We start from the raw sequence: 118,621 nt of genomic DNA on the forward strand, positions 1-118,621 counted from the left end.
AGATAGGGTGAGAGGAAAAATGGCCATTTAGAGAGAATGGAGAAGATTGATACAGGATGTTTGTGTCTTGTTTTGTCTTGAAATGTTGTATTGTCTTTATGATGAAAATATGGAAGGGGTGAGAAGTAAATTACTAAGGGAAGGAGGCACCCCAGTGGAACCAAGAGCAATTAGGGCATGTGTTGATAAGAGCCCAGGAACTCTAGTCAAAAAGAAGAAAGTTCAGAGGAGGAAGGATTATCAGGAAAAAAGTTGCAACAATAGGCTATTACTGAATACTTTTCATTACTGGAGGGTGTATCAATTGGCGCCGCAGCGGCTGCCACGTGCGCAAGCCGGTCATGGCGCAGCAAGGGATTTCCAAGCGGCGGCAACCGGCTCTTCCCCGACCCGTCCTACAATAAAGGCTCCCACTCCTGCTGTGTCAATCTACACAAGTTGTTCGTCACCCCCCCCCGGTTATTTTGCTGCAGCCGTACTCCGGCATATATGTATGTGGGTGCACACACACACACCCACACACAAACATAATATACCAGTATGAGTGTAAATATACGTGTGTGTGGTGTGTGTACAGATGTTCCAGGGGTTATATCCCAATTAATTCCATCTTAAATTGAAAAATGCATTGACTACCCCTAACTGCCCAACATCCTAACTACCAATATTCAGTACCTGCCAGACACCCTAGCTGAGCAGCAGGGCACACCGTAGAGGGACACTTGTTTCCCTTCAAGGTCACAGGGCTGGCTGGGAGCTGCGGTCACTGCTGATGCTCAGCATCATGAAAGAGGATCAGACCACATGATGCTACCCTGGGAAAAGATCAAGTTCAAAATTCAACTATAGATTCTAGTGAATGCCATCACTTTCACGCCATTATAAAGTGAGAATATCATAAACTGGGAACCACATGTGGGTGCGTGCTCGTGTGCTATTGACTAATACGGGCCTTACCTGCCTTGAAGTGTCCATGATTCCACAGCCAATTACTTGGGTATAGAGTGCAGACTCTTCATAGGTTATGAAGCCGGAAATATGTAGGCAAAATTTCCAGGGTGACGTTTTCAGGTGTCCCTCCTTCACATACGTCTCTGCTGACTACTGGATCCTACAGGGTAGTGGGGTGGCTCACCACTGCCAATGTCCAGGAAAAAAATGCAGAATCCATCCTTTACCTCACTTCTAAGTAAAACACTCCTAAGTAATCTTTTAGAATGAATTTCTTACTTAATTAAGAATTTCTCTTGGAGAATTAAAGAGTCAGAAGTAACTGTGGGAGTTAAAATTTTATTTGTCCATTTGTTGCTGGATTATTTTTGAAAACATATACGTGTGTATGTGTGTGTGTGTGTACCAGGGATTGAAATCAGAAGCATTCAACCACTGAGCCACATCCCCAGCCCTATTTTGTATTTAATTTAGAGACAGGGTCTCACTGAGTTGTTTAGCTCCTCACTGTTGCTGAGGCTGGCTCTGAGCTCACGTCCTCTCTCAGCCTTTGGAGCTGCTGGGATTGCAGGTGTGTGCCACCACGCCCAGCTGAGAACATTTATATTTTGAGAACAACATTTCATTTGTATTTCTCCTCCAAGGAAATACTTTAGCCATGTTGGAGAGCCACATGTTACCAGTGAGCAACCATTTTTTATACACAATCTATTACACCTGGGAAGTCAGCTGGAAATCATTTTCCTGGCATTTGCACAACTGATACAGGTCACCGATAGCATTTATTATCCTGTCACCACTTGTTACTCCCTTCAAGTTCCACAAATGCCTGGTATAACATTTCACAGCAACTTGTCCTCATCAGAGAACCGAATCTCAGGGTCTCAGCTGACAACCACGGATATTCTCCTTAAGTAACAGTGTAGAAGAATGTTGTTAGCAACTAATAACCAGTATCAGACTAGGAGGTAGTAAGTTGACATATTGGTTTGTAAACATGACATCTTACATATATTAGCTTTGTATATTATCAGTCTTTTTTCTTCTCCATATAAAGTACATTTGATTTTTAAATGTGTAACCTTGTCTAATCTTTCATTATACTAATTAAATTTTGTCTAAGTCAAGACTGAAGAGTTAGTGAGCTGTGTTTCTACGGATTGGCAGGTCCTAGGTCTGATCTTTGGTCCCAAATGAGTCATAAAACAATACTAAACAGAAGTCATGTGATGCAGATCGAGATCTGAAATGCTAGGTATTTAAAATGTGGTAGTCTCATCTTGAATCCTCCTTCTAAGGACCTATAGTGAGACTACTTTTGAAAGGCTCAGCTGGATTCAAGAATTCTAAAGCCCATAGAAAAGCCTTTATGGCAAAAAAAAAAAAAAAAAAAAAAAGAATTTTTACTTCATCTGATACATTGTTTCCCAGTCTTTTCCTCTGTACCTTAAGTAGTCACTTTTTTTTTTTTTGTATTAGGGATTGAATACAGAGCACTTAACCACTGGGCCACATCCCAGGCCCTTTTTTTAAAATATTTTTTTAGAGAGTCTCGCTAACTTGCTTAGGGTCTTGCTAAGGTGCTGAGCCTGGCCTTGAACTTTCGACCCTCCTGCCTCCCCTCTGGTGTTATTAGGATGACAGCCACCATCCCCAGCTTAAAGAGTCACTTCTAAGTAAATGCCTGGATTTTTTCCATTTTCTAGCTCATCTTTACTCTTAGTTATTTCAGTTTGTAAAGCAGATGTTCCCTGTGTCCCTGTATAAGTCCTTCCAACTAACTTAAAATCCTTGCCCCTGAATAAGGAGGGGCTTCAAGTACCTTGAGGGGAAGGAACTGCAGACTTGTGTTATTCCCCAACAGGAACTGCCTACCCCATCTCCACTGTGAGAAAATGTCAGCTGGGTTCACATCCCAGCTTCCACCGCGAAGTTCCAACAAAGTCCCTTTCCATGCCCGACACTGTCACCTCTGTCTGATTCTAAAGCCCACACTGCTCAACTCCACACTATCCTGCTTAATTCCATTTTAGCACAAAGTAACTGCAAATATTCCTAAACCCTATCATATCCCACTAAAATTGTCTTCTCTGCTTCAGCTAAGTACTCCTGGTCCCTTTAATCTGTCTCTATGGGTGCCACGACTAAGTCTATGAGTTTAAGAAAGCTATGGTGGTCCAGTTGGGTCAAACCCCAGTCTAGATGTTGCAGTGAAGGTATTTTAGAGATGTGATTAATGGTTAAATCAGTAGACTGGGTAAAACTGATGATTCTGTGTGAACCTCATCCAATCAGTTGAAAGCCTGAAGAGTAAACACTGGGGTTTCTCGGAGAAGAAGGAATTTCCCTCAGATGCAACACAGGAACTTGCCTGTGATTTCAGCCTACTGCCTTCCACATTTGGATTCCAAGACTCTCAACCACTCTTCTGAAATTTCCAGGCCACTGACCTGCCCTACAGATCTATGACTTCCAACCCTAACAGTTGTAGGAGTGAGTTCCTCAAAATAAATAAATGTCTCCATGTCTACCTCTCTGTATCTATATATTGTCCATACATTTCTTATTGGACATACATTTCTTCTCTGGTCAACCCTGATTAATATGCCAGGCAATTAAGTCTTTTTTCTTTTTTTAAATTTTCTCATCCTGCTTAACTTTTTTTCCGAGCATGTTCCAGGTTACTATATTCAAGGTATGATGCAGGGAAGAGTAAAATTATTGTAATTTTTTTCAGTGCTAGGGATGGAACTTGGGTTCCATTAGTGTTAGGCAAGTGTTCTACCATTGAGCTGCACCACAGCCCCTTATTACTACCCTATCCCAGCCTCAATATAACTTAGTCCTTAAGGAAAAGGTCTTGGATACAGAGAGAGCAGAATTGAAGCCCTGACCTACAATGTTGTGACTTAAGTTTTATGCTTCTCTATTAATTCATACATGAGCCCTTAGCAGCTAACTAATGAATGAATATATTCTGTTGAATGTCATGTTTTTTTTTCCAAATCAAATCTTGGATTTATTTTTTTAAAACACAAAACCAAAGAACACAAAATTGTACCTTTATTTTATTCTAAAATCTCCCTTTACACTTCTATGAAGACAGTTGTATTCTTGCAATGAAAACCTAACACTCAAATTGAAAATGCATGGGCTTCTTTTTTGGAAATCCTTGGCACACTCAGGCCTGAAGACAGAACCCTGGAGTTGATGACTTAGGCACATCTGCTCAGGTATCTCAATTCTGGGTGCATTTGCATTTAAAGGGTTTTAATTGCTACATCTTGACAACAGTCAGAAAGAACATTTAAAAGCATAGTGCTCAGGGTGGTAAAGAAAATGAATACAGGTGTTCTATGAAAACCTGGATTAGTACTGCAGCCTAATAAATAGACCCTCTCCAGGCAGAGGCCTGAAAAAGCAGGGGTTTTTAAAACCACACCCTGAAGAAGCATTTGAAAGGACAATGTTTGTTTTTTATAGGTGGAGCCCTCTGTAAGTGGGTGGGTGGCATTTTTACTCAGTAATGCCTTTCTGAACCATCTGTCCCAGGGAGCCACAGGTGGTTGAGGATGGAAGGTCCCATTTCTTCTCCCTGTTTCTCTCTCATGTCATGGTCCTGGAATGACTCCTATGTGAAAAGATCTATCAGACAAACCATAAAACACAATGCTCTGTGGGTAGCTCAGCTGTCTGAGAGAGGATCAGAAGACTCAAGTCTAATGGGTTGATTAATGGAAAACACATTACTGCCTGCCGGAGCAGCCAAAGAGCACTTGTTTGCTTTAAACCAAGAGAGATGGAGTAAACAGGGCAAAGAGCTGGTTCATTCCACGGGTTCATAAGTAGACATGGCAAAGGCTGATTTGGGGCTTTTTAAAATTTAAAAGATGATAAAATATTTTTTCCTACTAAGTAGAGTGCTCAGTTAATAAATATTATTTTCTTTTCTTCACTTGTATTTTTGTTATTGAGCAAGTTTGTCAAAATAAATTGTCTACTGAAGAAAAAAAAATATCATTTTCTTCGAAATGTGAAGCAACCAGCCTATTCTATATAGACACATCTTTAGCCTCTAAATTTATCAAATGTCCCTTACAAAATGAACAAGGATGGAATTAAATCATAATATTCCCCTAAGTAGATAAAATATAGGATACACAGTTTAATTTTCAGATGAATGATGAATAATTTTTGTTATGTTCATGCAATATTTGCAATATACCTATACTCAAAAGCTATTCACTCTTTATCCAACATTCAAAAAAAAACCCATTTTTCTTGGTTAACTCTGGCAACCCTATCACCAAGGCAAATTTCACTGGAAAGAAATCTGAAACTCTCAATTCAGTTTTTAATCCGCACATAGACATTTATTCACACCCGGAAATCAACTTGAAGCCATCCCTGGCTTCCCCTTGGCTCTAAGCCCATTCCAATCTACCTCACAGAGGAAAAGTCTTTTGTCCTGGTTACCAGTGGGTTCCATGTTGCCAGATCCAATGGGCACGTTTCTGCCCTCAACTTTTTCAGCAGCATTCAGTAATGTTGACCTCCTTCCCTCTTTAAAAAGTTTGACTCTGGCTTCGGGGACCTCCTTCTCTATCCTGACTTTCTACATATCCTGCCACTAGTTTTCATCTTCTTGATCCTGTTCCTCTACCTCCAAATTGGGAATTCCTCATGACTTCCTCCCCTTTTCCCTTCTATACTAATACTGTCCAGTAGAAATTTCTGATGTATATGGGCACTACCCAATGTAGTAGCCACTAGCTACAGATAGCTACTGAGTTCTTGCAATGGGGCTAGCATGACCGAGGAAATGCATTTTACATTAACATTTTAGTTAATTTCTATTGCCACATATGGCCAGAGACTGCCACATTAAATAGTGCAACTCTTGACTTTCTTACTGGGTGAGCTACTCTTGGCTTCAAAAACCAGGGTTATGCTTATGATTTCTTGATTGTTAGCTACAGCTCAGACCTCTCCAGGGTTATATCCATATTATAACTTGGACAACTCACAAGCACCAAGTGGTCTTAACTTAATGGCTTTTACTTAGCTGCCACTACTTCTCAGAACAGCACCACCAGCCACTGAGTTTGTTGAAGCCAGAAACTGAGTCTTTCTTGATTTTCCACAGCTAAATCATAAATAAATTCCACTGACTCTATTTCCAAGTTCCATTTGGAATCTGTCCATTCCATCCATCTCCCTTTCTTGCCTGGATTACTTGCAGTAGTCTACCTGCTTCCTGACCCAGCCTTAATCTATGATCTACACACAGCATTGGAGTGACTCCTCTCAAAATTGAAGTTGGATCATGTCCATTTTCTGATTGAAATTCTTCAGTCGTTTGCCATTGCTCTTGAAATAAATCTGAATGCTTTATCTTGGACTTTTAGGTTCTGGGACCTGCTATCCACTCCACCCCATTTCTACTGTGTTTCCCTTATATCTGGCTTCTGGGGCCACATGTGCTCTGCTATCTCAGAGCCTGTGCACTTACCGGTTCCTTGGTTGCAATCTCTCTTACCAGCTCTTCACATGGATGGCCTTTTCTCATCCTTAGGTTTATTGCTGGGGATTGAATCCAGGACCTTGCATAGGCCAGTGCTCTACCACTGAGCAGTATCCTCAGCCCCATCCTTTAGTTCTTAAGTCTCAATTTGGTAAGTAGCTCTTTCCTAGCCACTTGATGAACAGAGTCACTTATCTTCTTTATTCTCTATCTTAGTATGTCTTCTCCTTTGTGCATTTTGAACTGTGATTATAGAGTTTGTAATCACAGATCATACAAGCTCATTGTCTGTAGCCTGCCAGTCTGTAAGCTCCAAGAGCAGAGACTTCTACTTGTCTTGTCTCTGTGTCTAATACTAACACACCATTGATTCATGTAGGGGCTCAATAAATATTTGTTGGATGAATGACCGAATGAAGTAGCTGATGACTGGATTCATAGGCAGGGTAATAGCATTATCCCTTGGTATCCACAGGGGATTGGTTCAACGGACCCCTGCCCCCCGCCCCATAGATAACAAAATCCATGGATGTTCAAGTCCCCTAAATAAAATGGTACAGTGTTTGCATATCCTCCCATATACATTAAATTATATCTAGATTTTTATAATATCTGATACAATGTAAATGCTATGCAAATACTTGCTATACTGTATTGTTTAGGTAATGACAAAAAAAGTTTGTGTAACTTCAGTACAAGCATAATTTTTTTTCCTGACTATTTTTGATTAAGTTGGTTGAATGCATGCATGGAGAACTCATAAATATGGAGGGCCAACTGTATGCCCTAATTTTATTGATTTAAAGCTCAATTTTAAATTTGTACTTTAAATAATAACAAATAGAGGACCTGGCTTTGCCAGCTTCTTCCCTTTAAGTGAAGAGCACAGTGGCATCCAGGAGGAAAGTAAGCATCCTAGAGATGAATCACACAGAGAACACTGTTTTTCTTCCAAAGACCATCTTGCTTTAAGCTTCCAGCAATGACTTACTCTAAAGAAGTTCCCAGTCCTGTTCTGGCAAACTGGAGCCAGAGCCTGGGCTGTGCTCTGGAATGATCTGGGGGCTTTAAGCCATACTGATGGCCGAGTTTCACTCCGTGAGACTCTGACTTCCCTGGCCTCAGGTGCCTTCTGGATGGTGGGATTTTTTAAATTCCCGTGTGATTCTAATGTGTAGCCAGGGCTCAACCTTCCAGTTCCTTCCTCGGTTGACCACTTTGTAAGACCTTCACTGTGCTGTATAGTTTTCTTTTTAGAGAGGAAGGGAGACCATGGAGGAAGGTTATAATTATCAATAAGGTTATAATTATTCAATAATTATCAATTATTGAAGGTTATCAATAATTGGAAAATAATTTTTCCGATTATTTTGTCAGTCATGAATTCTATTTGCAGTGGTTTTCTTAGTGCATTGTCTCACTGATTATTAGTCAATATTAGTCAATCCTTTAATTATGAGATAAGTAATTAGTATTTTTCTTTCTTTTTCTCTTTTTTTTTTGTATTTGGTACTGGGGATTGATCCCAGGTGCACTTTACCACTGAGCTACATCCCCAGTTCCTTTTATTTTTTATTTTGAGGCAGGGTCTGGATGAGTTGCTGAGTCTGTCCCTGAACTTGAACATCCTGCCTCAGCCTCCTGAGGCAGGATTTATCAGGCATGTGCTACCGTGCCTGGCTAAGTCATCAGTGTCTCTCTCAAATGATTCATGGAAACTCATCAGAAGTTTATTCCATTGCTTTTGAGGTTTTTTCTGAGAAGCATATCAAGTCTTCTGCAAAATATATCAAGACCACACACTGTTCCATGAAGAGGGAAGAAAGGCTGGTAAGTGACTGACTTGTGTTTCTCGTCGGAGTCCCTCTGCACTTTGCCTTGATCAGAGGCATCAGCTCTCAGCCCAGCCCCACCTCCCTTGGCCCTGACCTCCTCTGCTCTCAGCAGCTGATGTACTCACAGGTCTAACTGCAGGCTTGGTTCATCCCAGATCTGGAGCTGATAGAACAATGAACATCAGCAGCCTGGTGCCCTTCACTTATGCTCCCCATATTTGAAAGCTAATTAGTAAATCAACAAATAGCTATTGTTAATAATCAGTATTCCTAGTTAATATTTAGTATCATTAATAATATGATGTGCCTTTGTATGTTTCCTACTTCCACTCATTTTCTACAGACCTCCTTTACTCCCCCATAGATGAGTGTTTTGGAGCTAAAAATGTGTGCCAGAGGCTCAGCTTTCCTCAGTTGGCCCACTTTGCAGACACTGTTCTGTGCTACTTAGCCACCCTGCCCTGCATCCTGCTTCTTTGAGGATGGAACTGGGGTGTGTGGCCAACACCGGGAAGATGCTCTCTCTCTGCCCACCTCTCCTGGCATCAACCCCCATAGCCAGGCTGATACATATTGCCCAGTGGAACACTCAATTCTATGGCTAAGGTTCCAGAAGCTGCGTCATACCCAACCTTGTTCTCTCTTAGGCTTTTGCTTTATACAATCTCATTGTCATTGCCATTGACCCTTTCCAGCTGAACAGCTTCCCTCCAGCCCCGATCCCTTGCTATAGGACAGGGTGTCTCATTCTTCATTAGTTCTCTAACCATTTTCACGACTTTGGTCATCTCCTTGTAATACCTGTACTATTGTCATATATATATATATTTTTTTTTCAAGACTTTGGTATCTTCTTGCAATACTTATACTATTGTCTAATATAATATTATATATATATATATATATATATATATATATATATATATATATATATATATTTCTTAAATTGCCTTGCTTTCAAACAAGCAGAACCCAAACTATTTTGCTTTGGGCACAAATATCCTGAAATCAGATTTGATGTATCATTTATGTTTCCCTATTTCTCATTAAAATAAACCCATAACTATTAAATAAAACACTGGTGGGCAGCCTAGACTCACACGGTAGCCCGAGAACCCTTGTGCCACACTTTGGGAAATGCTCGCCTCAGGGCCTCCACCTCAGGTCTGCTCTTTTCCATTTCAGGACTTTCCTATCCACCTGCCCACACACATCTAGGACTCATAAAACTTGCTATTCATACATGTGCAACTCATATGTGTAAGAGGAATTTCACTGATAAATTATTATCAAAGCTCGTATAATGGTGTGGGGTCAGAACCTGACTCTGGAGATTACCTGGACTCAAATCCCAGGGCTCCCATGTATTGTGTACGTCATTGTCCCTCTCTTAGTGTTGTGGTTTGGCTATCAGGTGCCTCCCCCAAAGCTCCTGTGTTAATGCAGAAAACTCAGAGGTGAGATGATTGGATCATGAGAGCTGTAACCTAATCAGCCCATCCTAGTCTGAATGGACTGACTGGGTGGTAACATAGGCAGGTGGGGCATGGCTGGAGGAGGTGGGTCACTAGGGGTGTGCCCTAGAAGGGTGCATCTTCCTGGTGGCCCCTTCCCCACTTCTCTCTCACTGCTTTTTGGTGTCCAAGAACAGAGCTGCACTCCTCCACCACACCCTTCCACCACGATGTTCTGCCTCAGAACAATTGAGCTCAAAACAATTGATTTGGCCAACCAAGAACTAAACCTCTGGACCTGAAAGCTGAAATAAACTCTTGTTCCTCTAAGTTGTTCTCGTCAGGTATTTTGGTCACAGCAATAAAAAGGTGTGATTAGTGTGAGCTACTCAGGGAGCAATAGCTATGGGATTAAATAAACTAACATATGTTTAGGGCTTAGGAAAGTGTTTGCACATGGTAAATGCTGTCTAAAGTTAAATATTAGTATAAGCTGTGAGTTTGGGCAATGGAAGTTTCAATTAAAAAATAGTCTATGGGTTCACTAGGCACCCTTTCTTTTGAGAAAAAGTTGGCTAAGGAATCATAGGCGTGAACTCATATGTGTTCAATTTCATGGTAAATGCTTCATGTATTTACTGGTTCAAGATATTAGAGTTCTCTAAGTCAGGTGGCCTATTCAGAACCCAAAGTGATTTAAAATGGCATTTGACTGCAATTGGTTATTCAAAATGGGTATTCTATGCAAATCTGAGAATGATACTTTCACCCCCACCCCATTCTCAATTTTTTTTTCTTATGAAGTTTGTTAACTTTGCTTGAAAAAAGTGTTTTCACTAAGTATTGGGAGAAGTATAAAATTGTGGTTGTGCACCATCTAAATGTTCTTTTTTTGCAGTGCTGAGGACTGAACCCAGGGTCTTGAGCATGCTAAGCATGTGTGCTACCACAGAGCTGCACCCCAGCTCCCATTCCAAATGTCTTTAAGAGGCTTTATATTATGACAATAGTTGATAGTTCTAAAATAAACTACAAAACTTTCAAATTATTTCATAAGTTTTAGTATTTCATAGTAAGCTCTCCGGGTCATAATATAAACACTATTTCTTCCTATTTCCATTCTGAAGTAATTAAAAACATCAGTTACATTACTTTAAATGTCTTAATTACATTTACTTGAGCACAATCGATTACATTTATGAAGGAAAACAAAGGAATTATAAAGCTATATTTGAATGAAACTCTTCATTCTGATTTTAAACCTAATCAGAAAAAACATATTTAGTATAATAATAATAATCCTCTACATACATATCATCCTCGTTGGGGTACCTGTGTTACAAAAATCATCACATTAAGCAAAAGTATTCATCTAATTAATAAAAACTAAAATTCTTTTTTAAAACATTTGTACTTTACCACTACCTGAGATTTTTTTTTAAGTTGTAAATATATACTTTGGAGATAAAATGATCAAATTACTTCCTGAGGCTATTCTAACAAGTTCTGAATGCTAAGCAAAAATCTTATGAAATGTCTCAGGGGATAAAATCGTAAAGCTTTTTATCTGAAGCTATTTAGATGCTTCTAAGAGCCAAATGAGGATGTGTGAAATTCCCTAATAGGGAAAAGGCTAATGGAAAGGCTCAGGGAGGGAACCACAGGCTTGGCCTTCCACTGCAGCTCCTAAGCTAAGGCCAGTATTGTTAATCTTCCTGTTATGCAGTTGGCTTATTTGTTCATTTGGGAGAATCGTATTTTCTCAACCTAATTGTATGTACCATAGCCAGTCTCAAAATGCTGCACAAAATTTTCCAATACTGTCAAATATTTCCAACAGATAACTTCCTCAGCTAGTCAGCATTTTTACTACTATCTCTATTTCTTGGAACACAAGACCCATCTCCCAGCTCAACAAAAGATAGTTGCCATTTTGCATTTTCCTCCTGTACGCACACCAATATCATGCACAGGGCAACTTGGAATTTCTTTCAAAAGTCCTCACTGTCATAGCTAAAGAGTGGACCTGCTCTGTCCACATAACTGATGGCAGAGCCCAGCCCATACAGACACACATCCCAGGCATCGGCTCCCTCTGGCCTAGAGGGAGCTGCCTCTTGAGGAAAAGCCAATGTGGATTTGATGGCCCTGCAATCTCCTGGAACTTTCAAAGGAATTTTCCCTGCTGGAGAGGGTGCCCTGGTGACTGCAGCTGGGGGGTCCAGGGCTTCTGGACAGACAGACATCAGGGCATTGTCAGCAGCATAGCTACAGGTTGAAAGGCTGTTAGCATCCTGTCCACCATCACCATGTTTCAGAGCAGGGCACGGGTAGGCCTGGTAGGACACTTTGGTGGTAGTGGTGATCACTGTCTGCAGGGCTGGGCCACCGGCTGAAGGAGTGGCGAGGTACCTACATGGAAACTCTGGATTTTGACATGGGGGCGTGGCCATGGCCTGTAACTGTCCATGGTCGGTCCTCTCCCCAAGGCTGGGTTTTCCAAGTGCTGATTTCCAGCTGCATTGTTTACTGGTGAAATCAAAATTCCTCTCGTAGCTGCTGTATGAATTGACATTATATTGGAGTGCGTTCAGATGGACCCAGTCTGGGTCTTTAGGAACACTGGTAGAATCTTTACAAAGGGTGGGATAGGGACTTGGATTTGTGTATCCAGGGCCTGTCAATTCATAGCTGCAGGGTGGTCGAGGCCAATAGATTTTTGGGTTTGGATATTTCTGAAAGGGAGGCACCATGTCTCCTTGAAAGATGGCTAGGTCACAGGTAGCTTTGTAAGCATCAGAGTTTGGGAAGGAAGTATAAGGCTGCCCTGGAACAAGGCAGCTCGTGTCAGTAATTATATCAAACAGTTCTGGATTTTCCAGGAAAGATGTGCTGTTGAAATATTCACTGCTGTCTTGATTTGCTCCTGCCTAAAAAAAAATGATACAAATGCAGAAATATGATATATAAATGGCGTAGACATCTTCACCCATAACAATAGTTGACCATGCAAATAAAAACAAGTTTCCAGTTGGTGGGCCCTGTATTGTGACAATACACTGCTAAGTGACATGATTTGGGCTTGTGGTCCAGAGTTCGCTAAGCTTGAGATTGCTCAGGAATGAACACAACATATGGAATGAGGAAGGTCTGTAGAAACCAGGCAGGATGAGTGGGAGTGGCAGGTGGTCCTGTTCTCACCCATGCAGTGTCCATAACAGTGGACGCTCAGGAGCTACCCAGAGATGGCTTCAGATTCTGACTCTGTCCCTCACTAACTGAACAAGTAACTCAACCTCTCTGAGTTTTAGTTTCCTGATTAGAAATATGGGGCTTCGTTATGATGAGTTTCTGCAACCACTAAATGTATGCCACTCCCAGATCAGTGCCTGGCATGTGGCAGTGCTCAAACCGTGTCAGTTTCTGTTATCCTCACATGAACACTCTGCCTGCTTGAAATCCTCTGGAAAAGCCATGCTGTATCAAGTTGCTTAAAGAAATGTTATCTGTTCCTTTACAAATGTTTCTTCAGTTTGGATCTTAAGTGTCTGCCAGAGACCCACATATTATAGGCTTGGTCCTCAGGGTGGTGCTAACTGGGAGGTGAGGAGGCCTTTAGGAGGTAGATACTTGTTGAAGGTTATAGGTCCTTGGGGATCTGCTCTCAGAGGGGATATTGGGACCCTGTCCCCTTCTCTCTGCAGTTTCAGCCTCGCTTTTCTCTTTTACTTCTGGCCATAAGGCAAGGGCTTTCTCTACCATGCACTCACCACAGGCCCAAAAGTAACAGTCTAATCAACCATGGATGGAAATCACCAAAACTATAAGCCAAAATAAAACTTTTCTTTTTAAAAATTTGATTGACTCAGGCATTTCATTACAGTTACGGAAAGCTGGCTAACACAAATGTAAAGGACCTTTTCAAGATGCCCTGTTAACTCACTGTTAGTATGCACATTCAGTAGTCCCCACTTATCCATAGTTTTGCTTTTTGAGGTTTCAATTACCCATGGTCAACCAAGGTCCAAAATTATTAAGTGGAAAATACTAGAAATAAATAATTCACAAATGTTAAATAACTTTAATTGTAATCTATTGTTATCATTGTTCTATTTTATGAGTCATTTTGTTAATCTCTTACTATGCCTAATTTATAAGTTGAACTTTTTCATAGGTTTATATATGTGTGTATAAACACACATATATAAATATATATAAAACAACCTATATAGGGCTTGGTATTATCTATAGTTTCAGGTATGCACTGGGAGGTCTTGAATCTATTCCCTGAGGATAATGGTTCTGGTGTATTTCTTTCTCTAAGGCTGTTGGATAATCAGGCACCTGTATCAGGAAGTCAGCAGACATCTTAACTGTATCACTGCCAATAGAGATCATGGGCTACAAGGGATTAGAGATCCCAACCAAGTGTCGATGTAATGACATTTTTTAGGGATACTGAATTTAAAGGAAGACATTCATATTTCAATTATCAGTGTATTCGACTATGAAAATGAACAGAGAGCACAGTGCCCGGTCATCTCCCCATTACCTCGGGTTCACGCATTCTCTTTTTCTGGGGTTGGTAAAAAGAGGTCATCTGTCTCTTGAGGGCACTTCTTCTAGCTTCTGTCTCTGATTTACTCTCTGGTCTTGCGTGATCATGAACTCCCTTGGCCTACATTAATGAAGAAATGGATCATCTGTCTGTTCCTCTAGAGAAAGCTGGCTATGGTTTAAGCTGGCCAAAAATTGATCATACCTTTTCCAAAGATCCCAAGTTATTTTTTTTTCAAAAAGAGAAAAAAAATCTTGAAAATAAAACCCCATCAATGACAGATACCTTAAAAGATAGCTTGAAACTGTAACTATAACTTGGTTCACTACATCTGTCCTTTAAAGAGCACAGACAGTACATAAGTTAATTCCTGGGTAACTGGTAGGGTCCTGGGGGCCCCCACCATCTATTTTCAGCCCCTGGAAATTTAATCTAGAGTTTAATCTAGAGTTTGGTGCCCGTGCTAGGATGAAACTATCCATCACAAATGTATTCTCGCCTCACCTACCTGAAAAAATATAGCGTTGCCATCCAGCCTCCAGAAATTGGTCACAGGGTATCCACTGTGCCCTCGACAAGGAATCAACTCCAAAGCAGAATGGCAGTTGGGACATGCTTTCTCTGCCAACCCCAGAGGGAGAAATGTTAGGAACAACCCCGACCTCAGACTCCCTAAAGAAAGGGGAAATTGGTTGGGAACCGAGAGCTCAGGACTCTGAGGTCACCCACTCCCTGGCCCGCGCCCTCACTCTGCTGTTTCAGCCTGGCTTTGTCACAGATGGCTGGTCGCAGCTGCAGGCTGGAGCCGTCGGGCAGGGCGCAGGCACGCGCACACACCACCACGCCCAGGCACGACTTCTTGAGGATGTGGCCATTGTGGTTGTTGGTGTTGCGCATGGCCCAGCCGCTCAGGTGGCGCTGCGCCTTCTTCTCCTCCCTGCTATAGATGTAGCGCACATAGCCATCGGGCCACTCACGGAAGTGGTCAAAGTGAGCCGGCTCCTGGGAGAAAGCGCGGAAACAAGAGTGACTCTTTTTCATGGAGCTCAAATCACATGCATCACGCTTTTAATTTTCTCCAAGCACATTAGAATAAAAATGGGTTTTTGTTAAATGCAGAAATGTTGTAAAGCTCCCAAACTATGCTACAAGATACCACTTACCCTATGTGTGCTTTTTTGACAACCAGCTAATAATAAATATTTGTATAGTACTTATCTTCTAAATGTTGTACATGCATTATCCTCACACCACATATAGGCAATTATGCCCATTTTGCAGAAAGGTTCATTGACCTGTCCAAGTTCACACCGCTAGAAAGACCTGGCTATAGGCTTGACCACCCCAGACCTGCCTTGGACAAACTCTAGAGCCTGAGGTCTGAGTTCATTATCACTATGTCATTCCAGTTCTTGATGTATTCAAGTGTTGAAAACATTTTCAAGTTCAGTATCAAAATATCAGGGCAAAAAAGTAATTGGAATGCTCTATAACTGAAATGCAATTGAACCTGTAAATATCTTTAAGTCAGTATTTTTTCTTCAAAACTTCTTGGTTCTGTGTCCCAAACCTGCTAGTGGCACCCAGAACAATGTTCCCGAGACAAGGACAGTTTCCCGTCTCCACTCCTCACCTAACTGTGGCAAATTGTAAAAGGTATCCTGATGAAGGACCTAGCCATAATGATAAATCTTAAGCTTTGGGCTTTGGCGAGATTGCCATTCTTTTCAAACAAAGAGCCATATGCCTGAAATAATAAGTAATATCTACAATCCTAAGCATTAATATACTGTGTGCATGTATGAATAGGTAACAACAAATCCCACTATTATACATATTTATGATGTACAAATGAAAATGTAAATACCATAAAAATAAATACTGAGCATTGCTTTAATACTCATATTTAAGAGTCTTTTTTTCTGTTTTGTGTATTATTTATACTGTGATATGTGTCTTTTTGTATTTAAGTTCAATATAAAATTACCCATCACCAAGCATTTACCAGATACTCTCTAGGGCAATGGCCAGTAAACTGGTACTATTGACCAAATCCAGCTTGCTCCTTGTTTTTATATGGCCTCAAGCTAAGAATGATTTTTTATATTTTTAAATGGTTGTGAGAAAATCAAAAGAATTATATTTTGTGATGCCTGAAACTTACATAGGACTTAAATTACAGTGTCTATTAGATTGGTTGGAGGATGGCCACATACATTCTTCTGTGTATTATCTATGGATGCTTTTGCAATAAAATTCAGAATTGAGTATTTGGGACAGAGACATCATGCATGGTTCAAGTCCATATTCTGCAATATCTGTAATCCTCACAAAACTTTGCAAGATGAGCATCCTTACACTCATTTAACAGATAAGGAATCGGAGGCTAGACAGATAGTTTTCTGCAGTAGTATAGTTGGGAATTAAACAAAAGATCTGCAGCAGCCAGACCCTATTGATCTTACTGGTATAATAAAAGATCAGGAGAGTATGAACATAGTAGTGAGCCATTTGTAGCTCTTCGCCCTCCCACTACCTGGGAAAATTAGATTAAACATTTGCAAAGTCAAAGTATTCTCCGTTGGACAATTCAGAATTGTGTACATCATTAGTATTTCCCAGTCTAATAGTAAAAACATAAAGTGGTGATTTTATTTCCAAAACCACAAGGATACTGTTGAAGTCATTACTGTTAGTAATAGGCATAATTTATTTTTCTTTAAAACATTAGAATTGATATAAATTAACACACTGATTTAAGCTAATTAACAAATGGAATATATGATGATGTATTATCAAATCTAAGTTTATATTAACAGCACATCTGTTGGTTTTAAATGTAAACATTTAAAATTAAGGATCTTAGTATCAAATCAACAATTGTCCAGAAAAAAGAATGGCTCAAGTACTCCCTTTCCGGGTGCAGACCAGGCCTTCCTGTCTCACACAGCTCCTGAGGAAGGGGTGCTAGAGGTGCAGTCAGAAACTGTTTCTAAATCATACAACAGCAGAGGATGTCCAAGACTGGATTTCCTTTGCTGTGATACATTGGCACATGTGTGTGTGTGTGTGTGTGTGTGTGAGAGAGAGAGAGAGAGAGAGAGAGAGAGAGAGAGAGAGAGAGGAGACTGGATGAGAGTTTGAGATTCTTATCTAGTTCTACCACTTGATGACAGGTCTGTAGCCTGAGACTAAGGTACATTCAAGGACTGTATCAAGGTCATAGAGCCAGTTCAGTTCTCCCCCTCAGTCAGAGCAGGGCTAGAAGCTGTCTTTCCTTTCTCTTTTTATGGGCCAGTGTGCCTGTTCCTTTTGAGATGTTACACATACTCCCTGATTAAGAACCAGTCTTCCAAAGGAAAATAATTCATATTTACTAGAAAGTCTAGAAAATGCTGGAGGGATGAGCCACTGCAGAATTATGTTACAACACATATATACATTTAAAAAAAAAAAAGAGCAAACTGTAAGAAGCTACACTTCTGATTAACGAATTGCTATTCACCTGGCACATGATAAAGACTGAGTAAATGCCAAGTTTCTCACTTCTGCACCACAACTCTGCTGGAAAGTTGCTCAGAAAGCAACTCGCATTCTCCAGCCTGTCCACCTACACCCAGGACTTTCAAGTCACCCCTCAGTTTTGACCCAAATCAGTAAACCAACCATAACTGCCTGGCTCATTTCCTGCATGTAGCTCTAAACCACTTGGCTCCATTCAAACAAAACAAAACAAATTTACTAAAAGTGTGATGGTCTCCTTGTCATTAAAGAAGTGAGGTTTAGGAGAAAAGCCTTCATTAGCATGACCGTGGAAACTCCAAATAAGGCAGTGGGTTCTATCTAAACAAACTGCTCAAGTTGCCACCCCCATTTACAATCCTATCTTACAGCTTTTTTCCAGGAGAAGCAGTGGTATTTACATTTTCTGTGTTTCCCTCCTACATTTCTTCTGGGTTTTCCAATAAGCAGAAAAGGGGAGAAAGAACTGATTTCTACCATGGCTAAAGGCAAGGTGTCTTGCTCTCACTGGACTATTCAGAATGTGGAGCCCGATCCATATTTCCTACTGCTTCCAGCACGCCTTCAGATAAGCACAAGGTAACTGCTGGGAGTACACAAATCTCTAAATCCAACTTGGTCTTTTGGAGAGTCCAGAAAACTTTTCTCTACATTTGAGGGCTCTCAGAAATTGTGTGTGTGTGTGTATGAGTGTGTCTTCAGAGTCTCAGCAAGAACTTACATGCCGTTCCCCCCTTCTTTGAACGGACAACGCCACGCGTGCTCGCACACACTCAGTTTCATTCACCTGAGGCATCTGCGGATCATTGATGTCCCAGTTGAGCTTCATCCCATAGGCGCACGCACGGTCCGTGTCCTGCGCTACCTCTGCCGGCATCTGCCCAGCCTAGCTCGCCTTCTCTTCCTAGGATCCTGAAAGATAGAAAAAACGAGAGGTGTGCAAGGTGATCCTCCCACCTTTAATAAGAAATCAGGTGTGTGTGAGAGGGAGCGCGCGCGCGAGTTGTTTAGAAATTCAGAAGCTGCAAGCTGCGGACTTGGATCGGGCGGAGCCCTGTCCTCAACTGCGGTGCTGAAATCTCTCCACCCAGAGAGCAGCAAGGGTCTGGCGGCTGTGTGCAAGTTTATAGAGATACACCCCTGCGGCTCCGCCTTTCCTCCTCGCTGCGCTCTCTAGCGCTCTTCACGAGAAGCAGGTCACCCCCTCCCGGATAGAGCTGGAAAGGAGGAGGAGGTTAAATCTAGCCTTTTTTGAATCAAGAAGAAACTGAAGCCAAGATGAGATGCAGTTAGAATATTTCATTTAAATTGCAAACCATTTTTTATTCCTAATTGCACCTCGGTCTCCGTGGTTTTGGAGAAGGCTTAGATCGAGGCTTTTGAAGCAGTGGTTTGCTAGCAAAGTCCCCCGAGAGCCCACACTCCATTCCAGGAGAGCGTGGGAACCTTGCGGCACTCTTAACCGCCAGCCACACGCCCAAGTCTGAATAAGCGTGCCCACACCTAGTGTGGGGCCGATTTGCTTTGAACCTCCGCTCTTGGCTCTTGCTGCAGCTGGTGGGCGAGTCAGCTGCTTGTCTGCACCGGACGTCGGAGGGGGCGCGGATGTCGCCGAAAGCTCGCTGGCGCACCCACGCTCTTGGGGCTGCAGAGTCCTGAATCCTGGAGAAAGTCCTGGAAAGTGAATCTGGAGGCGGTGGAGGTGAGATGAACACCGGGTAGATGGAGAGGGCGGTCGAAGTTGCGCTCTGCTGCAGGAGCTCAGAAGTCCGAAGAACCCTGGAACCTTGGCTTCCTTATCCGTTAAATAAAGAACCGAGTGGAGTTCCGCGAGGTTTCCGCTCAAGTCACCCACATGAACGCAAATCTTAAAAAGAAATGTCTATTGGTATTGTGGAAATTCCCTTTAAAGAAATCTTTATTGATATTGTCGTGGAAATACCGCGACAAATTCAGTTACTTCGTACTGTCTTGGAAGGCTTTTGGGCATTGGAGAACCCTTGCTAGGACAATGTGAGCCCTTCAGGACTGAGACGAAGCCTTCTTCCGATGTGCACCCGCCTCACTTCTGGCGATTCCGGCACCTTAGAGGCATCCCCCCCACCCCCACCCCCAAAAAAAGAAAAGAAAAGAAATCAATTGGAGTCACTAAAGTCGCTCTTTCGCTATCCCAGGGACGGATCCTAGGCGGCGAGAGAAGATGGTCATCCGGAATTTATTCCTAGATGTCTTGTTTGCAGTCGGCACGCTTCTAGTTCGAGCTCTAGCCGGAGCACAGATCAACCCCCCAAGGCCTACAGCTGTTAGAGGAGGATATTCCCGACCCACGTCCCTCCAAATCCCGACCCTGGACCTTGGCACTCTGGAGCGCGCTCCAGGCGCAATGACCACAGCTGCTGGGAGACCTAGCCAGGAGGGCGCTGGGTGCGGCGCCTTTTGAGGATTAATCCCTTCGGTTGACAAAAGACTGGGAAACGAGGTGCGTTTTAATCCTAGGACCCCAAGAAGCCAAGGATCATTCGCCCACATTGTTAGCTTACCTCTGCAATCAAGGGCACCACATGTCTGCTCAGAAAAGTCAGTCCAAGAGCAAGGCACGCTTCAGAAAGCCAGCCAACCTCAGTGGACCCGAGAAAAGTCAATTTGGGGCAGATCCTCGCCTGCTTTCCTTCTAGTTTTAAGGTCAGGGCCTCGTCCCAGGGGAAGAGGAAACGTCCTAGAAGAAGGAAGAGATTTTTTTCATCCCCAACTTCTCCTGAACGGTCTTGTCAAGGCTTCAGGATAAAATCCCTCATTCGGAGGCATCACTAAGTCTGGGTGGGAATGGGAAAGATGTTTCTGCTTCTGTTCACACTTCCACCCACAAACTACCATCTCATTGACTGCGGAAGGTCCCTGTCGTTCTGTTGCTTTTTTATGTTGTGTGTTCTTTCAAAATTAAATTTAAATTATTGACCAATTTAAAATAGATATTTCATTAAATGTGATAGTTTAAGATAATTTATATTTTAAATGTCTTTAAAACGATTTTGAAGCCGGGTGGGTGGCACAGCCTGTAATCCCAGCAGGAGGACCACCAGTTCCAAGCAGACCTCAGCAACTCAGCAAAGCCATAAGCAACTTAGTGAGACCCTATTTGAAAATTGGGGGAAAATTATTAAAAGGAGGTAGGGTAGCTGGAGATATAGCTCAGCGGTAAAGCACCTACGGTTCAAAACTCCTTTACCAAAAGAAAAAAAAAAGACTAAAAATAGTTATTTACCATTATCTCTGAGAATACATAGACATTAATTTCTGGTGTTAGTGCAAACATTGTTGGAATATTTCTTTCCTCCATGTTTTTGAGATGTCCCTAGAAAGTCATGACCCTTCAAAAATATGTGTTTTGTACTGAAGATTGAACTCAGGGGCATTTAACCATTGAAGCACATCCCCAATTCTTTTTTATATTTTATTTAGAGACAGGGTTTCATTGCATTGCTTAAAACCTTGCTAAATTGCTGAGGTTGGCTTGGAACTCTGGATCCTCCTGCCTCACCCTCCTGAGCTGCTAGGATTAAGGCATGCACCACTGTGGCCGGCATATGTAATTTTTTAACATTAAAAGTAAATCAATTAACTTGTAAATAGATTCTGTTGTTCAAAAAGGGGAAATTCACAGAAACTTCAGCATATTTAGTTTGTGAAGTATTAGAATATATATTCCAAGTTACCCTGAAATATGTCTGAGTAAATATATTAGTAAAAGAAGCTAACCAATGTAAAAATATAAGTAAATAAGTATTATTATTTTTTATGATGTTGTTTTTAATATCTCATGAAGATTGAATACATTGATACTATAGAGTTTTGAAGGCTGTATTTTCCCTCAAAATCTGAAAAAGGTTGATTTTGAAGTTTTCTATTTAAAAGTAAAAAAGTTAATTTCATATTAAATGCATTTAAACTATATTTGATTGTTGTTTTTACTATGCTTTAATTCTTTCCTGCCCTAACATTAGCATGGATTTAGGGTTTTTGTTTGTGTTTTTTATACTGGGGATTGACACCAGGAGTGCTTTATCACTGAGCTACATCCCATTTCCTTGTTTTCCCTTTCTTTTTCTTGTCTTTTATTATTTCTTCTTCCTCTTCTCCTTCTCCTTCTCCTTCTCCTGCTCCTTCTCCTTCTTCTTCTTTCTGTTTTAAAGAGTCTTGCTAAATTGTTCATCCTCCTTGCCTCAGGCTCCAGTGTGCCCCACCTCGCTGCAATTCAGGATTTTTAAAATTCACAACTGTGCCTGTTACTAGTTTAAAATTATGAGTCCATTCATTCAAAATGAAAGGAAGGAAACTTTAAATTTTGTAAATTTAGATTAAAACAAATAGATTAACGAAAGTGTAGTTACAACATGTTTGCCAGGAAACAGACGGGTCCATAGTTGACAGAAACATCGTTCTGAATAGACTGGACGTGCCAAGTCCTGGCTTAGTAACAAGGATTTTGGTTTTGTGTTTGATTTCGTGTAGATAAATTTCTTCTGTAAATAGCACAACATGAAGTACAGCGGTTAGGGATAAATGTAAGTCGAGTTTTATACAAGGAATGTTTGGCGTTTTGTTTTGTTTTAGAGGAAACTCAAGTCATTTATTTTTACCGCGGTGTTCAGATCACAGGCCACCTACCCAGGGCAACTTAGCAATTAGCACGCACAGGTTAAGTAAGCGGACAAAAAACTAGCTGAGTGTTTGCTTTATTTTTAATTACCACCCCGTCTCCAAGGTACTTTAAAATGCAAAGGAACAGAAAGCACCTTTTTGTGATGCCAGGAAAGTGTTCCGAATATCGGGTACAAACTGTTCCTATGCGAAACGGTTCAGCTGTGGTCAATACACATCAAAGGACCAAAACCAGCCCCTCGGTCTGTGGACCAAGAAGAGAAAGCCTCACCCGGCGTGTAGCGCAAAGGTGATGGCCATTAGTTTGAATTTTTGCGCACACAATGTTTATCAAAGGTGTTCGCGTCTTTTGAGCGTTGATTTTCTCTTAAGGAGCGTGTGCGTGCGCGCAGGTGGCCTGGCCACGAGCGCTAGTTACTCGCACGCGTTTCTTGAATCTCCAGCACCGGGGTCTAATAGATTTCAGGAGCAGGTTCATTCAATTAGAGATCCTGGAGAAGATTCAAATCCAAGAGCCATCCTGCGCCTCAGACCCTCACCGCAGCGCTCCCAGCCGGCAGTGATCTCGGGCCACTGAACTGAGTGTGTGGAGCGTGGCGGAGCGCACCGCCCTGAGTCTTGGGTCAAGTGCGGCGTAGGCTCCCAGGCGTCGGGATGCCGGCGGTGAGTGACCGACACCCGCGCACCGGGGGCGCGGGTGGAGCGGGGCCCAAGTCTTCAGAGACCAGGCACTGGGTACAGTCTTAGGCTGCTGCTGGACAAATCCTTCCCGAGGCTCCTTGAATGCTTCAACCTCCTTCTGTTCTCTGGGAGTTTATTGGCAGCTTTCAGTGGAAGAATGAGACAGGGCAGAAATCCTGTCAGTTACAGCGCCTGGGGAAGAAACTGCAGGATTCATATTTGGAAAGCAACGCGATGTTTTATTCCAGCTCCTCAAGCTTTTTCCCAGTCTCTTTCCCTTTTGTGCATAGAAAGTTTCGGTTGACCTTCACCTGCTGGGCCCCAAATCTGCATTCCGAAATGTTGAGAATTTATTTAACTCCAAGGAAAAGGATGCCCCCTAAGACAGCCAGAGGGTCTTGGTACCCCCAGAGCTCCAATTTATCAGCATTTAACTAGCATTGACGGCTGTTGGGGAAAAATGGCCCAGGTCTGGGTTAGGGTCTTTGACCTCACCCTATTTTTCATGTTTGTAAATGATAATATGGTAAAATACACTGACATTTAAGAATTTTGGTCAAATGCATAGAAGTGTACTGTTTGTCCAAACTAGATTCAGAAGATACTTTTTAAAAATGTTTAAGATGCTTTTAGACCTGTATTTGTTCATTTATTTATATGCGGTGCTGAGAATCGAACCCAGTGCCTCACACACGCTAGGCAAGCGCTCTGCCACTGAGCCACAACCCCAGCCCCTTTAGAAGATACTTTTAAAAATAGTTTGTTTGGGCTGGGATTGTGGTTTAGTGGTAGAGCACTCACCTAGCATGTGTAAGGCACTGGGTTTGATCCTCAGCACCACATAAAAAAGTAAATAAACAAAATAAAGGTATTGTGTCCATCTACAACTAAAATAAGTAAATAAGGCTTGTTTGTATTACGCTTTTCAATTGTTGGCATGAAGGGAGATCAGATACTGTTACTCAATGTGGCCTAACAATGTTTAAAGTCAGAATAGTGGATCAGGGATCACTTCCTGAAGAAAACAACCTACTACTAAATGTTTTGGATACTTCTTTAGTGGTGGTTGGTGTTTGATCCTTGAAATTTCAGTATAGAAGCCCCAACATTGAAAAGTTGCACATTGCCAACACAAAGCTTAAACTAAGGCTGAGCTGGATAGGCACTTTTTATTTTAATTTACAAGTTCTGATTCTGAAAATGGTTTAATTCAAAGCCTTTAATTTACAGTCACCAGTATAGAATTTAAATTTGTTATGGGCATTTATTCAAATAATGTCTGCTTCTTTTGATAGTCTGCATTGCGCTAAAGGAAGCCGGATAATATTTATTTGCAGCTCAAGAGGCTTAGACAGGAGGATCATGAGTTCAAAGCCAGCCTCGGCAACAGTGAAGCACTCAGCAGCTCAGGGAGACCCTGTCTCTAAATTAAAAAAAAAAAAAAAAAAAAAGCTAGGGATGTGGCTCAGTGGTTGAGTACTCCTGAGTTCAATCCAAGGTCGTCTGCCCCCCCCCCCCCAAAAAAGGCACTGTTATTGTGCTGGAACTGTTGCTCAGTGGTTGAGTGCTTATCTGGCATGGACGTCCTGGATTTGATCCCTAACACCACAAACAACAACAACAACAACAAAAACCCATGGTCTGTCTTAGGCTGTAATCAGCATCATGAGCAAACAAAAAGTTTCTATTCAAATAAACAATATAAGCCTTTATTTTTAGACCTTGAAATAGAATTCTTCAAAATAAAGTGTGTGTGTGTGTGTGTGTGTGTGTGTAACATCTTTTTTATTGCACACAGAAAAATGAAGGTCCTTTGCAGTCTGTTAAGGAAGATGATAGTGTCGGGAAGAACCAAGATGCTTTCTGGGTAAAGATCAAGTTTATTTTGTATTCTTTGGTAGTTCTGATGGGTCATTAGCCCCATTATTTCTCAAGCCAGAAATCCTTTTTTGTTTCTTCTTCCCTAATCTCCCATATTTAATTCATTTCCATGTCTAGCTGATCTTACCTCCCACTGTCCTGACACCTTAGTATAAACCATCTTGCACCAAGGGAGCATTATTCCAGGTGAAAGTAGATAATATCAAACAAACAAAACACAGTTCCTACCCTCGTCAAGCTTACACTGGCTGAGAAAAAGAAACAGACCAACAAATAATCACGCAATGGTAAAGAAAAGGGCAGGGTATTGTAAATGGGGTTGTAAGGAGGCACATGGCTCACTTTAGAAAAGGTGGTCCTGAAAGAGCTACCCCAGAAAGTGATACTTAGTCTGAGATTCACCATGGTGAAAATGGTAGAGAACAGCAGTCTAGGGATCTAACTGCTAGTGCAAAGGCCCTGGGGCAACGGAGACTTTGATTTATTCTCAGACACATTAGTAGGGAAGTCGGAGAAGTTGGCAGAGATTAAATCATGTAAAGGCCTGAAGGATAAAGAGTTTGGATTTATTCTGAGTTTGGGGGAAGAGATGGTGGAGACTTAAGTAGGCGAAAGCATGAAGTTTTGAGTTGAGGTCTGAGTATGAATCTCACTTGAATGATCTCCTGAAGGTCTGTAACCTCCCCCATCCTGGCTATTTCTCCAGAGGAAGACTAACTTCAGGGTGTTAGGGAGGTCTCAAAGGGGGAGCATTTGAGGAGTCCTTAACACATTTGGCACAAAAAAATTCGCTATGTGGTGATTTAAGAGAATATTCTATTGTGCTGGGCTCAGTGTTGCACGCCTATAATCCCCAGCAACCCAGGAAGATGGTGAGTTCAAGGCCAACCTTAGCAACCTAGAGGGGCCCTAAGCGACTTAGCAAAACTCTGTCTCAAAAAAGGTCTGGAGATGTGGCTCAGTGATTAAACTCCCCTGGGTTCAATCCCAGGTACCTCCCCCCCACCCAAAAAAAAAAAATTTGAAATGGAGTAGTTTCAAATGCTGTTTCTTTATTTAAACCTGCACTAAGAATTAGAATTTTGAATTAAATATAGTAAAATACCTCCTTACTAAAATAGTATTGTATATTATAATTTGGACTATACAATTGGACTGGATTTTCTTTTAAACTGTCTTTTGTAGCATAACTACTTAAGGAAATGTCTGTTATTCAAGTGAATGGTCTCCCTTGGCTAATATTCAGGAAAAAAAGATAGTTTTGTATGGCAATTTGCATATTTGTCAACTTTCATCGTACATAATTCTTAGTTTTATTTTCTTCTGTTATTTAAGTATTCCTAGGCTTGCGTTTCTTATCAGAATTTGCAACATTTCTGAGCGTCTTTTGATATCTATAATGGAAGTGCAGTTTCCCTTAAATCTGTAGTTCTCAAGTTTTAGCAGGTGTCAGCAACCCATGGAGCTCAGCTTACAAGTCTCTGAGCTCTCATGGGACCCCAGGTGATGCCAATGCTTAGGGTGAACTGGGACTCACATTCTGAGACCTCTGCCTGAAGCCAATGGAAAGATCAATCATTTAAGTGATGGTGGACTATTGAAGACAGATTTTTATTCTATATTTACCCGCATTATTTCTTGCTGACTGATTAGTATTGATATTAGTTAGAAATGTTACTATAAAACAGATGTTCTTGAGTAAAAAAAAAAAAGGTAACTCAAACGATTACTTTTCCAGCTTCAATCACTAATTATTGATGCATCAAATAACAAAGGATTTCAGAAGATAAAAGAATTTTTTGAAGAGAAAGAGAGCTACCTTCCTCAAAAATATAATCATCTTCTGTTACACCATCTTGACAGATCAATAAATAAGGCAAGCCGGTTATTTCTTTGGGGGCCAAGATACCAATGTACAGCTGCTTGCAAGAGCTTTAATTTGGTGTGATCTACTACCTAGGAACTGGATAAAAATGAATTTCAGTATGTTTCACTGTTGCTGAAATGTATTCAGCAATTCTTCACAGATGACCCCAAGGAAAAGGAACCCTTGCTAATTCAGCAGGGACTGATCTTGAAGATAAGTGCTACACTTTTAATTTCACATGACTGGGTAACCTTTAGTGTGAGGGGTAGTGGGGATGGCTCAGTGGCAGGTGAGTGTGCAGAAAGTGTGTGGATCGAGTCCTCAGCACCACAACACAGAAATTACTGTGGATTGTTAAGTTGCTGGTTAAGTTTCTGGTCCTTTGAAACCAAATATGAAAAGGAATTGGTGTCCATTCTTATTGCTTTCTAATCAAATTAAATTCAACCCACATCTCCTGTGGTTTTTCTGGGCAGAGTACATTTCGAGTAGACAGGATCAAGTCAGACACACCCTTCTCCTTGATAAGCCTATGCACAAGTGGCCTGTCTTCAGTTATTTTAGTGAAATTAAGGAAGATGGGATGAGTAGACATAGGCTCTAAAAATATTTTAATAGACTTTATTAACAAGGTTGGACCTAGGAAAAAAATCATCAAACTTCCTTTCAATACCTCACTCTGCCTGCTTTCTAAACCCCTGGATGAATCTGAAAAACAAAAACATTTGCTTTTTGGTTTTATTTAAAGTCACTCCAGTTATAAATTTTATTTTTTAAAAAAACTTAATGAGGAGGGAACGTTACAATCACCTTAATGAGTCACACCAGGAAGGAAAGCAGAGTTCTCAGTCCTCACTGCAGCTGGTTCATGGTGAGGTTTAGCAGACCCCGGATGGTGTGCTAGAGGTGGGGAGAAGGGCAGGCGGTGTAGTGGAGGGATGATCTTGGCCCTGGAATATATTAAGACCAGGTTGGGCCAAGAAGACCTGTCTCTGCCCCTTTTCTACTCTCACATACCAGTAATTATGGGGCTGCCCCTTTGGGGCGGGGGGAGTAACTTCCAGGCTTTACCAAATTCCTGGGGTGGGGGACTTTTAAAATGTTTGCAAGGCACTTTTAAAGACTGTTTTCATTTTGCGTTTAATTCACTTAATGCCCTGATACACTGATGTATATAACAGTAGCAGGGAAGAGGGATGTCCTAAGGGTACTTTAGTGTTTAAGCTGATTTTATTTTTAAGTGGAGGTGGGGGGGTTGGAGGGTAGAGGAGTGGGAGTTGAGTTGGACTATGTATCTGCTGGGTTTTCCTATTTAGATTGCCTTTCCAGAGTTTAAAAACATGCTATATCAAAATCCTCATTGGATTTTAAAATCAAATTGGAATTTCCACATTACATTCAAGTTCTAGTTGGTGATGGTAATTTAATGATTAGGCACCTTCTGAAACATCTTTATTTCATGTAGGTTTTGTGCCAAAGAGAACAGATCCATATTATCAAAAAGATTGGGATATTAGAGTCTGTACTTCAAAGCCAGTTGTTGGCAGGGTCAACACAGTGTGCTTGGAAATTATTCTACTCCATCGAATTACAGGATTTCCTGTAGAGAGGAATGAATTTTGTCCTGTACCCTGAGTCCAGAAGGATTAAGCAATTTGTCTTACCCCATGTTCCTAAGTCATTGCTCTTTTGTCTAGCTTCTGGTAATGACACAGCTGTGGGGACAGCCAGGGTACCTGCTAGACGATGTATGATCATGGCACATAAAAAAAGGGTTAGCAAGTACTTCTACTCCCAGGTATTGATAAACTAATGTATTTTCCCTGCTTCTGTATATCTAACAATTGCTGGAAAGGAGGTATGCTTGGAGAGAGAGATGGAATGATAACAAAATATATTTAAAACCACAGAATTTTGAGCATGAACATAAGAAGGAAGGTATAGCTTTAACCTTGAGTCCTGCTGCAGAGGGGGACATTTCTTCCCATGGGTGGTCAGAGAGCAATTTGCTTCAGAAGGAGAATGATTTAATGTATGTATTTGTCTAATGTGAGATAAAAGAAACTTAAAACAGTGCTGACTCTCAGACCTGGCTGTATGTCACAATCACCCAGAAAGTTTTTACAAACACTCCCTAGAGGACCTGTCACCAAGGATTCTGATTTCTAGGGTCCAAGATAGGTCCTAGGCATTGGAATTTTCATACCTGTGTTTTTCTGATATGTAGCCAGAGTTGAGAACTGATTGATTTATAAAGCAGTAAAGCAAGGATGCCTTGGATTCTTGTCTAATGTGCACAAAACTTCAAAGGCCCTGTGCCAAAGGTAGTTGTTCATCAAAAGCTCCTGTGGCTAACTTTATATTCATCTAATGATTTCTAGGTATGCATGTTTTTCCCCCATGAGTGATCAGTCTTAGCAAAAAATGGTCCAGAGGTGTCCTTTGCTTGATAAAGCAAATGCATCTTACAGGGAGGTTATGGAAGTTTATTTTAAATCAGACCAATGTTAGCAATTCAATGTGAAAGTGGATATATATAGTCCTATAGGAAAAAAAAAAAAAAAACTTCAGTTAGCTAAAAGCTTTTGACAAAAGAAAGGTATCCAAGCCTGAGGCACAGTTACAGTGACCTTGAGTACTGCAGGAGCACTTCTCTTTTTTTTTTTTTTTTTTTTTTTTAACTACAATGCTGGGGATTGAACTCAGGGTCTCTTTCCCACTAGGCAAGTGCTCTACCATTGAGCCAAGTCCCCAGCCCTGCAAATTTTCTTTGATAGTTTTCTACAGCTTCTCAGATCCACAAGATGTTCCTCTGGGTGGGGGAGGTTCATTCATCTCTTAAACTTTCCTCACAAACCCCTTTATGTGAATTTCTGGCTTGGATCCTGGCCAAGTCTGTCTGTCCTGCTGAGCTCAGATAACTTATTGTAGTCAAGTAGCCGTTGGACACCATTCTGATGTTCTACGTGGGGGGCCTCGGAGCCAGGCCTGAGTTACTAGGGTATGAGCAAAGGTCTTTAGGATGATTTTGCTCGAGTGAGAGAATTATCTTGTGAAGTTTTATAGCACAGGCAGTAGGTATTCAGTCTCACCGGGTTCCATCTGTGTTTCTTCCCATGTACCTGGTTTCCTGGTTTGAGAGAACAGTGGGATTTCTGACCATAGAAGATGTAGCCTCAGATGTTTCACTCACTGACGTTTTAGAGGACTTCTTTGACACTGTGCTGGTAAGAGTGGACAGATGCTTCATGGAGCAGATGCCACAGGTACTGGGCAGGAAACTGATCATGACTCTTGGCTTTTTATAAGATATGTGTTTAATGAAAAGACTCCCATGTTTTAGAACATTATGTGAAATAGTAACAAACATTAATATGCAACCAATAGTATAGAAAACTGATTTATTTTTACACATACAACTATATTATCTACCAGATTAAAGATGATACGCTCATTTTAATAAAGTGAAGCTCCAATAGATTTTCTTGGAGAATTTTCTTTTGGGTTTAAAGCTGACTCTTGCCTATTAGGAAAAATTAGCACTTATTAGTGTTACAGTGTATAATGCCATTTTAGAATACGAGCTGTATCTTTTTTTTTTTTTCCAGATTATTTCCAGGAGTAGTAGTGAAGGTAAGTAGGGTTTTGGCTACTAATATTTTGGTAAAGAGAAAATGTTTAAATGATATGCATGATAAAATGTTTAAATGATATATGAAGCAATAACTTTATATTTGAATTTATGGGCTACTTTATGTAGTCAGATTTTGATGCCAGCATGCATTTTGTTATAGAGGATATCTGGGTTTGCCCGAGATGTTTTTATGTGGCTGCTGCTGTCACATTTGGCTATTTTCCTCTACGTAGGTAATGGAAGGTCGTTCTTGTCATTCCAAACCAGCAAAAGTTTAGTGCTATGATTTGAATGTGGTTTGTCTCCCAAGGGTTCGCAAATTGGCAAGTTGGTCTCTACCATGCTTGGTCCCCAGTGTGGCAGTAATGAGAAGTGGTAGATCTTTTTTTTTTTTTTTTTTTTTTTTAAGCCTTTATTTTGCTTATTTTTATGTGTTGCTGAGGCTTGAACCCAGCACCTTGCATGAGTTAGGAGAGTGCTCTACCACTGAGGCACAACCCCAGCCCCAGAGAAGCAGTGGATCTTTAAGAGGTAGGCAGGGCACAGCTCTCATGAAGGCAGCAATGCAGGTCTTGGGGTTTGGATTCATTCCTGTGAGAAAGGGTCTTTACTAGAGTTTGGCTTTTGGGTCTTAATTGACTGCTTCCTGTCTGGCCATGTGACCTCTTCTGCATGTCTACTCCATCACTGTGATGCCATCTACCATGAGGTCCTCACCAGAGAGCTGCAGAAGATGGCATTGTGTTCTTGAACCTCCGGACTCGGAACTGAATAAACTTCTTTGTAAAGTACCCAGCCTCAGGGATTTTCATTATAGCAATAGAAAGTGGACTAGACACAAACTGGCTAAAGGGACCAGTTTATGGAGTCACCTGATCCTTGGAATATGACCTCTTTGCCAAGGGGACGAAACACGGTAGATGGCTGCATTAATCTTCTCTGGCTGCCATAACGAGATACCAAAAACTGAGTGGCTTAAGTATTTACTTCTCAGTTCTTATTTCTCCCAGTTCTGGGGTGTGAAGCTGACACTGGGGTGCCAGCAGAGTGGGGCTCTGTGGGAACTCTTCCTGTCTTGCTTTGTCCTCGCATGTGGTGAGAGCCAGATTTTTCTCTGGTGTCCCATTTTATCAGGCCTCATGAGGGTCCCACCCTTAGGGCCTTATCTAGCCTACCCAAAGGCCCCCTCGAAAATGCCTTCTCACTGGGGGTAAAGGCTTCAAAATAGGAATTTTGGGGAGTGGAAGTGGCAGGTTTTCACATGTAGTGGCTGACAGGTGTCTTGCATGAATGTCTGGGCTCTACAGAGTTGGCCTAATCCCTCTCTGAAGTAGAAAGGGTCTTCACTGATCTCCTTCCCAATCCTCCTGCCATTGATAGTTCATCGCTCTTTCCCATTGATGTTCGGTTTATTACATGTGTTCTGTTTTTGTGATTCTTTTGATTTGTGTTTTGATGTGTGGATTGTTTCCCTTCTCAGTTCCTCCACCTGATGTCAATGATTTAAAATGTTTATTTCTTCCCCACTGTCTACTTTTAGGTCCATATTATGCAAATATTTGTAGCTATTTGTAAATATTATGCTCTGTCTTGTGCTGCATTCTGGAGTTCTATTCCATTATGGCTCCAACTGCTGCAATATCTTTTGAAGAGCATTATGGTGTGTGGTTGGAACATGGTCAGGGCTTTAGATCACTTGAGGATGTCTCTCTTTTTGTTTCCCAGGATTGAACCCAGGGCTGCTTAACCACTGAGCCACATCTCCAGCCCTTTTTATTTTCTGTTTTAAGATGGAGTCTCACTTAAGTAGCTCAGGGCCTTGCTGAGTTGCTGAGGCTGGCCTTGCACTGGTGACCTCGAGGATGCCTTTCTGGCTTCTCTACAATATTCTGACTCTGCAGGCTGCCCCCCTTATAACCCATTTTTGTGGTCTTCTGATATTGAGTTGCGAGTATGAATGCATATGTCCACAAACACAACTGTTTTGCATGGTTCTTGGTGAGATTTGAAATCTTTAGCTCAGGAAAATTTGTTCTTTGATAATATTTATCAGAGTAGAGTTGCTCATCTTTGGCACTATTGAAGTTTTGAGCCAGATTATTCTTTGTTTTGGGGGTGCTTGTTATGGTTTGTATGTGAGGTGTCCCCAGAAACTCATGTGTGAGACAACATGTGAAGGTACAGAGGGGAAATGATTAGGTTGGGAGAGCCTTAACCTAATCAGTGAATTAATCCCCGATGGGATTAATTGGTAGCTGGAGGCGGGTGGGTGTAGCTGGAGGAGGTGGGGCATTGAGGGCGTTTCTTTGGGTATATATTTGTATCTGGAAAGTGGAGTCTCTCTGCTTCTGCTCATCATGTGAGCTGCTTCCCTCTGCCACTCTCTTCTGCTATGATGTCCTGCCTCACATCAAACCCTGAGGAATGGAGTCTGCTGTGTGCAGATTGAGACTTGTGAAACAGTGAGCCTCCAAATAAACGTTTCCTTTACAATCGTGCTGGTTGGGTCTTTTAGTCACAGCAGTGAAAAAGCCGACTTGAATTGTGTTCAGTGTATCCCAAGATGTTAGGCAGTACCCCTGGCCTTTACCCACCAGATGCCAGTGGCAATCCACTCCAGAATCGAGACAACCCAAATGGATCTCCAGACATTGCTAAGTGTCTTCTGGGGGACAACCCCCCCCCCTCTAGTTGAGAACCATTGGAATTGGGTGCTTTCGGGGCATGGAACAATATGTAGTTCAAACAGGCTTAAATAAAAACTTATTGGCTCAAGGAACTTTAAAAACATGAGAGGCGGGAAGCTCCAGGGCAGCTTGGTGGGGGCTCTGCTCCACTTCTCTGCAGTTCTTTCAAGACTACCTTACTGCTCTGTGGTTTCAAGTTGTTTTCCGGGGGGCGCGGGGTTTGAAGAATAGCTATCAGCAATTGGGGCTCCATGCCCCTGATTCACATCTAGGAGAAGAGCAGTTGGCTTTCCCCAAACAGCAAACAAAAGACCTAACTTTGCTCTCAATGGATGCTAATGCTCCCCAAAAGAACCAATCACTTGAAGAATGGGGTGCTGTGTACTCTCAACCAATCAGGATTCACTCCCACAACTGGTCAGTCCCACCCAAAGGCCCGACTGCTCCCTAGGAGGAGGGAAAGATGATGCGAAAGTCCATTAATTGCCTTTTCTGTTCCCCTGTTTGTAAGATCATCTATTTTTCATTTGTGTTTTGTCTTCCTATGCCTCACCACCTCATTCATTTTTTCCCTCTGAATTTTATATGTTTTCAAGTTTTTCTTGGAAGCCACTGCTTCAATTCTGCTCTCCTTGCCTCTGCAGTAGGCTGGATTCTGCCATCGGGCGTCTCCCCCTGCACACCCACGGGCGGTGGCCATCTGCTTCTGCTCTTGGGTCCATTCCTCACTCAGTGCGCTTGATTTTGTGCAGTCCTGTTTCCTTGGGGGTTCTTGCCTATTGCAGTCTGCTAGTCATAGGGTGTGAAACGGGCAGGATGGAGCAAACGGGCCATTTCTCATCCGCCCTCTCTTCCGGTGTCATCTCTGGAAGTATCTGCAGAGTCCCTGGGGCCTGTTTGCGGCATGGTCTCAGTTCCTGGGATCTGGTAATTCTGCTTCCTCCTTCAGCCCTCGGGAATGGGGATAGGAGGGTGGTGACCTCCTGCTGTGTTAATCTCTGGGTTGCCACATTGGTCCCACTTTGTTTTCTCAGTTCTTCCTACTCTTCATAACTAATTCCCTCTAGCAAATTCCCTGGGATTGAAAGGTCTAGAATGGCTTTGATTTTTTTTTTTTTTTTTTTTAAATTCATGGTTAATTCTGTTTACTTCTGTTTTCATTTTGGACTACTGCTTTCTCTCCTAAATCAAATTTCTTGTATAATTCACCTTTGTGTGTGTGTGTGTTTGGGCAGGATGAGTTGGATGTTTTTAAAATTTTTGTTTCCAGAGTTTTCCAAAAATCACAAAACTTTCCTGCTTGTCTGAACTAGCCAAGTTCCTCTTTTCCCTTTTCATAGGGTCATATAATGTTATTTTTCTCTTGATGCTTTTAAAATGAAAATGTGGAATGGTACCTGGTATTTGCTAACAGGATACATAGACACCTTTAAAATCTTATACTATTCTGCTGGGCTCTGTTAGAAGCTTTCTTTTGGATTTTAAGCTGGTAGGCTCAGACTCTAGCCAGGTTTCTGGTTTCCAGAGATTATCCTACTGATGCAGTTTGCTTGGGTTGAGGAGAGGTCTTCTATATTTTTACTTCCTGGTTTGGATTCCCATAATTTCAGGAGCTACTTGAGTTGAAAAGGATACACTTTGTAATAATCCACATATTAAACATACATTTGGACATATGAGTTATACAATGACCTTACTGTGAGTCTTTGCAGTATGCAATATTGTCACTTCATATCTTAACATGCATAAATGAAACCATTGATAATAGTTTATTTAATAAGCCTAAGATAGTATTACATACCCTGTTCTTTGTGTGTACTGACATAGATGGCTTGAAGTTTCTCTGGTTGTGTTATTTAATAAGGGCCAATATTTTATTTTAAAAAACCCTGCTTCTCTTATCGGTGCTTGACCTTTTAAGATTTGTTTATTAAAACACATAAAAAGCATGAAGAAACAAGTGGAAAATACAGGACCTGCACTTTGCCTTTTGGTACCTGGGCGTAATCTAGGTAGCTTTGCTCAAAGTTTGATCACAATAAAAAGGTACTTTGTATATGCTGTTATTTTCCTTTGTGGGTGTCTGTGTAAAACAAGTCGATCATGACCTCGTGATTCTATAACTTGAAGCTTTCTCTAATACGTCCCCTGCCCATGATAATATCATTCATATAAACTATATATATGATTTTTTCCTGCATTATTTACTTCTCCTGTAGCTCCCAATCTGTTCCTCTTTCTGCTGTCTAGGATTAATTTCCTTATTCTTTTTGACATGTATTAGATTATTTTAAAAATTATACTTTCAGGGAAAATCCAGATGTTGGATTCCTTCATACTCAGCTTGGGATTCCTGGTAATAGAAAAAACTGTAAAGTTCTCGATTCAACAGGAGGTAAGTTGCAGATAACAAAACGGGCAGCAGTTGCTTTCAGAAAGCTTGGAGGAAGTCGTGTGTGTAGGTAGGCCTCTGTGTTGTTCCTTCTCCCCAAACGCCTTCTTCCATTCCAAAAAGGCTCTGAAGACTATGAACTACATTTTGCATGGTGTGTCTTCTGCAGAGAGAAGAAAGTTCCCTTTGTCGGAAGGCACGTGTCATCTTATGTAAGTGACCTTGTATTTGGTTATGTGATTTCTCAAGGGCAAATTCTCTCGTTGTACTACTTTGTTCCCCTTAGACCGAATTACTTCACTCCTCCCTTTAGTAAGTGCTTTGTGTACCTAATAGATATCAGGCCCTGTGCTAGGCAGTGAAAGATGGAAGGAAAAGGGTGGATGTTGCTAGACTCTTCTTGTTTCCTAGTACAGGGATTTTTTTTTTTCTTTCTTTGTTGCATTGAACTTTGAGACAAAATGCTTTCTTGGGCTATGGATAATTTTTTGACAGTGAACATGACCTACCTTAATGACTCATGGAAGAGTGTCCGGAACATGGACCTAGAGCCAGGCTGCTTGGTTTTGAGTCATGGTTTTGCCACTTATGCAAGCTGTGCATGAGCCACAGTCATAACCTTGCTCTCCCTCAGTTTACTTGCCTGTGAAATGGAGCGAAAAATAACTCTGACTCCATTGTTGTTGTAAAGGTTAGATCAGGCAATCCCATTTAAAGTGATTAGCATATTACCTGGTAAAGACTGAATGCTCCAAGGTTACTTTGCTTCAGCTAAACCAATAGGGTATGAAATTTGTACTCCTTTTCAAGTGATAGATTTTTTTGGTTGATGTTCATTTTTTGAAGACCCAGTTGCAGTTATATAGTTTCTGGGTTGTGAAATATGGAGGTAAGGTTGTAATATATGACACGAAGGAAAGAGTAAAACTACCTTTCTTTGAAATTTGAACCTGAATCCATGGTTTTGTGACCCACTAGGACCATGAAGATCATCACTATGACATCCCACCATTCATGTGACAAAGCCATGACCCAGGTGTTCACCATAGTGCAGGGTCTGGAAGAGGTGATTGGCAGGTGTGGTGATTCCTGCCTTCATGTTTGCCTATTTAACTAGTCTTTTCAGGATATAGTTTTTCCACTGAATAAAAAATAAACCATTTATATTGAATACATTAATGAAATCAGTACCCTTTAAAAAATACATACATACATACATATATATATATAAAATTTTTAGTTGGAGATGGACACAATACATTTACTTTGTTTATTTAGTTTGTTTATGTGGTGCCAAGGATTGAACCCAATGCCTCACACATTCTAAGCAAGCTCTCTACCACTGAGCCACAAGCCCAGCCCATGAAGTCAGTACTCTTAATGGTATACTTAGGTTTGGATGGTGGCTGACTGATGTTTTCAAGTTTCCAAACTAATCCTAGAAAATCTAGAATGTTCTGGACTCCAGGTCAAAGGGAGAACTTGCAAGCATAAAGAGAACTCTCAGTGGTTCTGACTTAAGGCTTATATTTAATAGTAACAAATTGGTTCATTTATTATAAGAAATGGAAATAACACAGGGTTCTTAACAAGTCTATTCTTTAAAACATATTTTTAGACACAGTCAAAAACTCTAAAATGAACAAACAATATGGAAAATTCTAAAATGAATATATAGTAGCTTAATTCCATTATATCTTTTAAGTTGATCATTTTTGAAAATCAGATCAAATGGCACATAGTATAGACCCAGAGTACTAGGTGTCAGATTATGTAAAATGATATAAACCCTCATAGACTGCTGAAAGGATTGATCTTATAACTCCAGAGCTGTATTAGATAAAACCCTAGATCACCAGATTAAAGTAACTTCATAGAGAATGAAATAATAAAACTTCAAAAAGTGTAGTGGCTCCAAGCTTCACACCCACAAAAACCCCGTGTAATTAACATATAAACTTGAAGATTTTTTCACAAAAATGTAATATGATCCATGTGAAAATTCTGATGGTTTGAAATTGCTGCAAAAATATGTCTTGGTCTTAAAATGTGATGCCCATCTGATTAAAAAAAATTTTACCTCTTGCTCTTCATTTCAATAAAATATGTTCTATCTAAATGTTTCAGGAAGAACCTGGCATGGACAATCTTGACTGTGGGTGGTAAGAATTAGTTCAAGTTTTAAATACTTAGAATATTAAATATTGGACACCATTTTAAAAATGAGCATCTTGAATCAATTATGGTCAAATTAAAGATAATTAAGATTCTACTTTTAGTTTGGGAAAATTAAAAACTATTAATAAGTAGAAATGCATTTACTCACCAGCCAGTCCTGTCAAATTTTGGTATTTTGTCACATCTGTTTCAACTGAAATTCTTTTAAATAAAAGAAATCAGAATCTCAAGTTCCCAAGTCTGTCTCTACTTCCATTCCCCTTTCTTTGACTTGAATTTATTTTTTCATTCCCAAGCATATTTTTCTATTTTGTGTATTCCATAAGCAACATACATTATTTTTACAGATTTTAAAAACATTATATAAATTCCATCCCATTGGACACATCCAGTTACAACTCCTTTTTTTTCTCTTGGGACATTTGAGATTTAAACATATCAATATATGTAGTTTTAGTTTATCTGTTGTGAAATACCATAATTGATCTTGATATTCTTTTTTTTGGCGGGTAGTAACGGGGAATGAACTAAGGGGCACTTGACCACTGAGCCACATCCCCAGCCCAATTTTGTGTTTTATTTAGAGACAGGGTCTCATTGACTTGCTTAGCACTTCGCCGAGGCTGGCTTTGAACTTGCGATCCTCCTGCCCCAGCCTCCTGAGTCACTGGGTTTACAGATATTTTTCTTTTTGTAGCAATATTTTAAGGCTTTTTGATCTAATTTTATTCCTATTTTAATATAACTAAAATATAAAACACATAATTTTTTAAAAAAATTGGTGTCTACTGACATATTGTTTGTGTTTTTTCTCTTAACAATTCTTAAATGTGATTTAAATGATTTAATTGCTCCAGGAGACATCTTCTTAGAACTGTAAGACATAATGCTAGTCTTCCAAGATGGAGTTTCCCCCCATATTTTTAATTGGTGCATTATAATTATACATATTAGTGGGATTCATTGTTACCTATTCATAGGTGCATATGATGTAACTACAATTTGGTCAATATTGTTCCTCAGTATTTTTTCTTCCCTCCTCTCCCCCTTCCCTGATTCCTTTTCATCTGCTGTTTTGCCTTCAGTTTTCATGAGATTCTTCCCACCATCCCTTCCTTTTGTTTTGGTACTGTAGATTGAACCCAGGGTGCTTAACCACTGAGCCACATCCCCAGCCCTTTTAATATTTTGTATTGAGATAGTGTCTCCCTGAGTTGCTTCGGGTCTTGCTAAGTGGCTGAGGCTGGTTTTGAACTCATGATCCTCCTGCCTCAGCCTCCCAAAGGGCTGAGATTACAGGCGTGTGCCACTGCACTCAACCTCTTTGTTCTCCCTTGATTACACAAATGAAAAAAAAAGTGACCCTTGACCTTCTGTGAGTTTGGCTTAATTCTCTTTATGTGGTGTACTCAGATTCCATCCATTTTCCTGCAAATGACATAATTTAATTCTTTCTGGCTGAAGAAAGCTCCATTGTGTGTACATATCCCACATTTTCTTTCTCCATTCATAGGAGGGAATTTCTCAGAGCAGGTGCTAACTTCAGAACCTACATGTCCTGCTGCCTGGTGCCCAGAATTATCTACATCTGCCCTGTTTTCACTCTAGATTATGACCAGCAGGTCACTCTCACGGAGGCGCTGTGTAGGATGACGACTAGAACATCCAGGCGTGACCTTGTCCATCAGTGGTTTGATGATGAGGTCCTTGCTGAAGCTTTCAAGAAAATTAGGGATCGAGAATTTGAGACGGTGAGAAGCCTGGTTACAAAATTCCTGGTTGGTTGGTATTTATTAAGCCTCTGCTCAGTCCTGTCCTGTGTGTGTGGGCCTGGATGGAGTTTTCTTTTTCTTCATTATGATTAAGTGGCCGTTCTTAAGTTTCTATTCCGTGTAACAGCGAAATAATTTTGAAGGCAACATGAGGCCAAATGGGAAGATGAAGATGGGGCTCTGAGACTGGGGACCGAGCTCTGTGAATTGATGTGTCCAGTCCAAGAAACACAAGGGAGAGGGGAGCAGTTTTCCACAAATCTCAGTCAAGGAGAGAATGGGAGAAGGAAAGAAAGCACTGGAGCCATGGAAAGAGCAGCTGTGTCGCTGGGAGGTGTGATCCAGAGACTGAGGAGCCTTATGGGGTGGTTGTGCTGTGAGCCATGCAGCCTGTCCCATTTAGAGGAACAGTTATTTTCAGTATCTTCGACACAACCCCAGCTTACTGTGGTCATGTCCTCAAGTAGCACAGAAAAACGCCCTACGGCTTCATTGTGTATCTAACTGTAAACTAACAGCTAAAGCATCTCCCCTCTCATTTTAATGTTCTCAAAATGAAAGGCTCTTAGAAAAAGATAAAATTCATAATAGTTTTCATGTTAATAAGGACCTCTCAGGTTCAACCTGCCATGTAATTGGGACTCATACACAATTCAGACTGTATTAAATCTGGACCTCGTATATTTATCTCCAACTCTGAGCTAGTGCCATATACTTAGTAGGTGTTTAGCCAGATTCAGTATGCTCTAAATGGAAAGCCCAGAAGCCCAGGTGCTGTTCCAGACTTGGGCTCAAGTTCCACCACCCTGACTTACGTGATGCAGGTATTTTGGCCAGGTGCATGACTTGTGAAGCCAGAGTGTCCTCCCCTGCAAAAGGGGAATAGACCCTGCCCTCCCCCCGCCAATCAGAATGCTGAGCACTTAATGGGAGAAGCTGAAATTAGCTGGTATCAATTTCCTTTTGTCACTTCCTCATCTGCAGAGAAATTTGTCTACCATAGGAGAAAAGTAATTACCTTGTTTCCAAAATCCTTTCTACCCTGTCAGCTTTTTAATTGAATTGCTTTCAGTTAAAGAAAATTGGCGATGGAGAACACACCCAGAGAAACCCAGAGTTACTTCGTTTGATGGATTTGTGATTGGCTGTGATGCACAGGTGTTAGGAAGATTAGTTCAATATTGTAATCTTGGGGTTTTTTCTTGATTATTCTGACCCAATGAAGCAGTAGTGCATATGACTTTTGGAGACCTAAGTATTCATTGGCTAAAAACTTAATGCTGTGGTGAGGAGTAGTTATTTCCAGAAATGCAGGCTTGGAATATTCTCTTGATGGTACAAAGTGTTGCTAACACAAAATGAGTTCTTGTGAAACCTGGTGATGTTCCTGGACCCTGAGTGTTTGGAAGCAAACACTGGCCTCTGTGTGCTGGTTAAAGAAGATATTTTGATTTTTTTTTTTTTTTAAATAAAGCTTGCCATTATTTATTTTAAAGGATAGTCGACTCTTTCTCAATCACCTCAACAACAGACTTGGTGAGAAAAGAAGGTAAGATGTTTCTCTGTGTACTGTTTTCTTGACTAATTACTTTCTAGAAATGTCTACTATTTTACAAGAATAGGATCTGTTTCATTTTAGATATAGGATCCAGTTATTAATACAAATTTGTGGTTCACTGATTAGAAATCTAAGATGATCAGATCGCTTATGCCTAGTGACTCATTTGAGTGTTTAAAAAATTATCTGCCTTTAGCGTGTTTTTTGACTTTGCATATTTATTTTTATCAAGACATCCTTGAGTGAGTCTGTAGATCTTATGAAGAGCAAGGTCATATAGACTTGAGGTCACTGGGGATTCATATACCATGGACAGTTACATCCTTGATGAGACAAGGGTTGTTAAATTCACCCCTTTCTTTAGGAATCTTTCAGAATAATTTGGCTGAATTACAGTACTAGTGAACTGTCCAGCTTGAGAGTAGATTTCTATTTGCAGGGTTGAAACCCCCTACTGTTCTCTACATGAGGAAACTTAATGACACACCCTAGTTATAGATGCTTGTTGCAAAACGTTTGTAGGTTGTGTGTGGGGTCCATCCTTAATTTTTAATGGTGAGGTGTTTTGCAGGGTCTATTCATTTCCGTGTATTGCTGCTTTTGCTGATGAGCATGAGGTATGTTTGTTTTTCTCGGTGGGTGAGTGAGGGTGGTGTGCAAGGTTAGATTGTTGTTACTCAGAAGGGCTTTATAAAGAGGTTGCCAATTTCTCCTAGTGTTCTCAACTTTGAAATCATCCATGCTGGACCATGACCATGATGCTTGGCCAGTGAGCATAGGGGCTCTCCTGCTACTACTGGGTAAAGGAGTTTTAGGGTCCATACTGTACATATGTCAATTACAGGAACCTTGCCTTATTTTGCCCTATTGATGGGTGACATCCTTTAGGCCTGGACTTTCTATCATCTGGTTGATGCCTCCCTTTTTCCTGATCAAGTGAGACCATATTCCTTTTCTCTACTTTGTCATTGTATAATATTGTGCAAACTACTCCTATACAGAAAGTACCTTTATATCACAAGTGCTTGACACTATCTTTCTACCTTGCACTTTCTAGCCAAGGTTGATCAGCTGCTTTTCACCCCCTTCTTCAGTCTCTAGAGGAACAAGTTCTTTCATTATACAAGGTCCCTGACCTACAGTGTCTCATTTGCAGGGTGAAACCTTCAGGGGCCTTAGAACCTTGACTCGGCTGCAGATTCCTTGACCCCATCTTTAGATTGTCCTCATTAACAACTTCTTTAAGCTTAGAGCCTGTGCTCATCTCTTGAGCTGAACTTTGAGCTTGTGAATACCCTACACACTCCTTCTCTCTAGAACAGACATTGGTCGACTGATCCCTGTATCCCACTTTGGCCTGTTTTCCTTTGGTGGTCTGAGGTCTCCTCTCTTCACTTGGCTCTAAGACTTCCAGAATTCCATCAGCTTCAACCAGGCCCCTTGTGCTGGCTTCTGGTGGCATACACTGGGAACAGAGGTCTTCATCCAGCTCTGTAGCCATTACAGAGTGGGCATGTGTGATGAAAAGATGTCTAAGCAATACCGTTTATTGGAAAAGCAGCCTGTAGAATAGCAACTCTGGCGTTTGCCCCATCACTGAGGAATAAGAACTTTATATATACAGTTGAACATCCCTAATCCAAAAACCAGAAATGTTCCAGAATTGAAAACTCACAGAATCCGTGTGACCTTTACAAGTGGAAAATTCCACATCCGACTTCACTTGATGCAGTCAAAACACGGTGTACTGAAAATACTGTGTAAAATTGTCAGGAGCTGCCACTTAGGAACCGAGCTGCCTGTTAGCCTTGAGCAATGAGTATGTGGAGATGTGGCAAGCCAGCCATGGGCTGTGTATGTGAACTATGAGCATTGAGCACACAGGGTGGACTGAACCAACGTTGCCCCTCTGTTTGGGCGGGCAATATGTGTGTCTTTTTGCTTGCTCTGCCTATGAGCCCCACACAGCACATGAGATGGGCGTGGCCTTCCTAGATGTCAACCTGCTGACAGCAAGACATCATGAAGCTAGACTCCACTCCCTGAAACCTGACCCCTTGCCTCATTTGAATGGCTTCTCCCCAGTAAAAGGGTTCAGCACGCTCCTTGCTCTTTCTTGCCTGCCTTGCCCCCCTGGTGGGAGCTGCAGCTGAGGAGCAGTCACTGAGCCCAAAGAAAAGGTACTTTCTGTGTCTGTCTTATATTTAGTCCCCAGATTCACTTGGAGTGACCCTGATAGGTCATTTTATGCTGTGTCACACGACTAAACCCATGTATGAGGTGTATGTGATCTGTAAATGAATTTTGGGTTTAGATTCAGGTTGTTGCCCCCAAGAAATCTCACTACATACATGCAAATGCTCCAAAATACAAAAAGTTACAAAGTGCGTTGGGGTTGCAAGCATTTTGGATAAGGGCTGCTCAACCTGAACTTCCTGATAACTTGTCTGCAAAACTTGTGGCAGGAACTGGAGAGGAAAAAGGCATTGCTAATAGTGCCTATTGAAAGAGACCAATGGGAAGTTAGGAGGCAGGTACCACACTATTTCAGTCTTTTCTCCATTTTTACTAAAGCATATATTATAATTATCAGTTAAAATAAAAATGCTCTGAACTTAAGTCTTTATTCTAATAGATGGTAGCTTAGGTGACAGATCACTCTTCAGATTTAATCACATCTCCCTTTCTAAAAGTATCCCCCTATATGCTGTATGGATTGTCATTGCTTCACCATAGAACTGACGGCTTCATGATTCTCACCAGGAAGAATTGTCTAGGGTCATCTGACATTTAAAATATCTATTAAATGTGCTAAGGACAGGGATTTTATTGGGAATGGCTTGGTCATATACAGCTGAGATCTTGGTTTTGCACAAACTAATCAGGAAATAAAGGGGGCCCTAAAGTATTAGGATAGTGCTATTCTAGGAAAAGCACAAGATTTTTTTTTTAAATTAGTACTTTTTTATCTGACCCTATAACATAGTTTTTTTGTATGTGTATTACTTTTTTGCCAAAATTCTCTTACAGATGAGAAAACCAGCAGATGAAAAATTAGAGAAATTTTGGATTGATTTCAACCTCGGAAGTCAGAGAGTAACTTTTTATATACACAATGATGAGGTAAGCAGGTTTAATCCCCTATTAGACCTACCTGCTTAGTGTATTTAGAAACGGGTTATATGCTCATGAGTTTCATCTATTTACTTTCCCTAGAGTGCTCTGTGGGACCCAGTAAGAATTTTGAAGGAAGGAGTTGTTAACTTCAGAGTAATAGGTAAGATGATAACAATTCAGAACTCCTCCACATCTAGCTCAGTATTTGTTTATATTTGCAGTATGTGTTAAGACCAGATTTCAGTCATCTCATGGGGCAGAGGTAAGGCTGTGTGGTACAGTAGAAGGCTCATTGTGCTCAAGGCAAGGTTTAGGGGGCATAGTATTGATGACTTCTTTGCTTTGTGGCTTTGGGATTCAACTGCTTGCCTAGTTTTCTCAACTCATAGTTATGGTTCTCACCAGATTAAAAGCAGAACTGCCACCAGATGTAGTGGTGAATGCCTGTAATCCCAGTGACTGAGGAGGCTGAGGCAGGAGGATCTTGAGTTCGAGGCTAGCCTCAGCAACTTAGACCCTAAGCAACTTAGCGAAACCCTGTTTCAGAATAGAGCTGGGGATGTAGCTCTGTGGTGTAAAGCAGCCCTGGGTTTAATCTCTAGAACCAAAAAAAATTAAATGCAGAACTACCATGTAACTTTTCCAGAAGATTCTATCAACATATAGTCCAGTGATTTCACTTTGAGATAGACATACAAAAGAATTGGAAGGAGAATGTTGAACTGTTTATCTGTGTTCGTAGCTGCATTACTCACAACAGCTAAAAAGTGAAAATAACCTAAATGTTCAGTGAAGAATGAATGGTATCAAATAAAATATCCCATATGTGCACATGTATACCATGTTATGCAGCTTTGGGAAAGGGAAATTCTAACACCTGCCACAACATAGAGGAACCTTGAGGTCATTAGGCCAAGGGACATAAGCCAATTTGAACATGGCAAAGTACTGATCCCAATGTATGAGGGTATTTAATGTAGTCAAATTCATAGAGACAGCAGATTGGCCATTGTCAGGGCTGTGGGAAGGGAGAAATGGATAGCAGGTGTTTAAAGGGGACCAAGTTTCAATTTTGCAAGATGGAAAAGTTCTGGAGATCCTGTTGTATAACAGTGTGCATGTGCTAACTTAAATTAAAAACCACAAATGATTAGGATGAACATTTTATTTGTGTAGGGTTGTCCTGCCACCCCCAAACCGCCGCTGCCCCCCCCCCCCAGTCACAACTTGGAAAAATGGTTTTGGTACCTGTCTTCCTCTCCCACAGAGTCACAGTAACAACTGATAAATGAGTTCACAGGCATCTGTGCCACCTCTTGTGTTTTGATTTCAGTCCTTTGACCCCCTGACCTTAGGCCTCCTTCACTGACTTTTCATTCCAACTTGATAGATGGCATGGAGTGATCTTGCTCAGCATCTCAGCTGTAACCATATGTGATCAGGTTTCCTGAATTGGGTTTTTAAAATACAGAAGGCTATATTTTCATTCATGCTAGGCAAGTGCTCTACCTCTGGAGCCCACCCCAGCCCAAGACTCACATTTTCTGCTTAGCTTCCTGGAAGCCAGGGTGAAAAGTGAAATATGACCTGTGAGCATCTCTAAATTAGATGTTATCATAAATGTAAATTAGGAGTAACTTATACAGTAAACTTATCTAGGAACTACTTGTTAATTTAAGATGTATAAGATGGCATTGATAATAGTAAATAAGGACTTCCTTGGGTTTCTGACTGGGGTACCCTTAACATTGCTTTTCTGACTTTATGCCTCAACTCTGAACTTTGCTACACTCATAGTTTTCAATAACTAAGTTGCCAAAGTGAATATTCTATACTTTATTAATAGATCATAATACTACTGTGACACTTTGTCAAGATACCGTGTGGCGCTTTGTAAATACAAAGTGGGTGTTTCCATTTTTTTTTTTTTTTTAATATCTGAGGAAAACAAAGATTAACAGACTCTGCAAGTGAGACTTTGATCTTGTCTACACAGTCCTTCTGGCTGGGGAGTCGGCCAGGTATGTTGGCAGCGTGGTGTGGCCCTCGGTATTTCTTCTGACCCGTATGTGTTTGTGTTGATCCCCAAAGCCCAGCTAGCTAAAAATACATGTATTTTGGCAGATGATGGTTTTGAACCACTCTTGCAGCAGAGTTTTAGAAAGACTCTGTAGTGAGGAGTAGACACCCAGTAAGATCAGAATTTGGGGAAGATTCCCTGACCTTGACTCTAGACCAACACTGCCCCATACATAGAAATAAAATGTGATGCAGAGGCTTCAGAATGGGAGAAACTCTTCACTACCTGCACCTTATATAAGGCGTTAGTCTCCCAAAAAGCTAAACACCAAAACAAAACAAATAACCTAATCAATAAATGGGCAAAGGAACTGAACAGGCACTTCACAGAAGAAATACAAATCATTAACAAATATATGAAAAAGAATGTTCGACATCTCTAGCAATCAGAGAAATACAAATTAAAACTACCCTGAGATTCTCACTCCAGTCACAATGGCAGTTATCAAGAATACAAGCAATAATAAATGTTGGCGTGGATGTGGAGGGAGAAAGGTACTCTCATACATTGCTGATGGGACTGAAAATTGGTGCAATCACACTGGACAAAACAGTATGGAGATTCCTCAGAAAACTTGGAATGGAACCACCACTTGACCCAGTTTTCCCGCTCCTCAGCTAAAACCCAAAGGACTTAAAACCGGCATGCTACAGTGATGCAGCCACATCAATGTTTATAGCAACTCAAATCACAATAGCTAAGTTACAGTACCAACCTAGATGCCCTTCAATAGATGAATGGATAAAGAAAATGTGGTACATACGTATAATGGAACATTACTCAACCTTAAAGAATAATGAAATTATGGCACTTGCCTGTAAGTAGATGGAACTGGAGGCTGTCATGCTAAGTGAAATAAGCCAATCTCCAAAAACCAAAGGCTGACTGTTCTCTGGTGTGTGGATAGATACTGGGGTATTGGGGGAGGAAGGAGTGGAGGTTCACCAGATTGGACGGGGAACTGGGGGGAAGGGAGGCAAGATGGAAATGGGAAAGAAAGTAGAATGAGTCAAACATAACTTCCCTATGGTCATATATAAATATACGACCAGTGTGACTCTGCATCATGTACGACCACAAGAATCAGGAATTATACTCCATGTATGTATGTATGTCAAAATACATCCACTGTCATGTACAACTAAAAAACAAAAATGTGAGCCACATATTTATATTTGAAATTTTCTAGTAGCCACTCGAATTGAAAAGTGGATTAACTTCAATAGTATTTTAACCCAATGTATTAAAAATATTAATGTGAGATCAATATAAAGAACCTTTGTCCTTCCTGTTCTAAATCGTCTCAGTCTAACGTGGAGGTCACACTTGCAGAGCGTCTCCGTTTGCACGAGCTGGGTTTCAAGTTCTCCACCGTCCAGATGGCACGGCTCTAGACCTGTCTCTCTTTCCCCTCTCCATTCTCATCAACACGTGGCGGTTAGCTTAGTCTGCTCTTTCACAGACTGTACTCCATTCTTTCCTGCTGCTTCTATCTCTGTCCTTACTGCAACTTATGCTTGGACTTTATGGATTTTGATCTGAGCAATTTTCTCCTCCAAAACCAATTGCCACTTGTCAGTGGCATCCTGCTAGGAGAGCCCAGGAGGCTTCCACCTGAGATGGTCTTCTCACTGATGCTCCCACGTCCCCTTTTTAAAAGGAGTCTATTGAAATGAAGGTAGGTCGTTCCATTTTGCATATCAGAAACAGGGGACTTCATTTTGTATTTTAAAAATTTGTGGGGGTCCAGAGAGAAATGTTGTGCTTAGTGTATTTGGAAATAAAAACAAAATGCTCTTACAAAAAGTTTGGATTTCTTTGATAAAGTAAGCTGCTTCCTTTTATTGGAAGATCAACCAATCATGTATGCGTATGTAAATAAAAATTTCAAAGTAATGACTTTTCAACTCATTGCAGCGAAGTCCAGACAGTTGGCCAATACTCCAATGTGATCATTTGTGAATATAAAGTTTTAAGCCCTTTATTCTGATGTGCATGGTATACCATATTTTTTTTTTGCTAGAAACTGAGAAGATAAAAATACTCATCATTTACCTGAAGCAGCCCATTATTATCAGCAAGAAAGGAGTGATGAAAGTAGAAATCCATTTTGATCTGCAGTTCAGTATATCCCAAACTTCTGTCCAAGCTTTGGGAGAAGACAAACAGGTGGCAAGTTCCATTCTCTCATTCTTTGAAATTCTTGCAGTGTGTCATATGTCTCTTCATTTTCTTTCTAGGGTTTTCAGAAATTGGTGTCCTGGTTGGGTTTTGACATGAAGATTTGTCCAGCAGAAGCCTTGGTCTTTAGAAAGTCATGTGAAATGAGTAGAGAGCTTTGGATTCTGATCCCATCTCCTCCTTTACATGTGACATTGTCTTAGCTACATAGGACACGAAGCCTCTTTGTACCTTGAAATGCTCCGTCTGTCTCTTGCTGACAGTAGAAAGCTTTGCTAGGAGACATCACCTCCTCACTGGTTCTTCCTGGAGTCCTGTATCTACCCACTGGACTTCCTGGCTCTTCCTGGGCTCTCAGCTCCACCTGGCCCCAGGGAGAATCATTAGGAGTAGGATTTCTTAGGGTGTTTCCCCAACCACTCCCCGTCTTGCCCTGTGGAATAGTCTATGCCTCTTCTAGATTTGTATGGTTTTTTTATCTTGTGACTCTAATGCTTCCTACATATGTACAGGAGCAAGAGCCTTTCTCCATCAGCATCCTAGCCGGTAGGAAGGCAAGACATCTATGACAAGAGTTCACAAAAATGGATTATATAAAATGTTGTAGTGATGGCCAGTAGGCATTAAGAGGTCAGAGGTCTGATGGGAGAAGTCTTGGGTCAACTTCCTTTTAAGTTTGAGCTGTACAGGCAGGCATTTGATATATGATGAAGTGCTCTGCAAAGAATTTCCAAAGACCCCATGAGAAGACAATCTCATGGGAGAAAATGAGAAACGGAATCAATAAAAATTGACCCTTTCATTCTGTTATGTGATGAATGGGTCCAAGTTTGCCTTTACTTATGGAAAACATCAAAATGTTTCCACATTTTGCAAAATGAGCAAAATGTTTTGGGAGAAGAGTCAGGGTATGTGTGAGATGAAGCTCCTGGATAATGAGCCCCTGTAAGGAAGGGATGGGTTTGGAGGATCCTCTGTTGGGGGCCTCCCTGCAGACTCGTCTCTAGAGACTCAACCCTTAAGTGAAACAGGGATTAGAAGATACCCAGGGCTTGAACTTAGAGAAAGGAGAGGGTATGGTCTTAGTACATCCTCTCAAGCTATAACTGAGTACTACAGACTGGTAATTGGTAGAGAAAAGGTTTCTTTGGCTCCTTGTTCTGGAGGCTGAGGAGTCCAAATTATATGGTGCTGGTCTCCACCCAGCCTCTAAGGAGGGCCTTCCTCTTGCTTTCTGATATGCTGCAGGATGTCATCAGGCCAGATAGAGCCAGTGTGCTGGAGAGAACCCCAGTGTTTCTAACACAGCCACTGTTGGGATACCCATTGACCCAAGCCTGGGTTAATCCATTCATGAGGATGGAGCTCTTGTGATCCCACCTCCCAGAGGTATCCCACCTCCCAGAGGTATCACACCTCTCAGCATTGCTGCCCTTAGGACCAGGTTTCTAACCTGTAACCACAGGCATCGGGAGAGAGTGGTGGAGAGCAGGGTAATGGTCAGCCAGAGCTGGTCCTGGAGGGAGGGTGGTATAGAAAGCTGGAAATGGTAAAAAGCTCCTTCAGGAGAGGGCCAACTGAAGACGAGCTGCTCCTCATTGATCCATGTGCTGTGTTCCAATGTTCCTAGCTTTAAGTTTTCCTTTCAAAGTTTTTTTTTCCTGTTTATTTTTAAGGCCACTGCTTTTAAAGGTCATGTGGCTTTTGGCTTGCATTTCAGATGTTGCCCTATCAGATGAAAATAGCCTCGGAACTTAGTAAGTTTGAGAAAGCAGAGCGTGAGATTCTCCCTAGCCAAGAAAGTGCAACAGGTATTTTGAGAAATAACAACTTTCTGACTCTGAATTCTCTATGAAAGTGCTGACGACGCCTTATTGGGAAGGAGTCGCTGAAAACCTGTGGTTATAGAAGTAGAAAGAGTTTGGGGGAAGAGCTGCTGCAAGCTTCCCATCATTCCCCACCTGGTGGCGCCACCTGTGGGTTGGCTGGGATGGTAAAGAGCAGATGCTGGGCAGCAGGAGGAGGGTCTAAGGGGGCTCTGATCCCATCTCCCTTGAGCTTCTTGCCACGTGCCCACAGGTTGCTCATTTGAGGTCTGAGGTAGTACCTTGCTACCCAGTCGTGCCAGAGGATGGTGGAGGAGCAGAGGTGCACATTCCTTGGAGAGCATGTTGGCATCATGCATGGTTATTATTTTGTCATTTTCTCCACATGAGTAGAACATGCTGAGGAATCCACCAACCTGGCCGAGCTCATGAGTGCTGGAGATGACCGTCACCTGAATGGCCAGTCTGAGCCTCCCGTGAGTTCACAGAGCTGGGGATAGGTTCTGATCTGGGTCCAGAAGGAAGCTGGAATGGGTGCCGAGCCTCCTGATGACCAGGCCATTTGCTCCTGGTCAACCATCTCCCGATGCTTTAATGATGCCCTTTAGATTATTGTTGTCTGCTGAGTCTGTGCGTTCTCTCCTTTGGCTCAATTCTGCTCTCCTAAGAAAGGCACAACTCCACTAGCCTCTGCCCAGTTCATTCATTTGGGACCTGGAGACTGTGTCTGGAATAGGAGTCCAGAGTTTGGAGTTCGACATGGATCTTCACTTACTAGCTGTAGGAACTTGGAAAAATTCATATTATAGCTCTAGGGGCGTCCCATCCACAAAATGAAGGTAATGGCAAATTCATAGGTATGGCTTCGTAGGGTTTAAAAATGGGTACTAAGTTATGGCTAGAGAGGACCAAGGAGTTCTGATGTGCTGGTTCACAGTGGGATGACTTTAGATAGCACCGTACTTTTCAAGAATCCAGAAAAAAGCATTTTGAATGTTTCTACCATAAAGAAATGGTATTTGAGGAGATAGACATGTTTGACTAGATCTGATCATTACAATGTATACATGAATCAAAACAGCAGATGACACACCTTCAGCATACACATTTTTAATGTTTTAGTGTGCCAGTTAAAAAGGAAATTTAAAAAAGATTTCATGGAGCCCCTGCTTTGCATATTTAGTTATTTAGTTCATTCCTCACTTTCTTACATGAATGTATCACACTGATGGTGGAGTCACAAAACAAAAACAAACCTAGAGACCGTTTTCCCCAGTGAACTCTCATCTTTTAATTAGGCTCCTTGGGAAGTCATACACATGTCCCAGCAGCTGATGCCATCTGTCTTCCTGCTGCCCTGTGTACCTGTGTGTGCTGTTTCTTTGGTAGTGGCAGATCCTTTCCCGAGATTGGAGGTGACCTTTTAGGAAGAGCCAACAGTCATTGGGAGCCATGCTTCATGAATAAAGAGCCTGATACTTGGTGGATATGCTCCTTTTAAGATGTGTGAAGTGGTTTCAATAGACTTTCAAAAGGGGGCTTCAGAGAGATCATTAAGTTATTTTTTTTTTCCTGCAGCACAAAAATACAGCTGATAAATCACCTGAGAAACTGAAACTGGATGACACGCAACAAGGTCTGATATGTCTTATCTGTCATAAGACCCGAGAGGTCTGTTTAAATGTTTACTCAGGATGCTTAGCACTTCTTGGTTTTGTTTTTTCTCCTTAGAAGTTACCTCAAAACATGAGTATTCTTCAGATGGAAAAGAACCGTCCACTCCAATTCAGGCTCCTAACTTAGACAACAAATCCAGGTAAGTGATTTTTCTTTTTAAGTTTTATGGTTCTTAATAGACACATACTAATTGTTCATGTTGAGGTACAGTGATAGTTCTATAAATGTATCACGGAATGATCAAATCATGGTGTCTAGCATATGCACATAAAACATCTACCACTTCTTTTTGGTGAGAACATTCAGAAACCTCCTATAGTTATTTTGAAATATGCACCACTGGGGCCTGGGGTTGTGGCTCGGTGGGAGAGTGCTCACCTAGCACGTGTGAGGCGCTGGGTTCAATCCTCAGCACCACATAAAAATAAATAAAAATGTAGTGTGACCAACTACAACTAAAAATATATAGAAAAATGTGACAATATTAACTATCGGCATCCAACTGTGCTGTAGCCTCCAGAAGGTGTTCCTCATATTGGCTATAGTTTTGGCCAATCTCTCCCCAACATCTCTTTCCCTTTACCCATCCCCTTGCCCCACCCCCCACCCCTACCACCTCCACCACCTCTATTAACTATTATACTACCTCTATTTCCATGGTGGTTTTAGGGTCCACACATAAGTGAGATCAGCAGTGTTTATCTTTCTCTGCTAGGTTTATTTCACATAACAGAATGTCCTCCATGTTTTGAAAATGATAGAATTCCATCTTCTTTTATGACTGACTACTGTTCCATTGTGTATCTCACCACATTTTCTTCATCTGTTTTTCTCTGGATGGACACAGGTTGATTCCACATCCTGGCAATTGTGAAACTAAAAACTGTGCTAATTATTGTATGTCAATACTACAAGTTAACAGTCTATGTTTTGCTCTCTTTCCTGCCTCTGGCCACCTCATTCCAAGGAGAAAGCATTTTGGGAAGTTCTCTGTTTGAGTTGGCAGATTCTCCTGGACCTGTAGACCTCTGCTATTATCTCTAGGGTATCTTTGATGTATTTTTCTGCTGCAAAACATTGAATCTGAGATTGAAAAAACATTCAATATACAAAAATCATTTTCACTATTAACCAAAAATTGAAATAAAAAGGCAGTATAATTTACAATAATATTAAACATATGACATACTTGGGGATTAACTTAAGGCTAAGGTAAATCTTTTGTTATTTACTTTTATATTAGGGGATTTAACACAAGGGAGTTTTTTTACCACTGAGCCATATGGTAAAAATTTTTATTTTTTAAGACAGGATCTCACTAAGTTGCTTAGGGCCTCGCCCAGATGCTGAGGCTGGCCTCAAAGTTGTGATCCTCCTGCCTCAGCCCCCCAAGCCACTGGGATCACAGGGGCATGCCATCGTTCCTAGCAACAAAAGATTTGTAAGATCCATTCTGTGCCACCCAAGCAGAAAACTACAGAATGTTGAGAGAAGTTTAGGTAGGTAGAGAGATAGATACACTATTAGCATATTTCACTGTTTATGAGATGAAAAGCTCAATCTTAAGATGCAAGTTCTTCCCACATTGACCTAGGGATTCAATATAATCCCCAGTGAAAATCCCAGCAGCCTTTTTTTTTAAAAAAAAAATTAGCAAACTATTTCTGAATTTCATGTGAACTTTAAAGGACATGGAAGAGCCAAAACAAATTTCAAAAAGAAAGTAAGTGGGAGAGTTCACACACTAGGTGGTTTCAAGATTTACCAAAAAATCAAGAGTGTGTGGTATTGAAATAAAGATTAATAAACAAAACAGACCAGGAAGTCCAGAAATAGTCTGAATATATGTGGACAGTTTGTCTTTGCATTTCTGTCTGTCATAGATAATGCAGCAGGGAAAGGATAGGTGTTTCAACATATGGTACTACAACAGCTGAATACTATGTGTAAGAAAATAAATGACCTTTCTTTATTACTGTCGATAGATTAGAGCCCTATATGAATATGAAATATTTTTTTAAAACTTCAAAGATTTCTTAGATATGACACCAAACGTGCAGCCCATACAAGAACACGTTGGTGAATTATACTTCATCAATGTGAAGTATAATTATATTCTATAATTATATAATGAAGTAGGCTCTTCATCAGCCACTCTTGCAAGAAGCAAGAAACGAGCCACACACTTGGAGAAGATATTCGTAAAAGACTTGTATCTGAAATATTACTGATTATCAAACTTCAATAGTAAAAATACAACTCAGTAAAAAGAGAGGCAAAAGATTTAAACAGCTATTTTACCAAGGAAAATACACAGCAGAGAAACACATGAGAAGTTGTTCAGTGTTATTAATTATTAGGGAAATGTTAATTAAAGCTGCAAGATGCACTGCACTATTAGAATGGCTGTCTGCACCATGAGTTTGTGACTATGTAGGCTCCTGGAACTTTGGTATTCTGGTATTTTCCTAAAATGTTATAGGCCTACCCTGTGGCCCTGGTATTCCAATCCTAGGTGTTTTCCCAAGAGATATGTCAGTATATCTCCATGCAAAGGAATGGACATGAGTGTTTTTTTTTTTATTGGTTGTTCAAAACATTACAAAGCTCATGATATATCATCTTCCATACATTTGATTCAAGTGGGTTATGAACTCCCATTTTTACTCCAAATACAAATTGCAGAATCACATCGGTTACACATCCACGTTTTTACATAATGCCATATTAGTGACTGTTGTATTCTGCTACCTTTCCTATCCCCTACTATCCCCCCTCCCCTCCCATCTTCTCTCTCTACCCCATCTGCTGTAATTCAATTCTCTCCCTTTTTTTTCCCTTTCCCCTCACAACCTCTTATATGTAATTTTGTGTAACAATGAGGGTCTCCTTCCATTTCCATGCAATTTCCCGGACATGAGTGTTTAACAGCTTTCTTTGTAATAGCTCCAAATTAGAAACTCGGATGTCTTCAATAGACAATCTGTACCAACATGTGTTTATTCATTTTATCTTTAATCCAAAATGTCTGGAACTAAAAGTGTTTCATATTTCAGAGTTCTCTGGATTTTGGAATATTTGAACATTACAAAAGATCCTGGGGATGGGATCCAAAGTCTAAACACAAATTTATTTTTTATATATAACTTATACATATGTCCTGAAGGTAATCTTATTCAATATTCTTAGCACACCAGTCACCAGTGGTTTGACTATGACCTGTCACTTGAGGTCCAGTGTGGAATTTTCCATGTGTAGTATCATATTGACTCTCAGGAAGTTTTGGATTTTGGAGCATCTTGGGGTTTCCAGGTTAGGAATCTGCACCTGTATATCCACACAATGAAATACTATGCAGAAATAAAGGAATGAACTATTGACATGAATGTGACATGAACGAATCTCAAAATAATTATGCCCAATGGAAGAAATGAGAAAATGTGCATATTGTATACTTGAATTTACATGAAATTCTAGAATGTGCACAGTAAGCGCAGTAGATGAGTGGTTGGCTGGACAATGATGGTGCAAAATTGCAGTGTTGTACAGCAGATCTCTAGAAGGTACTCATTTTGAACAACTGAAACAACATCTATTTAATAGGAACTTTGCATTTACCTTCTCCCCCAATCCCTGGCAACTGCCATCCTGCTGTTTCTATAAGCATGAGTATTTTGGATACTTTGTATGTTTGGAATTGTGTGTAGTACTTGTGCTTTTGGGATTTGCTTGCCTTAGTGTAATTCTTCATGTTCATCCATGCCATTACCTGTGGCAGGATTTCCTTTTTTAAGACTGAGTAGTATTCATGTGTGCCCACGTGTGTGTGCATGCGTATGCTATGGTTTCTTTATCCATGCTTTCCTCATGGATAGTTGGGTTGTTCACAAATTGTGTTAGTCAGCTTTAGGGTACTGTAATAAATAAATGCCTGAGATTTTTCAACTTAAAGAGAAGAAAGGTTTTATTTTGGCTCACAGTTTTGGAAATTACAGCCCATGGTTGGTTGACTCTGTTGCTTTGGGGCCTGTGGCAAAGGACATCATGGCAGGAGCATGTAGCAGTGACAACTGCTCATTTCATGGTGGCTGGAGAACGGGAAAGGACTGGGATCCCCAAATCGCTTTCTAGGGCATGCATCCAGTGACCTAGCTTACTCCCAGGAGGTCTCACCTCTATCATATCCCTAGCACCACAGGATGTTGAACAAGCCTTTAACTTGCAGGCCTTTGGGGAGCACTTACCCAAATCATAGCACATCTTCTGGCCATTGTGGATAATACTGCAACGAACATTGAAGTGCAGGCACTTTCTGATCTCGGTACCTTTTGGACGTACACTTTGTAGGACTGCTGAATTATATGGTAGTTCTATTTTTATTTGGGGGGGAGTACCTCTGTACTGTTTTCCATGGCAGCATCCTTCTTTATTCCCATCATTATTTTACAGTAACCTTCCATCCTAACACTCATCCTTAAAATAAAAATAATAGACCACATGGCTGATAAATGAATAGTCAAAATATAGAAGGAATTCCTACAACTCAAGAGCTGCTAATAATAATAATAACCCAAGTAAAAAAGTAGGGAAAAGGCTTAAGTAGACATTCTCCAAGGAAGACCTACAAATGGACAATCGGCTTTGGAGAGATGCTCAATGTGCAGCATCTGTTTAAAGCAGCCCGGTGGCTCTCGGGGGAGGCCAGGCTGGAGGAACACTCTGTAGCCTTGCTACTGGCTGGCCCCTTGCCAATCCTGCTCAGCCTTCCTCTTCTCTGTGTGCCTCGGACAAGGAACTCGGCAAAGTTTATTTTCTTGTAAATAGTCATTGTCTTCCAGAGAATCTATGTGAATAGACTGCAAAATAGAAGCCAGTCTGCAGCACGGATGCTCCCCATGCACAGGGTTCATAATCGGGCAAAGGGCGGTGGAGTAAGGGAAGGAAGAGGGTGATGGTCGTACCGGTTCCATTCATTGGATATATTTTATTTTAGGGAAGATCCTGCTTTCGAGAGTGGCAGAAAGCAAAGGAGAAGGATGTCGGTAATGTAATAACTTTGATTATTTTAAAGTAATACTCCCCAGATTTCAGTTACTTGCATGCCACCTGTAAAATGTGCCATAGCATGATTCCTGGTTACCAGTTTTTCTAAACTATCTTAAATTTATTTTAAAAGAAATTATTTCAATTTTAAATGGAAAAGCAGTGTTCTAGCAAGTAGCGAATAGCGCTTGAAAATCGCCAGGTTACCCTGTGAGCTCTGAAAAGGCCCATCGGCCATATCTAGGATCATCAGTTTGGACAGATTAAGTGAGCCCAGTCAAAAAAACTCAGTAGAAGGTAACATTGTCACGTTAAATCCTAGTTGTTTGCAAATAGATAGTGGACAATTTGAAGGTAGATGCTCTCAGTCAGTCCTTTGCCACTGTAGTAAGTGCTTATTTAACAGAAAAGAGCCCGCTCATGTTAGCTGGGACATGGTGGACCCTCTTTGCTCCATAGCAACAGAATCAGGTGAGAGTGGCATCTCCATGACCGCCAGCACTTAAATGCACAGCCAGAGAGCTCTCCCAAAACTGCACCTTGGGGCTTCCCCTCTTAAAACCTTTGTCCCCCATTTTTTTTCCTAAATTACATTAGGCCCCTTCTTGCTTTGCTATATACTTTTAAAAGTCTTAAGCACTCAAAACTTATCCTGAGTAGATCAGAGCTGTTAAAGAATCAAAATGTCTCACTGAGTCAGCATTGCTGAATGGCATGCCTTATGTCTGTGCCAATGACATCTGTCCAAGCGCCACCATTACTGGCCGTTTGCTTTGGGAATCACAGTACTGAGTGTGGTCCATGTTCTCCTTTAAAAAATAAAGAGCAAGATGCAGAAAAGCCTGGCTCATGAAAGTTCCTGTTGGAAATCACCTTCTCTAGCCAGTGTGGGTTCCCGTCCGTGGATTCATGGCCAACGTGTAGAGTATGTTCTCAACAAAATACTGTTCAGCCTCACGGAGGGAAATCCTGTCACTCCTGGCAGCGTGGGTGAGCATGAGGAACATTAGGTTGAGTGAAATAAGCCAGGCACAGAAAGGCACATCCTGGGTGGCCTCACTTGTGTGGAATTTTTAAAAAGTCAAACTCATGGAAATAGGGAGGGAAATGATAGATATCAGGGGCCAGAGGTGTTGGGGAGAATACGGATCAAAGGATACAAAATTTCAATTAGACAAAAAGTAGGCCTGTCTTATCTCAAAATGACTACAGTTAATAGCAATTTAAGTATACTATGTGTTATGAGAATAGGTTTTAGGTATGCTCATTTTTTAAAAGTATGTGAGGTCATGCATGTGCTAATTAGATTTTAACTCTTACACAGTGGATTCATATATCAGAACATCATGGGGTGCACCAGCCATATTCACGAATTTCGTCAGTTAAAAATGACCCCTACAAAATGCTGAACTACGAAACATTTTAAGAGAGGAGTAATTGGGTCTCACAAATGAATTTATTTGGTAATAACTGGACAACTAACCACCCTCACCCCTGGGCCGTGGTGGTGATATCACAAAAACTGACATTGGTTCAATTCTAACCCGGTTGTGGCCTCGGGAGATGATTCTGCGCTTTGTCATTTGAGATAGTGGGTATATCTTCCAGTGGATGATGCTTCCTGTTTGAGAAGACTGAGATGTTTTTTTTACCAGTTACTATGTTGGGATCCTTCAGAATCCCCCCTTACCGCAGATGGGAATGGTTGTTGCAGCTGAGTGGTGGGTCCCCGGAAAAGCAGAGTGGTTTGGGGACAGAGCCCCTGGAGGTACCCAACACAAATCTCATATAGGGTGGGATTTTTTTCTGTTAAAATCAAAACCAATTTTAAAATGGAGCATAAACATATTTTCATCATAGCATTTATTTTAGAAGCTCAAAAACTATAAAAGCTTTTAAAGATAAATATCAAAGTACAGTTGAATTACTCACCAGAAAAGATCAAATTTATTCTAAATCACTAACCTATTATAGTCTAGTCTGTTTCAAAATCCTTTGTTTTCTATAGAAATGATCCTCCTGGTTGGTTTCAGTTCTTCTAAGGCATAGAGAACCAGGTCTTTGCAAAATAAAAAGGGGTGTGTGTGTGTGTGTGTGTGTGTGTGTGTTTACACATGTGTGTACTTTGTTTTGTCGTTTGAGTTTATGCTTTGAAGCTGGCCAATATTGGGTGCATTTGCTTTTGAACAGCTAACATCTCTTCAAGTGCAGATACTTGATTAAAAATTATGTGCCATCCTCTACAGCAGCAGCAGGGTTGGAACTCACTAGTGGAATAATTCTTTTTTCTCTCCCTTCTGCACATTTTTATGATGGGAGGGAGCCACGTCTTCCAGAAGGACTTCCTTCTCTGACGCCTAAGCACAATGTTTAATATGTGTGTAGTAACAGGATTAACTGTACGTCAAGGGCACTGGCCCCCCTTGGCCGGTTATTTAGCCTCTGTGTTTGTAAAAGTTTAATTACAGGAAACATCTTTTCTCTGAGAGTAATCAAGATTCAAGTTCTTCTACCAGTGAACAATCTTGGAGCAGTAACCACAAAAGGAAATCCCTAAAGCCATATTCCAGTAGGAGTAAGACTAGAGTCAGAAGCAGTTTAAGAGGTACCTTTGCTTGCCATCTTTTGGGTCACTTCTCAGATCAATCGGCAGATATTATTTTTTTCAGTGTGGGGGATGGTAACAAATATGATTACGGGCCTCTCTTTCCCATTTTACAATCACACCAGAAAGGAAAAATATATGTACATGAAACAAAGAATATGGAGTTAACTAGAAGTTATTAAAAGTCAGGAGTTGAGCTGGGGGGACCTCATAAGAGCTAGAGCCACTTTTAAGTACGAGGTGGGAAGGACTTGAGCTAAGCCTTGGGAAAGGAGTGGGGTGTGAAGGGCTGAGAAGGGGAAGCTTTCTAGGTTTAAAAAAAAAAAAAAAAAACCACCAAAATGCACCCAGGAAGTGAGGGTGATGTTCAGGGACGGTGTTTGGAGCAGGAGTTCACACAAGGTGGTGAGGAGCAAGGGGGAATCATTGCAGAAGTATTTAAGAGCAGACACACGAGCAGGTGCTCAGAGTAGGAATAGCTCTAGCAGTGGCCTGTGTCATTAGAGGGAGAAATGGACCTCTGTGTGTCTCATAACTAAATGTACCCACTGTATGCTTATTTTCTTTTGTTCTTTAGTCTTGCCACATTTCCTTTTCAGTAGTGGCAGTGACCATGAGAAAGATCAAGTAAGTAAATTGTGTTGGACTGCCCTGGGCCCTAATGGGTTACACGACATTTTTTTTTTTTCTCAAAATACTTCAGCAATATGAGAATAATGAACCAGAAGTTTGCTGTTATATCCACTTCTGCCAATAGAAACTGCAAGAATCGTGGTGGTGCACACCTGTAATCCCAGCTACTGAGAAGGCTGAGACGGGAGGATTGCAAAGTTGAGGCCAGTTGGGCCAACTTAGCAAGACCCTGAATAAAAAGAAGGGCTGGGCATGTCACTTAGTGGTGGAGTGCATCTGGGTTCAGTACTGAGTACTGCAAAAAAAAAAAAACAAAAAACATGTAAGGGCTTCCAAACATTTAGTATGAATCATAGGTAAAGTTTAGGATCTTTTTTTCCCATTACTTACAAATATTGTTAAATATTATATAGGATACCCAAAACCTTGGCTATTCTGAATTCCCCTAGATATTTGCTCTTTTGAATTTGTTTTGAAGTAAATTGGTTTAATTCCTCCTATAGTTTTCAGTTTCTTATATTGCTTCTAAAGCTTTATAAAGCATATAAATCTTCATTTTGCAAGTGGTTCACGTGCCTTCAGGCTTATGTAAATATTGAACAAACGCTTGGGGTTTTAAAATTTCACTTATCCTCGTTTTATACCAAGGAGTTAAAAGTATGGATGCCAGTGTCCTCTGGACCAATTCAAAGCCACATTTTGCCTCATGTCAGCCAAGTTATTCCTTTGCTTAGTGGTTGGTTTTTGTCTGTCATGTGAGGGGTGTATAGACTACAGAGTCTGTGACCACGGACATAGGGTTTTATGAGGAGCCACTGCTGTGATTGAGGCCTCCATGGCACCCTGCCTGCTGGTACAGAAACTCAATAAACTGCAAGTGCTCTGGTCGCAGCTCCAGCTGCGTGCTGCATTAAGTACATGTTGATTCTCAAGTCATTCAGGATAGAGAGTAAACTTTTGACCCAGAGTAGGTACAGTTTTCCCTTGGGATCCATGAGGGATGGGTTCCAGAACTCTTTGGTGACCAAAATCTATGGATGCTCAAGTTCCTCATAAAATGGCATAGTATTTACTTATCTAGGCATATCCTTCTATATACTCTAAATCATATTTAGGTTCCTCATAGTACCTAATGCATTGTAAATGCTATGCAAATAGTCACTATACTATCTAGTTCAGAGAATGGTGACTAGGGGGAAAGTTGATGTATAGATTGAGTAAATGCAGTGTTTTCTTCAGTATTTTTGATGGGCCGTTGGTTGAATTTGTGGATGTGGGACCCATAGATATGGAGGGCTGATTGTAGTTGGTTATTTGTTGACTCATTCAACCCAAAATAATGAAATGGCCCAAAAGAATAGATTATCTAGTAAATATGGCTTTGGTTTTAAATAAGCACCAAAGAAACATCACAGATTTAAGAATTCTTAAATACAAGCTATGCAACTGGTAAAGTCTAGGCTGATGTTCAGTGAGGGTCTTGTGGACTTTCCACTTAAAATATATTTTCCTGTGCTGCAGTATAAGAATAATTATCTTAGTGGTTGGTTTTTGTCTGTCATATGAGGTATGTATAGACCGCATAGTTGTCAAACTTTTCTGTAAAGGGCCAGATAGTAAATATTTGGACATTTGTGAGTCATACAGTCTCTAGCAATAACCCAACTCTGTCTTTGTAGCCAGAATGGTTCCATAGATGATAGGGAAATTAACAGCATAGTGTGTTCTAATAAAACTTTATTTAGAAGAATAGACCGTGGGTTGTACTTTGCCAAACCCTGATTCAGAACAGTGGTTCTCAAATTTGAGTGGCTATCAGAAAAACTAGGATGACTTGTTAAGACAGATTTCTCAGTCCTATCCCCAGCATTTCTTATTGAGTAAGTCATAGGTGGCATTTGAGTATTTGCATTTCTTTCAAGTTCCTGTGTGTTGATGATGCTCTTGATCTGGACCACACTCTGAAAAGCATCGATTTAGAGTTTATCAGTTGAAATATGACCTAACTGTTCTTATAATTCTGAAATTTCCTGGTCTTTGTGTTTACTTTTGAATGCAGTAAATCCAATACCTAACTTCTTAAAAGGATATTGAAAATGTCTTGGGATTTTTTTTGGATAAAGTTTTCAGTGGTTATGAATGCTCATACTTAACAAAGGTGTCATTATGTTAGGCTAAACTTCTGTCACCAGTACGGGAAGACATTGATAGGCAAAATGCCACACTTCCAAAAATTTCTGAAACTGAACCCCAGCGTAGCCCTTCCTTTTTAACTCCTGAAGATTCTACACAGAAAATAGGTAAGTGATTTTTTGTTGTTGGTTTGTATAGATAAAAAGTTGTATTTGGAGACTGGTGGTTTGAAGCAAACCATTTTTTAAAAAGCCATGAAGGAAAGTGTTAGTTTGTGATGGCCTTTCCCTTTAATGTCTCCATTGGCAAAGGATGGGAGATATTTTGTTTATATTTTGCTTTGACATTTGAAATCAGATTACTCATAAGAATTGCCAGGTCTCCCTTTAAACATGCAGGAAAACTCAAGTGATGACCTAGAGCAGGAATTGATAAACTTTTCCCATAAAGTACACTGATAGCAAATATTTTTGCTTCTTGAATGCATATGGTTTCTGTTGCAGCTATTTAACTCCACAGTTGTAGCACAAAATCAGGTGCAGACAAGATTTAAACCAGTAAGCAGGCTTCTACCAAATGTTATTTACAAAATCGGATGCAAATTGGATTTGGCCTGGGGGTCCGTTCCGGTTTTGCCAAGCTTTGTTTTGTAAGCATTACCTTAACCCTCCCTGTATCTTATTGGAATTGTTTGCATCTTTTTAAGTTCATAAGCTTAGGGATTTTTCTTTTGTTCACCTTTATCATTCTACAGTTTAGCTGCTGCCAGGCACACACTGGCACCTAGGAAACACTGGGCCTCTTAGCCTGGCTGCCACTCATAGAAGTGTAAGGAAATGGAAAGGGGAGAGATGAAGATGCAGCATAAAGAGAGAGAGGCAGTGAGGCAGAAAGTTTTGGGAAAAGGAACAAACTACAAAACAGAAAACAATTAACAAAAGGCCACAGTAAGTCCTTACCTATTAACAATTACTTTATTGTAAATGGAATAAATCCTCCAATCAAAAGAAAGAGTGGCTGTTAGCTTAAAGAAACAAGATCCAATGACATGCAAGAAACTTACATTAGTCTTAAGGAAAAAGACTTAAAATGAAGAGATGAACAAAGATACACTCCATGTAAATGGTAACCAAAAGAGAGCAGAGGTGGCTATACTTAATATATACTTTCTGTCAAAAATCTGTCATCGATCAGAAAGATTAATATATTATGTTATAGGGGTCAATTCAAGAAAAGGATATAATTATTGTGAATATATAGGCACCCAGCATTGGAGCACCTAAATATGTAGAGCAAATATTAACAAAATGGAAGGAAAAACCAACAGCAATACCATAGTAGTAGGGGACTTCAGAAACCCATTTTCAACAATGGGCAAATCATCCAGAAAGAAAATCAATATGGAAATGGTGGACTTGGATGATACTGTGGAACAAGGGACCCAACAGACATACAAACGTTCCATACAACACAGTATACATTCTCAACAGTGTACACTGGACATTGTCCTGGATATATGTAATGTATGGCCACAAAACAAGTCTTAACAAGTTTAAGAGGATTGAAATCATGTCCAGTATCTTTTCTGACTACAGTAGCACAAAATTGAAGCGTTAACAGGGGAATTCTTGGAAAATTTACAAGTGTGTGGACAGTAACAGCATACTTCTGAATGATCAGTGGGTCAGAGAAAATCGAGAGTCTCTTAAGACAAAAGGAAATGGAAACAGACTACACCAGACCCTATGGGATGCAGCAAAAGCAGCATTTAGAGGGAAGTTTGTAATGATAAAAGCCTACATTAAGGACTGGGGTTATGGCTCAGGGGTAGAGCACTCGCCTAGCACGTGTGAGGTCCTGGGTTCAATCCTCAGCACCACATATAAATAAATGAAGGCACTGTGTCCATCTCCAACTAAAAATGTAGACTTTTTTTTAAAAAAGTCTACATTAGGAAAAAAGATGTCAAATGAACCAACTAACTCTACACTGCAAGGCACTAAAAATAGAATAAACTAAGCCCAAAGTCATGAGAAGGAGGAAAATATTTGAGGGCAGAAATAAGAGAAATAGACCCTAAGATAATTTAAAAGAGCTACAAAACAAATTAGTTCTGTGATGCTTGCCTGTAATCCAAGTGGCTCATGAGGCTGAGGCAGGAGGATCACAGGTTCAAAGCCAATCACAGCAAAAACGAGGTGCTAAGCAACTTGGTGAGACCCTGTCTCTAAAGAAAATACAAAATGGGGATGTGGTTCAGTAGTCAAGTGGTCAAGTGCCCCCGATTTCAATCCCTGGTACCAAAAAGGAAAAAAAAAAGTTTTGTGAAAAGATAAAAGTAACAAACTTTATCCTATCTAAGAAAAAAGGGGGCTCAAAATATAGAATCAGAGAACATTACAACTGATACTACAGAAATACAAAGGATCATAAGATGCTGTAGAAAATTATATGCCAACAAATTGGATCACCTAAAAGGAATGAATAAATTTCTAGACACATAAACCTATCAAGACTGAATCATGAAGTAGAAAATTTGAATAGATTCAAAGTAATGAGACAGAATCAGTAATCAAAAATTTCCCTTCAAAGCAAAGCCCAAGACATGATGGATATATGATTGAATTCTACCAAGCATTTTAAAAGGAATTAGCTGGTCTTCCTGAAACTGTTCCAAAAACTTGGAGAGGAGGGAACATTACCAAGTGTACTTTATGAAACCAGCATTACTCTGATACCAAAGCTATATAAGGACACTACAAGAGAAGAAATATTACAGGCCAATGTTCCTGATGGACAGGTATTCAGAAATCTCTATCAATATATAAGTCAATGGATTAAAACAGTACATTGAAAACACTGTGATCAAGTGGGATTTATCCCTGGGATGTCAGGATAGTTCAACATATGGAAACTAATAAATGGAAAAAAACCACCTTAACAGAATGAAGGATAAAATCCTATGATCATTTCAATAGATGCAGAAAAAGTATTTGAAAAAAAACCCAATAAAAATTAGATGTGTAAGGAATCACCTCAACATTTTTAAGTCAATATGTGAGAAGCCCACAGTTAATATTATATTCAGTGGTGAAAACCTGAAAATTTTAAGATCAAAGCAAGCATGCCTACTCTCACCACTTCTACTCAATAGAGTTCTGCAAATCCTAGTCAGAAATTGGACAAGATGGGAAAAATTAACTTGTCACTGTTACAAAAAAATTCTTATATAGAGAACCGCCAAACTTCTTCCACCAGAAATCTCAGAACTGCTAAACTGCTTCCCCTAGAAGTAAAATTATGGGATAATAAGATCAATATATAAAAATCCCTTGTGGTTTTTCCCCCTGGTTATTCCTGATTCAAATTGGCTGAAGAAAAGGCACTTATCACTCACAACATTTTCCACAAAGATGAACTAAAGTAATAGATATATGGCTGCATTTTTGAGTGAGCATTGAGGAGAGACATTTAAAAGCAGCCAAAGACTGAAGCCTGAAAGATTTAGAGACTTAAGAATAACAGTGTAGTGAGGAAAACAAAATACCCTGGTATATATGGTTCTGCAGACAGGAGTCCTGCTTACATGGTGTAAGAGTGGAAAAAGTCCACTGGGTACAGTGGCACACACCTGTAATCCCAGAGGCTTGGGAGGCTGAGGCTGAAGGATCATGAGTTCAAAGCCAGCCTTAGTAAAAGAGAGGTTCTTAGCAACTCAGTGAGCTCCTGTCTCTAAATACAATGCAAAATAGGGCTGGGGATGTGGCTTAGTGGTTGAACGCCCCTAAGTTCAATCCCCGGTAACACCTCCCACCACCCCCCCCAAAAAATACTAGAAAATTCAACCAGTATGGATGCTGACAATCCTAAATACTGAAAAGTTTCAATCCTCATGTGCTTGCAGCTCACTTAGATAAGTAATCTAAAATCTGCACAGTAGCCTTGCTTTGGAAAAGGATCTCTCGATATCTCCCTGTGAAACCCCCAGAGTGCTGTAGCTAGGGGGGGTGAGCAGTGATCTGTCATCTGTCTGGGCTGCTCTAGGACCCCCTGCGTATTCCCACCTCCAGGACTCCACAGACACTCCACCACACTCACTTGTGGGTCACTGTCTCATGACCCCTACACGGTACAGCAGAACAACTGTGACTGAAGTCCACTGGGTGCCCTGCAAGAGAAAAGTGTTGGGACAAGGAGGAGAATGGAGGACACTGCCCTCAAGAACCAAGAGGGTGGAGCCCTTGCCCTCTGGGACTAAAGGTGTGGTCAGCTGCACAGGGATTCCTGCTAAATGCCAGGACTACAGGCGAGCGCTCCCCCACCATACCGCATTCAGATGCCCATTACTGGCAGGTTGGGGAGGGAACTACTAGTTCCATCATCCAACATCCCTTCATAATGAAAGCTCTCAACAAGTGAGATATGGAAAGATCCTGCCTCTACTACTGAAAGCTATGTATGCAAAACTGTCGCCAATGTCATATCCATGAGGGAAAGCTAAGATCATGGACAGTACAAGTATGTCTTTTCATTGCTGTTATTCACATAGCAGAGCTTTTAGAAAGAAAAGGCATCCAATATGAGGAAATGAAATTATCTCGGTAGGTATTATTCTCTATGTAGAAATTCAAATATTCCACCGAGAGACTATTAGAATTGATAAACTCAGTAAAGTAGCAGGATGCAGTGTCAACATAAAATATCTGTTTTCTATATACCAATAACAAAGTTTGCTGAAAAAGAAATCATGAAGGCAATTCTTCATACTAGCTACAAATAAATAAAATATCCCAGGAATTAACCAAAGAAACAATATATCTCTACAGGAATAACCAGACAGATGAGAGAGTTTGTAAATAGAAGATGTAAAGACTTCCCACGTTCATGGTTGAAGAATTGATTGCACTGGACAGTGTGACCATTTAAGCTATCTATAGATTCCATGCATTTTCTATCAAAATACCCATAAAATTCTTCACAGAACTAGAAAAAATGGTAACATTCATATGGAAGCACAAACTACACTAAATAGCCAAAGGAACCTTTTTAAAATAGCAAATGATTTATATTCCTGGGTGAAGAAACTTATTCTATTTATGATATCCATACCCACGAATGATTCAATTTAGTAAGGACTTTGTAGAAAGTACAATGATAATGTATGAGAGGTTTGAGTTACAGTGTAAGTGTATTATTTGTTGAATTCTAAAATACTCCAAAGGTGTTTTGATACGAACCTGTTTGGGATTAGCGGTGTACTTTCTGGCTAAATATCACGAGGGAGGATTACACATTTCTCCTCTAGTGACATGTAAATACTACTGGTCTCCTTCAGTCTCCCCAGTTAGCCTTGTCACATGACCATGTCTTCTGTTTAGTCTTTATAAATCCTAAAGGTTCTAGTTCAGAAACAGCTCTCATAAACCAGCCTGGATAATTCCATCCATCTCTTCTTCGGTTGTAGAATTTGCATTCATCTTTTCAGCAGCTGTCACGGGGTTGACTAGCCTGCTACGCTGCAGGAGCAGTTGATAAGTGATGCAGATGTCAGGGGCAGTGTTTGGAATTCAGTCTTCTTCCCTCTTCAGTGTTTTGTTCTTTAAATAACAATAAGGGTTGCTGAGTGCCGAGTGGAAGGTGTGGTACTGGAGCAGCAGTTAAATGCTCAGGTGGGGAGCACTGAAGTACACCACCTCATGTCTTAGGAGGCAGAAGGTATTCACTCACTAGACAAAAATGAGGTTCACAACTTTTTCTTTGAGCGCATCAAACCTGATTTGCTTCTTTCTTATTGTTAACTCCTTCGTTTCCAGGAAAAATAGATTCCATGTGTTTTCTTGTGAAGAAACTGTATGCTACATTTGTCACTAATTTGGTTTTATGGTATGAAAAATCTTCTTCATTTTGAGACTTGAGATCCTAAAGTTAGAACTATCTTCTGAAGGTGAGAGAGATCGGTCTCCTGAAGCCCCTTTGGCTGTGATCCAGAAGCAGCTGCTTTGGCATCAAGGTTCTGAAACTGGGCCATGAACTTCCCTGTTCTCTTCGATTTCTGAAGCCTGGTCATCAGTTCATCCTTTGCCAGTGTCTCTCTTGGAGGATGAAAGTCTGAGATCAGACAGCTCCGCTGGTTTGGACTCCTTGGCCGCATTGTGGCAGATGGCATCATGGTAGTAGTGGATGTAACCAAAGCAATCTTGAGCAAAAGAGCCAAGCGGATGACATCAAATACCTCATTTCAAGACATAGTACCAAGCAAGGCAATCAAAAAATGACATTGGCATAAAAATAGACACAATGGAAAACAGAGACCCCAGAAGTAAATCTATGCATCTATAGCCAACTGATTCTTGATAAAGGTACCTGTCGTGGACTGGGTGAAGGAATGTCTTCCCAAAAGTTCACGTTTTGAAAGTCCGATTTTAGTGCAGTGGGGTTCAGAGGCGGGGCTTTTAGGCAATGAGAGCTGAAACCTCATAAGTGGATTATTTCATTTGAGGGGGTAACAATTTGAGTGGAGGCAGGTGGGGCGTTGTTGAAGGAAGTAGGTCATGGGAAGGGCGTGCCCTTGGGGTCTACATCTTTTTTTTTTTTTAATTATTCTATCATGTAGCTGAATAATTATTATTTTATGAAGGTTTATTGGTGCATATTATTTATACAGAATAGTGAGTTTACTGTGGCCCATTCATACATACATATAATATGGTTAAATCAATTTCACTTTCCAGTACGTCCTCTTGCCCTTACCTTCTCTTTCCCACATGCTCCCCTACCTCTATTCTAGTGGTTTCCCTTCTACTTTCATGAGACCCATTTTTTTTCTTTTTTTTCCCTCTAACTTTCACAAATGAGAGAAAACATCATGACACTTGTTTTTTTCTGAATCTGTATTATTCAGCTTAACTCGATACTTTCCCGTTCCATCCATTTTCCTGCAAATGCTATTATTTAATTTTTCTTTATGGATGAATAAAACTCCATTGTGTATATATATATCATTTTTTTTTTTTTAGATTTTTCATCTGTTGATGGACACCTAGGGACAGGCAATAATTTTCTGGCTAGACCCCGGAAACCAAAGCAAAAATTGATAAATAGGATTACTTCAAACTAAAATGCTTCTGCACAGAAAAGTTAACATAGGAGACAACCCCACAGGGTGGAAGAAAATGTTTTCTAGTTATTCCTTTGACAGAGGGTTTTGTTCAGGACATATAAAGAACTCAAAAACATAAAAATAATTTAGTTTAAAAATGGTCAAAGAATATGAAAAGACACTTATCCAAGGAAGAAATACAATTGGACAACAAATATGTGGGAAAAATGTCCATCATTAGCCATCAAGGAAATGCAAATCAAAATGAGGTACCGTCTTTCCCCAGTTAGAATGCTTGTGTATTTATATGTACATAAATAACAAATGTGTATATACACCAATGTTTATATACAAAATTACAGTGAGGAGGTGTAGAAGTAACTTGTATGTGCTTATGTGGTGATGGGAATGTAACTAGGTACAGCCACTGTGGAGAAGCAGTATGAGGATTCCTCCAAAAATTAAAAATTAGATCTACTATATGATCCAGCTATGCCACTCCTGGGAATATATCCAAAGGAAATGAAATCAACTTACCAAAGAGGCACCTGCATGCCCATGTTTGTTGTGACATTGTTCATAGTAATTAAGAAATTAGCCCAAGTGTTCCTCAACAGATAAATAGTGGTATGTATACACCACGGTATTTACTCATGCAGAAAAATGAAATCCTGTCCTTTGGAGCAAAACGGATAGAACTGGAGGAACTTATGTTCAATGAAATGAGCCAGATGTCAATAGTACTATAGGTTCTCATGTGGGGAAGTTAAAAATGTCAATCTGCAAGTAGAATAGTGACTACTAGGGATTGGCAAGAGTTCATGTCCGGGAGGTGGGGGGGAGGTAGGAAAAGAATATTTCAATTTGATCAGGGCATGCTGTACCCATGTATGAAAATACACTGAGCCCTGTTATTATATAATTATGCTAATCAACTGTAGTCTGTTCTATGTTATAGTAACAAATTATCTGGAAAAGGAATCAAGAAACTTATCCCATTTTAGTAGCATCAAAATAAATAAAACAGTAATGAATATAAGCAAGTAGATGAAAGATCTGTATACAGAAGTCTATAAGACATTGATAAATGAACACAAATGGAAAGATCTCTCATGTTCATGGATTGGAAGAACTAATTATTTTAAACACTTTTAGTTGTAGATGGACGTAATACTTTTAACTTATTTGTATGTGGTGCTGAGGATTGAACACAGTGCCTCACATGTGCAAGGCAAGCGCTCCACCACTGAGCTACAACCCCAGCCCTTGGAAGAATTAATACTAAAATGTCTATACCGTCCACAATCTATGGAATTCAAGTAATTCTTATCAAAACTCCAATGGCATTTTTTTAACCAAAAAATAAAAATCTCAAAATTTGTATGCAGTAGCAAAAGACTCCAAACTGCTAAAGCAATCTCGAGAAAGAGGAATAAACCTGGAAGAATCACACAGATGTCAAACTAACAAAGCTGTTACTCAAAACTGGTGTGAAGACAGACATGCAGACCAATGGTAGGAGAACAGTCCAATAAGAAACCCATTGAAACATAGTCACCGAATCTTTGACAACAGTGCAGAGAATACACAATGAGGAAAGTTTCTTCAATAAATCGTGCTGGAAAAATTGGACATCAATATCCAAAAGAGTGAATCGAACCCCTCATACCATATGAAATATTAAAATGGATTATGGACTTCAATATTGGAGACTTTAAAAGAGAAATGGCTCCTTTACATCAGTCTTGGCAGTGATTTTAATATTGCCAACAAAAGCAAAAATAAGTGGTACTGCAAAAAACTTCAAAGGAATCAACCAACAGAATGTAGAAAATAATTTTTAAAATACAGAAGTAACTAAATAGATAAAAAGGTAGAAAGGCAAAATGCCTAAACACTTTCCCAAAGAAGACATACAAATGACTGACAGATGTGTGGAGAGGTGCTCAGTGGCACTAATCAGGGAAGCACAAATCAAAACCACCATGAACTATCACTTCATGCTTGAGGATGGCTACTATCAAAAAGACGAGAGGTAACAATTGTTGGCAAATGTAGAAATGGAAACCCTCAGTACACTGTTGGTGGGAGTGTGAAGTGGTATGATCCAGGAATTCCACTTGTGGGTATCCAAAGGAAATGAAATCGGTATGCCAAAGAGAGCTGCACTTTCGTGTTTGCTGCACCATTATTCACAATAGCCAAGATATGGAAACCATCCAAACACCTGTCAGTGGATAAATGGAAGGAAAAAATGTGGTATAGATACATCATGGAATATCATCCCATTCCACAAAGGAGGAAGAAATCCCACCATTTGTGACAACATGGATGAACTTGAAGGACATTATGCTCAGTTAATTAGATCACACAGCATTCATTTGTCTGGCTCATTTATGTGTGGAATCTACAAAAGTCAAACTCATAGAATCAGAGTAAAATGGTCGTTGCCACGGGGGTGGGGGGAAATGGGAAGATGCTGATCTAAGTATACAACCTTGAAGCTGTGAGATGAACAAGTTCTACAGACGGAATGTGCAGCATAGGTGGTGGTGGAGGTGTTAAATATGATGGTCGTTGCTCAGTGTAGATGTCAAATCCCAAGAGGTAAGGAGGAAGTAAGGCAAGCAAAGGAAGAATCTCAAGGTTGAGGTGATAGACTCCTTGCCCATATTGGGGGCCAGATGGGCAGCTAATAAAGTGTGATCTAGTTGAGGTCATGGACTCTTCATCTTATCTACAGTGATCTACAAACCTAATAACATATGTGCCCTGAAAAATGCAGACATTATTTTATCTAGGACTGCGTACCCATCTTTTTATTATGTGATTTAATATAGAGTAATAGTGAAATGTTATTTATCTTTGTCTATTTACTTGAAGCTGTTTTTTTTTCCTGATACTTAGAATTCCCAAATCCCCACCCACTGAGTGATCTCTCTTCCTTGGAGCACTCAGAAGTTGAAGAAGATGTATCTCAGGTACCATTCAGTTTTTCATTTGCTTTTCTGGAATTAAAAAATATATCTGCATAACATACTGGCTTATTATTTTTTAAGGGATAGTGTGGCACTATTTCTTTGCAATTTTACATGTAATTGTAACTCATGTAAGTATATATGCACACAAGCATATTTATCATTTGTGTTTTAGACTGTGAACCAAGAGTCGTTAATGGAAAATACTAGCTTCAAACATAAGCTGCAGAACTTGGAAGACAGAGGTAAGAGAACTAAATTTTCCAGAATAAAGTTAAATTAATGTGACAACATTATACATACCTAGCAGTTCTTCATGATGTTTTTTAACTTCTTAACTATAATATGTGTTGTTTAATTTTAAATATCTTCCATTTTTATTTTTATTTATTGATTCAAAGGTTATTTAAAATATATTTCTTTTTTTTATTTGGGCTTCTTTTCTGGGTGATTATTAAGATTGCAGCAGATAATAGTTACTTTACAGATTGACTGTTGTCAGGCCACGGGGTCAGCAGTGTGAGCTACTTACCAGCTCCAAACATTCATGAGGGTCAAGGGGAGAAATAGTGCTCCATTCGAAAACCAGAGTCTCTTGTGGCTGTGAAGAGAGAGTCTGAGTCCTGGGTCCTACCCACTGCCCCGCTGCCTCTGCAGAGGACACAGCGGGGGCACTTCTCTGAGATTGGGCCCAGGAATTTGTTTCATCCCCCTGTGTGTAGGCTACTCTCAGTTTGTAAGAGATGTTTAAAAGATGCAACCAAGTTATTAAAACTTCTAAATTCATTTTATCACACAGTGATGGAAGGTTCCTGAGCTAGTCCTCAAGGTCATATTAGTGTAACAACTCACTAATATATGAATACACATGTTCACATAATAATATGCTAATATAGTATGTAGCTGTTCTTCATGAGGTTTCTTAACTGTATGTTAAATATCAACATTTCAATTCATTATAAATTGCACATAGCATATTCAGAATATCCACACGACAAATATTTGTGAATATCTAGTTTTAGAAATGCGACATTACTATTACTTCTAAACATGGTATGCTCCACCTGAAATCCATTCCACCCTTTTCTCTCACCAGGGGCATTATCTTTTGTTGTGATTCCACTGCTCTTATTTTTAAATTTTTGCATTGGGAAAAACATTATGCATATTCAGAAGAGACTGTGAAGCATGTGTACAGTTCAGTGAATGATTGTCAGGTGAACACTTGTGCAGCCACAGCTTAGACTGAGGACTAGAACACTAGCTTAGAATCCTTCCGTATTGAGCAATTCTCTGTTCACTTCCTCCATCCCTCAGAGGTAGCGACTGTCCTGAATTATATGAAAATCCTTCTGCTCTTTTGTGATTTTTTTTCTTATTTGTATGTAAACAAATGAAATTATGTTGCGTCTATCTTGTGTGGCCTGTTCTTTCTGTTTGGTCATTTTTAAGATCCGTTTATGCCGATGTATGTGTGTGAAGTATATTATTCTTCATTACAATTTAGCATTCAGTTACATGAAATACCATAGTCGCCATCCCAGTACTGTAGGATGTTTGCATTTTGAAGCTTTGGGTGGTTATAGTTAAAGCCATTCTTAAAAATCATACACATTTCTCCTGATAAATGTGTGAAAGTGTTTTTTCCAGATATGTTTTTAGGAGTAGGATTATGGGTTATAGAGTGTATATCTTTCACAGTCTGAGAGGTGCCAAAATACTTTTCCAATGTAGTTGAATAAACTTGCTTTTCCACCAGCTTTTATGAAAGTTACGTTGCTTCAGATCCTTGACAAGTATTTTAAAATTCTTGGTTTTAAAACTTTTCTCCTATGTACATTGAAGTTTTAATTCAAATGTTCCTATCTATTGTTTATTAGATATTTGAATTTCCTCTTGTGTAGTGTCTAAAATGTCTGGGTCAGTTGTCTATAGAATTGTCATTTTATATTGATCCCTAGGTGTACTTTATGTACCAGCCCTGCACACTAGTACCTAGTTAGATATGCTGTACACATCTCCTTTCACTTTGAGTTTTGTATATCTTTCTTATATGATGTGTTTATGATCTCCTTTGATAGATAAAATTTTTATTTTAATGAATCCTAATTCACCAGTCTTTTCTCTGTGGTTAGTTATGTGATATTCTTTTCTACCAAAACTCAGATGTCATTTACTGTTTAATAATACATCTAATGCTGTTAAGTACTGCTTTAGGTGAGTCTCTTAGATATGATATTTGTTGTTTACTTTTAAATATCTTCCATTTTTATTTTTATTTCTTTATTGATTCAAAGGTTATTTAAAAGATATTTCTTTTTTTATTTGTACTTCTCTTTATTTCTACTATAAGAATTAGTTGCTGTTACAATATATAATAATGAATCAAGTTACATTCCAGAAAATGATAGAAGTTGAGAAAACCTGTGTTTCATAAAAAACAAAACAAAACAAAAAAAAAAACCTCAGGTTAGTCCCTGTTCATGAACTCACAAAAATTCCTAGCCTGCCTACTTGCTCAAGTATAGTGGTTCAAACATGTGACATTGAAGTGATTGATGCCACTGTCAATGTCATATTGTGTGATACATCATAAGTCTGAAAACATTCATCTGTTTATTCTTGCATTTATTCATTTTTTTGCTCAATACATGTTTTTTTAAAATTATAATTTGTTATATATCACAGAAGAATGCATTTCAATTCATAGTACACATATAGAGCACAATTTTTCGTGTCTCTGGTTGTACACAAAGTACAGTTGCACCATTTGTGTCTTCGTACATATACTTAAGGCAATGTTTTCCATCTCATTCCACTGCCTTTCCTACCCCCATGCTCCTTCCCTTCCCTTTTCTCCCCTTTGCCCTATCTAAACTTCCTCCATTCCTCCCATGCGCTCCCCCACCCCCATTATGGATCAGCATCCACTTATCAGAGAAAACATTCAGCCTTTGGTTATTTGGGATTGGCTTCTTAGCATTATATTCTCCTACTCCATCCATTTACCTGCAAATGCCATGATTTTATTCTCTCTCAATGCTGAGTAATATTCCATTGTGTGTATATATATATATATATATATATATATATGTATATATATATATATACCACAGTTTCTTTATTCATTCACCTGCTGAAGGGCAGCTAGGTTGCTTCCATAGCTTAGCTATTGTGAGATGAGCTGCTATAAACATTGATGTGGCTGCATCACTGTGATATGCTGATTTTAAGTCTTTTGAATATATACCAAGGGATGAGATAACTGGGTCAAATGGTGATTCTATTCCTATTATATATACATATATAATAGGAATATAATATATTGTATTATATATAATATAATATATATTATACTATATATAATATATTTTTAGTTGTTAATGGATCTTTGTTTATTCATATGCAGTGCTGAGAATCAAACCCTGTGCTTCACACATGCCAGGCAAGTGCTCTACCACTGAGCCACGGCTCTAGCCCCTCCATTCCTAGTTTTTAAAGTAATCTCCATACTGCTTTCCAGAGTGGTTGCACCAATTTTCAGTCCCACCAGTAACATAAGAGAGTACCTCTTCCCCCACATCCTTGCCAACACTTATTGTTGCTTGTATTCTTGATAACTGCCATTCTGACTGTAGTGAGATGGACTCTCAGTGAAGTTTTAATTTCCATTTCTCTAATTGCTAGAGAGGTTGAACATTTTTTCATGTATTTGTTGACCATTGTATTCAATGACGTGCCTGTTCACTTTGCCCATTTATTGATTGGGTTATTGGGGGTTTTTTGTTTGTTTGTTTTTTCTGTTAAGTTTTTGAGTTCTTTGCATATCCTGGAGATTGTCATATATTTTATAAAAATTCTACCGTTATTATATATTTTGTTGCCTTTTAAGATTTTAAAAATTGCTTTACTACCAAGTCTGTTTTCCTTGTAACCTCTTTGTAACTTTCAAGTTGACTTGGTACAAATTTTTGATTTACTTATTTTTTTGAGGACTTTGTAATGTTCCACTGTATTTTAGTGGTGTTTTTTCCACTTAAGTGACTTGGTCTTTTTGTCTGGGTGCTCAGAGTTCCTTTCTTTGTCTTTCTGAGATTCCTCAAGGTCATATATCTCCCTCCAACAAGTAAACATTGTAATTAATATTAAAATTTGGTTTATAGGTGCTTTTATAAAATATAAGTGCATGCACATGGTTTTGTTTTATTTTTTTTCTTTTTAAAAAAAATTATTCTAACTTGTTATATATCACAGCAGAATGCATTGAAGATGTATGGTCAGATGTATGGTTCATTCATGTAAATGCCACTGTTAATTCTTTCATCAGTGGTTCTTTTATGCATTTGTTTTTAATTGACATACAAAACCGAAAATTGTACATATTAATGGAGTACTATGTAATATCTAAGTCCCTGGATACATTGCCTGATGATTAGATCAGGCTAAAAATTTAGCTCCTCAAACATTTATCATTTCATTATGGTGCACACTTTGAAAATGTTTTCTCCCAGCTTTTTGCAATGCACAGAACTTCACGGTTATCTATGGTGAACTTGGTATGTAATAGCACACCAGAACTTGTTCCCCCCCATCTCCATCCACTGTTCAGCCTTTCCCCATAGTCCTCAAAGAAAAGTACATCAAGAGTTTTTACCTGGTCAACCCTGCGCTCTGACTCCTGGCAGACACCATTCCACTCTCAGCTTCTATGAGATTCCATGTGAAAGTTTACATGTAAGGAAACATGTGTATGGTACTTGTCCTCTGTACTTGGCTTATTTCACCTAATGTAAAAATCTCCATTTCCATCCATGTTGCTGTAAATGACAGGATTTTTTTTTACTTTTTATGGTTGACTAGAATTCCATTGTGTATACGTACCACATTTTCTTTATCCACTTATGAGATGAGGAATGCTTTGGTGGTTCCCATCTTTAGCTCTTGTGAATAGTGCTGCAGTGAACATGAGAGAGCAGATGTCTCTCCACATACTGATTCAATTTCCTTTGGATATATACCCATCAGTGGGATTGATCATCCGAAGTTCACGTACTCTTTTTCCCTAATGGCTGTACTGAGTCACATTCCCATCAGCAATGTGCAGGGTTCCCTTTTCTCCACATTCTTACAAGCACAGGGGTAGCATTAGTCTTTTGATAAATACCCCTTCTAAATGGGGGCAGGTGATATGTCCTTGTGGTTTGGGTTTGCATTTCCCTGATGGTGAGCGATGTTGAACTTTTTTGCGTACCTGTTGGCCGTTTGTACGTATGCTTTTGAGAAATGTCTGTTGAGATGTATCTTCCTCAAAAACCTGAGTCATTTGGGTTTTTGTTTCCTGTTTGGCTGTTGAGTTTTTAGAGTTGCCTATATATTCTGGATATCTGTCCCTTGTCAGACGTGTGGGTCACAAATAATTTCTCCCACTCTATAGGTTATCTCTTCCATCTAATATTTCCTTTGCAGAGGCATTTTAGTTTGATGTAGTTTGTCTGTTTTTGCTTTGATTTTCAGTACTTTTGGTCTTGTCCCAAAATTCCTAGCCCATTCCAATGTTTTCTTGTAACAATTTCATAGTTCCAGGTCTTATATGAAAGTCTTTAATCCACTTTGAGTTGATTTCTATAGCTGCTGAAAGATAAGGGACTAGCTTCATTTTTCTGCACATGCATATCCATCTTCCCAGCACTTTTTACTAAAAGGCCTCTCTGATGTGTGTGCTTAGCACCTTTGTCAAAAATCGGCTTGCTGTCCAGACATGGTGGTGCATGCCTGTAACCCCAGCAACTCAGAAGGCTGAGGCAGGAAGATTGCAAGTTGGAGGTCAGCTAGGCAACTTAAAGAGACCCTGCCTCAAAATTAAAAATAAAAAGTGACGGAGATGTGGCTGAGTGATACAGCACCCTGAGTTCAAATTCCGTTACAGGAAAAAAAAAAAAAAATCAGGTTGCCATAGTTGCACACCCGGCTTGCCTCCAGCTTTTTATTTCATTTGGCAAGTGTTTGTTTTTATGTACCATGCTGTTTTGATTACTATGGCTTTGTAGCATGTTTTGAAGTAAGGTATTATAATCCCTTCCTCTTTGTTATTGTTCATCTTATTTTTCTCTTTCAAGATGGCTATTCTGGATTCTTTCTGTGGTTCCATTAAATTTTAGAATTTTTAAAGATTCTTTAAAGAATCTTGTTGGTGTTTTGATAGGGATTGCGTTGAACCTGTACATTGCCATGGGTAGTATGGCCATTTTAATAATTCCAATTCTTCTAATCCATGAACATGGGACGTCTTTCTACCTTTTCATGTCTTCTTCAATTTCTTTCATAAATGTTTTGTGGTTTTCATTGATCTTTTGCTTTTTGGGTTAAATTTATTCCTAAGAATTTCTTTTGTAACTATTGTAAACATGCTTGTTGGCCACTTGTGTTTTTGAGAAATGTCATTCAGATCTTTAACCCAATTTTTTTTTTAACCTTTATTTCATTTTTTACGTGGTGCTGAGGATTGAACTCAGTGCCTCATGCATGTTAGGTGAGTGCTCTGTCACTGAGGCATAACTCCATCCTCTCTAGCCCACTTTTTAAAAAAATGGGTCGTTTTTATAGTGTTCAGATTTTTGAGTTCTTCTTACATTATGGATGTTAATTTCTCAACATAAGCATAATTTCACATATTTTCTCCACTTCTGTAGATTGCTTACTTTGTGGGTTGTTTTCTTTGCTGTGCAGAAGGTTCTTGGTTTGATATAATCCCATTTATCCATTTTTATTTTATGACCTATACCTTTGGAGTTCTATCTGAAAAATCACTGGCTATCCCAATGACTTGAAGCATTTCCTATGTTCTTGTATAGTAATTTTGTATCTTCAGATTTTACATTTAGATCTTTGATCCCACTGTGTTTTTTTTTAATACTAACATTGATATTAATGGAATTTGGTATGATATTTCCATACATGCTTACAGCATGCTCCGATCATATCCAATCACCCTTCTTTTCCCCTCACCCTCAATGCCCTTCTTAGTCCCTTTAATCACTATTATATTTTCAATTTATTTAGTTTCCACACATGAAAGAGAACATGTAGTAATTGTCTTTTCTGTATCTAACTTATTTTGCCTAACACGATATACTCCAGTTCTGTGTTGCTACAAATGACAGTATTTCATTTTTAATGACTAAATAATACTTCATTATGTATGTACATCACATTATCCTTCATCTATCGACGGACACTTAACTGATTTTATATCTTAGCTAATGCATGCCACAATAAACATGGATATGCGGGTATCTCTTCTGTATGTTCTTTTGGATTTCATTTCCACTATCAGGAATATAGCTAGATCATGTGGTAGCTTTTTTTTTTTTTTTTTTTTTTTGAGGAACCTCCATACTGTTTTCCATAGTGGCTGCATTGATTAACATTCCCACCAACAGCACATAGGAGTTCCTTTTTCTCCATATCCCCCATCAGCATTTTTTTTTTAATTTCCTCTGCCGCCGCCTCTTCCTTTTCTTCCCCTTCCTCTTTCTCCTCCTCCTCCTTTTTCTTTTTCTTTTTCTTTTTTTTTTGATAGTAGACAATTAGTTATTTAAATGTCTCATTATAGTTTTGATTTGCATCTCCCAGCTGGTTAGTGATATTGGACATTTTTTAATATATTTAGTTGCCCATTTATATTTTTTCTTTGGAGAAGTGTCTATTCATATCATTGACCAGTTTCTAAATTGGATCACTTTTTAAAATATTTTTAGTTGATGGATCTTTGTGTATTTACACGTGGTGCTGAGAACTGAACCCAGGGCCTCACCCATGCTAGGCAAGCGCTCTACCACTGAGCCACAACCCCCGCCCATGTATTACTTCTTTTTAAATTAAGGTTTTGAGTTCTTTATATGTTCTGAATATTAACCCTTTGTTAGATGAAGAGCTCACAAATATTTTCTCCCATTCTGTGGGGTTATGTCTTCCCTATGTTGATTGTTTCCTTTGCTGTATAGAATCTTTTGAGTTTGAAATAATTCCATTTACCAATCATTGCTTTTGGGGTTCTATCCAGATAATCATTGCTATACCAAGTCTTGATCTTGATCTGCATCTTCTGTTTTCTTCTAGTAGTTCCAGAGATGCAGGTCTTACATTTGGATTTTGATCCATTTTCAGTTGTTTTTGTGCAAGGTAAGAGGGTCAAGTTTTAGTTTTCTGCATGTGGAGGTCCAGTTTTTCTAACACCATTTGTTGAAGAGGCTGCTGCTTTCTCTGTTTACATATGTTTTTGGTAGCTTTGTCAAGAATGAGTCAGCTATGGATGCAGAAGTTTGTTTCTGATACGTAGATTATGTTCCATTGGTCTGTTAGTCTGTTTTTATGTGGTTTTGGTTACAATAGCACAGTAGTATGTCTTGAAATAAGGTGTTTGACATCTCCGGTTTGCTCTTATTCAAGATTGTTCTGACTATTTAGAGCATTTTGTGCTTCCATGTGAATTTTATCTTATTCTTTCCAGACCTGTCAGGAATGTCACGGTTATTTTGATGGAGGTTGCATTAAATCTACAGTTGGCTTTGTGTAGTGTGGACATTTTAATGTTAATCTTTCAACCCATGGACATAGGAGATCTTGTTGTCATCTTGTGTTTTCTTGAATTTCTACATCTGTTTGTGAACTTTCATTGTGATGTCTTTTACTTCCTTGGATAAACTTATTCACAGGCATTTCATTATTATTATTTTTTTTTGGTAGCTATTCTGAAGAGGATTGCTTTCTTGATTTCTTAGGAATTATTGGTATGTAGGAAAGCTACTGACTTTGTATGTTGATTAGTATCCTACTTTACTGAGTTCATTTATTTCAACAGTCTTCTGATAGTCTTTAGGTTTCTTTTTTAAAATTTGTATTGGTTCATTATAATTATATGTAATATTTGAGAGAGTGTGAGATTCATACAAGCACATAACAATCTAATCAATTTAATTCCCTCAATACTTTCCCTCTCTTTTCCTTTCTTCCCTCAATTCCCTTCCTCTACTGGTCTCCCTTCTATTTTTTTTTTAAGTTAGTGCATGATACTTATACGTAGACATGGGATGCACCATGATTTATTTGTGCATACACATAGCATAATTTGGTTGATTTCATAGGTTTCTTTTATGTATGTATCATACCATCCTATTTGACTTCCTCCTTTCCTATTTGTATTCCTCTTACTTCTTTGTCTAATTGCTCTGACTAAAGCTTCTACCACCATATTAAATAAAAGCGAGAGTAGATGCTTTTTTTCTTCTTCCTGATCCTAGAGGAAATACTTTCAGATTTTCCCCATTCAGTGTATTACTGGCTATTTTTTTGTCATATATAGCCTTTATTATGTTGAGGTATAATCCTTCTATACCTAATTTGTTCAGGGCTCTTATCATGAAGGAATGTTGACTTTATCATTTCCTTGTATCTGTTGAGATGAATGTGATGTTTATTCATTCTGTTGATGTGAGGATGTGCATGTGCTGTGACACCTTACATCTTTGACATATAACCAGTTTGATCACAGTGTATGACATGACCTTTTTGATGTGCCGTGGAACTCAATTTGCTAGTGTTTTGTTGATTTTGCATCTGTGTTCATCAGGGACATAGGTCTGTGGTTTGCCTTTGTGTGTCTTGACAGGTTTTGGTAACTGGGTCATGCAGTTAACTCATTAACTTGGAATAGTTAGTTCCTTTTCTTTCAATTCTGTGGAATATTTTGAGAAGAACTGGCCTAAGTTTTTCTTTAAAAATTCGGTAAAATTCAGAGGGAGGTGGCAAGATGGTGGACTATACGGGTCCCTTCCTTAGTGGCTCCATGGCGTGAGCCAAGAAAAGCAGACAGGCAGCTTCTCCCTAGGTGGGTGAATAATCAAAAATGGGGGGAGGGAGGCTTTACTGGAATTTAATTCTGACACTCAAAACTGCTCAGGGACTCAGGAGATCTTGTATGAATTAAGCAAGGGGAAGGTCCCCAGCCCCTCAGCTGTGATAGCTCCTGGAGGTACAAGCCGGGAGAGTCCCTGCATGAAAACAGTAAAGCAATAAAGGAATTCAAGGAACCCCCATTCTTGGGAACACTGAGGCATGTCAGGGTACAGAGAATTTAGAGATCAGAGACACTGCTTGAAAAAACACCTGTGCTGCACAGTATCTGTGTGTTAGGAGGGAAGCCACCATCTCTCTCGGTGGTGTGCATAGCGCTCAGCAGAAGGAACCATTGTGTAGCTGTAGTGCAGGGACCGGCAGCTGGGGGAGTGGATTATTGGCAGGCCTGAGTCTGGCCTGAAAAACGAACCTGGGAAATCCACTCTACATGACAGAGTGCCTTAAGTGGCCAGGAGAAAATCAAGCATGGAGAGAGGTTTACTCAGGCGAATATTGTTATAGAAGTCCACGCGGCTTCCCCCTTCCCCTCCAGGGACCAGCTGGGACAGAAGCGCCTGACTAGGGATTTGAAAAGGCGGGGGTAGAAGAGATCAAGTTTGGAGACTTCATCAGAGACCAGGAATTGTGGGGTGGGCAGGTGAAGTCGTGGGCTAAGAACAAGTTCCTACACCACATGTGTGAAACCCTTAAACTATACTATAGAGCTATAGTAACAAAAGCAGCATGGTATTGGCACCCAAACGGACGCATAGATCATTGGTACAGAATAGAAGACAGAGACAAACCCACACGAGTAGTTAGACCAGATGAAAGTGCCAAAAACATATATTGGAAAAAAATGGCCTATTCAACAAATGGTGCCGGGAAAACTGGAAATCCATATGCAACAAAATGAAATTAAACCCCTTATCTCTCACTCTGCACAAAACTCAAGGTGGAGCAAGGACTTATGCAACAGAGACCTACAACAGAGACCCTGTGCCTAATAGAAGAAAAAGTAGGACCAGATCTTCACCATGTTAGCTTAGGAACTGACTTCCTTAACAAGACTCCTTAAGTGCGAGGAATAAAATCAACAATTGATAAATGCCTATCTTCACAGCAAAGGAGACAATAACATGAAGAGAGAGCCTACAGAATAGGAGAAAATCTTTACCCCATGTACCTCAGAGCATTAATCTCCAAGATATATCAAAACTTAATGCCCCCCAAACCCCAAATAATCTAATCAATTAATGAGTTAAGGAACTGAACAGACACTTCTCAGAAGAAGAAATACGATTGACCAACAAATATGTGAAAAAATGTTCCACATTTCTAGCAATTAGAGAAATGCAAATCAAAACTAAGATTTCATCTCACTCCAGTCAGAATGGCAGTTATCAAGAACACAAACAATAAGTGTTTGTGAGAATGTTGGGAAAAAGGTATATACTTACATTGGCGGTGGGAATGCAAATTGGTGCAACCATTAAGGAAAGTGGTTTGGAGATTCCTCAGAAAACTTGGAATGGAATCAACATTTTTGACCCAGCTATCCCACTCCTCTATTTATACACAAAGGACTTAAAATCAGCATATTACACTGTTGCAGCCACATCAATGTTTATAGCAAATAGCTAAGCTATGAAACCAACCTAGATGCCCTTCAACAGATGAATGGATCAAAAAATGTGGTGTGTATATATATGGTGGAATATTACTCAGCGTTAAAGAAGAATGAAATTATGGCATTTGCTGGTAAATGGGCGGAGCTGGAGAACATATCATGGTAAGTGAAATAAGCCAATCCCAGTAAAACCAAAGGCTGAATGTTTTCTGATATGTGAATGCTAATTTAATAAGGGGGACTCTAGGGAAGAACAGAGGTACTTTGGACTAGATAGGGGAGTGAAGAGAGGAGAGGGCTATGGGGGTAGAAAGGATAGTAGAATAAACTGGACATTATTACCCTAAGTACATATATTATCAAATGACCAGTGTAACTACGTACAACCAGAAGAATGAGAAGTCACACTCCATTCATATATAACGTATCAAAATATATTCTGGTGTCATGGCTAACTAATTAGAACAAATAAAAACGTTGGTAAAATTCAGCAGTGAAGCCATCCAGTCCAGTCTTCTTTTGTTAGGAGATTTGGGTTTTGATCCTCATTATTAGTTATTGGTGCATTTGGTGTCTTAATTTTGCCACGTCATACGTGTCCAGAAGTCTGTCCATTTCTTCCATGTTTGGCAGTGTTTTAGCATATAGTTGTCCACAGGGGTTTCTTATGATCCCTTGTATTTCAGTGGCATCAGTTATAATGTCTCCTTTTTCATCTCTACTAATTTTGTTTGTGTAGTCTCTTTTTTGTCTTGATTAGTCTGGTTAAAGGTTTGCCAATTTCATTTTTTTTCCCCCAAAACCAACATTTTATGGATTGTGTTTATAGTTTAGACTTTATTTATGCTTTGATCTTTATTGTTGAGGATTTTCTGCTGGTTTTGGTTACCTCTAAGTCCTTGAGGTGCATTGTTAGGCTGTTTATTAAAGATCTATTTTTGTGTATGTGCATTTATTCCTATAAACTTGCCTCTTGGTACCGCTTTCTCTGCATTCCAGATTTTGATATACCATTGAGTCATTCTAATTTGTTTCAAGCCTTTTTGAAAAATTTTCTTCTAGGTCTGGGGCTGTGGCTCGGTGACAGAGCGCTTGCCTAGCATGTGTGAGGCGCTGGATTTGATTCTCAGCACCATGTATCAATAAATAAAATAAAGGTCCATTGACAACTAAAAAATACTTTAAAAAATTTCCTTCTAATTTCCTCGATTATCCCTTGGACACTTAGGAGCATGTTATTCAATTTCCATTTATTCATACACTTTCTATCCTTTTTGATTTGTTTTATTCCATTGTGGTCTGAGAAAATGCATACGATTTCAGTTTTTTAAAAAATTTACTAGGACTCGATTAGTAAGTTAGCATATAATCTAAGAGAATTTTCTGTGTGTTGGTAAGAAAAATGTGCACTGTGTTGCTCGTGGGTGAAATGTTCAGTTAATGTCAGGTTCCTGGCTCTCTTGATTGCAGATGGTGCTTGTTGGAACTGATTTGTTGATTTTTCTGTCTGGATGATGTGTTCATTGAGGGAAGTGGGATGTTAAAGCCCCTAACTAATATTGTTTAGTATTTTGTTTCTCCCTTTGATTTCAGTATTTGTTTTAGTGGTCGATTGTTGGGTACATATATGTTGTATAGTCTCTTGCTGAATTGATCATTTTATCAATGTACAATGGCCTTCTTTGTCCGTTTCACAGTTTTTGATTTAAAGTCTGCTCTATCCGATAGGAGGGTAACCATTCCAGTTTGCCTTTGGCTTCTACTCGTATACCTATTTTAAATCCTTTTATTCTGCTAAATGTTCACCATTAATGTTAGTTTCTTGTAGGCAGCAGAGTCAGGTTGTTTTTAAAATCCATTTGGCAAGTCTGTCTGTCGATGATTTAATTCATTTATATTCAGGGCTCTTATCGATAGGTGTGGACTTCTTCCTGTCATTTCATTCTCTTCCTCTTCATTGTTTGTAGACTTTGTTCCTTTCCACCTCTATTTTTATGTGTCTTTGTGACTTGGTAGTTTCCGGACATGCCAAGTTTTGATTTTCTTCTCTTTCACGTGTATGTTGTTATAGTGAATTTTGTAATGTATATGTTGTTGGAATGACTTTTGTAATGTATATGTTGTTGGAGTGACTTTTGTAAATCTGTGTGTTTGCACAGTAGTGGTTCCCATGGTTCCCTTCCTTTCGTTTCTAGTGGAGGATTCCACGAAGCATTTCTTGTGGGGCTAGACTGTAGGTAGTGAACACCCTCAGTTCCTGCCTCTCTGGGATAGACTCGACTTCTCCAATTCTGAAGAGTAGTTTTGCTGGGTATGGTATTCTTGGTTAGTGAGGTGTTTTTTTTTTTTTTTTTCCTTCTTGATTTTTGAATATATCTTCTCATTCCCTTTGGCCTGTAAGATTTCTCCTGAGAAATCTGCTATAAGCCTGGTGGGCTTCCCCTGATATGGGACTTGACAATTTTCTGTTGGTGTTTTCAGAATTCTTTGTCTTACCCTTTTGAAAGTTTGGCTCTTCCATGCCTTGGTGAAGGTCTTCCTTTAATTTAATTTTATTTTTTTGTTGAACCTCCATGAACTCCTTTGAGTTTATTGTACTTAGATGTGCACGCGTCCTTGAAGATTTGAGATGTTTTCTGCTATTTCATGAAGACGTCTTCACTGTCTTTCTACTTCCTTCTGGAATTCACATAATGCAAATATTTATTGGCTTAATAGTGTCTCAGAGGCTTTCTTCATTGTCCCTGCTCCTGCCTCCACTCTTTCAGTGGCTCGTTAATCTCTGCTGCAGCAGTCCACAGAAGTACTTACCCAACTTTGCAGTGGACAGAGGCTTCCAAAGTGCATGCCCTCAGCTCTCAGAGTTGAGCACAGAAGGAACTGGCACTTATGGCAACAGTTGCCATCATCTTGGTTGTGCAAGAGGTGGAGGGTACTGTATAGGTGACACCAAGGCTGGTGGCATTAGAAGCCATAGTTCCAGAGTCAGGATGAGAAGATCTTTCCCAGATCCCTCAGGATGAATATGGGAGATACCTGGACCTTGGCATCTGCAGCCACAGTTCTGGGGCCATAGGATGAGATGGATGATGCTGGGTCTGTGGCAGTGTGTCCTCAGGTTAAATTTCATGGGACACAAAGGGGACTGACACTGGGTTCTATGGGATGATTACTGGTAGTGTTGGAGCTGCAGCCCTGGTAGCCACTTCCCGGAAGATATGGGACTTTCTTTATGTTCCAAGAAAAGTTTGGTTGATGCCTAGGCTGGTGAGCACCAGCACCTCTGGTCCCATGGCTGCAAGCCATGAATGACATATTCCCTAGTTCTATGGGGCACACGCAGGTCAGGTTGGTACTCACGGCACTGAAATTCCTGGAACTGCAGTATATGGAGGAGACTTTCTCTTGGTGGCCTGGTTGGTGGGTGATGCTGGGGATTGTGGCTTTGGTCTGCAGTCTTGGACACAGATGGCAACTTCTTCAGGCTCCAAGGGACAAGTATTATAGGTGATCCCAGGATTTTACCACTAGAAGTGACAGTTCCAAGATGACCTCCCCTCATGCCTCTGTGATGAGCACAGTGGGGATCAGGCTTGTGGCTCTCGCAGCTCCCAGTCCTGAGGCTGCAGGATGCTGAGGAGCCTGTTTTCTGCCCTGTGAGGTGCTCACCCGACAAAAGGCTGTCACAGCGTTCGGGGACCAGCTGCCGGTCCCTGAGGCAGGACGCTGTCTAGCAGTGATGATTACCCAGCTTGGATTCCAGGTGGGGACTCGGACCCCACTCTGCATCTAAAATCGGTGAGCTCTATGGAATTCTCCTGCAGTTAGGACTGCTGCTCTGCTGCAGTAATGGGCGCTGTGGGTGCTCCCTGTTTACCTTTTCTCAGCAACGTGGCATCTCCACCCCGCCCCCACGCCAGCCCCACCACTGAGCCACAATTGGAAGCTGCAGTTTCCTCCCATCTTCTCTCCAGCTCACCTTTCCCGCTCTCCACGCCGTTTAGGGTTGTGCACTTCCTGGCTGATTTTTGCCCTTCTCCCTCAATCTCTTCTCTCAAAACTCGGTTTCCCTTGTTGCTCAGCTCTTCTCTGTGGTGACAGACAGGGCACCTCTGCTCAGCCATCTTGAATTTCTCTTTCCAACTTTTTGGTTGAATCCTCATTTATTTTTAACCTTTCTTGTTTCTTGAGAAATATATTTCAGATTGCTCCTTAGAAATGCTTTGGTTGTGAGTTGCCTTATTTTGGTATGGAGGGTTTTCATTGCTACTTGAGCTAAATATTTTTTCCTTGTTAATGTTTTTTTTTTTTTTTAAACCAGTTATTTAGTAAAATTTAGGTTAGTTCCCAAATACAGGGGATATTTTAATGCTGTTCTTTTGTTATTTATTATTTTTTTATTGGTTGTTCAAAACATTACAAAGCTCCTGACATATCATATTTCATACATTAGATTCAAGTGGGTTATGAACTCCCATTTTTACCCCAAATACAGATTGCAGAATCACATGGGTTACACATCCACATTTTTACATAATGCCCTATTAGTAACTGTTGTATTCTGCTACCTTTCCTATCCTCTACTCTCTCCCCTCCCCTCCCCTCCCATCTTCTCTCTCTACCCCATCCACTGTAATTCATATCTCTCCTTGTTTTTTTCCCATTCCCCTCACAACCTCTTATATGTAATTTTGTATAACAATGAGGGTCTCCTTCCATTTCCATGCAATTTCCCTTTTCTCTCCCTTTCCCTCCCACCTCATGTCTCTGTTTAATGTTAATCTTTTCCTCCTGCTCTTCCTCCCTGCTCTGTTCTTAGTTGCTCTCATTATATCAAAGATGACATTTGGCATTTGTTTTTTAGGGATTGGCTAGCTTCGCTTAGCATAATCTGCTCTAATGTCATCCATTTCCCTGCAAATTCCATGATTTTGTCATTTTTTAATGCAGAGTAATACTCCATTGTGTATAAATGCCACATTTTTTTATCCATTCATCTATTGAAGGGCATCTGGGTTGGTTCCACAGTCTAGCTATTGTGAATTGTGCTGCTATGAACATCGATGTGGCAGTATCCCTGTAGTACGCTCTTTTAAGGTCTTCAGGGAATAGTCCGAGAAGGGCAATAGCTGGTTCAAATGGTGGTTCCATTCCCAGCTTTCCCAGGAATCTCCATACTGCTTTCCAAATTGGCCGCACCAATTTGCAGTCCCACCAGCAATGTACAAGAGTACCCTTTTCCCCACATCCTCTCCAGCACTTGTTGTTGTTTGACTTCATAATGGCTGCCAATCTTACTGGAGTGAGATGGTATCTTAGGGTGGTTTTGATTTGCATTTCTCTGACTGCTAGAGATGGTGAGCATTTTTTCATGTACTTGTTGATTGATTGTATGTCCTCCTCTGAGAAGTGTCTGTTCAGGTCCTTGGCCCATTTTTTGATCGGGTTATTTGTTATCGTTTAATTTTTTGAGTTCTTTGTGTACTCTGGATATTAGGGCTCTATCTGAAGTGTGAGGAGTAAAAATTTGTTCCCATGATGTAGGCTCCCTATTTACCTCTCTTATTGTTTCTCTTGCTGAGAAAAAACTTTTTAGTTTGAGTAAGTCCCATTTGTTTGATTCTAGTTATTAACTCTTGTGCTATGGGTGTCCTATTAAGGAATTTGGAGCCCCACCCCACAATATGTAGATCAGAGCCAACTTTTTCTTCTATCAGATGCAGAGTCTCTGATTTGATATCAAGCTCCTTGATCCATTTTGAGTTAACTTTTGTGCATGGCGAGAGAAGGGGATTCAGTTTCATTTTGTTGCATATGGATTTCCAGTTTTCCCAGCACCATTTATTGAAGATGCTATCCTTCCTCCATTGCATGCTTTTAGCCCCTTTATCAAATATAAGATAGTTGTAACTTTGTGGATTAGTCTCTGTGTCCTCTATTCTGTACCATTGGTCCAGTACCATGCTGTTTTTGTTACTATTGCTCTGTAGTATAGTTTGAAATCTGGTATCGCTATGCCGCCTGATTCACACTTCCTGCTTAGAGTTGCTTTCGCTATTCTGGGTCTTTTATTTTTCCATATGAATTTCATGATTGCTTTCTCTATTTCTACAAGAAATGCCATTGGGATTTTGATTGGCATTGCATTAAACCTATAGAGAACTTTTGGTAATATCGCCATTTTGATGATGTTAGTTCTGCCTCTCCATGAACAGGGTATATTTTTCCATCTTCTAAGATCTTCTTCTATTTCTCTCTTTAGGGTTCTGTAGTTTTCATTGTATAAGTCTTTCACCTCTTTTGTTAGGTTGATTCCCAAGTATTTTATTTTTTTTTTTTTGAGGATATTGTGAATGGGGTGTTTTTCCTCATTTCCGTTTCAGAAGTTTTGTCGCTGATATACAGAAATGCCTTTGATTTATGCGTGTTGATTTTATATCCTGCCACTTTGCTGAATTCATTTATTAGTTCTAGTAGTTTCTTTGTAGACCCTTTTGGGTCTTCTAGGTATAGAATCATGTCTTCTGCAAATAGTGATAATTTAAGTTCTTCTTTTCCTATTTTTATGCCTTTAATTTCTTTCGTCTGTCTAATTGCTCTGGCCAGTGTTTCGAGAACTATATTGAATAGAAGTGGTGATAGAGGGCATCCCTGTCTTGTTCCAGATTTTAGAGGGAATGCCTTCAACTTTTCTCCATTCAGAATGATGCTAGCCTGAGGCTTAGCATAGATAGCTTTTACAATGTTGAGGTAAGTTCCTGTTATCCCTAGTTTTTCTAATGTTTTGAACATAAAGGGATGCTGTACTTTGTCGAATGCTTTTTCTGCATCTATCGAGATGATCATATGGTTCTTATTTTTGAGTCTATTGATGTGGTGAATAACATTTATTGATTTCTGTATATTGAACCATCCTTGCATCCCAGGGATGAATCCTACTTGATCATGGTGCACAATTTTTTTGATGTGTTTTTGTATCCGATTCGCCAGAATTTTATTGAGGATTTTTGCATCTATGTTCATTAGAGATATTGGTCTGTAGTTTTCTTTCTTTGAAGTGTCTTTGTCTGGTTTTGGAATCAGGGTGATGTTGGCCTCATAGTATGAATTTGGAAGAGCTCCCTCTTTTTCTATTTCCTGAAATAACTTGAAAAGTATTGGTATTAATTCTTCTTTAAAGGTTTTGTAAAACTCTGCTGTATACCCATCCGGTCCTGGGCTTTTCTTGGTTGGTAGTCTTTTGATTGCTTCTTCTATTTCATCCATTGATATTGGTCTGTTCAAATTGTGTGTATCCTCCTGACTCAGTCTGGGCAAGTCATATGACTTAAGAAATTTATCGAGGTCTTCACTATCTTCTATTTTATTGGAATATAGGTTTTCAAAATAATTTCTAATTGTCTTCTGTATTTCTGTAGCATCTGTTGTGATATTGCCTTTTTCATCCCGTATGTTAGTAATTTGAGTTCTCTCTCTTCTCTTCCTTAGCATGGCTAAGGGTCTGTCAATCTTATTTATTTTTTCGAAGAACCAACTTTTAGTTTTGTCAATTTTTTCAATAGTTTTTGTTTCCATTTCATTGGTTTCCGCTCTGATTTTAATTATTTCTTGCCTTCTGCTACATTTGCTGCTGTTTTGCTCTTCCTTTTCTAGGGCTTTGAGATGAAGTGTGAGCTCATTTATTTGTTGGTTTTTTTTTCTTTTTTTGAGGAATGACCTCCAGGCGATGAATTTCCCTCTTAAAACTGCTTTCATTGTGTCCCATAGATTCCGATATGTTGTGTCTGTATTTTCATTTATCTCTAAGAATTTTTTGATTTCCTCCTTTATGTCTTCTGTAACCCATTGATCATTCAGTAACATATTGTTCATTTTCCATGTGATGTAGGATTTTTCCTTCCTTCTTTTATCATTGATTTCCAGTTTCATTCCATTATGATCAGATAAAATGCATGGTATTATCTCCACCCCTTTATATTTACTGAGGGTTGCCCTATGGCATAATATATGGTCTACTTTTGAGAAGGATCCATGTGCTACTGAGAAAAAAGTATATCCACTTGATGATGGTTGATATATTCTATATATGTCAGTTAAGTCTAGGTTATTGATTGTGATATTGAGTTCTATAGTTTCTTTATTCAACTTTTGTTTGGAGGATCTGTCCAATGGTGAGAGAGGTGTGTTGAAGTCACCCATAATTATTGTGTTGTGGTCTATTTGATTCTTGAACTTGAGGAGAGTTTGTTTTATGAACGTCTCAGCACCCTTATTTGGTGCATAAATATTGATAATTGTTATGTCTTGGTGAATGGTTCCTTTTAACAGTATATAATGTTCTTCCTTATCTCTTTTGATTAACTTAGTCTTGAAGTCGATTTTATTCGATATGAGGATGGCCACCCCTGCTTGCTTACGAGGACCGTGTGCGTGGTATATTTTTTCCCAACCTTTCACCTTCAGCCTATGTATGTCTTTTCCAATCAGATGTGTCTCCTGGAGGCAGTATATTGTTGGATTTGTTTTTTAAATCCATGTTACCAGCCTATGTCGCTTTATTGGAGAGTTTAAGCCATTAACGTTTAGAGTTACTATTGACATATGGTTTGTACTTCCAGCCATGTTTGATTATTTATCTTTTTTTTTTTTTAAATTTAGTTTGTTTCTCTATGATTAGCTTCCCCCTGCCCTCTGTCTTTAATGAGGTACTTCCCACTGTTGGTTTTGGTTATTGTTTTTCATTTCTTCCTCATGTAGTGTTTTGCTCAAGATGCTTTGTAGTGCTGGTTTTCTGGCTGCAAATTCTTTTAACTTTTGTTTATCATGAAAGATTTTTATTTCCTTGTCATACCTGAAGCTTAATTTTGCTGGATACAAAATTCTTGGTTGGCATCCATTGTCTTTCAGTGTTTGAAATACGTTGTTCCAGGATCTTCTAGCTTTCAGCGACTGTCGCCACCGGTTTCAATGAAGTTAACTCCTCCGCCGCATTCTGGTGACGTCAGTTCTCTGCCATGGTGGTATCCCATGCAAATGGCGACAGTTCATTTCCCTTTGCCTGGTGACCAATGCAACGGGTGGGTCCTGACTGGCTCTCCCAAGCCCAGTCTCAATCCTGTGGCCACTGCCTATGAAGGCTCAGTTGGTATTAACCTCCGCAGGTTCAGAAGGGCCAACCAGTTGTTTCAGCGGGATCGTTTAGTGCTGAGTCATAGCGGTTTGTCTGTGAGACAGAGGCGAATGGGAGCTTGAATTCAGCCGATCCGGGCTTGGTGTGTATTCTGAGAGGCCCAGACTCTTCGCCCTAGATCCACGTCAGCTCAGCATTGCCTAGTGCTCCTGAGCAAACAGCATTTAGACGGTTTAAGACTCCCTATGCCCACCCAGCTGAAGAGGTCAGAGACTTGATCTCTCCGCGCCCGCCGCCAATGTTGAATCCGTCTTTATATATTTTTAACAAATCATTTTCATGACATCACCACATCAAGAGATACTCAGGGGATTCTTTTCAATGTCTACACTCTGAAGTTCTTCACAATGCTCTTCACCTGAGAGGGTGAAGAAACACTTTTTTTTTTTTTTGACGAATGACTTATACATGTTTTTTTCCCCATTCTTCTACTTTGAGTCGTTTAATCCTTATGAGTTGACAAATATCTAGTTTATACCTGGCTTTTATTTTATTTACTGAATTTATTTATTAACTTAGTGTGTGCTGGGGATTGAACTCGGGAAAATTCTACCACTGAGCTACACCCCCAGCCCTTTTCACTTTTTTTTTTTTTTTTTTATTTAGACACAGAGTCTTACTGAGTTAACCGAGGCTGGCCTCAAACTTGTGATCCTCCTGCCTCAGCCTCCCAAATAGCTGGGATTACAGGTGTGTTCCCCCATGCCCAGTGATTTTTAATTAATGGTACATATTTATGGAGTAGAATGTTATAATTTAATAAATGCATACAACATATACAGATCAAACAGGGATCAAAAATTGGCATTTCTATTTCCTTATCATTACTTTTTGTTTGGAGCCTTTAAGCTCCTCTTGGTATTCTGCATAAGGTGTGTAACAGGCTACTGTGAACTAGAGTCACATGGGTCACCATGGTGCAGAACATACTTACTCCTGCCACTCTGTTAGTTATTGTCTTTTTATCTTCATTGAGGGCCCCTCAGGTGAGGCTGACCTCAAGGTCAGCTGGCCAGAGAGGAGCAGATATTAATGATTAAATATTCATGCTCACCATTGAGTAGGGCCCTTCAGAAGCAGAGGACATCTCTGGGTGGGAGGGAGAGTTTCTCAGGGTTTGAGGATTCAGTGAGATGCTGACGTGAGGCTCCGTGTGCAGACGTGTGGTGGTGCTAAATTTGTCACCTGCTACTAGTGTGAATATCAGTCTTATTGGTCTTGGTACTAGTCAAACATCATTCCTGACATCTTTATTTTGTGCTATTCTCTAAGAAAATAGAGGAATTAGAAAGCCATCTCCTAATGATCGCATTTTTTAACGTTCTTAAAGTATGGGTCTTAGATAAGTGACTAAAATCATTAAATCCTTTTAGAAACCATTACTAGTGGTTATGTTTCTTTGATTCATTTCTTTGGATAGCCAAAAAACATATAATAGAACTTGAAATGTTTCGTATCATTGCATACAGTCCTGGATTTTTTAACCACGTGGCCAGAAGCAGCTGTACCTCCCCCTCTAGAGGATGCTCAAGTAACTTCCTTCAGTAAAAGCATTTTGAGCTGGGCTGTAGCTTGTGCCAAGAGTGTGTGAGGCCCTAGATTAAATCCCCAGCATACCCTTCTCCCCAAAACAGAGACCCTAAGACATTTTGTGTGTTCTGCTGACTCATAATGGCAGCCTCAATCAAATATCAAGTTATGTGTTAATGTTTACTCTGGAATCTTTTTTGGGGGGTATGGAGGATTGAACTCGGGGGCACTCAGACCTGCAGTACACAGCCACATCCTGAGCCCTATTTTGTATTTAGAGACACGGTCTCACTGAGTAGCTTAGTGCCTCACTTTTGCTGAGGCTGGCTTTGAACTTTTGATCCTCCTGCCCCAGCCTCCTAAGCCACTGGGATTATAGGCGTGTGCCAGCGTGTCCAGTTTACCTTACCCTGGAACTTTTGATATGCATGCAAAGCCCCCAGAATTGTCAGTTCAAAAGGATAATTTTATTTATAGATATGAATATCCCCTCTTTTACCTTCTTAAGAGGCCTCTGAAATCAAGCAGGAGCCAGGTGGGAGCTTTTTCATGCCATTCCGAGGTGTGATTGTCTGGTCCAGTGCCTGGCATAGAGGAATTCAGTATTTGCCAAGGAAAAGAAGCAAGAAAGCTAGAAAATGCTCACACTTAATCATGAACCTGTGCATTTTTCCATTTTTGAAATATTTATACACAGTCACAAATACCATTGATTCACAGATTTTGAATAAATAGTTATACTCAATAACAAATACCGTTAATTGATTTACAGATTTTGAATATTTATACTCAGTCCCAAATACCATTAATTGATTTACAGATTTTAAATGTACGAGTCCATCCAAAAGTTTTTAATAGTCTTGGTAATTAATAAGTATCTGTAGAATAAATAAAAGAATTGGCATTGAGAAAGTGCTGTGACTATTACAGTGACAGTTTTTGGTGAAGTCCTCTATTGCTGAGTGAAAGCTATTGGCCTTTGTCATTCTGTGCCACAAGGTGTCACTTCAGAGCAAGATATTTTTAAATGCCTGAACCTAACGGCTTTTTGTTAGCAGGAGTTTTCAAAATGCAACAAGGCCACCAAACTGTTCACTAAAACTTGTGCCCAGCAGGCCACCTACTCTAACTTCAGAAATTCCTTGAGTGGCCAGAATCTTTCATGGAAATGCACAAAGCTGAGTTCTTGCAGGAGCACGCGCCTCTCCCCTTCTTCCAGCCCCTGACAAGACACAGAGGGAGCCACCCGAGGCCACTCACATTCACCCACAGTGTGTTTACTCTCAGGTGTTGTGTGCAGGTAGTTTTAACCCTTTTATGAGAATGGTGAACAGCGCAGTCTAAAAGAGGTATATAGTTACCATGGAAACAAAGCCGAGCCGGTGACTTCCCTCAGGACTGGCAGCCTCTCATGACACAGCACTGCTTTCTCTGGAGGATGCTGTCATCTGTGGACCTGCCAGACCTGCAGTACACATAGGAACATCCCCCCTCATTGTGCTTCAGAAGAAGGGTTCTATGTGCCCACTGACACTGACTTCCATGTCCCTTAGGGGTCCATCCAGATGTGTCTCAGTGGGTTCACAAATTCCCAGGAACTCCCTTAGGGGCTGACCAGGGCAATCAGTCCATGCCTATAGGCTCCTCTTATCACTGGATATAACTAGTGTCCCTGCTTTACCCTAGGTGATGTGTGGATGTGATAAATCTAAGTTCAAAGTCATGATTTAAGCTATTGCTACAAATTGACCACCAAGGAAAACTTCCTGGAAGGGCAGAGAAGGCAGCCAAGAAAGAAATGTAGGAGTTGTTCATTATCAAATTGGGGGCCTTCTAAGAGTATTTTCTGACCCCAATTGGGGTCTAGACACCACAGAGGAGCCATAGCCAGGAGCTCTCTGCTTTGGGAGTAGAAACAGTGGGAGCTGCAACTGCGTCCTGTCCTTGATTTTTAAAGACCTTTAGCCCTGAAAACAACGTAATTCCCTAGAAGGTCCCCATCCAAACTTGTGCAACAGTTGAGCACACCTAAATCTAAATGTAACAAGAAGATGGAGATACTGGCTTCAATAAGGTATCTAATGGAGTTGAGAGTGTTATACTTTGTATTTTGTTTCATTGTTGAGAGGCTGGGTATTGGTTGGCTCTTTGCCATGTCCTGCAGAGTAGAAATGTGATCTCTAATGAAATGTTCACTGTATGAAAATTCTATAAAATATCAACTTGGCTATCCCATGAACTCCCTCGTTCATATTTTGTCTATTGCTGCAGTTCCTCTCTGATTCCAAGGGACAACTTTCTTTCTAAAATTTATGGTTTCTTCTGTTTCTCCTCTTGCTGTCAGTAGAGAAGAATTAAATTCTTATATATTTTACAGAGATCCAATTGGAACATATAAAGTATCTTTTTTATAGGAGTTTGTGTATTCTGTTGCATTCATTCACTTATTCAGTAGTTTTTTTTTTTTTTTTAATAGAGCATCTGTTATGGGATGGGTACTTCTCTTGGTGTGAGGGACCTAGTAGTGAAGGAAACAGACAAAAAAGCATGCCCTTGGTGGACCCTAGCATCTAGTGGTGGGGTTGAGGGAGAGAGAGAGTACTGAAGTTAAACCTGTTGTATAGTATATTCTAATAAAAAATAAATAAAAAAATGAGCAGGGAAAGGGGTTTTAAAATGTGGAAGATATCTTGAAATTTTAGGGTAGGTGGTTAGGTTGAGCCTTAAGGCAGTTGGGAGAAATACAATAATCAGAAGGAACTTCAAGTGCACAGGTCTTGAGATGATAATATGCCTGAGATGTAGGAGGGACCACAAGGGGCTTAGGGTAGAAGAAGCAGAGTGAAGGATGAGGATACATGCTCCTCTGCTTCTCCACTGTCTGCTGAACACCTTGCACAGCTCCTTGCACATAGTAACACAAAATGTTCATTGGCTGAATTAGTGAAATATGGGCAGAAAGGGAGAAAAGTCAGAACATCATAGCTAAAGGGTACAGAATGGAGAAAGGGGGGTATAGTAGAGAAGAACAGAACTGGGTGAGCTATGAGACACAAGTTTGATGCAAGAGTGAGATTTGGGAGGTGACAGGTTGAAGACATAGGATGGATGGCATCCTCCAGGGAGATGGCCACGGGCCATGTCATGGTGTAGCAATGTGGATAGAAGTAAGTATTCATTCCTTGGGCAGGACCTGAGGCCCTGATGATGGAGTTTAAGCCAGCCGTGAAGAAGATCAGAAATAGAGCATAAAGCCAATGCACTGTTAATGGGTGCTATTGATAAGATTGGGAGAGTCCAGTGAACATTGTAATAGAAACTACTTAGTGATGCACCGCACTATATGGCAATGTAGGGCTCTCATCAGCAGAGACTGTCAATCACTGGAGAAGTGAGCAGCCAAGATGGCCTTATCAATCAGATGGCCTCGGTGCAATGCTCCAGTGTGACCAGCAGGTGGCGCCATCTGGGTTGTGATCTGAAGAACTTCCCAAGGTCCCTCTGCCTAGAAATCCGGATACTTTGCCATTGAGCTCAGAGCCCTGGAAATGTTTTTGATATTTATTGTCATGGCCTTATTCAGAAACACTGTTTAGGGAATCTGCCCGAGCTTTGCTAAATGTAACCGAGCTCACAAAGGAATGCCTGTTCCCCTCCTCTGCATCAGAAGGCTCTGTGTTTTGATACTTACTTAGGCTGCGCTTATTCGATTTGGTGCACCAAATGATAAGTAATAATTAACAGGCAGGGGATGAGTTTTACTTGCTGTATGTCAAGGTTATATATTAACGGAAGAAAAGAGCACAAGATACATTTTGGACAAAAGGGATGTATGTGGAGTCATCAATGTGCTGTGTTTGCCCTTAGGCGTCCCAGATGGGAGTTTTGCTTTGCCAAAACAATCAAGATTAGAAGACGCTGCTCAGGGAGCCTCCGGCTTGGCAGGTAACGTCATGCACCCAGCCAGCGGTTGAAGTAGAGTGCAATAAATACATGGTCATGAAATGTGTACCTGCCTGAATTACAAGGAAGTTATAGTTTTCAGATCACTGTAGCTGCAGACACCTAAAAACTTAGCATTTTCAATAGAAGCAAGCAGGCTTCCATCCTAGCATTTTTATTTCTGCCTCTTAACTCTTCTAGGGTTAATCTCGGGCCTGAGGTTCCTAAAGTTTTAGGCCTCTGCTTTAGCTGATAGTTATTGACTAGATTTTGGGGGTTAGAAATATGTAATCTATTCTGATTTTTCTTTTTCTTCTATATGAATTTTAGGACTTTCCCCCCTAGTTCTATGAAGAATTTCTTTGGTATTTTAATGGGGATTACAATGAACCTGTATATTGCTTTTGGTAGTATGGCCATTTTGACCATTTTAATTCTGCCTGTTCAAGAACATGAGAGGTCTTTCCATTTTCTAAAGTATTCTTCAAAATATATATATTCTTCTATAGTTTTCATCATAGAGATCTTCTATTTCTTTGGTTACATTTATTCCCAAGTTGTTTTTTGTTTTGAGGTTATAGTGAATGGAGTCATCTTCCTGATTTCTTTCTCAGCAGATTCATTATTGGAACATAGGAAAGGTATTGATTTTCATATCTTGATCTTCTATCTGCTTTGCTGAATTTATCCAAATCAAAACTACATTGAGATTTCATTTCACTCCAGTTAAAATGGCAATCATCCAGAACACAGATAGTAATAAATGTGTGGGAAAAGGTATACATTATTGGTGGGATTGAAGACTAATACCACCACTTGGGAAAGCAGTGTGGAGATTCCTCAAAAGACTAGGAATGGAACCACCATATGAACCAGCTGTCCCACTCCTTGGTTATTTATCCAAAGAACTAAAATCAGCATGATGTAGTGATATAGGCATATCAATGTTTATAGAAGTACAACTCAAAATAGCCAAGTTATATAAACAGCCCAGTGTAGTAGACGTACACAATGAAGCTTTACTCAGCCATAAAGAAGAATGGAATTATGGCATTGGCTGGTAAGTGGATGGAACTGGGGAACATAATGCTGAATGAAGTAAGCTAGACTCTGTCAAGGGTTAAATGTGTTCTCTCATGTGTGGAAGCTATATGAAAATAAAGGGAAAGATGGGAAGGGGATCCCGGAACTCAGAAGGGAGATTAGTGGACTTGGAGGAGGGAGGGAGTAGGGATGGGAAAAGGGAGGAATTTCAGGATGAAATTGACCAAATTATGCTATGTACATACATGAACATACTGCAGCGAATTCCACCTTTATATCTATAAAGCACCCATTTAGAAAACATAAATAGAAGGAAGACCCACGGAGTAGAGGGGGGGGGACAGGGGAGGGAAGGAGAGAAGGGAAAGAGGAAGTACTCTACCAAAATGGAGCCCATCATATTCCATGAATGTATGGTTAGGTCAAAATGAATCCATCTGTTATATGGAACAGTGATGCACTAAGAGAGTCTGGTTGAAATAAGCTCATGCCAGAGAGAGAGGTCACTTGGTCAGAGGCAGCATGAGGCTCCTGCTGACCTTGTACAATCATGGCCAGAGTCACCGAGTGCACTGTTACAGGCAGTGGGGCATCGGTGGTTCCTACCTGTGGTTCTCACACGCTCTTCCATCCTCTGGGAAGCTGTTGGACCAAGCCTGTCTCCTTTGGGCATTTATTAATTTTATTTAATATATTTTTTTCTGTTAGGCATTTCTACTCCATCTCTGGAATATGTGCCTGAGAACTTGAATGTTTCTGCCATTGTCACAGCCTTGGAAAACTTCACCGGAGAAATGAAAAGAAAATACGAGGTAATCATCCGCTAAAAATGAAAAACTATCTCATGAACCTGGAGGACGTTGTTCAAAAGAAAATAAGCCAGACAAATACTGCATGATCTCAAATATGGAATTTAAGTAACATTGAATTCAAAAGCAGAGAGAGAGGAAGGGTGGTTACCACGAGTTAGGGGAATGAGGGATATGGGGACATGTTGGTCAAAGAAACAAAACTTTTAATTATAAGATGGGTAAGTTCTAGAGACCCCATGTACAGCATGGTGTGACATAGTTAATAATTGTACTTGAAATTCGTGAAGAGAGTAGATCTCCGGTGTTCTCACGGTGCGCACACACAGGTAACAGTAAGGCGATGCATATGTTAATTAGGTTGGTTGTGATGATCATTTTACAATGTATGTATAACACCACATGTTCCCCTTGAATATAAATAATTTTGTCAATTTTAGCTCAACAAAGCTGAAAATAAGACAAAGGTAGAAAAATTAGCTTGTTATGAGTTTAACATATATATAATATTCATCAATACTGTTGTCATTCTTCATATGTGAAGGTGCTCCTGAGTCTTTGGGGAGGTGTATTTGTCTTAGCTGTGGTCGCTGATTTTTGCGGTTTGTATTTATAGCTAGCTGTTCCATGTCCATATGCTCCAACGGGACTAAATATGTGGACATCAGACTAATGGTTGGGTTCCACTGTATGCTTTCTCAGACAAATGAACTCTCAGAAAGCAATGAGTTGGACCCAAGATGATAGTCAGAGATAGGGGGAGAGGGTGACCATATGGAGGAGAGGACTCTGAGACAGAGTAGTAAGACTTTGGAAGCCTTCCATCTTAGTTAAATGAATGTTGGTTTTTAATCTTGCGGACCAGGCTGTGGGACAGGTTGTAGGTACAGCATCTCAAAGGTCTGCTACCAAGTCTACCTTCAACTTCAATATCAATGCAAGAAAATTTATAATGAAAATATGCTTTTAGTATTCAACATGAATATATGCTTTCTGATTTTTCTCATTTTTCTTTATTAGTACCAAGCTTGAGATAATTCCTGAAAGGTATGCAGAATAGCGCCCCATCACTGTTCCTCGGCAGTATGTTTACTATGGATATTATAATGTTCAGGCAGAATCTTTTTAATGCAAAGCACACACTACACTTATATAGTTATGTTTAATTCAAATTGATGATTTTGTTTTTGTTGTTATGGTTTAGTTCAGGTACAGTGAGAGTCCTCTTTCAGAAAAGGCAAAGAAAACACCGAATTGCATAATAAAACTTTTAAACCTGATACACTTCTGCAAGTAAGTATTGAATTTCAAAGCAATTCATAGAAATGTGATTATTCACAAACAATATTTATCTCATGACTGCTGTACGGGGGCCTGAGGAGTTGCAGCCTGAGCCAGATGTGAGTTTGATACATGCTTCAACCCCTCCAGGTATCTGGTTTTGCATCCATAAGATGAACTAAATATCCTCCTTGAGCCTTTCATTGTCTACCATTATATGATCCCAAAATATTGTTCTTAAGAATTTTCAAATCCATGTGTGAAGACAGGGTAAGCATGGATATACGTGTGAAAAATACTGGGTAGATGAATTGTACAGACATGCAGTAGAATGTTAATTTAACCTTAAAAGGGAATTAAAATTCTAACACATGCTGTGACACAGATAAACCTAGAAAACGTGCTAAGAGAGAGAATCCAGGCACAAGAGGTACTGCATTATTCCCCTTAGAGGAGGTAACTACAAGAGTATGAATGGAAATCCATAGACATAGAAGGTACGTTGGAGGTCTCCAAAGTTGAGAGAAGGGGCAGTTACTATTTAATAGGTGCAGAGTTTCTGTTCGGTATGATGGAAAAATTTTGCAAATGGATGATGGTGGTGGTTGTCGAACATTGTGTGATGAACTTAATGCCACTGAACTGCACAGTGAAAGATGGCTAAAAGCAAATTTGATGTTATGTATATTAATCAGATAAGAAAATGCTGCTCATCCATGCACTCACACTCACACACCTGTTCCCCCTTGTGATCATGGAGCAAGAAGCACCAAGACACCCAAGTTTCAGAGGGGTGGGAAGGGGAATGGAGGGATGAAATTCTGTATTGATCAGAGTGAATTCAGAACATTCTCAAAGGAAGTGCTTCTTGAGTGGGCTTTGGAAACAAAGATTTGAGTGGTGCAGGGGAGGTGAGTATAGAAATTGTGCCCTATTAGAAAGAATGGGCTGCAGATGAGGAAGGGAAGAAAGGGATGGAAAGTCAGTTTGCTAAAGTAGAAAGTTTCTTAGGGTAGAATACTTTAAATAGACATTTGTAATATTTTTTCCAACTCTTACATACATGCAATGTCGTTTACTTGTCCAAACAAGCCCGGGAAGGACTTTGGATTTGTGAAGCTCCTGTTATGCTCCGGGGGCTCACGGTCAGCCACATAGTCATTGAACAGGTGCACATTGAGTGACTCTGGGTACCAGGCTCCTTGCTCAGCACAGGAGAGCTACGAGCACCAGCGTTAGCTTTCTGACTGTGACAAACGCCTGAGATAATCATAAGGAAAAGTTTGTTTGGGCTCACGGTTTTGGAGGCTTCAATTCTTGATCAGCTGGCTCTGTTGCTTTGGGCCTGTGACCAGGCAGCAGTCATGCTGGAAGCATATGGCAGAGAAAATCTGCTCATTTCATGACTGAAACATGAGAGAGAGGGAGGGGGAGAGAGGGGGGGGAAGGAGCTGGGGTCCCACAGTCCTTGTCAAGGGTTAAGGGCATGCTCCCAGTGACCTAGCTGGACAGCACTTCTTAAACCTTCCACCGCCTCCCAATAGCACCAGTTTGGGAACCAGTTCTTTAACACGGGGGGCCTTTTGGGGACATTCCACATCCAAACTATAGCAGCAAGCTCTAGGAAATCTTCTCTTCGTGGAATGTTCACCTTAACAGAGGAGAGAGAGAGAGACAGACACACAGACACACAGACACACACACACACACACACACACACACACACACACAAAAGCAAACAGATAAGGAATCTATATGTCAGAACGGCAACTGTTAGAAATTCTAGAACTAAAACAGAGGTGGAAAGATGGTGTCATGAGCCCATTCCTGACCACAGCTTTCAGGGCCAGTTTAAGACCAGATAGAGAAAGGACAGCAAGTGGAAGGCAGAAGGAACGGAGAGCCCTTAGTCTTTTCTCTTCCCTGGAGACATCTGTCCTGTGCTCTCCTAAGAATGATAAGGAAACACCAGCTTCCCGGATGCTGTTGAAAGATGAACTGGGAGTTTGCATGTTGGGAGTTTGGAGATTGGGGATGAGCAGGCATGGAAAGGAGGAGGAGAAGGGAGCCTCTTCCATGTTCTTAATAAAGATCTGGTGAGATATCATTCGTCACACTCTAGAAACCCCATGAAATGTGTTGCTTTTATGTTTATCAGACTCAATAAGCTACAGCACTTTCACGATTTTGTTCTCCAAGAGTTGAGCAATCTTGAGAAGGATATTCAGGCTCTAAAACACCTTGAGAAGGATATTTTGGTAAGTTGTTCTTGTTCGGAACTCTCTCGGTGACTGAGGAGTATCTCTTCTGTGGAGGAAAAAGTGTTAGCTACTTACATAAATCTTTTGTTCAATTTTAGGAATTTTTGGGGAAACAGTTTGATGATCTGAAATCATTCTGTGATGAGCAAGTGCTGAGGTACTTTTAAAAATGTCCTTGAGTCCTTTGGTTGGTGTATAAAGTAATGCTTTTGCTAAGAAGTATGGTCAGTGGGCGTTGGCAAAGCTCATTTAAGCATCGGAACAGCAGAGCCTTTTTAGACTGGGGATTTCCAAGGCACCTCCTTGGGGATGGAGTGTGGCTGATGATGTCAGTCAAGAAGGGTAAATGGTGAAAAAAAAATTGTGATCCAAATGGCTTTATTTTTAAGCCGTATTTTCAAAATTGATTACCTTGGAGATATCTATTTAGGTTTCTGAGTAAATATTCATTTACTGATTTTAGTTATGTACTGATGTTCTTGATAATAGACCATATTCTACATATTTTGCAGATATTAGTATATATTAAATATAAACGTGTGTGTGTGTACATGCACTTTTTTAAAAACAAATGGAGCCAGGCGCAGTAGCACACCCCTGTAATCCCAGTGGCTCAGGAGGCTGGCGCAGGATGATTGCAAGTTCAAAGCCAGCCTCAGCTAAAGTGGCATGCTAAGCAACTCAGTGAGACCCTGTCTCCAAAAAAAAAAAAAAGGGGGGGGGGGGATGAGTATAGAGGCTCAGTGGCCAAGTGCCCCTGAGTTCAATCCCCAGGACCAAACAAATAACAAACAAACAAATGGGCTTACTGCACTATGTACTCCTCTGGCTGGACTTCACAGTGTACATCCTGAGGTTGCTGCTCTGTCCATTTGGAATATTCTCCCATCTTCTGGAGCCTATGGGGTGGGGGGGATGGAAAGTAAAGTCTTTTACTCCTTTCCTTTTTTTTCTGGGGAAAAAAAATCTAGTATTCTCTTCCCACTTGGATGATCAGAAGGAATCCCTGTATAAATTTGTAATGGCTGTAATGGCTAAAGTTTTCTCTGCCAGATGAGAACCAGCTTTGCTATTTATGTATCTGTCTATTTATTATTTATTGATCTGGAAATCTGTTGTTAAAGGAATATTATTTTGATCACGTTGTATATTGAAAAGCAAAGAAAAAAGTGCTTTTAAGACTTACTATCCATCCTGCTATTTACTCTAGTGAACACAGTAATGATGATTGTAAGGGCCATTTTCAAAATCCTTTCACGTAGTCATCTTCATTCTGTAGCATTCTGCATGATCAGAGGTGATAGCCTTTTAAAGACCTCTTCACTGGGTGCCCATGGTTGGCTGTGAATTATTCTCAAACTTCTTTGAGTCAGATCTCTTTACAAATTTAATATTTCTTGCAGATTCCCAAAGAGCTTTTGCTTAGGAGAGAAAGAGCTGTGAATATTTCCAATATTAAAAATTGAGACTCTTTGAACATGTATTTACTTTTAAATAACAGTAATAAACCTTCCTATGTTAATGTAGTTTTTATGAAAAATGACTACATTTTTAAAATAAGAAACACGAGAAGAGCATTGTTTCATTTGCAAATCTTAATGTCTGTTTTAATGTCTGACTTCAATGTCTTTTTTCATGTCTCACTTAATCCAAGGCACCTGGATTCCCTTATCTGCTTTTGAGTTTAATCTGTTGAGTCATATAGCTTTTAGGAAATTCCACTGTACATTTTTAAGAGAGTAAAATGTTATTTCATTATTATCAAAATAATTTTGCCCTTACTGAAGCTTGGGTTCCCTAAGTGTTCCTCAGACCATACCGTGAGAACTGCTGACATAGAGCAACTCTAGCTTAAGCATTAGAGATTCTATCACCTAGTGTTCTGGAGAATTCATTTATTTTGAGTAACCACCACATTTTAGGCAGATATCTTTTCAATTAACATTGTTGGGTATTAGTTACTATTTGCATTCGTCTCCTTTTGATACCAGGCCCATCTCTTCAAAATATGGGATAGTGTGACTTGATTTTTATTTTTAGTAGGAACCTAGTGCTTCCTGGGCTAAGTGCGTGATGTACAACAGCCCTGAGAATCTTTTAAAGGTTCATCTTGATCTGGATGCCTGTCTGTGGTGACTGTCTGTCATGTTTTTCATCTCAGTAATGACTCTACATATTTTTCTAAGGAAATAGAGTGGACATCTCTGGGACTAGATTGTTTCAGCCCCTGACACAAGAGGTACAAGGAGTTAGGGATTGGTGCTTTGAATGGGGGTTATGAAGTTCTTCTTACAGTTTATAGCCTAGTAGTGTAGACAAAGATAATGCATAAAATAGAATCGAGTGAAAACTTAACTTCTTGTGTTGATAACCTGGGTTGCCATGGATTCTGCTTGTTCATTAGCAAGTAATTGAATGATTTGTGATATATATGTATGCATAGATTATGTTCTTGTTTTTAAATTGCTTAATATGACGATAATAAGAGATGGATCGATTTCTTCCAGGCTAAATCCCACAGAGCCTTCATAAGGAAAACCAAAGGCCGGTTTTATTATTGCATCCTGCAGGTAGGTACAAAGATTTACATTGTTCAGTAGATGTGAATTGGAGTGGGAGGAAACAGGCACTAAAAGACACTCTGATGTTTTTGACATTGAGCAAAGGCTTACTGCTCAGGTTACACAGAAGCCCAACCTGTAGCATGGAGTTTTCTCAAAACAAAGAAGTTTTTTTTGCCTAATCAACCAGCAAGGAAGCCCAGGAGATAGTAATGCTCAAATCGGCTCCTCATTCAGTTGGCAGTGAGAGGCTATGCCTGAAGGGAGAGGGGAGAAGTCACGTGTTGGTTGGATGGTGGGGAGGGAGTTTCAGGTTCTTTATGGGGAGTTGTAAATGATCATCCTGCATCTTTATAAGTTGCATGTTTGTTTGGGGGATGGGTTCTGCATGGCGGATTTTGACCTTGTGACATCAAAAGGTCATTGGTCGATCAAGCTAGCTTTTGCACATGTCCGTTCTTAAAGAGCTGCTTCCAAATTCTTCTTGAGTGGAATTGGGAGGCTGTTCCTGAAAGATAAGTTAAGCACTTAAATCTTTCCTCCTCTAACTTGTTCTTGTCAGGTATTTTGGTCACAGTGATGAAGAGATGACTAACATGAAATCATGTCCTGTTCTTTTTTTTTTTTTTAAGATGTGAGATTTTTGTTGAATTACTGCTTCAATCTTGTTACTCATTATTGGTCTGTTTATATTTTCTGTTTTCTTGATTGAATTTGGATAAGTTGTATGCGTTCAGACATTTATCCATCTCTTCTAGGTTTTCCAGGGTTTTAACATATAATTGTTCATAGTGGTTTCTTAGGATCCTTTATATTTCCATGATATCAGTTGTAATATCTTTTTCATTTCTGATTTTGAGTCTTCTCTCTCGGTTAGTCTAGCTGAATGTTTGTCAGTGTTTAACCTTTCAAGAAATCGACTTTCATTGCTCTTCTTACTTTTTTTGTCTTGTTGTTGTTTATTCACTTGCTTATTTTGCCCTGCTGGGGACTGAACCCAGGGCCTCACACATGCCAAGCAAGCATTCTTATCATTGGGCTGTATCTCCAGCTCCTATTTATGATCTTTATCATTTCTTTTCTTGTACTGGTTTTAAGTCGGTTATTGCTTTTCCAGGTCCTTCAGGTGAATGGTTAGATTGTTTGAGATTTTTCTGTTTTTTTTTTTTTTTTGATGTATGCATTTATTGTTAGAATTCCCCTCATAATACTGCACTTGCTGTATTCCATCCACAGTTTTTCTGTTTTCTGTTTTTTTTTTTTTTTTTAAACCAGAGATTGAACCCAGGGACACTTAACCACTGAGCTACAACCCCAGCTCTTTTTTTTGTTTTATTTTTTTGCTACAAGGTCCAAGTTGCTTAGGGCCTCACTAAGTTGCTGAGACCAGCTTTGAACTTGCAATCCTCCAGCCTCTGTTTCCTAAGTACCGAGATTACAGGCATGTGCCCTTGTGCCCAGCTGCTGTATCACACAGATTTTCATATGTTGTACTATCATGTTAATTTTTTAACTTCCCTTTAATTTCTTCAGTTATTCATTGGTCATTGTTTTAGTTGGGGTCTAGTATGTTCTCCAAAGACTCACGTGCTGAATGATTAATTCCCAACACAGCCATGTTCATATGTAGGGATGTGAGGAAATGATTACATTAGGAGGGCTGTGACCTCATCAGATAATAGGATGGACTACTGGGAGGTGGGACTTTCTTGGAGGAAGTACCTTACTGAGGGTGGGCCCTGAACCGGTATTTCTTCTCCTCAGCCCCTTCCTGTTCACACTTTCTCTGCTTCTTAGCCACAAGAAACAGCCTCTCTTCACCAAATCCTGCTGTGTGTGCTGCGTCACCTCAGGCCTAAAGCAATGGAGCCACCCACCATAGACTGAAACCATGAGCCAAAATAAATCTTTCCTCCCTTATATTGTTGTTAATCAGGCATTTGGGTCCCAGTGAAGGAAAGCTCACACGGTCATTTAGGGGCATGTTGTTCAATTTCTATGCATTGACATACTTTCCACCTTCTTTTTGATTTGTAGTTTTATTGCACTGTGGTCTGAAAAATACATTTATGATTTCAACTTTAAAACATTTTTTGATCTTTGATTTGTTGCCCGATCTATGATCTATTCTGGAGAACAAGAAGAATATGTCTTCTGCTGCTCTTGGTGAAATATATTTGGTAAATATCTATTGGGTCCATTTGCTCTATAATATGAGCCAACTCAGATGTTGAATTTCTGTTGATATGATCTGTTTACTGAGGGAAGTGGAGTGTTGAAGTTTCCCAGCTATGGAGACTATTCTATTTTGTCTTGTACTTTTGATATTTTTAATAGCAAATGCCCTTGGTGAAGGTCTTTTTTGGCTGAATCTAGATTCAAAGAGAATCTTTTAAATATCAAGAAAAAAAAAGCATCAAGTCACATACAAAGGAACACCTATTAGACTGTCAGATTTCTCAGCAGAAACTTTACAGGCCAGTACAGAATGAGATGATGTATTTGAAGTCTTGAGTTGAAACAAACAAACAAACATACCAACCAAGACTACTATGTCCAGAAAAACTACCCTTCAGAATTGAAGAAATAAAGCATTTTTCCAGGTAATCAGGATCTGACAGAATTCATTATTACCAGACCAGCCCTACAAGAAGTGCCTAAGGGAGTTCTAGTTCTATACTAAAAACAAAATGATGATAACCATCATCAAGAAAGTACATGAGGGCTGGGGATGTGGCTCAAGCGGTAGCGCGCTCGCCTGGCATGCGTGCGGCCCGGGTTCGATACTCAGCACCACATACCAACAAAGATGTTGTGTCCGCCGAGAACTAAAAATAAATAAATTAAAAAAAGAAAAAAATCCAAATTGTCATTTGTTTACATTTAAAAAAAAAAAAAAAAAAAAGAAAGTACATGAGCATAGACTCACTAGAATGACATACATGAAAGAGAATCTTAGCATGATATAAAAACTGCAAATTACAAAAATAAATGTTAAAGAAATATACAAAACAAGCAGAAAACAATTAACAAAATGGATGAAGTTCATATCAATTGATAATAACCCTGAATGTAAATGGATTAAATTCACCTATCAAGAGACACAGACTAACTCAACTGACAACACAAGACCCAACTATATGCTGCCTACAAGAAATTCACTTCACTGGTGAAGATATACTTTCAGATAACTGAAAGTTAAGGGTTGAAACAACATAATACCAACAAGGAGAAACCAAAAGCAAGCAGGAACAGCTGTACTCATATCAGATAAAGCAAACTTTAAATCAAAAACTATGAAAAGAAAAATTGGGTCTTTATATGCTGATAAAGGATCAATTCAGCAAGAAGATATAGCAGTTGTACTTATGTATGCATTCAGTACTGGACTACCCAAATATTTAAAGCAAATACTATTAGATCTAAAGAGAAATAATAGCAATAATAGCTGGGGACTTCAGTACTCTATTTTCCTCAGTAAACAGTTCATGCAGACAGAAAATCATCAAAGAAATAATGTGTTAATCATATTATAAAGCAAATGGGCTTAATCGACATTTACCAAAACATATTTCACCCAACAGCAGCAGAATACACATTCTCATTCTCCAGAATAGATAATAGGTTAGGCAACAAATCAATGGGCCTTTGTTTATTTGTATGTGGTGCTGGGAATTGAACCCAGTGCCTCACGCATGCTAGGCGAGTGCTTTACCACTGAGCCACAACCCCAGCCCTGAAAAAATTGTTTAAAAGTTGAAATCATAAACGTATTTTTCAGACCACAATATAATAAAACTACAAATCAATAAGAAAAATGGAAAGTATGTCAATGCATAGAAATTGAATAACATGACTGTGATAGTCGGCTTTTCATCACTGAGACCAAAATGCCTGATTAACAACAATATAAGGGAGGAAAGATTTATTTTGGCTCACGGTTTCAGAGGTTTCAGTGTATGGTGGGGTAAGTTTTTCCTGTCTGTACATCCATCTCTGAAGATTGGCACGTTTTAAGGTATTATAATTGAAATAGGTTTTCAGTGCTTTCCCTCTTCCTAGAATTCTCATAATTCATATATTTGTTCACTTAATGGTGTACCAAAAGTAGGCTTTCTTCGTTCTTTTGTTTGTTTTCGGTCTGGGTTAATTCAGAAATTTTCTCCTCGAGTTTAGAAATTCTTTCTTCTGCTTATTCTAATCTGCAAGCTCTTCACTTATATTTTTATTTCATTGATTGAAAATTTTAACTCTAAGATTTCTGAATTTTTGAAATAAATTCTCTTTGATGAATTTCTCATTTATGTCCTTTTTTTTTTCTTCTTCAATTCTTTGTATTATTCATATTTTCTTACCTCTCACTGGGTTCCCTTAGGATCTGGTCATTCTCAGGACCCTGAATTTCCTTTTCAGGTGTCCACAGATTTCTTTCCAGTTGAGATCTGTTTCTGGAGCATGGTTGTGTTTTTCGGAGTTTTCATGTTTCTTATGTCCCTATGTTGATGTCTGTGCATCTGGTATAATAGACACCTCTTCCAATTTAGTAGATTTTCTGTCAATGGGATGTAGGCTGTCCATTGGGTAAGTGTTTAGATTATAAGGGAGTTCAAAATCGTAGCCTCAGTATAATTCCTTTGGCTGTGATTGATATCCACAGTGCCTATAAATGCTACAGTAGCCTCGACTACAGTGGTTCATGAAAGTGACTGACTTTGCAGTGGATATCAGGCTTGCATAGGTGCCTGTTCTCAGGTCCCACAGGGTTGAGTATTGATGGAACTGGTTCCTGTGGCAGCAGTTGGCCCTGGTTTTAGTTGGGTGAGATGTGGAAGGGACTGTATCTAGTCCTACTGGATGAGTAGCTGTCCAAGGCTTGTGGTATCAGCAACCATGATCCCAGAGCCATAGGATGTAAAGGAGCTCACTTAGGATGAATGGAGGAGATACTTGGATCTTGCCACCTGCAGCCACAGGATGCGAAGGGACTTTCTCAGGTCCCATAGGATGATCACAAGTAATACTGGGGTCTGTGATATCAGTAACTTTGGTTTCTAGATAGTGGGACACAAAGGGGACCTTCCCTAAGTCCTGTGTGGTGATTTAGGTGGTATTGGGGCTTATAGCACTGATAACCACTTCCCTGTAGCTGTGGGACCCAGACAGTATTTTACCATGTCCCAAGGACAAGCACAAGTGGGGCCAGAATTTTTGACCCCAGAAGCTTGTTCCAAGTCTTTGGTTACAGAGGAGACCTTCCCTACTTCCCCTGGGGTAAATAAATGAGGCAGTGCTGGGGTTTGGGGGACTGAGAATTGGATTTCTGGAACTGCAGGACCAGGACAGGACCTTACTTGGGTCTCAGGACAGACACAGGAGATTCTGGGCTTTTGGCATCAGCAGTCACAGTCCCAAGGTGGTGGGCTGAGTGGAGGAGTCCTTCTCTAGTTCTCACTGGAGAAGTTCTGAGAAAGTTCCTGGCAAGCCGGAGATCTTGACTCGGAATGAGTGAAATTTTGAAAAACATTATGGAGATTAATTTAAGGGTGTGTGAATTAGAGGCGCAGCGATGTAGGTAGGAAAGCAAGAAATACACATTCAAGGGAGAATGTGGGTCATTTGGCCAGAGGTTCCTTTGGAGTTCTCAGACTTTTTAAAGGAGATCAGTGAGGGGTGGACGTGGGGAGGTATATGAGGGTGCTGTCAGTCTGGTGATCACAAGATGGCTTTTGCTGGTCTGGTCATTCTCAGGACCCTGAGGTCGAGGTGGTCTCTGTTACCTGACTAGTAGATAACTTTGGAAAGTGCTGTAGATTATAGGTTGGACAAATACTTTTATTTTGTTGATTTATTTTTACATGGTGCTGAGGATCAAACCCAGGGCCCCCGCACGTGCTGGGCGAGTGCTCTACCGCTGAGCCACAAACTTAGCGCCCAGGTCCATTGTTCTTGATCTGAAATGCTTAGCACCAGAAGGGTTTCAGATTTCACAGGGATTGGATTTTGGAATATTTCCATGAGGCTTTACCAATTGAGTTTTCCCGATCCAAAAATCCAAAATCTGAAATGCTCTGAAACTTTTTGAGTTTCAGATTCAGAATGCTCAACCCCTAATGGGATATCCAAGAAAGATAATTGAGGCACAAGGTGTCAGGCAGGTGGTGCCCTCAGAAGTCAGCCACATTTTAGTCAGAAAGAGGCAAGGAGAGATTTCCTCCAGAAGACGCTGTGAGGGTGTTAACTACAAACTGATTTAGTTGTTGGGGCTGGAGCCAAAGACCTTGGGAGGGCGAGGAAGGGGGAGTGGATGGGGGTGGAGAGGAGGTAGTCAAAGAAGCCTGAAGTCACAATGTGGAGGAGTTTCCTGGTGGCATTATTATGGAGGCCCACAGAGCAAGGACAGAACGTGTACAGCAGCCACCGGCCCTCTGTTCTTGGTAATAATGTCTGTAAGGACAGCAGCTCTCCCACTCAGCTGGATTCTCTGATTATTATTTTGTTAATTCTCGCAGCATTTAACAATAGGGCTTCTTCCCCCACACAATTTTTATTGGTGCATTATAGTTGTACACACTGATGGGGGGTTTGTTGTTACATATTTGTCCTTGCACATGATAGACAATATAACAATGTGATTTCTCCAGGATCACTCCCCAGTACTCACAGTAGGGCTTTTTACAGACGCCAATCTTGAGATTGTCTTCAGTTTACAAGTCTGAACTAGATTTCTTAAGGAGACCATTTGTAAAATGTCTTTATAGGAATATAGTTGCATTTACCTTAGAGTGCAGATATTGATTTTTTAAAGAGTTTTGTTTTATCTCATTAACAGAAAATTAAGTGGGTAATCTTAAAAAAAAAAAGTCACCAAAGTTGGGCTTTGTGATTATTATTTTTTAATTATTTTTTGGTACCACAAGGGTAAAGATCAAAGGACTCTCATTAGGGTTATGTGTGTTAAGGGTCGGGAATTGGATGATGTGGGCAGTGCAGAAGGATCTGGAAGGATTATTGATGGATTGGATGTGGTGGTGGTAAAAAGGCAGGGTTGGGGACAATGTTTAGGGCTCAAGCAACTGGGGGGACACTGGTGTCATTTAAGGAGGTGCCAAAGACTGGGAAGGGTTGGATTTGAGGACAGATACTTCAGGTTTGATTAGAATAAACTTTCCACGTGATTTCAGCATCTGAGTTGAGCCAAGATGGATAACCGGCTGAAGCTCATGACAGAAAGTAGGCCTGAGAATGGATGGGTTGACCCAGTCAGAAAATGTGGCCCAGGTAGCGTTCCTGGACACTTCCATGTGAAGTTGGGTAGGGGGGTGAATCCAGCAAAAGAGGATGAGCAGCCGTGAGCAGGAGGGAACAAGGATTTTACAGCATTACAGAGGACGAGAGTCAGAGCATGTACCTGCACACACAGTAATGGGTCTAAATCCCAGAAAGGTGCACCTCAAAATCACCTGCCATCATTCTCAGTGGTGATATTTTGGGTGAATTTACTTTCTATCTTTGGCTGTTCTGAATGTTTATCATTCATTGCAAAATATGAATTACTCTTATGTAATAAGCTAAAACAATACCCAAGTTTACAAAGAGTTAAACTTTTTCCTTTTCCCAACTTTCCAGGTAGGAAGTAGGGGATGAATAAAAGGTAAAAGTCATGTGCCAGCCCCTCTTTTTAAATTAGGAAAACAATTTTCATGGAAGTCAAATCGAATAGATTTTGTTCCATCTTATTGGCTGGAGCTGGGTCCCAGGGCCTACCCTGATTGCCAGGGTGGGTGCATGCAGTTCCTCTCTGAGGAGGTGAAAATGTGAGCATGTTACTATTACCATCCCCTCTTTCTAAAAATAGGGTGGGTGCTGTTACTAAGGAAACAGGGGAGAATAGACATTGGGTAGGTAACTGGCAATGTCTGCCATGCCCGAGTTAAATTGCATGCGATGTACACAGCAAAATTAGATCACACAGTGATCCTGTCTGCTGTTCTTCTCAGTGGGCATGAGCCTTGGGGTTTGGGTGGAATGGGAGAATCTCTTGCTTCATGCTACTCCCTGCTCCATGGACAGCAGCTCATACCCACCTCTTATGAGCATCTAATTGGGCTGAATGTCAAAGTCTGGCTATTAACATGTAATTTTCATACAGCGGTGCCCTAAAGCCAAGCCAGCTCTATCAACAGAGGGATGCCTTTCCTCCAACATCAGAAAGAAAAACAAAACAATAACAACATCAACTACAAAAAAAAAAAAAAAACACTCACTGTTGGACCGTTGGGACATGGCATGCACACCTTCCAGATGATGGCAGATGTTTTAGAGATTTTCTAGTGTAATTTTGACCTCGGGCAGTTTCCACCTAGCTGGAACTTTAGCTCTCAGCAACCACATAGCCATGGAACTTCTGTGTGTGAGTTAGTGACATAATTGGGAAAAAGGAGTGGCATTCATATTGGCTTATGAAATGTTAAGGGACCAAGAGGTGATAGCTGAGCTTCAACTAATTATTGTGCTCCTTTTCCTTTTCCACCAGTCTGAACCACCTGAAGAAGATGATAAAAATGTCTTTGCCATTGGCTGAAACCACAGAAGCCATACTGTAAAGCTCTGTGCTCATTCTGTTTGCTCCACCTGGGAACTCTTGACTTAGAATAAAATATGCTAGTAGTTTGCAATTTTGTTGTTGCTCATTTGTTCACAAAAGTTAACCTTTGTATCAGAAATTGCTTAGATAATAGAAAGTTCAGGACGTTCAGTAATTTCAAGGGATGTTGCTTTTTCTTATGATTTTGAAAGTCAAATTGATTTTTTTACTTGCATAATGTCTTCAAGTTTTGTGCAAATCATAACTTCAGCATTTATCTAAATATGTTTTGGTGTATTTGCTTAAACGAGGAATTTGATTTGAAAATAGCTCAGGTAACAATGGTGGTATGTTTTGAAAATAAAGTTATTAGGAGGATCCATTTGATCTGCAAATATTTTACTTTCATCAGTGATTTAACAAAAACATCTTTAGCAGAGAAGAAATAGTCACATGATAATTGCTAACTGTTGTCATGAAGTTTGAGTGTATGAATCTTATGTATGAAAGCATTTGAATATACTTTAGAGAAATAAAATCTGCATAACTTAAGACTATCTACAAAGTAATTTAGCTTATAATTGGATAAATTAAAGAGTGCAGACTGAACAATTTACTGTGTAATGCAAGTTAGTTAGATGTAGCTTATTATAATTTGCCTAAAACAGATGTTTAGAACCCCAATTTTATTGTCATCTTTTTCTTTTAGATTTTCACCCCGCTGTGCTGGGGATGGAACCCAGGACCCCTGTGTGTGCTGGGCAAGCACATTCTACCATTGAGCTACACCCCAGCCCTACTTCTTTAGAATTTTTTTAATGAGCTATGTTTTAGTCCATTATTGTAAGCTTTAAAGAGCATAAGAACACCTGTTTTTTATGTCCAAAGAATTTGTGAAGTTAAATAACCTTATTTTATTTAGGTGTGTCTAGTTTGAGACTCACGATTTCTGATAACTTTGGAGTTTTATGAATTTCCATGCTATTGTATTGACTGTCCCCATTGAAGGATATCTTAGGAATTTATATGGCTTCCAGTGACTAGGGAGCATATATTTGAGCACTATACAAATCCTTGAGTTAAACTTACATGGAAGATGTTAGGATGGATAAGACATGATTTTGGCTATTAAGAACTCGGTCTGCAGAAGACAGTAAGATGTCAAGGTCAATGTACATCAAGGCTGTGTGACTTGTGCCATCAATAAGGTGTAAGCTGAGCCCTGTCAGGGCTGACAGAGGGTGAGGTCAATTTTGTTGGGTGATTGGAAATGGATTCCTGGAAGAGAGGTACCATTTGAAATAGATCTTGAAGGATGGGGAGGATTTTTTTCTAGGATGAGAGAAGAGAGACTAATATGAATATAGAAACAGAAAAATGCAGAATTTGAGGCCATGATACTATGGAGTATGAGTGGGAATTAAATTTTGCTAGGTCCAAGCTTGGACCTACTCTGTGGATCAGAACTTTGGGTAGCGAATGAGAGAATGAACATGGTGCTTCAGGGAGACTAACCTGGTAGCAGTGCGAAGGCTGAATTCCACATACTGGGGGAGACTGTTGTAGCAATAAAAACCTCAACTAGAATAGAATTCTGGGAATGTAAAAGAGGAGGCAGATAAGAGCAACTAGGGCAGGTGAAGGCTTAAAGAGCAGATTTTGAGGCTGGATTGATGAAGGTGCAAAAACTACAAGCTTGAACAACCACGGGGGTGAGGGACATCTCTTATAAAACATCCCCAAGGGTTCAGTTGTGTCTTATTTAGCAAATCATCATGGAGCCCTTGCTGTGTGATGGGAATTCAGTGTTGATGGCTCTCAGGGGGCCAGCAGCCCAATGGGGAGCTGGATGTTAATGAAACAGTCACACAAATGGACGTGGAAGGCAGCTTTGCAGGGTGCGCTGCCCTGCCCGGGCCCAGCCTGCAGAGGGGCGTGTTGGGTAGTGGAATGTGGGCATGATGCACTGTGTTCGGCAGCTTGGAGAGAAGGCTGGACCATCCAGCCCTATGGGAAGCATCAGCTGTCTCACCCCCAACCCTGGTGGCTGTGGATAGCCCTTCGGGTCTATCCCAGCTGGGGACCAACGCTGCCTTTCATTGGACCCACTTCTATGGAGGAATTGCCATTACTGTGTGTGGCTGCAGCCTTAGTCGTCATTTCTGATGCTCCCCTGTGCTCTGAGCCTCTCTTCCACAGCAGCTCTTGTATTTGCTTTGTCCTTGTGTCCCTGCTTACTGCCCCTGCAGAGCAGGTTGACCCCTGAGGTAAGCCAAGCAGATTGTCCCCTCTGTGTGTTCCTGCCACCCCTAGCTCCTTCCCCACCTCCTTTACCTGTGACGAGGAGAGAGTCAGGCCTTCTCTCTCCAGGGCCCAGGGGTCTCCCTGGTGGGCTGCCTTCAGTGGGGGCTTTGTTCCAAGTCGTACGCTGAGTGTTGGGCGGATGGTGAGTTCTGGTTTTACCCTGGTAACCACGGGTCTGAGGTGTCCCTTCCTCCTCCCTCACTTCCTTGCTGCTTCCTCCTCTGCAGCCCATCTGTCCTTACCTGCCACCTGCGCCTTGACTCAGATTCCTAGGATATGTGCCCCTTCGCTCCTCCGCCCTTGCAGGAACCCCTCTTGTCCTTTATATCCCCAGATCTTACAAATGATTTTCGTGTACCCTGTTTGATTCCCCCCCCCCCGCCCAGGACTTCCCATTCACTCAAGCCTCCTGTTAATTTTCTAGCTGCTCCCAAGGACTGGACCACCTTCTTTTTTTTTTTTTTTCCTCCTTTTTGGGTTGTCACCTGACCTCCTGGCTGCGTTGGACTGTTTAATATTCTCTTTAACTTGGCTTTTGGAATGTCCCTTTCCCCTCAGTTCCCATTTCTGGCTCATGCTCTTACATGTTCCTTAGATGAGCTCCTCCCTGGGAAGAACCGGGCTTTCTCTTCACTTGATGGTCTTCCTGCCCTCTCTGCAGATGGCTTCCGGGGCCCAGCGTATTTGCATTTGCCTGTTGACTCCTCCTGGAGGAATGTATCTGACCTCAGACCAAGCATGTCCACCACCTACTCTTGTCCTGTGCTTCCACAGCCTGTCCTTGCTGAGCCCACAGCACTTCTGCCCACTGCTGTCCCCAACCTGAGCATCCTCAGCTTGGTGGTCTCTCTCCCTGCAAAAGCTTCTTGCCATCACCCTGTGAAAGCTCCGATACTATCCGGCAGAGCTTCGGTTCCTGTAGGGGAACTGCCACCATGATGCCTCTGCCCCCGGCTTCTCCTCCTCTTTTCCCCAGTGACCCCAGGTTTTCCACTTGTGCCTGCTGGTGCACACCATCTGCCAGTCACCCCTGTTGAATGCTGTGGTGGCTCCCGTTTTAACAGTG

General features: G+C 40.2%; 2 protein-coding genes across 2 annotated transcripts; one reads left to right on the forward strand and one right to left on the reverse strand.

The window, feature by feature from the left end:
• Positions 1-11,755: 11,755 nt before the first annotated feature.
• Positions 11,756-18,721, reverse strand: Gcm2 (glial cells missing transcription factor 2). Its single transcript, XM_046453348.1, has 5 exons — positions 18,632-18,721; positions 15,072-15,324; positions 14,831-14,943; positions 14,317-14,442; positions 11,756-12,694 (listed from the first exon to the last, which is right to left on the reverse strand). The coding sequence occupies exons 1-5, from the start codon at positions 18,719-18,721 to the stop codon at positions 11,756-11,758; spliced, it is 1,521 nt and encodes a 506-aa protein (XP_046309304.1).
• A 4,436-nt stretch (positions 18,722-23,157) lies between these two features.
• On the forward strand, positions 23,158-115,324 carry Sycp2l (synaptonemal complex protein 2 like). The gene is made up of 31 exons (XM_058582333.1): positions 23,158-23,238; positions 26,798-26,941; positions 27,026-27,145; positions 30,055-30,159; positions 30,541-30,565; positions 35,563-35,648; positions 35,769-35,857; positions 37,773-37,807; positions 39,432-39,574; positions 41,092-41,144; positions 41,725-41,770; positions 44,184-44,276; positions 44,370-44,430; positions 48,374-48,519; positions 50,252-50,342; positions 50,751-50,833; positions 51,936-51,993; positions 52,089-52,173; positions 57,028-57,076; positions 59,535-59,682; positions 60,260-60,309; positions 62,489-62,615; positions 72,455-72,528; positions 72,701-72,770; positions 98,637-98,714; positions 100,464-100,567; positions 101,769-101,857; positions 104,004-104,103; positions 104,205-104,263; positions 106,614-106,676; positions 115,201-115,324. Exons 1-30 carry the CDS (start codon positions 23,158-23,160, stop codon positions 106,636-106,638), a joined length of 2,517 nt encoding a protein of 838 aa, XP_058438316.1. The 3' UTR covers positions 106,639-106,676; positions 115,201-115,324.
• The last annotated feature ends 3,297 nt before the right edge of the window (positions 115,325-118,621 follow it).

The sequence above is a fragment of the Marmota monax genome, unplaced genomic scaffold (assembly GCF_021218885.2).
Source record: "Marmota monax isolate L192 unplaced genomic scaffold, Marmota_monax_Labrador192_F-V1.1 WCK01_AAM20220418_F8-fsc00029, whole genome shotgun sequence".
NCBI classification, from domain to species: Eukaryota; Metazoa; Chordata; class Mammalia; order Rodentia; family Sciuridae; genus Marmota; species Marmota monax.

What these genes read in the sequence shown, in the direction of transcription:
- Gcm2 (XM_046453348.1), bottom strand. Translation starts at nt 18,721, where the DNA reads ATGCCGGCAGAGGTAGCGCAGGACACGGACCGTGCGTGCGCCTATGGG. An exon ending in AGCCAGGCTGAAACAGCAGA is followed by an intron (nt 14,944 to 15,071) that starts GTGAGGGCGCGG and finishes TGGGGTTGGCAG; the next exon opens with AGAAAGCATGTCCCAACTGC. An exon ending in AGAGAATGCGTGAACCCGAG is followed by an intron (nt 12,695 to 14,316) that starts GTAATGGGGAGA and finishes ATTTTTTTTTAG; the next exon opens with GCAGGAGCAAATCAAGACAG.
- Sycp2l (XM_058582333.1), top strand. Translation starts at nt 23,158, where the DNA reads ATGCCGGCGGTGAGTGACCGACACCCGCGCACCGGGGGCGCGGGTGGA. An exon ending in ATGGCCAGTCTGAGCCTCCC is followed by an intron (nt 50,834 to 51,935) that starts GTGAGTTCACAG and finishes TTTTTCCTGCAG; the next exon opens with CACAAAAATACAGCTGATAA. An exon ending in ACTGGATGACACGCAACAAG is followed by an intron (nt 51,994 to 52,088) that starts GTCTGATATGTC and finishes TTTTCTCCTTAG; the next exon opens with AAGTTACCTCAAAACATGAG.